Source organism: Scyliorhinus torazame, chromosome X, assembly GCF_047496885.1.
Source record: "Scyliorhinus torazame isolate Kashiwa2021f chromosome X, sScyTor2.1, whole genome shotgun sequence".
NCBI lineage: Eukaryota > Metazoa > Chordata > Chondrichthyes > Carcharhiniformes > Scyliorhinidae > Scyliorhinus > Scyliorhinus torazame.
Genome location: NC_092738.1, coordinates 21,781,940 through 21,925,215, shown reverse-complemented (window position 1 = coordinate 21,925,215; position 143,276 = coordinate 21,781,940). Strand labels below are relative to the sequence as shown.

Sequence of the window (143,276 nt, the reverse complement as noted above, 5' to 3'; positions counted from 1 at the left end):
ACAAAGACCACGGAATAGCTTAAACTTGAACAAAGCTATAAATTTATTAACACTACTAATTTGGATTCGACACATACTCCTCAACAATACACAATTGATTATTAACATTTAAACTACAACTAATCTTAATACTGATATGAACTATGATCTGCTCTCACTCACACTATTTGTGTTTCGGATTCTCTGAGCTAACTCCTGCACACACTCTCCCCCAAGGCTTAGCATCACTGCCTTCTATACTTGTAACTGTAGCTCCCTCTAGTGGCTACTCTTGGCACTTCATTAACCCTTCTGACAGTTATGATAATACCACACTAGGCCGGTCAGGGGTGGTCAGGAAGCATTTCTTCACACAAAGGGTTGTGGAAATCTGGAACTCTCTCCCCCCAAATACCGGGGATTAATAATCAAAAGCCTCCAAACTGGGATCAACGGGTTTTTGGACTCTGAGGGTATACGAGTGGAGTCAAGTTACAGATCAGCCATGATCGAATTGACAGGAGGCTCGAGAGGATGAACGGCCTCCTCCTGTACTGCACAAGAGAAAAAGTACTGCAGATGCTGGGAATATTCAGTAGACCTGTTGAGAGAGAAACTGAGTCATAGAGTTTTACAGCACGGAAAGAGGCCCTTCGGCCATCTTGTCCACGTCTCCATGCCAACCATCAAGCATCTAACTATTCTGATCCCCCCCCCCCCCCCCCGGTTATTGACCCCCTCCACTAAGGGGAAAAGCTCCTTCCTATCCTATAGGTTCTTTACCCAGAGAGTAGTGGGGGCATGGAATGCACTGCCTGTGGAAGTAGTTGAGTCGGAAACATTAGTGACCTTCAAGCAGCTGTTGGATAGGTACATGGATTACGGGAAAATGATATAGTGTAGATTTATTTGTTCTTAAGGGCAGCACGGTAGCATTGTGGATAGCACAATTGCTTCACAGATCCATGGTCCCAGGTTCGATTCCGGCTTGGGTCATTGTCTGTGCGGAGTCTGCACGTCCTCCCCGTGTCTGCGTGGGTTTCCTCCGGGTGCTCCGGTTTCCTCCCACAGTCCAAAGATGTGCGGGTTAGGTGAATTGGCCAATGATAAATTGCCCTTAATGTGCAAATTGCCCTTGGTGTTGGGTGGAGGTGTTGAGTTTGGGTAGGGTGCTCTTTCCAGGAGCTGGTGCAGACTCAGGGGGCTGAATGGCCTCCTTCTGCACTGTAGATTCAATGATAATCTATGATTAATCTAGGACAAAGGTTCGGCACAACATCGTGGGCCGAAGGGCCTGTTCTGTGCTGTATTTTCTATGTTCTATGTTCTATGTTCTATCCACCCTGCCTATGTCCCTCATAATTCTGTCCACCTCAATCAGGTCCTCCTTTCTGCTCCAGGGAAAACCACCCCAACCTATCCAGCCTCTCTTCATAGCTGAAGCACTTCAGCTTCCAGGTCAGTGACACTTCACTTGACTTTGTTCCAAACCTTTTCTTTAATTCCCATCCCTAATTGCCCTTGAGCAGGTAGGTGGTGGTGAGGTTCCTACAACTGAGTGGTTTGTTAAAGCCATTTCTTAGAGTGGTTCAGGATCAACCACATTGTTGTGGGTTTGAAGTCATGACGAGGCCAGATTGTGACAGGCCGACAACCTAAACGAGGACAGCGTTTTGTTCCAGCTTTTTCGCAATGAACCGAATTGAAATTCCTCCAGGTCCTGGGATTTGAACTTGCCTCATTAGAGCATCAGTGAGGGCCTCTGGATGACTAATTGAGCAACATTACCGCTGTGCTACTGCCCTGTGAACAGACTGAGAATCCCGGTGTGTTCAAACCATAGCACAGACACACACTTTGCGCAAAGAACGTCAATACTTGGCTGTTGACTTGACCAGGCAAGTGATGGAACAGTCAACATTGCAAAGCCAAAAGCCTGACTTGATTTACCAGTGGCAGAGACAGCCATGCAGTTTTGCTTCAGTTAGCAGTCCCGAGGGAGGCTGCTGATGAGGCACACATCAGTGTTCCTGGAGGCAGACCTCAGTGACACATAGATAAACGTCAGCTACACCAGTCCTTAAAGGATTTCTTTCTCCAAGGTGGCCTTTCAAAGGAGCAAAGTCGGAATAAACGGTTGTCAGCAAGTCCTTGATGTCGTATTAGCTGAGTCTTAAGGTTTCAAATAAAAGCTACTGCAAACATTGTTGACTTTGGATGAGTGATGAAAGGGCCCAGACCGCACCCATATCTTCTCCAATTTCACAATAGGAATATTACACCTCTCTTTATTTCACCCATCATTGCTTTTGTTTTTGATGCAGAGTAGGCAAGTTCTGCTGCTAGCTGAGGCAGATTCAGATACAATAACACACATAAATCTCCTTTCAGTCACTCATTGGCCATCGCCTCTCAGACATCGCCCTGCATGCACACCTTCGACTCTATACTTCTCACCCCTCCCTGAAACGCCTTGCGATACACTGTTGAAGGGAGCAGAGTATCATTATTGGGTGGTTCATTTGCACACACAGTGCAGGGTAGGTGGACTGGCCACGCTAAATTGCCCCTTAATTGGAAAAAATAATTGGTACTCTAAATTTATTTTTAAAAAGCTATGTTGAAAGGCCTGAGTTACACATCCTAGTGGCTTTCTACCAAACAACCTAGAGAAGGGGATCAACTCTCCATCAGGTGGCACAGTGGTTAGCACTGCTGCCTCACAGTGCCAGGGGCCTGGGTTCAATTCCGGCCTCCTCGGGTGACTGCGTGGAGTCTGCACGTTCTCCCCGTGTCTGCGTGGGTTTCCTCCGGGTGCTCCGGTTTCCTCCCACAGTCCAAAGATGTGCAGGTTAGGTGGATTAGCCATGCTAAATTGTCCTTAGTGTCCAAAGATGTGCAGGTTAGGTGGATTGGTCATGCTAAATTGCCCCTTAGTGTCCAAAGATGTGCAGGTTAGGTGGATTGGTCATGCTAAATTGTCCTTAGTGTCCAAAGATGTGCAGGTTAGGTGGATTGGTCATGCTAAATTGTCCTTAGTGTCCAAAGATGTGCAGGTTAGGTGGATTGGTCATGCTAAATTGTCCTTAGTGTCCAAAGATGTGCAGGTTAGGTGGATTAGCCATGTTAAATTGCCCTTAGTGTCCAATGATGTGCAGGTTAGGTGGATTAGCCATGTTAAATTGTCCCTTAGTGTCCAAAGATGTGCAGGTTAGGTGGATTGGTCATGCTAAATTGTCCTTAGTGTCCAAAGATGTGCAGGTTAGGTGGATTGGTCATGCTAATTTGTCCTTAGTGTCCAAAGATGTGCAGGTTAGGTGGATTAGCCATGTTAAATTGCCCTTAGTGTCCAAAGATGTGCAGGTTAGGTGGATTAGCCATGTTAAATTGTCCCTCAGTGTCCAAAGATGTGCAGGTTAGGTGGATTGGTCATGCTAAATTGTCCTTAGTGTCCAAAGATGTGCAGGTTAGGTGGATTGGTCATGCTAAATTGTCCTTAGTGTCCAAAGATGTGCAGGTTAGGTGGATTAGCCATTTTAAATTGTCCCTTAGTGTCCAAAGATGTGCAGGTTAGGTGGATTGGTCATGTTAAATTGTCCCCTAGTGTCCAAAGATGTGCAGGTTAGGTGGATTAGCCATGCTAAATTGTCCCTTAGTGTCCAAAGATGCGCAGGTTAGGTCGATTGGCCATGTTAAATTGTCCCTTAGTGTCCAAAGATGTGCAGGGTAGGTGGATTGGCCATGTTAAATTGTCCCTTAGTGCCCAAAGATGTGCAGGTTAGGTGGATTGGCCATGTTAAATTGTCCCTTAGTGCCCAAAGATGTGCAGGTTAGGTGGATTGGCCATGTTAAATTGTCCCTTAGTGTCCAAAGATGTGCAGGGTAGGTGGATTGGCCATGTTAAATTGCCCCTTAGTGTCCAAAGATGCGCAGGTTAGGTCGATTGGCCATGTTAAATTGTCCCTTAGTGTCCAAAAATGTGCAGGTTAGGTGGATTGGCCATGCTAAATTGTCCTTAGTGTCCAAAGATGTGCAGGTTAGGTGGATTGGCCATGCTAAATTGTCCTTAGTGTCCAAAGATGTGCAGGTTAGGTGGATTGGCCATGCTAAATTGTCCTTAGTGTCCAAAGATGTGCAGGTTAGGTGGATTGGCCGTGCTAAATTGTCCCTTAGTGTCCAAAGATGTGCAGGTTAGGTGGATTAGCCATGTTAAATTGTCCCATAGTGTCCAAAGATGTGCAGGTTAGGTGGATTAGCCATGTTAAATTGTCCCTTAGTGTCCAAAGATGTGCAGGTTAGGTGGATTAGCCATGTTAAATTGTCCCTTAGTGTCCAAAGATGTGCAGGTTAGGTGGATTGGCCATGTTAAATTGTCCCTTAGTGTCCAAAGATGTGCAGGTTAGGTGGATTGGCCATGCTAAATTGTCCTTAGTGTCCAAAGATGTGCAGGTTAGGTGGATTAGCCATGTTAAATTGCCCCTTAGTGTCCAAAGATGTGCAGGTTAGGTGGATTAGCCATGATAAATTGTCCCTTAGTGTCCAAAGATGTGCTGTTTTGGTGGATTGGCCATGCTAAATTGTCCCTTAGTGTCCAAAGATGTACAGGTTAGGTGGATTGGCCATGCTAAATTGTCCTTAGTGTCCAAAGATGTGCAGGTTAGGTGGATTAGCCATGCTAAATTGTCCTTTAGTGTCCAAAGATGTGCAGGTTAGGTGGATTGGCCATGATAAATTGTCCTTAGTGTCCAAAGATGTGCAGGTTAGGTGGATTGGTCATGTTAAATTGTCCTTAGTGTCCAAAGATGTGCAGGTTAGGTGGATTGGCCATGCTAAATTGTCCCTTAGTGTCCAAAGATGTGCAGGTTAGGTGGATTGGCCATGTTAAATTGTCCCTTAGTGTCCAAAGATGTGCAGGTTAGGTGGATTGGCCATGCTAAATTGTCCTTAGTGTCCAAAGATGTGCAGGTTAGGTGGATTGGTCATGTTAAATTGTCCCTTAGTGTCCAAAGATGTGCAGGTTAGGTGGATTGGCCATGCTAAATTGTCCCTTAGTGTCCAAAGATGTGCAGGTTAGGTGGATTGGCCATGTTAAATTGTCCCTTAGTGTCCAAAGATGTGCAGGTTAGGTGGATTGGCCATGCTAAATTGTCCCTTAGTGTCCAAAGATGTGCAGGTTAGGTGGATTGGCCATGTTAAATTGTCCCTTAGTGTCCAAAGATGTGCAGGTTAGGTGGATTAGCCATGTTAAATTGCCCTTAGTGTCCAAAGATGTGCAGGTTAGGTGGATTAGCCATGTTAAATTGTCCCTTAGTGTCCAAAGATGTGCAGGTTAGGTGGATTAGCCATGATAAATTGTCCCTTAGTGTCCAAAGATGTGCAGGTTAGGTGGATTAGCCATGTTAAATTGTCCCTTAGTGTCCAAAGATGTGCAGGTTAGGTGGATTGGTCATGTTAAATTGTCCCTTAGTGTCCAAAGATGTGCAGGTTAGGTGGATTAGCCATGTTAAATTGCCCTTAGTGTCCAAAGATGTGCAGGTTAGGTGGATTAGCCATGTTAAATTGTCCCTTAGTGTCCAAAGATGTGCAGGTTAGGTGGATTGGTCATGCTAAATTGTCCTTAGTGTCCAAAGATGTGCAGGTTAGGTGGATTAGCCATGTTAAATTGCCCTTAGTGTCCAAAGATGTGCAGGTTAGGTGGATTAGCCATGTTAAATTGTCCCTTAGTGTCCAAAGATGTGCAGGTTAGGTGGATTGGTCATGCTAATTTGTCCTTAGTGTCCAAAGATGTGCAGGTTAGGTGGATTAGCCATGTTAAATTGCCCTTAGTGTCCAAAGATGTGCAGGTTAGGTGGATTAGCCATGTTAAATTGTCCCTTAGTGTCCAAAGATGTGCAGGTTAGGTGGATTGGTCATGCTAAATTGTCCTTAGTGTCCAAAGATGTGCAGGTTAGGTGGATTGGTCATGTTAAATTGTCCCTTAGTGTCCAAAGATGTGCAGGTTAGGTGAATTGGCCATGTTAAATTGTCCCTTAGTGTCCAAAGATGTGCAGGTTAGGTGGATTAGCCATTTTAAATTGTCCCTTAGTGTCCAAAGATGTGCAGGTTAGGTGGATTAGCCATTTTAAATTGTCCCTTAGTGTCCAAAGATGTGCGGGTTAGGTGGATTGGTCATGCTAAATTGTCCCTTAGTGTCCAAAGATGTGCAGGTTAGGTGGATTGGCCATGTTAAATTGTCCCTTAGTGTCCAAAGATGTGCAGGTTAGGTGGATTGGTCATGCTAAATTGTCCTTAGTGTCCAAAGATGTGCAGGTTAGGTGGATTGGCCATGTTAAATTGTCCTTAGTGTCCAAAGATGTGCAGGTTAGGTGGATTGGTCATGCTAAATTGTCCTTTGTGTCCAAAGATGTGCAGGTTAGGTGGATTAGCCATTTTAAATTGTCCCTTAGTGTCCAAAGATGTGCAGGTTAGGTGGATTAGCCATGTTAAATTGCCCCTTAGTGTCCAAAGATGTGCAGGTTAGGTGGATTAGCCATGATAAATTGTCCCTTAGTGTCCAAAGATGTGCTGTTTTGGTGGATTGGCCATGCTAAATTGTCCCTTAGTGTCCAAAGATGTGCAGGTTAGGTGGATTGGCCATGCTAAATTGTCCTTAGTGTCCAAAGATGTGCAGGTTAGGTGGATTGGCCATGCTAAATTGTCCTTTAGTGTCCAAAGATGTGCAGGTTAGGTGGATTGGCCATGATAAATTGTCCTTAGTGTCCAAAGATGTGCAGGTTAGGTGGATTGGTCATGTTAAATTGTCCTTAGTGTCCAAAGATGTGCAGGTTAGGTGGATTGGCCATGCTAAATTGTCCCTTAGTGTCCAAAGATGTGCAGGTTAGGTGGATTGGCCATGTTAAATTGTCCCTTAGTGTCCAAAGATGTGCAGGTTAGGTGGATTGGCCATGCTAAATTGTCCTTAGTGTCCAAAGATGTGCAGGTTAGGTGGATTGGTCATGTTAAATTGTCCCTTAGTGTCCAAAGATGTGCAGGTTAGGTGGATTGGCCATGCTAAATTGTCCCTTAGTGTCCAAAGATGTGCAGGTTAGGTGGATTGGCCATGTTAAATTGTCCCTTAGTGTCCAAAGATGTGCAGGTTAGGTGGATTGGCCATGCTAAATTGTCCCTTAGTGTCCAAAGATGTGCAGGTTAGGTGGATTGGCCATGTTAAATTGTCCCTTAGTGTCCAAAGATGTGCAGGTTAGGTGGATTAGCCATGTTAAATTGCCCTTAGTGTCCAAAGATGTGCAGGTTAGGTGGATTAGCCATGTTAAATTGTCCCTTAGTGTCCAAAGATGTGCAGGTTAGGTGGATTAGCCATGATAAATTGTCCCTTAGTGTCCAAAGATGTGCAGGTTAGGTGGATTAGCCATGTTAAATTGTCCCTTAGTGTCCAAAGATGTGCAGGTTAGGTGGATTGGTCATGTTAAATTGTCCCTTAGTGTCCAAAGATGTGCAGGTTAGGTGGATTAGCCATGTTAAATTGCCCTTAGTGTCCAAAGATGTGCAGGTTAGGTGGATTAGCCATGTTAAATTGTCCCTTAGTGTCCAAAGATGTGCAGGTTAGGTGGATTGGTCATGCTAAATTGTCCTTAGTGTCCAAAGATGTGCAGGTTAGGTGGATTAGCCATGTTAAATTGCCCTTAGTGTCCAAAGATGTGCAGGTTAGGTGGATTAGCCATGTTAAATTGTCCCTTAGTGTCCAAAGATGTGCAGGTTAGGTGGATTGGTCATGCTAATTTGTCCTTAGTGTCCAAAGATGTGCAGGTTAGGTGGATTAGCCATGTTAAATTGCCCTTAGTGTCCAAAGATGTGCAGGTTAGGTGGATTAGCCATGTTAAATTGTCCCTTAGTGTCCAAAGATGTGCAGGTTAGGTGGATTGGTCATGCTAAATTGTCCTTAGTGTCCAAAGATGTGCAGGTTAGGTGGATTGGTCATGTTAAATTGTCCCTTAGTGTCCAAAGATGTGCAGGTTAGGTGGATTGGCCATGTTAAATTGTCCCTTAGTGTCCAAAGATGTGCAGGTTAGGTGGATTAGCCATTTTAAATTGTCCCTTAGTGTCCAAAGATGTGCAGGTTAGGTGGATTAGCCATTTTAAATTGTCCCTTAGTGTCCAAAGATGTGCGGGTTAGGTGGATTGGTCATGCTAAATTGTCCCTTAGTGTCCAAAGATGTGCAGGTTAGGTGGATTGGCCATGTTAAATTGTCCCTTAGTGTCCAAAGATGTGCAGGTTAGGTGGATTGGTCATGCTAAATTGTCCTTAGTGTCCAAAGATGTGCAGGTTAGGTGGATTGGCCATGTTAAATTGTCCTTAGTGTCCAAAGATGTGCAGGTTAGGTGGATTGGTCATGCTAAATTGTCCTTTGTGTCCAAAGATGTGCAGGTTAGGTGGATTAGCCATTTTAAATTGTCCCTTAGTGTCCAAAGATGTGCAGGTTAGGTGGATTAGCCATGTTAAATTGCCCCTTAGTGTCCAAAGATGTGCAGGTTAGGTGGATTAGCCATGATAAATTGTCCCTTAGTGTCCAAAGATGTGCTGTTTTGGTGGATTGGCCATGCTAAATTGTCCCTTAGTGTCCAAAGATGTGCAGGTTAGGTGGATTGGCCATGCTAAATTGTCCTTAGTGTCCAAAGATGTGCAGGTTAGGTGGATTGGCCATGCTAAATTGTCCTTTAGTGTCCAAAGATGTGCAGGTTAGGTGGATTGGCCATGATAAATTGTCCTTAGTGTCCAAAGATGTGCAGGTTAGGTGGATTGGTCATGTTAAATTGTCCTTAGTGTCCAAAGATGTGCAGGTTAGGTGGATTGGCCATGCTAAATTGTCCCTTAGTGTCCAAAGATGTGCAGGTTAGGTGGATTGGCCATGTTAAATTGTCCCTTAGTGTCCAAAGATGTGCAGGTTAGGTGGATTGGCCATGCTAAATTGTCCTTAGTGTCCAAAGATGTGCAGGTTAGGTGGATTGGTCATGTTAAATTGTCCCTTAGTGTCCAAAGATGTGCAGGTTAGGTGGATTGGCCATGCTAAATTGTCCCTTAGTGTCCAAAGATGTGCAGGTTAGGTGGATTGGCCATGTTAAATTGTCCCTTAGTGTCCAAAGATGTGCAGGTTAGGTGGATTGGCCATGCTAAATTGTCCCTTAGTGTCCAAAGATGTGCAGGTTAGGTGGATTGGCCATGTTAAATTGTCCCTTAGTGTCCAAAGATGTGCAGGTTAGGTGGATTAGCCATGTTAAATTGCCCTTAGTGTCCAAAGATGTGCAGGTTAGGTGGATTAGCCATGTTAAATTGTCCCTTAGTGTCCAAAGATGTGCAGGTTAGGTGGATTAGCCATGATAAATTGTCCCTTAGTGTCCAAAGATGTGCAGGTTAGGTGGATTAGCCATGTTAAATTGTCCCTTAGTGTCCAAAGATGTGCAGGTTAGGTGGATTGGTCATGTTAAATTGTCCCTTAGTGTCCAAAGATGTGCAGGTTAGGTGGATTAGCCATGTTAAATTGCCCTTAGTGTTCAAAGATGTGCAGGTTAGGTGGATTAGCCATGTTAAATTGTCCCTTAGTGTCCAAAGATGTGCAGGTTAGGTGGATTGGTCATGCTAAATTGTCCTTAGTGTCCAAAGATGTGCAGGTTAGGTGGATTAGCCATGTTAAATTGCCCTTAGTGTCCAAAGATGTGCAGGTTAGGTGGATTAGCCATGTTAAATTGTCCCTTAGTGTCCAAAGATGTGCAGGTTAGGTGGATTGGTCATGCTAATTTGTCCTTAGTGTCCAAAGATGTGCAGGTTAGGTGGATTAGCCATGTTAAATTGCCCTTAGTGTCCAAAGATGTGCAGGTTAGGTGGATTAGCCATGTTAAATTGTCCCTTAGTGTCCAAAGATGTGCAGGTTAGGTGGATTGGTCATGCTAAATTGTCCTTAGTGTCCAAAGATGTGCAGGTTAGGTGGATTGGTCATGTTAAATTGTCCCTTAGTGTCCAAAGATGTGCAGGTTAGGTGGATTGGCCATGTTAAATTGTCCCTTAGTGTCCAAAGATGTGCAGGTTAGGTGGATTAGCCATTTTAAATTGTTCCTTAGTGTCCAAAGATGTGCAGGTTAGGTGGATTAGCCATTTTAAATTGTCCCTTAGTGTCCAAAGATGTGCGGGTTAGGTGGATTGGTCATGCTAAATTGTCCCTTAGTGTCCAAAGATGTGCAGGTTAGGTGGATTGGCCATGTTAAATTGTCCCTTAGTGTCCAAAGATGTGCAGGTTAGGTGGATTGGTCATGCTAAATTGTCCTTAGTGTCCAAAGATGTGCAGGTTAGGTGGATTGGCCATGTTAAATTGTCCTTAGTGTCCAAAGATGTGCAGGTTAGGTGGATTGGTCATGCTAAATTGTCCTTTGTGTCCAAAGATGTGCAGGTTAGGTGGATTAGCCATTTTAAATTGTCCCTTAGTGTCCAAAGATGTGCAGGTTAGGTGGATTGGCCATGTTAAATTGTCCCTTAGTGTCCAAAGATGTGCAGGTTAGGTGGATTAGCCATGTTAAATTGTCCCTTAGTGTCCAAAGATGTGCAGGTTAGGTGGATTAGCCATGCTAAATTGTCCCTTAGTGTCCAAAGATGTGCAGGTTAGGTGGATTGGCCATGTTAAATTGTCCCTTAGTGTCCAAAGATGTGCAGGTTAGGTGGATTGGCCATGTTAAATTGTCCCTCAGTGTCCAAAGATGTGCAGGTTAGGTGGATTGGCCATGTTAAATTGTCCCTCAGTGTCCAAAGATGTGCAGGTTAGGTGGATTAGCCATGATTTTCACTGTTCATAAAACTAAATAAGAGATCACACAAGAGGGCTGTATTTTCTGGAATTTTGAAGATTAAGGGGTGTTCTGATTGGCGTTTTCAATATAGGCAGCATGGCAGCACAGTGGTTAGCACTTTTGCTTCACAGCTCCAGGGTCCCAGGTTCGATTCCCGGCTTGGGTCACTGTCTGTGCAGAGTCTGCACGTTCTCCCATTGTCTGCGTGGGTTTCCTCCGGGTGCTCCGGTTTCCTCCCACAGTCCAAAGATGTGCAGGTTAGGTGGATTGGCCATGATAAATTGCCCTTCGTGACCAAAAAGGTTAGGAGGGGTTATTGGGTTACGGGGATAGGGTGGAAGTGAGGGCTTAAGTGGATCGGTGCAGACTCAATGTTCTATGTTCTATGTTGGATCTCCGCATCAATGTCAGCCTTTGAGGAGAAGAGGCGCCCCAGGTCTGGCTAATGTTCCATGTGTGGGAGGGTTTCTCCGTTGATCTTGATGGAGGGAGAGACCGGATCTTGCCCTGGGGCAGGTTGGCAAAGGACTGGAGTCTCCTTGAGGTCAAGGCTGAGACCGATTCTTTGGAATGGGCAGCACGGTAGCACAGTGGTTAGCACTGTGGCTTCACAGCGCCAGGGTCCCAGGTTCGATTCCCCACTGGGTCATTGTCTGTGTGGAGTCTGCACGTTCTCCCCGTGTCACCGTGGGTTTCCTCCGGGTGCTCCGGTTTCCTCCCACAAGTCCCGAAAGACGTGCTGTCAGGCGAATTGGACATTCTGAATTCTCCCTCTGTGACCCGAACAGGTGCCGGAATGTGGCGACTAGGGGATTTTCACAGTAACTTCATTGCAGTGTTAATGTAAGCCTACTTGTGACAATAAAGATTCTTATTATTAAGGGGGTAGACAGATGGAAACTATTAGTGCTACTTGGGGAATCAAGAGCACAATTTAAAAATTAGAACCAGATATTTCAGGAGTGGTAGAAGTTTGGAATTTGCTTCTGCAAATGGCTGTTGATTAATTGTTAATCTTGAAACCAAGATTAATACATTTTTGTTAATCATTGGTCAGGCAAAGGTGGAGTTAGGTCACAGATACCGGGGACAAATTGAGATTTTGATCTGAGAACATCAGAACAGGAAACAAGACTGATGTTGTCATTTAAGATCATAGATTATCATAGAATTTACAGTGCAGAAGGAGGCCATTCGGCCCATCGAGTCTGCACCGGCTCGTGGAAAGAGCACCCTACCCAAGGTCAACACCTCCACCCTATCCCCACAACCCAGCAACCCCACCCAACCCAACACTAAGGGGAATTTTGGACACTAAGGGCAATTTATCATGGCCAATCCACCTAACCTGCACATCTTTGGACTGTGGGAGGAAACCGGAGCACCCGGAGGAAACCCACGCACACACGGGGAGGACGTGCAGACTCCGCACAGACAGTGACCCAAGCCGGAATCGAACCTGGGACTCTGGAGCTGTGAAGCAATTGTGCTATCCACAAGGCTACCGTGCTGCCCCTTAGATGTTTAAGATGGTTTTGTGAGAGAAGGGTCCTTACCTTTTCATCCAGCTTAATCGTTGCAAAGACTCAATACTGAGTGTGGCGAGATAAATGAAAAATGTTCAATTCTCCAATGCAAACATTATTCACCTAAAAGAGCACTCAAATAGTTGATATATGTAGCAGATGTCATTTATAAGACTCCACAGGGCGGCACGGTTGCGCAATAGCTGGCACTGCTGCCTCACAGTGCTGAGGACTCAGGTTCAATCCCGGCTCTGGGCCACTGTCCGTGTGGAGTTTGCACATTCTCCCCGTGTCTGCGTGGGTTTCACCCCCACAGCCCAAAGATGTGCAGGGTAGGTGGATTGGCCACGCTAAATTGCCCCTTAATTGTAAAAAAAAATGAATTGGCTCCTTTAAAATAAATTTATACGGCTCTACTGCAGTTTTATAGAATTTACTGACAGAATATTTGCTGATTTTCTTGATCATAATATTCCTCAAGTGTTATGAAAAAACACGGAATTATTAAAAATTGGACTTAGGAAGACAGTTTTATATTTTAAAAATGGACACAGACCCCAAAGATGGCTGAGAATGTACAAGTAACCACTGACAGGAATGGCTACAAAATGTGTCTCAAAGAAACAATGGTACTCCTCCACGTGCTTTAAGGTAAATTACTTGCAAAACCATCCAAAGACTGAATACCATCTCCGGTAAAGACAATGGAACATAATGGCTATCTAATCTCAAAGACCCTGGGCATAATTACCTCGGCGAGAGTGTGAATCCTGCGTCTCCAGTCGGAATATACATGGGAAGCGGTTAAAAGCCTGCTTGCTACAGGCCTGGGTGTCGGTGTGTGTGTGCGTGTGCGTGTGTGCTGTGAGAAACAGCATCTGGAAGTTTGCCACACTGAAGGTGATACAGTAACCGAGGCAGGGCCCCTGCAAAAATAGGCAGCTTTTGCAGGAACATCTCAAACTCTCTCCCTGATTGTGAAAGTCAATCAGCCAGCGGAAGGATCACAGCTGGAAAAAGAACTGAAATCTCTCTACCGAACTACAGAGCACCTGAACCGAAGAATCAACTACTGGAATCAACATGTGTTGGCCACAACATATTATCATCTACTCCTCGCAACTTAAAGACTGTTCCATATAACACTTTATTTATATTTACCTACTACTGGACACAATTCTTATTTCTAATCTGTATGAATGTTTAAGTGTGTGTTTTCCCATTTCTCTTTACCTTTTTAAGCGTTAATAACCTTCCTCGATCTTAATTCAGGAAAGCCTGGTTAAATTGGCTTCTTTTTCAACATAACTGTTGGGTCGGGACAAGGTATCCAAGGGAAAGGGAACCTTGCGAGCTTCAAACTTTGTTGCTACCAGCAGAGGGTGGGTTGAATAAAGGCATGGAGGCAGTCTCCCCTCCTCCCCCTGGGTTTGTACAATTTGAGGGTATCCCAGTCGGACGGTGGCAAATTGACGGGTCTCGCCCCGGATCAGCAACTTTTGGGGGAACCTCATCAGGGGCTGGCAGTGACACAAGTCATAGAGATAAAAGAGAAGGAACACATGTACATCTTACAGGTGCATGTGAAGGAATATGTGTACGTGCTAACAATATGTGTAAGTTACAGAGATCCACATGAAAGAATATATAACACATTAGAGATACAGGTGATGAATATATGTACATATCAGGGAGATAAATGTGTAGACATACTTGTGCACATCATAAAGATTTTGGAGAGGGAAAAACAAAGTTACTTTTATCCAATGAAAAATTTGAAAAGCGTTTGGAAAATAATACAAGTGTACCTGCATCTTTCAGTACCAGTAATGTGAGTCAAGGGTCTCACCCAAAGCCTTATGATGTATATCGCTTAATATGGGGAGGCAGTAGCGTAGTGGTATTGTTGTTGGACTAGTAATCCAGGGTAATTCTCTGGGGCCTAGGTTCGAATCCCGCCATGGCAGATGGCGAAATTTGAATTGGATATAAATCGAATCTGGAATTTTTTTTTAATTAGATTTTTTTTTTCTTTTAAATAAATTTAGAGTACCCAATTCATTTTTTCCAATTAAGGGGCACGTTAGCGTGTCCAATCCACCTACCCTGCACATCTTTGGGTTGTGGGGGTGAAACCCTCGCAGACTCGGGGAGAATGTGTAAACTCCACACGGACAGTGACCCGGGGCCGGGATCGAACCCGGGTCCTCGGCGCCATGAAGCAGCAATGCTACCCACTGCGCCACCGTGCTGCCCAGAATCTGGAATTAAACGTCTAATGATGACCATGAAACCATTTTCGAATGTCGTAAAAACCCATCTGGTTCACTAATGCCCTTTGGGGAAAGAAATCTGTCGCCCTTACAAAGAACAAAGAACAAAGAACAAAGAAATGTACAGCACAGGAACAGGCCCTTCGGCCCTCCAAGCCCGTGCCGACCATACTGCCCGACTAAACTACAATCTTCTACACTTCCTGGGTCCGTATCCTTCTATTCCCATCCTATTCATATATTTGTCAAGATGCCCCTTAAATGTCCCTATCGTCCCTGCCTCCACTACCTCCTCCGGTAGTGAGTTCCAGGCACCCACTACCCTCTGCGTAAAAAACTTGCCTCGTACATCTACTCTAAACTTTGCCCCTCTCACCTTAAACCTATGCCCCCTAGTAATTGACCCCTCTACCCTGGGGAAAAGCCTCTGACTATCCACTCTGTCTATGCCCCTCATAATTTTGTATACCTCTATCAGGTCGCCCCTCAACCTCCTTCGTTCCAGTGAGAACAAACCGAGTTTATTCAATCGCTCCTCATAGCTTATGCCCTCCATACCAGGCAACATTCTGGTAAATCTCTTCTGCACCCTCTCTAAAGCCTCCACATCCTTCTGGTAGTGTGGCGACCAGAATTGAACACTATACTCCAAGTGTGGCCTAACTAAGGTTCTATACAGCTGCAACATGACTTGCCAATTCTTATACTCAATGCCCCGGCCAATGAAGGCAAGCATGCCGTATGCCTTCTTGACTACCTTCTCCACCTGTGTAGCCCCTTTCAGTGATCTGTGGACCTGTACTCCTAGATCTCTTTGACTTTCAATACTCTTGAGGGTTCTACCATTCACTGTATATTCCCTACCTGCATTAGCCCTTCCAAAATGCATTACCTCACATTTGTCCAGGTTAAACTCCATCTGCCATCTCTCCGCCCAAGTCTCCAGACAATCTAAATCCTGCTGTATCCTCAGACAGTCCTCATCGCTATCCGCAATTCCACCAACCTTTGTGTCGTCTGCAAACTTACTAATCAGACCAGTTACATTTTCCTCCAAATCATTTATATATACTACAAAGAGCAAAGGTCCCAGCACTGATCCCTGTGGAACACCACTGGTCACAGCCCTCCAATTAGAAAAGCATCCCTCCATTGCTACCCTCTGCCTTCTATGGCCTAGCCAGTTCTGTATCCACCTTGCCAGTTCACCCCTGATCCCGTGTGACTTCACCTTTTGTACTAGTCTACCATGAGGGACCTTGTCAAAGGCCTTACTGAAGTCCATATAGACAACATCTACTGCCCTACCTGCATCAATCATCTTAGTGACCTCCTCGAAAAACTCTATCAAGTTAGTGAGACACGACCTCCCCTTCACAAAACCGTGCTGCCTCTCACTAATACGTCCATTTGCTTCCAAATGGGAGTAGATCCTGTCTCGAAGAATTCTCTCCAGTAATTTCCCTACCACTGAAGTAAGGCTCACCGGCCTGTAGTTCCCGGGATTATCCCTGCCACCCTTCTTAAACAGAGGAACAACATTGGCTATTCTCCAGTCCTCCGGGACATCCCCTGAAGACAGCGAGGATCCAAAGATTTCTGTCAAGGCCTCAGCAATTTCCTCTCCAGCCTCCTTCAGTATTCTGGGGTAGATCCCATCCGGCCCTGGGGACTTATCTACCTTAATATTTTTTAAGACACCCAACACCTCGTCTTTTTGGATCACAATGTGACCCAGGCTATCTACACCCCCTTCTCCAGACTCAACATCTACCAATTCCTTCTCTTTGGTGAATACTGATGCAAAGTATTCATTTAGTACCTCGCCCATTTCCTCTGGCTCCACACATAGATTCCCTTGCCTATCCTTCAGTGGGCCAACCCTTTCCCTGGCTACCCTCTTGCTTTTTATGTAAGTGTAAAAAGCCTTGGGATTTTCCTTAACCCTATTTGCCAATGACTTTTCATGACCCCTTCTAGCCCTCCTGACTCCTTGCTTAAGTTCCTTCCTACTTTCCTTATATGCCACACAGGCTTCGTCTGTTCCCAGCCTTTTAGCCCTGACAAATGCCTCCTTTTTCTTTTTGACGAGGCCTACAATATCACTCGTCATCCAAGGTTCCCGAAAATTGCCGTATTTATCTTTCTTCCTCACAGGAACATGCCTGTCCTGTATTCCTTTCAACTGACACTTGAAAGCCTCCCACATGTCAGATGTTGATTTGCCCTCAAACATCCGCCCCCAATCTATGTTCTTCAGTTCCCGCCTAATATTGTTATAATTAGCCTTCCCCCAATTTAGCACATTCATCCTCGGACCACTCTTATCCTTGTCCACCAGTACTTTAAAACTTACTGAATTGTGGTCACTGTTACCGAAATGCTCCCCTACTGAAACATCTACCACCTGGCCGGGCTCATTCCCCAATACCAGGTCCAGTACCGCCCCTTCCCTAGTTGGACTGTTTACATATTGTTTTAAGAAGCCCTCCTGGATGCTCCTTACAAATTCTGCCCCGTCTAAGCCCCTGGCACTAAGTGAGTCCCAGTCAATATTGGGGAAGTTGAAGTCTCCCATCACCACAACCCTGTTGTTTTTACTCTTTTCCAAAATCTGTCTACCTATCTGCTCCTCTATCTCCCGCTGGCTGTTGGGAGGCCTGTAGTATACCCCCAACATTGTGACTGCACCCTTCTTATTCCTGATCTCTACCCATATAGCCTCACTGCCCTCTGAGGTGTCCTCTCGCTGTATAGCTGTGATACTCTCCTGAACAAGTAGCGCAACTCCGCCTCCCCTTTTACATCCCCCTCTATCCCGCCTGAAACATCTAAATCCTGGAACGTTTAGCTGCCAATCCTGCCCTTCCCTCAACCAGGTCTCTGTAATGGCAACAACATCATAGTTCCAAGTAGTAATCCAAGCTCTAAGTTCATCTGCCTTACCCGTAATGCTCCTTGCATTAAAACATATGCACTTCAGGCCACCAGACCCGCTGTGTTCAGCAACTTCTCCCCGTCTGCGCTGCCTCAGAGCCACACTATCCCTATTCCCTAGTTCTCCCTCAATGCTCTCACCTTCTGACCTATTGCTCCCGTGCCCACCCCCCTGCCATACTAGTTTAAACCCTCCCGTGTGACACTAGCAAACCTCGCGGCCAGGATATTTATGCCTCTCCGGTTTAGATGCAACCCGTCCATCTTATACAGGTCACACCTGCCCCGGAAGAGCTCCCAGTGGTCCAGATAACAGAAACCCTCCCTCCTACACCAGCTGTTTAGCCACGTGTTTGTCTGCTCTATCTTCCTATTTCTAGCCTCACTGGCACGTGGCACAGGGAGTAATCCCGAGATTACAACCCTCGGCGGATAGGTAATAAATGCCTTACGGCGGCACAGTGATTAGCACTACTGCCTCACAGCTTCAGGGACCCGGGTTTGATTCCGACCTCGGGTGACTGCCTGTGTGGAGTCTGCACATCCTCCCCGTGTGTGCGTGGGTTTCCTCCGGGTGCTCCGGTTTCCTCCCACAGTCCAAAGATGTGCAGGTTCGGTGGATTGGCCGTGCTAAATTGCCCTTAGTCTCCAAAAAGGTTGGGTTGGGTTACGGGGATAGGGTGGAGACGTGGGCTTAAGTCGGGTGCTCTTTCCGAGGGCCGCTGTGGACCCGATGTGCCGAATGGCCTCCTTCTACACTGTAAATTCTATGATTACCTTTTTTGAAATTAAATTTCGAGTACCCAATTACTTTTTTTTCCAAGTAAGGGGCAATTTAGCGTGGCCAATCCACCTAACCTGCACATCTTTGGGTTGTGGGGGCGAAACCCACACAGACATGGGGAGAATGTGCAAACTCCACACAGACAGTGACCCAGGGCCGGGATACGGATGATTCTATGATTACCTGGCCTACATGTGGCTTCGAATCCACAGTAATGTCTTTGACTCTTCAATGCCCTCAGGGATAGGTAATAAATGCCAGCCAAGCCAGCAACACCCCCATCCCATGAACAATTTTTTAAAAACTGTTTGGAATTTGCTCATTTCCTCCCTGTTGTAAATGTCAAAATCTGGTTTAATGCACATTTTCCCTCCGTATATAATTAAAATGTATCATGACGATGCCTGACATTGATTATACATCAGAAACTTTAATCACTGCTTGAACCACATCAATTGGTTGAGTACTTTTGACCCATGACTAAACAATGTCTGGGGTGTAAAACTCTGTAAACCTGTCACTGAAGGCAGCACGGTAGCCTTGTGGATAGCACAATTGCTTCACAGCTCCAGGGTCCCAGGTTCGATTCCGGCTTGGGTCACTGTCTGTGCGGAGTCTGCACGTTCTCCCCGTGTCTGCGTGGGTTTCCTCCGGGTGCTCCGGTTTCCTCCCACAGTCCAAAGATGTGCAGGTTAGGTGGATTGGCCATGATAAATTGCCCTTAGTGTCCAAAATTGCCCTTAGTGTTGGGTGGGGTTACTGGGTTATGGGGATAGGGTGGATGTGTTGACTTTGGGTAGGGTGCTCTTTCCAAGAGCCGGTGCAGACTCGATGGGCCGAATGGCCTCCTTCTGCATTGTAAATTCTATGATGATGATAATCTATGATCTGAATCATCGGCTGGGACTGTGCATATTCGGCGAACGTTTCACTCTGATACAATGCAAATTACTTCTCTGAGTTTGGGAATTAGGAAGGTTATTGGGGTGGAATTAGGGAACTTTGCTCTGCATTCGGACCTGGCAAAACCTGAGCCAGCAGTGAGTGGATAATAGACGTTGGGTGAAAATTGCAGAAATTGCTCGGATTCCGAGGAAACTCACTAAAATGCCTGGAGGTGCACCAAATATCAGGGAGTGTTGGCCCAGGAAGACTTGGTGTCTCGCTTGGCTCAGTTGGTGACAGTCTAGCCGGTGTCATTCCTGCACACGTTCAGGTAGTGATGCAGAGGTTTTTGGCGAGGTGCAACCTGAGCAGCTTCGTAATGCAGGACTCTGCTCTGCTGGTCCCAGGGACACACACCAAGATACACATACCATCAACTCGATGAAAGACACAGCATCACAGCATAGTACAGCACAAAAGATGCCCTTTGGCCCATCGAGCCTGCACCGACACATGAAAAACACCTGACCTACCCACCTAATCCCATTTGCCAGCACTTGGCCTATAGCCTGGAATGCTGTGACGTGCCAAGTGCCCATCCAGGTACTTTGTAAAGAATGTGAGGCAACCCGCCTCTTCCACCCTCCCAGGCCGTGCGTTCCAGACCCTCACCACCCTCTGGGGAAAAAGGGTTTCCCTCAAATCCTCCCTAAACCTCCTGCCCCTCACTTTGAACTTGTGTCTCCCTCGTAACTGACTCTTCAACTAAGGGGAACAGCTGCTCCCTCTCCACCCTGTCCACGCCCCTCATAATCCTGTCCACCTCGATCAGCTCGCCCCTCAGTCTTCTCTGCTCCAGCGAAACAACCCAAGCCTATCCACCCTCTCTTTATAACTTAAATGTTCCACCCCAGGCAACATCCTGGTGAATCGCCTCTGCACCCCCTCCAGTGCAATCACATCCTTCCTATAATGTGGCGACCAGAATTGCACACAGTACTCCAGCTGTGACCTCACCAACGTTCGATACAACTCCAACAGGACCGCCCTGCTTTTGTAATCGATGCCACGATTAATAAAGGCACGTGTCCCATATGCCTTGTTCACCACCCTATTAACCTGCCCTTCTGCCTTTGTTCTGCTCAAAACCCGTTGGTCCAGTGGAGCAGAGCTGTCAACGATGAATTGTTGCAGATTAACACTAAGAACATTTGAAGTGTTCTCACAGATAGCAAACCAGGAATTTAAAAACCTTGGAATCCCTTCACTTTTCATGTCTTAATTTTACATTCCACATCGAGGACTATGGACTGAGAGACGCACTGGCACGGTAGCACCGTGGTTAGCACTGTTGCTTCACAGCTCCAGGGTCCGGGGTTCGATTCCCGGCTTGGGTCACTGTCTGTGCGGAGTCTGCACGTTCTCCCCGTGTCTGCGTGGGTTTCCTCCGGGTGCTCCGGTTTCCTCCCACAAGTCCCGAAAGATGTGCTGTTAGGTGAATTGGACATTCTGAATTCTCCCTCTGTGACCCGAACAGGCGCTGGAGTGTGGCGACTAGGGGATTTTCACAGTAACTTCATTGCATTGTTAATGTAAGCCTACGTGTGGCACTAATAAATATTATTATTATAAAGCTTGAGCAGCTGTCACAAAGGCTGAATAGGGAAAGGCCACTGTCGAAGGCTTCTCCCGAAGGGTGGTACATTGGAGAGACCATGCAGACCCTGCGACAACGAATGAACGGACATCACGCGACAATCGGCAGGCAGGAATGTTCCCTTCCAGTCGGGGAACACTTCCGCAGTCAAGGGCAGTCAGCCTCTGATCTCCGGGGAAGCGTTCTCCAAGGCGGCCTTCAGGACGCGCGACAACGCAGAATCGCCGAGCAGAAGCTTATAGCCAAAGAACAAAGAACAAAGAAAAGTGAAGCACAGGAACAGGCCCTTCGGCCCTCCAAGCCCGTGCCGACCATGCTGCCCGACTAAACTACAATCTTCTACACTTCCTGGGTCCGTATCCCTCTATTCCCATCCTATTCATGTATTTGTCAAGATGCCCCTTAAATGTCACTATCGTCCCTGCTTCCACCACCTCCTCCGGTAGCGAGTTCCAGGCACCCACTACCTTCTGTGTAAAAAACTTGCCTCGTACATCTACTCTAAACCTTGCCCCTTGCACCTTAAACCTATGCCCCCTAGTAATTGACCCCACTACCCTGAGGTAAAGCCTCTGACTATCCACTCTGTCTATGCCCCTCATAATTTTGTAGACCTCTATCAGGTCGCCCCTCAACCTCCGTCGTTCCAGTGAGAACAAACCGAGTTTATTCAACCGCTCCTCATAGCTAATGCCCTCCATACCAGGCAACATTCTGGTAAATCTCTGATGCACCCTCGCTAAAGCCTCCACATCCTTCTGGTAATGTGGCGACCAGAATTGAACACTATACTCCAAGTGTGGCCTAACTAAGGTTCTATACAGCTGCAACATGACTTGCCAATTCTTATACTCAATGCCCCTGCCAATGAAGGCAAGCATGCCGTATGCCTTCTTGACTACCTTCTCCACCTGTGTTGCCCCTTTCAGTGACTGTGGACCTGTACACCTAGATCTCTTGACTTTCAATACTCTTGAGCGTTCTACCATTCACTGTATATTCTCTACCTGCATTAGACCTTCCAAAATGCATTACCTCACATTTGTCCGGATTAAACTCCATCTGCCATCTCTCCACCCAAGTCTCCAAACAATCTAAATCCTGCTGTATCCTCTGACAGTCCTCATCGCTATCCGCAATTCCACCAACCTTTGTGTCGCCTGCAAACTTACTAATCAGACCAGTTACATTTTCCTCCAAATCATTTATATATACTACAAACAGCAAAGGTCCCAGCACTGATCCCTGCGGAACACCACTAGTCACAGTTCTCCAATTAGAAAAGCATCCTTCCATTGCTACTCTCTGCCTTCTATGACCTAGCCAGTTCTGTATCCATCTTGCCAGCTCACCCCTGATCCCGTGTGACTTCACCTTTTGTACTAGTCTACCATGAGGAACCTTGTCAAAGGCCTTACTGAAGTCCATATAGACAACATCCACTGCCCTACCTGCATCAATCATCTTTGTGACCTCTTCGAAAAACTCTATCTAGTTAGTGAGACACGACCTCCCCTTCACAAAACCATGCTGCCTCTCACTAATACATCCATTTGCTTCCAAATGGGAGTAGATCCTGTCTCGAAGAATTCTCTCCAGTAATTTCCCTACCACTGACGTAAGGCTCACCGGCCTGTAGTTCCCTGGAGTTTCCTTGCCACCCTTCTTAAACAGAGGAACAACATTGCTATTCTCCAGTCCTCCGGGACATCAGCTGAAGACAGTGAGGATCTAAAGATTTCTGTCAAGGCCTCAGCAATTTCCTCTCTAGCCTCCTTTAGCACTGGGCTAAATCGCTGGCTTTGAAAGCAGACCAAGGCAGGCCAGCAGCATGGTTCAATTCCCGTATCAGCCTCCCCGAACAGGCGCCGGAATGTGGCGACTAGGGGCTTTTCACAGTAACTTCATTTGAAACCTACTTGTGACAATAAGCGATTTTCATTTCATTTCATTCAGTATTCTGGGGTAGATCCCATCAGGCCCTGGAGACTTATCCACCTTAATATTTTTCAAGACGCCCAACACCTTGTCTTTTTGGATCTCAATGTGACCCAGGCTATCTACACACCCTTCTCCAGACTCAACATCTACCAATTTCTTCTCTTTGGTGAATACTGATGCAAAGTATTCATTTAGTACCTTGCCCATTTCCTTTGGCTCCACACATAGATTCCCTTGCCTATCCTTCAGTGGGCCAACCCTTTCCCTGGCTACCCTCTTGCTTTTTATGTACGTGTAAAAAGCCTTGGGATTTTCCTTAACCCTATTTGCCAATGACTTTTCGTGACCCCTTCTAGCCCTCCTGACTCCTTGCTTAAGTTCCTTCCTACTTTCCTTATATTCCACGCAGGCTTTGTCTGTTCCCAGCCTTCTAGCCGTGACAAATGCCTCCTTTTTCTTTTTGACGAGGCCTACAATATCTCTCGTTATCCAAGGTTCCTGAAAATTGCCGTATATATCCTTCTTCCTCACAGGAACATGCCGGTCCTGAATTCCTTTCAACTGACACTTGAAAGCCTCCCACATGTCAGATGTTGATTTACCCTCAAACATCCGCCCCCAATCTAGGTTCTTCAGTTCCCGCCTAATATTGTTATAATTAGCCTTCCCCCAATTTAGCATATTCACCCGAGGACCACTCTTATCCTTGTCCACCAGCACTTTAAAACTTACTGAATTATGGTCACTGTTCCCGAAATGCTCCCCTACTGAAACTTCTACCACTAGGCCGGGCTCATTCCCCAATACCAGGTCCAGTACAGCCCCTTCCCTAGTTGGACTGTCTACATATTATTTTAAGAAGCCCTCCTGGATGGTCCTTACAAACTCTACCCCGCCTAAGCCCCTGGCACTAAGTGAGTCCCAGTCAATATTGGGAAGTTGAAGTCTCCCATCACAACAACCCTGTTGTTTTTACTCTTTTCCAAAATCTGTCTACCTATCTGCTCCTCTATCTCCCGCTGGCTGTTGGGAGGCCTGTAGTAAACCCCCAACATTGTGACTGCACCCTTCTTATTCCTGATCTCTACCCATATAGCCTCACTGCCCTCTGAGGTGTCCTCCCGTAGTACAGCTGTGATATTCTCCATAACCAGTCGCGCAACTCCGCCTCCCCTTTTACATCCCCCTCTATCCCGCCTGAAACATCTAAATCCTGGAACGTTTAGCTGCCAATCCTGCCCTTCCCTCAACCAGGTCTCTGTAATGGCAACAACATCATAGTTCCAAGTACTATTCCAAGCTCTAAGTTCATCTGCCTTACCCGTAATACTTCTTGCATTAAAACATATGCACTTCAGGCCACCAGACCCGCTGTGTTCAGCAACTTCATCCTGTCTGCTCTGCCTCAGAGCCCCACTGTCCCTATTCCCTAGTTCTCCCTCAATGCTCTCACCTTCTGACCTATTGCTCCCGTGCCCACCCCCCTGCCATTCTAGTTTAAACCCTCCCGTGTGACACTAGCAAACCTCGCAGCCAGGATATTTATGCCTCTCCAGTTTAGATGCAACCCGTCCTTCTTATATAGGTCACACCTGCCCCGGAAGAGCTCCCAGTGGTCCAGATAACGGAAACCCTCCCTCCTACACCAGCTGTTTAGCCACGTGTTTAGCTGCTCTATCTTCCTATTTCTAGCCTCACTGGCATGTGGCACAGGGAGTAATCCCGAGATTACAACCCTAGAGGTCCTGTCTTTTAACTTTCTGCCTAGCTCCCTGAACTCCTGCTGCAGGACCTCGTGTCCCTTCCTGCCTATGTCGTTAGTACCAATATGTACAACAACCTCTGCCTGTTTGCCCTCCCCCTTCAGGATGCCCTCTAACCGTTCGGAGAGGTCCTGGACCCTGGCACCAGGGAGGCAACATACTATCCTGGAGTCTCTTTCACGTCCACAGAAGCGCCTATCTGTGCCCCTGACTATAGAGTCCCCTATTACTATTGCTCTTCTGCGCTTTGACCCTCCCTTCTGAACATCAGAGCCAGCCGTGGTGCCTCTGGCTGCTGCTGTTTTCCCCTGATAGGCTATCCCCCCCCCCGACAGTATCCAAAGGGGTATACCTGTTCGAGAGGGGGACAACCACCGGGGATTCCTGCACTGACTGCCTGCCCTTTCTGGTGGTCACCCATTTCTCTGCCTGCACCTTGGGTGTGACCACATTTATATAACTGCGATCTATGACGCTTTCCGCCACCTGCATGCTCCTAAGTGCATCCAATTGCTGCTCCAACCGAACCATGCGGTCTGTGAGGAGCTCCAGTTGGGTGCACTTTCTGCAGAGGAAGCCATCCGGGACGCTGAAAGCCTCCCGGACCTGCCACATCTCACAGTCAGAGCACTGCACCCCTCTAACTGACATTGCGTCAATTAATTAGTAAATTAAATTTAAAAGTAAAAAAAAAAGTTACTGTTAACTATATGTTCCGCACACGAGTACGGCCTCAACCGGGACCTGGGATTCATGTCGCATTACATTCACCCCCCACCATCTGGCCTGGGCCTGCGAAATCCAACTGTCCTGGCTTGAGACAATTCACACCTCTTTAACCTGTGATTAACCCTCTCTCCAGTTGCTCCGTCTGGACCTGCAAAGACTTAATTACCTGCAAAAACTCGCATTCAAAGTATCGTCTTGCATCTTTGAATCTGTCTATATCAATGTTTCTGGAACCCACCTCTTCATTCACCTGAGGAAGGAGCAGCGCTCCGAAAGCTAGTGTTTGAAACAAACCTGTTGGACTTTAACCTGGTGTTGTAAGACTTCTTACTGTGCTCACCCCAGTCCAACGCTGGCATCTCCACATTAAGGTTTCTCTGCCATGGGACACCGAGGGGTCGTGTGCACCAGAGAATATTTGATATGAAATATACATTGTAATTGCAACCTACAATTGTAATTGGTTGCAAAGTGCCCGGCGACTTCCTGTGGCCGCGAAAGGTGCCAATTGATGGCAGTCTTTCTCTCCAAAGGAAGAGAGGTATGCAAGTGACAAGGGTTTATGGAGGAAATTCCAGAGTTTGCAGCCCAGGCAGCAATGAAAATTAGGTGAGAAAGAACCAGCTGCGAATCTGACAAATAAAACAAACAGATGACTAACCACTCGCAGGCCGTCGGGCATCTCCTGACAGTCGCATCTCTGAAAAACAGCACACCTGTTTCAATAAATCAACAAAAGGTGTTGCCTGTGCTCAAAAAAGAAGGCCCTGGGAAAACATTAGTTGACAAATGAGGGGTGGCAACCAGAGAAACCCCAGAGGCAAGATCAAATGGAGTTCTGAATCCAACTCAAAGAATGGTTATCCATAATTGATCATTTTCCACACTAATAGCTGAGGCAGTCTTGTATTGTCAGCAGTTATTCAGTAATAAAGAGTTGTGGAGGAGGGCTTGGTGAAAGTCAGTGGCGAACAAAAGATTTCTGAGGCAACAGTGGCACGTTGGTGACACCTTGTGGTAAGCACTGGTTACAGCACTCTCCAGCATTGAGACAAGAGGTTGGGCCTAAAGAAAACCAGGAGCTCAGATTTTGTGGTCAGCAACGCTGCCTGTTAAGATCTAGCAATCTCTGCTGCGTAGTTGTCTTGACAAGTATAAAATCTGTTTTTGAGGGCCAGCAGTGTGTGGCAGTAATTATGTCACCTTTTCCAATGGCTTTTGCCAAAAGACGATTTCAGAAAAGGATCGCGGTTCAATGAAATGAAATGAAAATTGCTTATTGTCACAAGTAGGCTTCAAATGAAGTGACTGTGAAAAGCCCCTAGTCGCCACATTCCGGCGCCTGTTCGGGGAGGCTGGTACGGGAATTGAACCGTGCTGCTGGCCTGCCTTGGTCTGCTTTAAAAGCCAGCGATTTAGCCCTGTGCTAAACAGCCCATTTGTATTTGATTGCAGACTGCAGGGAAAATTGAACAGGGCACTCTGTGAAGATGAATAGATTCAAAGAGAGCAACTTCTGGAGTTCTCCATTTAAGTGTGCAGACTCCAGATGTGAATCTTGGAGGAGTAACAAGAACAAACATTGCTGGCTTCAGAGTCAGCACCACTGCAAAAGTCAGTAATCTCAATGTGGACCAAGAGCTACAATTTTGATGAGGCAACTATTTTTTTTAAAAAATCAATTTAGAGCACCCAATTATTTTTTCCAATTAAGGGGCAATTTAACGTGGCCAATCCACCTACCCTGCGCATCTTTGGGGCGAAACCCACGCAGACACGGGGAGAATGTGCAAACTCCACACGGACAGTGACCCAGAGCCGGGATCGAACCTGGGACCTCGGCGCTGTGAGGCAGCTGTGCTAACCACTAGGCCACCGTGCTGCCCTCGATGAGGCAGCTATGAAAATACAAATTAGGTGCAGGACGTTACTCCAGGCCCTCCCCCAATGCTCCGTCCCTGACCGGCCGAGTTCTCAACGGCGTGGGTCTCTCATGCTGCTATTTGTCAGGAACGCAGTCCAGTGCCGCCAGTCGAGGGAGAGCTGATCCGCGGGCGGGGGGGGGGGGGGCTTTGGCAAGGGCTGAGGGCACTGTTGGGGGGGGGGGGGAGGAGTCCGGGGCTCGCGAGCCTGGTCAAAGGCAGGGCACTATTTGGCAGGCCGGGCCCGTGACCGCCCGGCGCCATGTAGCACGGCGCGGCCACTGCCGACTGCCACCGTGTGCATGGGCGGCCACGGATCTGGCAATTCTCCGCACGTATCCGCAGTTAGAGCCGGGTGCTCTACGCTGCCTGCCTGCTAGCCCCCAGCAAAACGGAGGATCGGTGGCCGTTTTGCGCTGATTTTTTGGTCGTAAATCACCACCGTTCCCACACCGGCGTCAGGACATAGCCTCAAAATCGGAGAATCCAGCCCTCTATTTTTAAACAGTGAACACGAGGTTTAAATTCTCCCACAGGAGGAAACATCCTCTCCACATCCACCTTGTCAACACCTCTCACGATCTTATATGTTTTAATCAAATCACCTCTTACTCTTCTAAACTTCAGTGGATACAAGCCTAGCCTGTCCAACCTTCCCTCATAAGACAACACATCCATTCCTGGTATTAGTCCAGGAAACGTTCTTAGAACAGCTTCCAACACATTTACAGTATTCCTTAAATAAGGAGACCAGTACTGTGCACAATCGTCTTCGGCAATCACTTGCTAACGAGTATGGTTGTCCACCTAAGAAACTACGTCTTACTGGTCATGGGTTCTGTGAGTTCTTTCATAGTTGATGAGCCCAATCAGAGACCCGCATCTTCGACTGCACACTTAAGAGGTGTTTCCGGGAGGTGGGATCTGTCCTTGGACTGTAGATCGCTGGTAATCCTTTCTCATGCCCCTTTACTAGGCGTCCTCTTGCCGCTGGATGTCCTCTAAGAATGGTGTCCTTTCAATCAAAAGGTTCCTCCAAATAGATATCTTCTGAGCAAGGACCCCCCCCAGGCACTGACGCCTATGCTGCATTTCTTGAGGTAAGCCTTTGAGGGTGTCTTTGAAGCACTTCCTTTGTCCTCCTCGTTAGGAAGCCTTCCTTGAGCTGGGCAAAGATGATTTGCTTTGGAAGTCGGGGCTGTCATCCGAAGCATATGGCCGGCCAACAGAATTGGTTTCGGATGATCTTGGCCTCGATGCTGGTGCTCGTGGTTCCTTCAAGGACACTGATGTTAGTAAGCGTGTCCTCCCAGCTGATGCAGAGAATCAGTCTCAGACAGTGTTGATGATACCTCTCCAGGGCCTTGAGGTGATGTCTGTATGTAGCCCATGTTTCTGAGATGTATGGAAGAGTTGGGAGGATGACCACCTTGTAGACGAGGATCTTGGTGTCAGCACGGATGTCGCGGTCGTCAAAGACACCCGTCCTTGGGTGTCCAAAGGAATCTTGCAGATTGGATAGGATGTCCAGGGCAGCACGGTAGCACAAGTGGATAGCACTGTGGCTTCAGGGTCCCAGGTTCGATTCCCCGTTGGGTCACTGTCTGTGCGGAGTCTGCACGTTCTCCCCGTGTCTGCGTGGGTTTCCTCCGGGTGCTCCGGTTTCCTCCCACAGTCCAAAGATGTGCAGGTTAGGTGGATTGATCATGATAAAATTGCCCTTAGTGTCCAAAATTGCCCTTAGTGTTGGGTGGGGTTACTGGGTTACTGGGTTATGGGGATAGGGTGGAGGTGTTGACCTTGGGTAAGGTGCTCTTTCCAAGAGCCGGTGCAGACTCGATGGGCCGAATGGCCTCCTTCTGCACTGTAAATTCTATGATAATCTATGAAATTGCCCTTAGTGACCAAAAAGGTTAGGAGGGGTTATTGGGTTACGGAGATAGAGTGGAAGTGAGGGCTTAAGTGGGTCGGTGCAGACTCAATGTTCTATGTTCTATGTTGGATCTCCGCATCGATGTCAGCCTTTGAGGAGAAGAGGCTCCCCAGGTCTGGCTAATGTTCCATGTGTGGGAGGGTTTCTCCGTTGATCTTGATGGAGGGAGAGACCGGATCTTGCCCTGGGGCAGGTTGGCAAAGGACTGGAGTCTCCTTGAGGTCAAGGCTGAGACCGATTCTTTGGTATGGGCAGCACGGTATCACAGTGGCTAGCACTGTGGCTTCACAGCTCCAGGGTCCCAGGTTCGATTCCCCGCTGGGTCACTCTCTGTGCGGAGTCTGCACCTCCTCCCCGTGTCTGCGTGGGTTTCCTCCGGGTGCTCCGGTTTCCTCCCACAGTCCAAAGACACGCAGGTTAGGTGGATTGGCCACGATAAATTGCCCTTAGTGACCAAAAAAGGCTAGGAGGGTTTATTGGGTTACGGGGATAGGGGGGAAGCTAGGACTCAAGTGGGTCCGAATGGCCTCCTTCTGCACTGTATGTTCTATGTATGCTTCCGCGAAGGTGCCAAGTATGGCTTGGAGATTCTCTTCCAAAAGAGTGAAGATGACATTGTCGTGTGCGTACTGAAGCTCCGCGAGCGATGTCAGTGTTCTTTTCTTTTTGCATCTTAACAGGTTGAGATTGAAAGGTTTTCCGTCCAGTCTGCAGACTATGTTCATTCCACTGGGAAGCTTGCTCGTGAAGAGCTGAAGGAGGGTGGCAATGAAGATGGAGAAAGGGGTGTGGGCGATGACACATCCCTGCTTAACTCCAGTCTTGGCCTCAAAAGGTTTCTTATTTCCGTCGGTGAGGACTGTCGCCCTCATCTAGTCAGATCGATGAAGGCGATGTAAAGCGGTTGATGGTGCTCCTGGTATTTCTCTTGGAAGTTGCCGAGCAGTGAAAATCATGTCCTCTGTTCCACGGTTTGTCGGAGCCACACTGGCGTTCTGGAAGGATTTTGTTGGGGCTGGGAGAAGGTGGCGAGGGAAGATTCGGGTGATGAGCCTCCCAGCGATGGAAATCGGGAGATTCCTCGGTAGCTCCTACAGTCGGCTTAATCTCCTTTCTTAAAGATGTTGGCAGGAATTTCTTCTCCAGCCCAGATTTTCAGCTACAGTTGATGGAATGATGGGCAACGTCTTCGCCTCCAAGTTTGAAAATCTCCGTGGGATTCCCTCCACTCCTGCGGCCTTTCCGTTCTGCACGTGTTTAATGGCAGCTTCCAACTTCATCCACGTTTGGTGGATCAACTTTGATGGGGAGTTGGGGGATTTCCTCAAACACTGCCTCATCTATAGATGTATCACGGTTTACGAATGTTCTCTCCATCGAAGGCCAGTGTTTTCTTTGTCTCTCAAGAGGGTTCCGACCTTACTCCGCACCGGTTTGAGGCCCAGACTATTGGGTCCTGGCCTTGTTGCCAGTGAAGCCCCGGGTGTCATGCTCATCAACGAGGAGTTGCAGCTCCTTAGCTTACAGTCCACTATTGGTTCTCCATTTTCCTGGTTCTTTGTATCTCCGCCGGGGTCTAACTGATGAACTCTCCTCTTTGCCACCTGAAATCCAGTTTAACTTTGATTTTCTGACCACAGGCAGATGAGCCTGCTGGATGCGGTTTTCCAGCCAGGCTGGGAACGGAACAGACTATTTGTAGGGCACCTTTTCTCGCCCTTTCCCCATGCGGGATGAGCAGAGTGGATCCAGAAGAGAAGATTCAGTTGCGAAGAAAGCTGGCGGAACGCTCTCTTGTTCCTTTTCCAAGAGCGAGACGACTGAATTAAACTCCACCTGTCGGTCCGAAGCTCTGGACTTTCAGATCGCACGATCCTATCTCAGTCACCTTCTGATGATCGCCACATGGCTGGTCTGTGTAGGGGTGTGCTGGCTTCCTCTAGGTAGACGCCTGGTGCAGAACATCTTTAACGTGGGTGTGCCATTGCACATCAGCAGACAGAGGGTAGGTCCAGTTCCATTGGCGAGGGAACCTCGATGACTGGGGGTCTCCCTCCTGCTGCAGCCTTCATCCGCCATCGCAGCCGTTTATACCATCCGAGTATCTTCCACCTGATCCGCCGTTGAGGGCTTGTTTGGGATTACGCTTTTCCAGGTTCCTCCCCTCCAAACATACCGTCGTGGGTGACTCTGCCAGGAGCTCAAGACCCCCGATGGCATTGCTCTTGGGATCAACGGAACGTTCACGCCTCTCCACCACGGCAAGGTGGCAATCCAAGGAAAGGACTGTACACCATACTCCAGATGTGGTCCCACCAATGTCCTGTACAACTGTTCAACCGCCCTACCTTTGTAATCAATTCCCTGCACAAATGAGAACATTCTATTAGCGTTCCTACTTACTTGTTGTACCCGCACTTACCTTTTGCAATTCACCCACTAGGTTACCCAGATCCCTCTGCATCTCAGAGCTCTGCAATCTCTAACCATTTAGATAATGAGCTTTTATATTTTCCCTGCCAAAATGGACATTTACCCACATTATACTCCATTTGTTAAATCTTTGCACGCTCACTTAACCAATCTACATCCCTTTGTGGCCTCACGTCCCCTTCACATCTTACTTGCCTACCTAGCTTTGCGTCATTTAGCAAATATAGCAACCTTGGATGCACCAAGTCATTTATATAAATTTCAAAGCATTGAGGCCCCAGAATGGCTCCCTGGGGCACACCACTTATCACATCTCGCAACACAGGAGAGAAACACTGGGGTAATTAAAACAAATGACCTGAGTCGGCCTATGGCGGATTAGTCTTATTAACAAATAAATTCAGATTACTTGGACACTTAAGCAGGTTAAATGTTTACCTTGAAGGAAAGAAGCACAATTTCAAAATAAGGGGAAAGCCACTTAGGATTAACTCAGAGGGTTGTGAATCTTTGGAATTCTCCATCCCAGAGGCTGTGGAAGCTCAGTCAGTGAGTTTGTTTAAGGTGGAGATTGATAGATTTCTGATTAACGATAATGGAAAGGGTTACGGGGATAGTGAGGGGTGAAAGATACTGAAGTGTCCAATCAGCCGCGACCTTATTGAATATCAGAGCAGGCTCGATGGGCTGAATGGCCTCCTTCTGTTCCTAAGTTTTTTTTTATAAATGTTTTTTATGGGCAGCACGGTGCCACAGTGGGTTAGCACTGCCGCCTCACGGCGCCGAGGTCCCAGGTTCGATCCCGGCTCTGGGTCACTGTCCATGTGGAGTTTGCATATTCTCCCCGTGTCTGGGTGGGTTTCACCCCCACAACCCAAAGATGTGCCGGGTAGGTGGATTGGCTGCGCTAAATTGGCCCTTAATAGGAAAAAAAATGAATTGGGTAATCTAAATTTATTTTTAAAAATTTTTTTAATGTTTTTTAATTGGATTTTTGAACAAAGTATATTAACAGTTATGTACACAGAATAAAATATATATAGGTAGAACAGAAGAGAAAAAGAAAACACTCCTCTTCCTAAGTTAACTGCAGGTCCACCCGGCTACTGTGGTACCAGTCGCAGGTACAGCGGTAGCACAGTGGTTAGCACCGTTGCTTCACAGCTCCAGGGTCCCAGGTTCGATTCCCGGCTTGGATCACTGCCTGTGCGGAGTCTGCACGTTCTCCCCGTGCCTGCGTGGGTTTCCTCCGGGTGCTCCGGTTTCCTCCCACAAGTCCCAAAAGACGTGCTTGTTTGGTGAATTGGATATTCTGAATTCTCCCTCTGTGACCCGAACAGACCCCGGAATGTGGCGACGAGGGGATTCTCACAGTAACTTCATTGCAGTGTTAATGTACGCCTACTTGTGACAATAAAGATTATTATTATTCAGACCTTGGGAGCCAGGTCTCCAGCCAGCTGACATCTCCCAGCCCCCTCAACTACCACAAGGTAAAACAGAGCAACTGGTTATTTCCATCTTCACCATCTATGGAGCCGACCCCAACAAAAAACAGCAGTCGCATTTGCAGATTATATGTTTTGAGAAGACGGCAAAAAGTTCATTCAATGCAGGCGTCTCTGCAACGCTCAATAATAAGCAGTGGAAAGACTAACAGTTGGGCTCAGAAAAGATTGGGCTCAAATACAACCTCATAAAGTTACGCACAGGTAAAGAATTCTAATGAGCTGTTTGGAATCCCCCGAAGACAATTCCTTACTGACGGAAAAGTCTAACTGCAGGATTAATACCTTGCATTTTTATTGTACTTTTCAAGGCCACCAGATGTCTCAAAGCACTTTATAGCCGACAAAGTAATTTTTGAAGTATCGTCACATGAGAAACACAACAGTTAATTCACTCTCAGTGCTGCCACAACCTGCACTGTGATAATGACCAGATGTGTTTTTATGACATTGAATGGGGATGGATAAATATTGGCCAGGACATCTGGAATAACTCACCCGCTCTCCTTCAAAATAGTGCGACAAGATCTTTTGCATCCGTCCCAGCTGCAGATGGGCCTCATCCAAAAGACACCACCTCCGGCAGTGCAGCACTCCCAGCCCCAGTCCTGCCCGGGAGTGTCAGCCTCGATTTAGGGTGCCCCAGTCTTGCTGCGGAAACCTTGTAACTCAGAAGTAGGAATGCTACTAACCTGAACCACCGTTGGCACTATTTCCACCAAAAACAGTAAGAAATCTCCCGGTAGCACGGTGGTTAGCACTGTTGCTTCACAGCGCCAGGGTCCCAGGTTCGATTCCCGGCTTGGGTCACTGTCTGTGCGGTGTCTGCACGTTCTCCCCGTGTCTGTGTGGGTTTCCTCCGGATGCTCCGGTTTCCTCCCACAAGTCCCGAAAGACGTGCTGTTAGGTAATTTGGACATTCGGAATTCTCCCTCTGTGACCCGAACAGGCGCCGGAATGTGGCGACGAGGGGATTTTCACAGTAACTTCATTGCAGTGTTAATGTCAGCCTACTTGTGACAATAATAAAGATTATTATTTAACTACCAAATTCCCCTAGTATTGGGTCAGCCCAGGACAAATGTCAGATACATACCACAGCTCAATATCAGCCTAAGCACACTGTCTGTCCCCCATTGTAAAGCTTACAAAATATGACTGAAAGATAAGAGATATGAAATACATCTGGCTAAATATCCCACACTTTACAAGGCTTGCTTAAGGTGCAAACAACTTTATTTCATCTTCTCTCTCTCTCTCTCCAAAGAGTTTACCAAAGCGCTTTGCATAGTCTCAGAACTTTCAAGTGCTTTTCAGACAAAGAAATGCTAGAGACTGCATCCTTTGCTTTTCCAAAACCACGGTTCATAATCTCACCAACCTATTTGGACTTAAAACAGAGATTCCAACTCCATGTCCGCATCTCATGGAAAGGTGAGTGACACCGGCACTGTATCAGAAGATTCTGCACTGCCTGATTCCATCGGCTGAAGCCCTCATCCAGGCCTTTGTTACCCCAAGACTTTACATTCCAATACTGTCCTAGCCTTCAGCTCATTTAAAACTCTGCTGCCTGTGTCCTAACTTGTACCCAAAGTCCGAGCCACCCATTACCCTTGTTTTCTGACATACGTTGGTCCCCGATCCACCAACGCCTCAGAAACAGGGATCTTATTGAAACTTACAGGTTACTGCGAGGCCTGGATAGAGAGGACATGGAGAGGATGTTTCCACTTGTAGGAAAAACTAGAACCAGAGGACACAATCTCAGACTAAAGGGACGATCCTTTAAAACAGAGATGAGGAGGAATTTCGTCAGCCAGAGGGTGGTGAATCTGTGGAACTCTTTGCCGCAGAAGGTTGCGGAGGTCAAATCACTGAGTGTCTTTGAGACAGAGATAGATAGGTTCTTGATCAATACGGGGATCAGGGGTTATGGGGAGAAAGCAGGAGAATGGGGATGAGAAAATATCAGCCATGATTGAATGGCGGAGCAGACTCGATGGGCCGAGTGACCTAATTCTGCTCCAATGTCTTGTCAAAGTCGCACTCCTCGTATGTTCAAATCCCAATCCGGCCTCACCCACTGCACGGCCACTGCCCCTGTCAAAGAAGGCACCTCCAATAGTGCAACACTTCCGCACCGCATGGCTTCTGTGTTCAAAGTGTCCGGAGTGAGGCTTGAATCCAGTCTTCCGATTCAAGAGGGTAGTGCATATTGTAGAGAGGGCGGATGCACAAGGGTTTCAGACACTGAACATGGTTTGCAAGATCAAAGATAAAGAAACCAACTGTTACATTATTCAGGATTGCAGACAGGTTGTGGCTGGGAAATCCAGAGACAGATGAAAGAGACGATTACGGTTCTGAGAGATTTTAAATGACCTGCTCAGAGGCAAAAGGGAGTGGAGTTCCGAAGATGTATACAGGACTCCTTCCTCAAGATCGTGGAGGCATGTCTATGAGAGGTGTTGCTAGATTTGCTAGGTGTTGCTGGTTTAGCACAGGGCGAAATCGCTGGCTTTGAAAGCAGACCAAGGCAGGCCAGCAGCACGGTTCAATTCCTGTACCAGCCTCCCCGAACAGGTGCCGGAATGTGGCGACTAGGGGCTTTTCACAGTAACTTCATTGAAGCCTACTTGTGACAATAAGCGATTTTCATTTCATCTTGTTAAATGGCGAAAATAGGTAGATAAAAGTAGTGACAATAATATGATTCGGTTTAAGATCCAAATAGAAAGAAAAAATGAATTGGGTGGGGGGGAATAATTTTTTTTAAAGTGTAGTCCGAATTTCAACTGTGGATGGATTAGGAGCCAACTAAAATTGAAGAGTGTCAGAAGGCTGTAGGTAGGATAAAAAAAAAGAAAATAAGGAGAGAGGTTTAGAAAGGGACAAGGGAGCAGAAGTAGACCATTCGGCCCATTGAGTTTGCTGGGGTCAGGCAAAATTCCCAAATATTAACATGGAAATATTGTACAAACATCAGGTGAAAGAGGAAAGGGATTATGTAAAGGTTGAGCTGAAGACTTCCGGTTGCGGCTATGCCGAGGTAGGCCGCATGTTCGGCAGCTCCCGCCGGGAACGGACTTTTGGGCTCTTCAGAGGGGCCCCAACAGCAACTGTTCGACGGCTCCCAGTGTGGGAAGGAGACAGCAAGGTTCCCCCGACATTATATGGATTGGACCAGGAGTGGAGCGGTTAAAAAAGTGATCCTGGGGCAGCAGAAAGTGCGAGAGAGGAAAAGCAAGATGGCGGCGGGTGGAGACCAAGCAGCGTGGGCACAGTGGTCGCAGGAGCAGCAGGAGTTTCTTAAACGCTGCTTTGAGGAGCTGAGGACAGAAATTCTGGTGGCAAAAAGCCTCGGAGAACGAGGACGAGATCTTGGGCCTGGCGGTGAAGCCGGAGGCACACGAGGCACTGCACAAGAGGTGCGCGGAAAAATTCGAGGACCTGGAGAATAGGTCGAGGAGGAAGAATCTTCGGATTCTGGGTCTCCCTGAAGGAGTGGAGGGGCCCGATGCCGGGGCATATGTGAGCACGATACTCAATTCGCTGATGGGCGCAGGAGCTTTCCCGAGGCCCCTGGAGCTGGATGGGGCTCATCGGGTCCTGGCAAGGAAACCCAAAGCCAACGAGCCGCCAAGTGCTGTAGTGGTAAGGTTTCACCGCTTTATGGACAGAGAGTGTGTCCTGAGATGGGCCAAAAAAGAGCGGAGCAGCAGGTGGGAGAACACGGAGATCCGGATTTACCAGGACTGGAGTGCGGAGGTGGCTAAGAAGAGGGCTGGTTTTAACCGGGCTAAGGCGGTGCTACATCGGAAGGGGGTGAAGTTCGGGATGCTGTAGCCAGCGCGACTGTGGATCACGTTCCAAGATCGGCACCACTATTTTGAAACGCCCGATGAGGCATGGAACTTTATACAAACTGAAAAGTTGGACAAACTGAGGGTTTGTCATGGGGGAATGTTTACTGTGTTTATTGCGTTTGGGGAATGTTCTTTTTGTTTTGGTGCTGGGTGGGGATGGGTGAATGGATTTGATGTGGGAGAGTGTGGGCGTCGGTGTTGGAGGGGCAGGTCCCCACGGAGGAAGAGGGGGAGTGGAGGCCCGGGGATAGGGAGTTGAGGTAAGGCCGCAAAAAGGAGCTGCGCCAGAGGGGGCGGGGCCAGCTCAGGAAAGCGCGGGCTTTTTCCCGCGGTAGGGAAGGATGGGGGCGGGGCCGGGGGGCGCACACTGACTGCCAAGGGGTGGGGGGATTCTCACACTGGGGGGTCGATGGAAGGGCGGGAGACGCCGGGGTCAGCAGGAGTCAGCTGACTTACGCGAGTGTCATGGGGGGAGCAAAATGGCTAGATGTGGATCTAGCGGGGGGAGGGGGGACTGGGGGGAACCGGGTTGCTGCTGCATTGGCCAAAGGGGAGCTGGAAGTAGGAGAGGTGGTCGGGGCGGGGGTCCACCGCCTGGGGGACTGGAGGGTGCGGGAGGTGCGGGCACGTGGCTGGCATAGAAAAGGAGATGGCTAGTCGGCAAGGAGGGGGGGGGCGAGTAGCCCCCCAATCCGGCTGATAACTTGGAATGTGAGGGGCCTGAACGGGCCGGTCAAGAGGGCCCGGGTGTTCACGCACTTAAAGGGACTGAAGGCAGACATGGTTATGCTCCAGGAGACACGTCTGAAGGTGGCAGATCAGGTTAGGCTGAGAAAGGGATGGGTAGGACAGGTATTCCATTCAGGGCTGGATGCGAAGAACAGAGGGGTTGCAATACCGGTGGGGAAGCGGGTGTCGTTCGAGGCACTGAATATTGTAGTGGATAATGGAGGTCGATATGTGATGGTGAGTGGTAGGTTGCAGGGGGTGCGGGTGGTACTGGTGAACGTATATGCCCCGAATTGGGATGATGCCAGATTTATGAAACGCATGCTGGGTCAGATTGCGGATCTGGAAGTAGGAAGCTTGATAATGGGGGGGGGACCTCAACACGGTGCTGGACCCAGCACTGGACCGGTCTAGGTCCAGGACGGGTAAGAGGCCGGCTGCGGCCAAGGTGCTCAGGGGGTTTATGGACCAGATGGGGGGGAGTAGATCCATGGAGGTTTGTCAGGCCGCTGGCTGGGGAATTTTCTTTCTTTTCCCACATCCATAGAGCCTACTCCCAGATAGATTTTTTCATTTTGAGTAGGGCGCTAATCCCGAAAGTGGAGGGAACGGAATATTCGGCCACAGCCATCTCGGACCACGCCCCACATTGGGTGGAGCTGGAGTTGGGGGAGGAGAGGGACCAGCGCCCGCTGTGGCGCCTGGATGTGCGACTGTTGGCGGATGAGGGGGTGTGCGGGCAGATGCGGGGCTGCATTGAAAGATATTTGGAGGCCAACGACAATGGGGAGGTGCAGGTGGCGGTAGTCTGGGAGGCGCTGAAGGCGATGGTCAGGGGAGAGCTAATCTCCATTAGGGCTCACAGGGAGAAGAGAGAGAGGAGGGAGAGGGAGAGGTTGGTGGGGGAGATTTTAAGGGTGGACAGGAGATATGCAGAGGCCCCTGAGGAGGGGCTTAGGGAGCGACGGAACCTCCAGACGGAATTCGACCTGTTGACCACGGGGAAAGCAGAGGCACAGTGGAGGAAAGCGCAGGGGGCGAGGTATGAGTATGGGGAGAAGGCGAGTCGGATGCTGGCACACCAGCTTCGTAAGAGGGAGGCAGCGAGGGAGATAGGTGGAGTTAAGGATAGCGGGGGGAATACGGTGCGAAGTGCGGTGAGAATAAACGAGGTATTTAGGGACTTCTATGGGGATCTGTACAGGTCTGGGCCCCCAGCGGGGAGGAGGGGATGCGACGAATCCTCGATCAGCTGAGGTCCCGAGGGTGGAGGAGGAGGAGGTGGCTGGTTTGGGGGCGTCGATTGGGCTGGAGGAGCTGATTAAAGGATTGGGGAGCATGCAGGCGGGGAAGACCCGGGGCCGGATGGGTTCCCGGTTGAATTCTACAGGAAATACGTGGACCTGCTAGGCCCGTTGCTAGTGAGGACTTTTAATAAGGCGAGGGGGGGGGGGGGGGGGGGGGGGACCTTGCCCCCGACAATGTCCAGGGCGCTGACTTCTTTGATCCTGAAGCGGGACAAGGATCCACTGCAATGTGGGTCGTATAGACCGATCTCGCTCCTCAATGTTGCTGCTAAGTTGTTGGCGAAGGTGCTGGCTACGAGAATTGAGGACTGTGTCTCGGGGGTGATTCATGAGGACCAGACGGGATTTGTGAAGGGTAGGCAATTAAATACAAATGTGCGGAGGCTCCTCAATGTGATTATGATTCCCCCGGTGGAGGGGGAAGCGGAGGTAGTGGCAGCTATGGATGCGGAGAAGGCTTTTGATTGGGTGGAGTGGGAGTATCTTTGGGGAGTGTTGCGGAGGTTTGGGTTCGGGGAGGGGTTCATCAGTTGGGTCAGGCTGCTATATAGAGCCCCAATGGCGAGTGTGGCTACGAATCGGCGGAGGTCGGAGTACTTTCGGCTGTCCCGGGGAACGAGGCAGGGGTGCCCCCTATCTCTCTTGTTGTTTGCACTGGCAATTGAGCTTCTGGCCATGGCACTGAGGGAATCCAGGAAATGGAGGGGACTGGTCCGAGGGGGAGAGGAACACCGGGTGTCGTTGTATGCTAACAACCTGTTGCTGCATGTGGCAGATCCAGTGGAGGGGATGGCGGAGGTCATGCGGATCCTAAGGGAGTTTGGGGACTTTTCGGGGTATAAATTCTACATAGGGAAGAGTGAGCTCTTTATGGTGCATTCAGGAGACCAGGGAAGGGGGATAGACGAGCTACCGCTGAAGAGGGCGGAAAGGAGCTTTCGGTATCTAGGGATCCAAGTAGCTAGGAGTTGGGGGACCCTAAAAGATTTTAAAAGATGGGATATGCTGCCACTCTCACTGGCGGGTAGGGTGCAGTCGGTCAAAATGACGGTCCTCCCGAGGTTTCTCTTTGTGTTCCAGTGCCTTCCCATTACGATCCCCAAGGCCTTTTTCAAACGGGTAAGGAGGAGCATCATGGGATTTGTGTGGGCGAATAAGACCCCGAGGGTGAAGAGAGTGTTTCTGGAGCGTAGCAGGGACAGGGGGTCTGGCGCTACCGAATTTGTGCGGCTATTATTGGGCAGCCAATGTGGCGATGATCCGTAAGTGTGTAATGGAGGGAGAGGAGGCGGCATGGAAGAGGCTAGAGATGGCGTCCTGTGTGGGCACGAGCCTGAGGGCGCTGGTGATGGCACCGTTGCCACTCTCGCCGACAAGGTACACCATGAGTCCGGTGGTGGCGGCGACACTGAAGATCTGGGGGCAGTGGAAGCGACACAGGGACAGGGTGGGAGCCTCGGTTTGGTCCCCGATTCGGGAGAATCATCGGTTTGTTTCGGGAAGGATGGATGGGGGGGGGTTTAGAGCTGGCATCGGGCAGGGATTAGAAGAATGGGGGACCTGTTCGTCGATGGGACGTTTGCGAGCCTAGGGGCGCTGGAGGAGACGTTTGGGCTACCCCTGGGAAACGCTTTCAGGTACATGCAAGTGAGGGCGATTGTGAGGCGGCAGGTGAGGGAATTCCCGCTGCTCCCGGCACAGGGGATTCAGGACAGGGTGATTTCGGGTGTATGGGTTGGAGAAGGCAGGGTTTCGGCGATTTACCAGGAGCTGAAGGAAGAGGAGGAGGCCTCGGTAGAGGAGTTAAAGGGCAAGTGGGAGGAGGAGCTTGGGGAGGAGATAGATGAGGGTCTGTGGGCTGAAGCCCTGAGTAGGGTTAATTCTTCCTCCTCTTGCGCCAGGCTCAGCCTAATACAATTCAAAGTTACTCACAGAGCGCATATGACAGGGGTGAGGTTGAGTAGGTTCTTTGGGGTGGAGGACAGATGTGGGAGGTGTTCGGGGAGCCGGCAAACCACGTCCATATGTTCTGGTCGTGCCCAGCACTGGATGGGTTTTGGAGGGGTTTTGCGAGGACTATGTCCAAGGTGGTGAACGCCTGGGTCAAGCCGAGCTGGGGATTGGCATTATTTGGAGCCGGGAGTGCAGGAGGCGAAAGAGGCCGGTATTCTGGCCTTTGCATCCCTGGTGGCCCGGCGGAGGATTTTGTTACTATGGAAGGATGCAAAGCCCCCTAGTGTGGAAGCTTGGATCAATGACATGGCAGTGTTCATCGAGCTGGAGAGGATAAAGTTTGCCTTGCGAGGGTCTGTGCAGGGGTTCCTCAGGCAGTGGCAACCGTTCCTAGACTATCCCGCGGAGCGTTAGGTCAGCAGCAGCAGCAGCCGGGGGGGGGGGGGGGGGGGGGGGGGCTTCCCTATTGGTGCTTTTAAATGTCATATGGGGGGCTATTGTATATGGGGGAAATCCAATGTATAATTTTTGTATAATTTTTGATTGTTGTGATCTTGTTTCTTTCTTTTTGTTGGGGGGGGGGGGGGGGCGGTTTGTTGAAAATTTGTTGAAAAATGTGGATAAATATATATTTCTTGAAAAAAAGGTTGAGCTGAAAACTCTACAAGAATACTAAATATTTACAAATGGGAAGGAGGCAAATCTCAAACTGGTTAAAAAATGATCAAGAACGTAGACAGGGCAGCACGGCTGTGCAGTGGTTAGCACTGCTGCCTCACGGCGCCGAGGTCCCAGGTTCGATCCCGGCTCTGGGTCACTGTCCGTGTGGAGTTTACACATTCTTCCCGTGTCTGAGTGGGTTTCGCCCCCACAACCCAAAGATGTGCAGGGTAGGTGGATTGGCCACGATAAATTGCCCCTTAATTGGAAAAAATGAATTGGGTTATCTAAAAATTTATGTTTAAAAAAAAGAACATACAGACATTAGTTTGGCTGAAGGACAAGGTGCCTGGACTACTAATGGGATATATCCTACAGGAGCTGGGGTGAATGGGGTAGGGACAGAAAAGGAACAGCCTAATCCATGGATTTCATAGTACATGCGAGTGGTTGCGTGCTAGAGGGCTAGAGTGGCCAATGGAACACCCATATTGGATCGCACAGTGGTTAGCACTGTTGCTTCACAGCGCCAGGGGCCCCAGGTTCGATTCCCAGCTTGGGTCACTGTCTGTGCGGAGTCTGCACGTTCTCCCCGTGTCAGCGTGGGTTTCCTCCGGGTGCTCCGGTTTCCTCCCACAAGTCCCGAAAGTGAATTGGACAATCTGAATTCTCCCTCTGGCGCCGGAATGTGGCGACGAGGGGATTCTCACAGTAACTTCATTGCAGTGTTAACGTAAGCCTACTTGTGACACTAATAAAGATGATTATCATTCTCAAGAAAGCTAACCTGGATAATTATCGACCAGTTAGCTTAATGTCTGTTCAAAGGAAAATAATCTGTCTCAAGTCAGCCAAGACGATTAAAAACAGATCGTTTCAGTGTAGTTTTTTAAAAAATGTTTTAATTTGAAACACAGAATAAAGTGCCTTGTGAACAAATGGTAGCTGCTTGAAATGTTTGGCTTATTCAGTCTTGGCTCAAAGAACTTTTTTTAAAAAGCAGTAAACTCCTGTCCCAACCGGTGCTTCCAAAACACCGAACCAGTTCCATCTTGCAATCAGTTATCAGGAACTGCTGAATCTTCTGGGCCACATCCCCTTTAATAGAGAGGCTTTTGAAATGGTCAAATTTGCTCTGGCCCAGCTTGCGCAGTCTGCGGGCTGCAGAGCGATAGCACTTCCAGGGCTGTGGTTCAATCAGCAACGCCTTGCAAAGTCCCGATACACACAACAGGAAATCCAGTAGCCCCTGGTCGCCGTGGTTGAGATGGATCCACATTGTCACAGACATACAAAAGCAAATGTCAAAAGCAGTGCGGTCGAATTTATCCAAGTAAGGCTTCAACACGGCCGCTCGGGAAGCAAGGTCCATGACATCCAAAGTAACATACGAAATGGATTCAGGAAAGGAGTTGGATTCAGTTGCTCTTTGAATCAGGTCAGCATCGATGTCACAACCAAGGAGCTTCAGGTCCATTTCACCCGGAGTAACCCACTTCAGGTTTTCTTTCAGATCACACAGGTGCTTATACATGGCAATGCTGAAATCCTGCGGAAGACATTGACATTTTAACTTGCAAAGCACAAAGACAAACATCCATGAAAATCAAAAATCTAAAGACTGTTTATGGATTACAAGCAAAGTAAATTCCGGTTTGCTTGGTGCATCATATTATAAACAGGCACATTTAACATATGTTGTGGGTGGGTGGGTGTGTGCCCAACATGGTGTTTTCAGATGTGGCCAAGAGGCAGCACGAAAATGGGAAATGGGAGGAGCTCCGAGGATAGATCCTCAGGGGCACGAGGTCAGAGTGCAGGAAAGGAAAGAGAAGCCACTGCAGTGATTCTCTGGCTGCAACCCGATAGATCAGAACAGAACCAGGCAAAGGCAGGTCTACCCCAAGATAGAGAAAAGAGAAGTATTGGAGATGACGTTATGGTTAACCATGTCAAAGGGTGCAGAGATATCAGCAGACAGTGAGTGCATCAAGGTCACAGTCTCAAAGGATGTCATTTGTGACTTTGATCAGGGCCGTTTCATGGCTACAGCAAGGGCAGAAACTTGATTTAAGGTGAGACGTGAAGTTGCAAGAAAGAGGAGCATGTATTTGGGTGGTAACAGCATGTTCAAGGACTTTGCAGGGGAAAGATGTTGGAGATGGGGTGGTGCATTGCAAGCACAGAGGGATTAATGGTGGATTTATCGAGGGATGCGTTAATGACAGCAGATTTGAAGAGGAAGGTGTGAGTAACTGAGGAGAGGGAATTGCTGGCAATAGCAACGAACACGGGGGGGGGGGGGGGGGGGGGGGGGAGGGAATTGCTGGCAATAGCAACGGACATGGGGGGGGGGGTCAGCAAGGTTCCTTCCAAGCTGTGCACCAATCCACGTGTTCCCTCCCAGGCTGCTCACAGATCAGACCTTAAGTTATAACAGCACACTCAGAAATGAGAGGGAACATTGGTGATCAGCAGTTTTTTTAGGAGCAGGAGGTGCGTCTCATGGGAAAGATGAGCTTGGAGAGGGCATGTGGGGAGACAGGAGAATGCAAGTTCAGGGCTAAGGGAGGGGTTTGATTCAGTGGGCTGGAGGAAGGAGTGACAGCATGATCCAATGTAGTCCAGCCAGGTCTGATGGCAAATGTTTAAACCAGTTGTTCACCATCAGACTTCACATTTGCACTCCCTGTATGTAGTTCATAGTTTAACTTTTATTTTCCACCATCACGGTCTGAATCAGGCGCTGGTATGTTGGGATACAGACCAATGCAGAGTAAAGCTCCCTCTGCTCTGTCCCAAGAATGTGTGCCATTGTTCCAACTGAAGAAAAGTACCCCTGACTCACTCCCCTCCCCCTAATTTTATTCTACTCCCCATTAAACCTCTTCATACTGGCTGCCAGTATGAACAACCAGTATGAAGAGGTTTAATGGGGAGTAGGATAAAATTAGGGGGAGGGGAGTGAGTCAGGGGTACTTTTCTTCAGTTGGAACAATGGCACACATTCTTGGGACAGAGCAGAGGGAGCTTTACTCTGCATTGGTCTGTATCCCAACATACCAGCGCCTGATTCAGACAGTGATGGTGGAAAATAAAAGTTAAACTACTGTTCGGGCTTGGAATACACTGCCTGATAGGGTGGTGGGAAGGTGGGAATAGATTCAATATTAGCCCCAAAAGAGAGGACTGGAGCAGAAAATAAAATGTAGGGATATGGGGTAAGAGAAAGTGGTACTAATTGGATTGTGCTTCCAAAGAGCCCAACTTGTTGGACCAAATGGCCTCCTTCTGTACTGTACTATGTCCCATGTTTAACAACATGGAAAAATGCACAGCCAAATGGACACCAGTTTGGAAAATAGCACGGCTTGCTAAACCTCCAGCAGTTGCACACTACTACTAATAAGCTACTACAAAAGCTCTGCACCTAGATAAAGGAAAAACACTGCGGATACTAGGAGTTTGAAATGAAAACAGAAAACGTTGGATAAATCCAGCAGGTCAGCACCTGTGGCGAGAGAAACACAGTTTTGAGTCCATATGACCGTAGGACTCAAAACGTTTACGGTTTCTCTCTCCATAGATGCTGCCAGACCTGCGGAGTTTGTCCAGTATTTTCTGTCTTTAGCTCTGCACCCAGGCCTGGTTAAAGCTGGACAAGAATTGTCACTGGAGGATTACTGATTTCCCTAACCCAACCACATCCACTGATTTGCAAAACTGCCTGGACATGGGATTTGTACTTGACTGGATACAAATCCGATGTTTTCCTTTTCTACATGGGGTGGCTCAGTGGTTAGCACTGCTACCTCACAGCATCAGGGAACCAGGTTCAATTCCGGCCTTCGTTGTCTGTCTGTGTGGAGTTAGCACTTTCTCCCCGTATCTGTGTGTGTTTCCTCCGGGTGCTCCAGTTTTCTCTCAGTCCAAAGATGTGCAGGTTAGGTGGATTGGCAATGCTAAATTGTCCCTTCAGTACTGCTGCCAAGATATCAGTTAAATCACAGCGATTTCTTTTGGGGAGGGGGGGGGATCTCACCGTCTTAAGTGCAAACATATACTAATATTTTAACGGCTGGCTATGAATTAGGACAGGCATTTTCAAAGTCGTGGGGTGCGACCCGCGGGTGGGTCGCTGGCGGGTGTCAGGAGAGTCACGGCGCTCCTGATTGCACAAATTCACGCGCAACAGGTTTGGGGAGAATGATCTGATTGGTTGCTTTCTGAACTTTGATGCTGATGAAGTAGAAATTTCTTACTCCAAGAATGGTCAGGATCTGCGTGTCGCATTTAAGATTGGGAAAGACAGTCTCGCTGACAGAGCCGTTTTTCCGCATGTTCTGTGCCACAATTGTGCTGTGGAACTTAACTTTGGACAGATGGAGACTCCATACTTTCCGACACAGGAAGGCTTCACCTTCATCTAATTCCATTGGAGGAGCGTGTACAAGGGCCAAAGGGACCCAAAACCATTTCCTCCATTTTGTCAGCAGCAAACAAGGTAAGAGAAAACGGTGGGCCGCGAAGGTTGGTCGCTTGGTAAAAATGGGTCCCCGGATAGAAAGTTTGAAAAACACTGAATTAGGAAGATGCACAAGTCAAAAGACTGTTGAGAAAAGGGAGCAATTTGCGATGAATTATGCCAGAACATTAAGGGATGTCATGATGTCATTTTTGCTGTACTAAAATGAACCTGACGACAGCATTATAACGGCTAACAGTGAGACATCCAGAAAATATAATTGTCGGGTGGCACAGTGGTTAGCACTGCTATCTCTTGGCACTGAGGACCCAGGTTGGCTCCCGACCCCGGGTCACTGTCCGTGTGGAGTTTGCACATTCTCCCCATGACTGCGTGGGTCTCACCCCCACAACCCAAAGATGTGCAGGTTGGGTGAATTGGCCACTCTTTTGAGGTCCACCAACAAAACAGAAGAAAGGAAACAAACTGAGGGACAAAGAAAAAAAGGGCCGCTCCTGTTAGGGCACTGCCTGAACATAACAAAATCAACAGAAACTTAAAAACATCAAAGAAGAGTGCAATTAAAGGGGTCAATAAAGCACCCCAACCCGTGGTGTCCACCAGGCACAGGGGGTGGATTGGCCAGGCTAAATTGCCCCTTAATAGGAAAAAAAAAATTTGGTACTTTAAATTAATTTAAAAAAAAGAAAAAGTCATTTTGACCGCCTACAACATCTGGGCGATATGCAATCGTGGCAAAAACTATGATTTTTTTTTCAAGCATTCAAATTATGAGGTAAAACATTGACTTCACATGATACTTAAGTGGTGGATTTTGCGCCTTTCAGATTCATTGCTAGCTGCCCACAGCCGACTCTAACTGGAGGCTCAGGCCTAGGAGATTAGGCGCCTACCCCACAGTTGCAGCCCACGTCCAGCGCCACCGTTCTTCCTCCCGGGAACACCGCCGCTAAATCGGCGGGCGGAATAAGTCGTAGCCGCTCCCCTGGAGGATTAAATCGATAATAGTTAACGAAGTTGCCGTACGGCGCCGCTCCAGGCTCACACTGCTCATTTTCCGCCCTCCCGCGTTCAGGCTTCACCTCACACATGGGGGCCGCCATTGCCTGTCGGTCACAGAACTATGCTCTCCCGACCACCGTGGCCACGGCGAAAGGTTCCGCCTGGCTTCCGACACAAGCTTGCCTGTCCTGATCAGAGGAAAAATATATGGGGAAAGCATCTGATTTTAGGTTTTAACAAACTGATTTCTCCCAAATTAAGTGAATATAATTCCTCTTTTGGTATTTTAGAAACTTAAAAATTTGAAATAAATTTAAAGTACCCATTTTTATTTTTCCAATTAAGGGGCAATTTAACATGGCCAATCCGAGGCGCCTTCTATGCCCAGTGGGCACCACAGGGGTTGGGGTGCTTTATTGACCCCTTTAATTGCACTCTTATTTGATGTTTTTTAAGTTTCCGTTGATCTTTGTTATGTTTGTTATAACAGGAGCGGTCTTTTTTTTCTTTGTCCCTCAGTTTGTTTCCTGTCTTCTGTTTTGTTGGTGGACCTCAAAAGAGTGGCCAATCTACCTACCCTGCACATCTTTGGGTTGTGTGGGTGAGACCCACGCAGACATTGGGGGGTGGGGGGAGTCTTTCCATAATTAAAAACGGCTAAACAGCCAGTCTTTTAAGGTTGATCATTTGATTATACTAAAAGAAACAAACAAACAAATTAAAAGGGACCGCTCCTGGTAAGGGCACTGCCCAAACATACCAAAGAGCGCCAGAAACATGGCAAACATCAAATCAAAACGTGATTAAGTGGATATATAAAGCAATCCGGCCCCTGCGGCCACCAGGCATGGAAGGCCTCGATGGCTAAACAGCCACCTGCTGTAAAATGTTTCCTCCCACAGAATTAATTAATATTGATGAACTTATTTTGTTGAGCAAACGTTAAACATGCAGTCTATTTGTCCGATCTAATAATAATAATTGCTTATTGTCACAAGTAGGCTTCAATGAAGGTACTGTGAAAAGCCCCTAGTCGCCTAGATCTGCATTTGTATCTCAATTTTCCCGCCACTTATCAACTTGACGCTCTTGCTGAGGTGCAGCAGTCTGGGACCTCATTGCCCTTCAATCACCCATTGGCCAGATGATTGGCTATTTCGCATTTACAGGCTTCACAACCAAGTCCAATCCTGTTCTTAATTAGTTGGAATCCTGACTGACGTATTTCCCCGTGAGGGCTGCACGAAGCAAGAAATCTGGCACAATGAATCTGCATAATATCCAGCATTGAACATCAATTCAGCCATCAGTCAAGCTATGGCCATTAACTTGTGGGTGACTTTGATTCAAACCCTTTTCCACTTGCTGATTTTGTTTCAAATCATTTACGATATTGATGATGTGGAGATGCCGGCGTTGGACTGGGGTGAGCACAGTGAGAAGTCTTACAACACCAGGTTAAAGTCCAACAGGTTTGTTTCGATGTCACTAGCTTTCGGAGCGCTGCTCCTTCCTCAGGTGAATGAAGAGGTATGTTCCAGAAACATATATATCGACAAATTCAAAGATGCAAGACAATTCTTAGAATGCGAGCATTTGCAGGTAATTAAGTCTTTACAGACCCAGAGATAGGAGTAATCCCAGGTTAAAGAGGTGTGAATTGTCTCAAGCCAGGATAGTTGGTAGGATTTCGCAAGCCCAGGCCAGATGGTGGGGGGTGAATGTAATGCCACATGAATCCCAGGTCCCGGTTGAGGCCGCACTCATGTGTGCGGAACTTGGCTATAAATTTCTGCTCGGCGATTCTGCGTTGTCGCGCGTCCTGAAGGCCGCCTTGGAGAACGCTTACCCGGAGATCAGAGGCTGAATGCCCTTGACTGCTGAAGTGTTCCCCGACTGGAAGGGAACATTCCTGCCTGGTGATTATCATAGAATTTACAGTGCAGAAGGAGGCCATTCGGCCCATCGAGTCTGCACCGGCTCTTGGAAAGAGCACCCTACCCAAGGTCAACACCTCCACCCTATCCCCATAACCCAGTAACCCCACCCAACACTAAGTGCAATTTTGGACACTAAGGGCAATTTATCATGGCCAATCCACCTAACCTGCACATCTTTGGACTGTGGGAGGAAACCGGAGCACCCGGATGAAACCCATGCACACACAGGGAGGATGTGCAGACTCCGCACAGACAGTGACCCAAGCCGGAATCGAACCTGGGACCCTGGAGCTGTGAAGCAATTGTGCTATCCACAATGCTACCGTGCTGCCCGCGCGATGTCCGTTCATTCATTGTCACAGCGTCTGTATGGTCTCGCCAATGTACCACGCTTCGGGACATCCTTTCCTGCAGCGTATGAGGTAGACAACGTTGGCCGAGTCGCACAAGTATGTACCCCGTACCTGGTGGGTGGTGTTCTCACGTGTAATAGTGGTATCCATGTCGATGATCTGGCACGTCTTTCAGAGATTGCCATGGCAGGGTTGTGTGGTGTCGTGGTCGCTGTTCTGAAGGCAGGATAGTGGGGGTGTGGGGAGAAACTACGACATCTTCTTCGCAGCCTTCAACACATCATCGATGTAGATGAACAACTTGCCAAGGTCATCCCCACACCCCCACTACTTGCCTTCAAACAACCACGCAACCTCAAACAAATCATTGTTTGCAGCAAACAACGCAGAATCGCCGAGCAGAAACGTATAGCCAAGTTCCGCACACATGAGTGCGGCCTCAACCGGGACCTTGGATTCATGTTGCATTACATTCACCCCCCACCATCTGGCCTGGGCTTGCGAAATCCTACCAACTGTCCTGGCTTGAGACAATTCACACCTCTTTAACCTGGGTTACCCCTCTCTCTGGATCTGTAAAGATTTAATCACCTGCTAATGCCCGCATTCTAAGCATTGTCTTGCATCTTTGAATTTGTTGATATATATGTTTCTGTAACATACCTCTTCATTCACCTGAGGAAGGAGCAGCGCTCCGAAAGCTAGTGTTTGAAACAAACCTGTTGGACTTTAACCTGGTGTTGTAAGACTTCTTACTTTACGATATTGATAATAGGGTACTACATTTTAATCGGCAAAAACAATTTCTATACCTTAAAACATAAAGAGGTATATTTGAAAAATGTTACAAGCACTTTAATAAACCATCTACAAATTTGTGTCAGGCCAACTGTCAAATATTTCTCTGACTCGCAGTTCTTTTTGCGCTTGTACAAAGCTTTGAAAATATTTCAAAGTGCAGAATATTGAATCTTCAGCAAATATGACACTGAATATGGTATCAAACCTTCAACATATATAGAGTTAAATCTTCAATGATTAGACTGTCATTATGGCACAGAAATAGGCCATTCTGCCCATCCAATTTCCTTTTGAAATCATTGATCATCTCTAGTTCCACCCCCCTCGTAGGCAGCAAGTTCCATTATAGTCGTGAGGTTATTCATGAAGGCCCCGCCTTCTCAACCTTGCCCCTCGCCTGAGGTGTGGTGATCCTCAGGTTAAATCACCACCAGTCATAGGGCGGCACGGTGGCACAGGGGTTAGCACTTCTGCCTCATGGCGCCGAGGACCCGGGTTCGATCCCGGCCCTGGGTCACTGCCCGTGTGGAGTTTGCACATTCTTCCTATTTCACCCCGACAACCCAGAGATGTGCAGGGTCGGTGGATTGGCCACACTAAATTTCCCCTTCATTGGGAAAAAAGAGAATTGGGCCCTTTAAAATAAAAAAAAAATCACCACCACCAGTCAGCTCTCTCCACCTTAAAGGAGAAAGCAGCCAATTGTCATCTGGGACTATGGCAACTTTACACTTAGTCTTGGATTTTCATTGTATCTTCAAATGAATATTTTATTGAATCTTCACTTGATATAACCTTCAATGGATATTCCATTGAATCCTACTGATTTGAATCTTCAACGGCAACCTGTATTCATTTAGCGCATAGTCCCTTTAACATATAAAAATGTCCCAGGATGCTTCACCGGAACGTTATCAAACAAATTTGACACTGAGCTGCGTAATGAGATGTTGGGACAGGTGATCAAAAGCTTGGTCGCAGCAGAAATTAAGAAGGTTTTCCAGAACTTAGAGCCTGGGCAGCTAAAGGCACGATAACTAATGGTCAGGTGATGAAAGAATTGAGAAATGGAGGTCAGAATTGGAGGAGTGCAGAGATCTCGGAAGGTTGCACAGCTTCAGGCATTGTGGTGAATCTTAGTAATCCTCTCAAAATGGAACCCAAGTGTTAATGTTTGATATAACCTCAGATTCCTAAATTACATTTACACACCGTCCAGTCGTTGATGTTCAGGGTGAATGTTCCAGTACCCTTTCCACCTAAGCACGGGGTCAGTTCACAATTAAATCAGACTGGAACCCTCATTTGGACATTAATGGGCCATGGTTAGGGCAATATCTCCTGCAATAGTACAAAATCCATTTCATGCTGTCAAAAAGGTCTTTGGTGAATGTCAGTATCTGTCTCCTTGTTTTCCCTCCCTATTATTCTCCCTGCTGGAGTCAGTGTGACGTCCTCCAACGGAAGCTGTCCCAGCCGAGCCAAGCTGTGTTCTGATCTTATGGCTGCAGATGGACAATGTCATCTGAAATTACTGGTTCTCGATTTTTGAAATATTCATTCACGGGATGTGGCGTCGCAGGCTAGGCCACAGTTATTGCCCATCCCTAATTGCCCCTTGTGGTGAGTGAGCCACCATGTTGAACCGCTGCAGTCCCTGTGGTGTAGGTACACCCACAATGCTGTTCGGGAGGGAGTTCCAGGATTTTGCCCCAGCGACAGTGAAGGAACGGCCGATATATTTCCAAGTCAGGATGGTGAGTGACTCGGAGGGGAACCTCCAGGTGGTGGGGTTCCCAGGTATCTGCTGCACTTGTCCTTCTAGATAGTAGCGGTCGTGGGTTTGGAAGGTGCTGTCTAAGGAGCCATGGTGAGTTCCTGCAGTGCATCTTGTAGATGGTGCACACGGCTGCCACTGTGTGTCATTGGTGGAAGGAGTGAATGTTTAAGGTGGTGGATGGGGTGCGAATCAAGCGGGGCTGCTTTCTCCTGGATGCTGTTGAGTTTCTTGAGTGTTGTTGGAGCTGCAGTCATCCAGGCAAGTGGAGAGTATTCCATCACACTCCTGACTTGTGCCTTGTAGATGGTGGACAGGCTTTGGGGAGTCAGGAGGTGAGTTGCTTACTGCAGGACTCCCAGCCTCTGACCTGCTCTTGTCGCCACAGTATTTATCTGGCTGGTCCAGTTCAGTTTCTGGTCAATGGTAACCCCACAGGATGTTGATAGTGGGGGTTTCAGCGATGGTAATGCCATTGAATGAGTGGCAACTAGCCATGTTCTCCCGAGGTTGATGCTGGGGCATACTGACGAACCCGAAGAGAGAACAAAAAGGAAAGCCCTGGCAGCACGGTGGGTTAGCCCTGCTGCCTCACGGCGCCGAGGTCCCAGGTTCGGTTCCGGCTCTGGGTCATTGTCCGTGTGGAGTTTGCACATTCTCCCCGTGTCTGCGTGGCTTTCACCCCCACAACCCAAAGATGTGCAGGCTAGGTGGATTGGCCACGCTAAATTGCCCCTTAATTGGAAAAATGAATTGGGTACTCTAAATTTATTTTTAAAAAGGAAAGCCCTGCATTTATATAGCGCTTTTCATGACCACCAGATATCGCAAATGCTTTACGGCCAAGGAAGTGCTTTTGAAGTGTGCCACTGTAGAGGAAGCGGCAGCCATTTTGCGTACAGCAATCTCCCAGAAACATCAATGTGATAAAGATCAGAGAATCTGTTTTTGTGACGTTGATTGAAGGATATGTATTGGCTGGGCTACCGGAGAGAACGCTCCTGCTCACCTTTGAAGCAGTGCCATGGACATCCACCTGAGAGGGCAGATGGGGGTGTCCCTTTAATGTCTTATCCAAAAGACAGCACCTCCAACCATCCAACACTCCCTCCATAATCCAGCATCAGCCTTGGCTTGAATGCTCAGGCCCTGGAGGGGAACTCAAACCTAGAGCCTTCCGGCTCAGAAGGAAGAGTGTGACCAACTGAGCCAAACTGTTGCCAGGCACACCTCACTCTGATTAGCACAAAGTTCGAGATGTTACTGTTCGTTTATTTCACATCCTACAATCCCAAAATAATGAACCAATCATGACAGAAAAGGAATGAGCCAGTTCTGATGGGTTTAGTTTGGTTCTTTATTAGCAATATGGAAGTACAAAGTCAACAACAAACAAGTCACAACATTCAAGCAAAGTAACGTAAAGTCCACAGGCAAAAAAGCAAATGAGCAGATGGTATCACAACATTTTACTGCAGAAAAATATAATCTGTACACCCCTTAAGAATAGTATTTTGAGCCACAAAAGTGACCTTCAGGAGTAAAGATTTGAAGCTACACAGTGGGCGAGAAGTCAAACTTTGCGATCGAGACATACTATAATAAAACAGAAATGCTCGGAACACAGCATGGTTCTATTAGGATCTGAAAGAATGCTCTGGATGGGACTATTCATGATAGAAAAAAAAAAATCAAATAATCACTCTGAACCCAAGTTAAAGGATCAAGAAGAATTATAAACAAGAGCTTGCATTTCAGTGGTGCCAATGAAGTACTTTTTGCAGTGCAGTCACTGTTGCAATTTAGGAAATTGCCAGCCTTGATTTGTGCACTTAAATCTCAAGAGTGGAACTTGAGCCCGCAATCTTCCGACCAGGAGGCAGGAGGAGCTACCAATAAACTCAAAGCTGATGCTTCGGGGAAAATGTCAGGGAAAATACTCTCAACCAATCGGAATTAAAGTTGTGGAGTAGGTTACCAGAGAAAGATTCCAATTAGATCGGCAGCATAATAATAATCTTTATTTGTGTCACAAGTAGGCTTACATAAACACAGCAATGAAGTTACTGTGGAAATCCCCTCGTCGCCACATTCCGGCGCCTGTTCAGGTACACAGAGGGAGAATTCAGAATGTCCAATTCAGCTAATAGCACTTCTTTCGGGACTTGTGGGAGGAAACCGGAGCACCCGGAGGAAACCCACGCAGACACGGGGAGAACGTGCAAACTCCGCACAGTGACCCAAGCCGGGAATCGAAACTGGAACCCTGGCGCTATGAGGCAGCAGTGCTAACCACTGTGCCACCACGCTGTCCATATGAAAAAATGATTGGCTCATTGGTTCCATCCAAAGCATTAATAAAAATCAGCTTAATTGATTTTTCTGATCCTGAAACGTTTTTAAAAATAAATTTTGAGTACCCAATTGATTTTTTCCAATTAACTTAGCGTGGCCAAGCCACCTATCCTGCACATCTTTGGGTTGTGGGGGCGAATCCCACGCAGACACGGGGAGAATATGCAAACTCCACACGGCAGTCACCCGAGGCGGGAATTTGACCCGGGTCCCTAGAGCTGTGAGGCAACAGTGCTAACCATTATGCCATTGTGCCACCCTTTTAGATTTATGTTTATGGGCCGCTCTTGATTTGTCTTGTGTCAACTGGCTGAACGTTAAGTTAAAATTGTTTTCCTGACCCTTGTTCTGACCTGGCAGATCTCCCATGCCATTACTCATAGTAAACCAGAGATTATTCTGTTTTAAAAGGACATGGTGATTGCATTGCCACACAATGTAATACTCTCTTGCTAAGGCAAAGCTATAAATTACTTTGTGTGTGCCTTTAAGACCAATAAGCCAATTACATTTCAGAAAATACTTTGACCAATTAGAGGTCAGCTGGAAATGTCCTTCAGACGTAAAAAAAAAGTAGGATACAAAAATGTACCACATAGAATTGTAAAATCATTACAGCACCAATGAGGTGTTTTGGCACTTTGTGGCTGAGCTGGCTTCTAGCAAGCGCTGTTCACCACCTCTCCCCGCCCCTTCCCAGTAACCCTGCAACCGTTTCCCCTTCAGATAGTTACCCAATTCTCTTTTGAAAGCCTTGACTGAACCTGTCTCCACCACACCCTCAGGTAGCGCATTCTGCATCCTAATCGCTCTGTTAAAATATTGTTTACCCTCACGTCATCTTTGATTCTTTTGCCGACCACCTGAAATTGGTGTCTTCCCACTTCTCCCAATCTCTTCTGTCCAGACCACTCATGGTTTTTGAAAACCTCTATCAAATCTCCTCTCAAGTTTCTCTTCACAAGGAACAGCTCCAGCGTCTCCAATCTATCGATGTAACTTAAGTCCTTCAACCCTGGAACCATTCTCATGAATCCTTTCTGCCCCCTCTCTGAAGCCTTCACATCCTTCCCAAGTATGGTGCCCAGAGGTGAACACAATATTCCAGTTGAGACTGAACCGATATTTCATAAAGGTCCATCATAACCTCCTTGCTTTTGTACTTTTGTCTCTATTTATAAAGCCCAGAATTCTGCCTGCCTTATTAGCCACTTTCTCAATCTTTCTGGCTACCTTCAATGGGGTTACAGCTGAAGACAGTTTAGCTTCGCCTATCCATGCTAACAAATCCCAGCCATAACTGAACCTTCTCAAGCTAATCAGGGAAGATCTCTAAATATTTTAACTCCTCAGGCTATGCTGTGGGTTGATAACGGACACAGCCCATAAGCCAGGGGTTTCGTGATTCATTCTCTCACTTCAGACATAATCCTGAAGACACGTCTTGAAGAAGAATTGTTTACAAACCACTTTAGCTCAGATCATGGGGCATACTGGCTAGGTCACAGTAGGCTGAGAGTAGCAATGGATGGGCGCTTTTCTGATTGGAGGGCTGTGACTAGTGGTGTTCTGCAGGGATCAGTGCTGGAACCTTTGCTGTTCGTAGTATATATAAATGATATGGAGGAAAATGTAACTGGTCTGATTAGTAAGTTTGCGGACGACACAAAGGTTGGTGGAATTGCGGATAGCGATGAGGACTGTCAGAGGATACAGCAGGATTTAGATCGTTTGGAGACTTGGGCGGAGAGATGGCAGATGGAGTTTAATCCAGACAAATGTGAGGTAATGCATTTTGGAAGGTCTAATGCAGGTAGGGAATATACAGTGAATGGTAGAACCCTCAAGAGTATTGAGTCAGAGAGATCTTGATGTACAGGTCCACATGTCACTGAAAAGGGGCAACACAGGTGGAGAAGGTAGTTAAGAAGGCATACGGCATGCTTGCCTTCATTGGCCGGGGCATTGAGTATAAAAATTGACAAGTCATGTTGCAGCTGTATAGAACCTTAGTTAGGTCACACTTGGAATATAGTGTTCAATTCTGGTTGCCACACTACCAGAAGGATGTGGAGGCTTTAGAGAGGGTGCAGAAGAGATTTACCAGAATGTTGCCTGGTATGGAGGGCATTAGCTATGAGGAGAGGTTGAATAAACCCGGTTTGTTTTCACTGGAATGAAGGAGGTTAAGGGGGCGACCTGATAGTGGTCTACAAAACTATGAGGGGCATAGACAGAGTGGATAGTCAGAGGCTTTTTCCCAGGGTAGAGGGGTCAATTACTAGGGGGCATAGGTTTAAGGTGCGAGGGGCAAGGTTTAGAGTAGATGTACGAGGCAAGTTTTTTTACACAGAGGGTAGTGGGTGCCTGGAACTCGCTGCCGGAGGAGGTGGTGGAAGCAGGGACGATAGTGACGTTTAAGGGGCATCTTGACAAATACATGAATAGGATGGGAATAGAGGGATACGGACCCAGGAAGTGTAGAAGATTGTAGTTTAGACGGGCAGCATGGTCAGCGCAGGCTTGGAGGGCCGAAGGGCCTGTTCCTGTGCTGTAAGTTTCTTTGTTCTTTGTTCAAATTCTGCAACTTTAACTCATTTATTGGCAGGAACTCAAAAATGTGGGACTCCCTTACTTCCGTGAGCCAACTCTCTCCTACAATCAATAGGCCATCAAAACCCAAATTTGGTGTCAGCCGAAAGACTCTCAAATTTACCCAAGCTTCTTTTTCAACCTCACCGGTGTTCTGCACCGTGAATCTTTGTCCTTCACCTTGACCTTTCATTACCGTTATTCAAGCAGAATAAGATTCTGAAGGGACAGGAGTACAATGGCCCAGTTCCATTGCGTCTGACGCAAACTGACGGCGACTCTGGTCATTCAATATTAGTCACATCATTGTGTCGTGTGTTTGCAAGCAAGTGACAGAAAGTACAAGCAGTGCCCCTTTAAGACTAAATTCGAGCCATTGAGTCTGAACAACTCTTAAAGGGACCATGTCCCTTTTGTTGAACTGTGTTGGCTGCAATGTAAAACAGCTGAAGTGACACTTGCACAGCATTTTCCTGTCTCAACACAGTGCCCACCCGAATAAATATTTGAATACACTCAGCCCGAGAAAATAATGCCAGCGTCAAAGGAAGTCAATCTATTTGTTGACCCTCCTGAATTATATTACAAAATAAATTAATACAGTGATGTTCCAGATCATTATTAAATCACTTTTATGACTCATGAAGCTCCTCTCCTTTTCTCGCTCTCTCCTTCTTACATGGTATTTATCGTTTGATTCATGCGAATGTTTCAGACCACACAGTGCTGAGCATAATCATTTGTCGGTGAATCATTGTTTTAACTTTCAATGCGAGGCAACACGCTGGCGCAGTGGGTTAGCACTGCTGCCTCACGGTACTGAGGTCCCAGGTTCGATCCCGGCTCTGGGTCACTGTCCGTGTGGAGTTTGCACATTCTCCCCGTGTTTGCGTGGGTTTCGCCCCCACAACCCAAAGATGTGCAGGGTAGGTGGATTGGCCACGCTAAATTGCCCCTTAATTGGGAAAAAATGAATTGGGTACAGTCATGCGAGAGTGCCTTTAAGAGCTGGATGTTTAAGCAATGTACCTTTAAGAAAACAGTGATGTCATAGAGTGGGTGGAGCTCAGGCTCAGTTCAGCCATTTTGCAGTTTAGTTTGATTTTGCAGTTTGGTTTTGCTGAGAGCAGCTAAAAAGTGCCTGGCTAGTTTTGCTGAGAGCAGTTTAAAAGTAGAAAGCCAGTTTGCGACAGTCTCTGCCATTCTACAGAAAAAATATATATCCTTTAACCTGATGTGATACTGTTTAAAGATGTTAAGTCTCTTGGAAGTTTGAAGGAACATTTTAAGGAATTATTTACTGTTGCAATATTTTCTGAGTTATCTTTGAAGTAAGGGGTGTTAAGAGATCCAATGTTTATTTAAGATGTTAAGTTGAGTTCATGGAATAAACAGTGTTTTGTGTTTAAAAGCCCACGTGTCCATAATTGTAATCCCACACCTGGTGGCGACGTTGAAGATCTGGGGGCAGTGGAGACGACACAGGGGCGAGGTGGGAGCCTCGGTTTGGTCCCCGATTCGGGAGAATCATCGGTTCGTCCTGGGAAGGATGGATGGGGGGGGTTTCGGAGCTGGCATCGGGCAGGGATTAGAAGAATGGGGGACCTGTTCATCGATGGGACGTTTGCGAGCCTAGGGGCGCTGGAGGAGAAGTTTAGGCTACCCCCCCCCCCCCGGAAACGCTTTCAGGTACATGCAAGTGAGGGCGTTTGTGAGGCGGCAGGTGAGGGAATTCCCGCTGCTCCCGGCACAGGGGATTCAGGACAGGGTGATTTTGGGTGTATGTGTTGGAGAAGGCAAAGTTTTGGCGATTTACCAGGAGCTGAAGGAAGAGGAGGAGGCCTCAGTGGAGGAGTTAAAGGGCAAGTGGGAGGAGGAGCTGGGGGAGGAGATAGATGGGGGTCTGTGGGCTGATGCCCTGAGTAGGGTTAATTCCTCCTCTTGTGCCAGGCTCAGCATAATACAGTTCAAAGTTACTCACGGAGTGCATATGACAGGGGCGAGGTTGTGTAGGTTCTTTGGGGTGGAGGACAGGTGTGGGAGGTGCTCGGGAAGCCCGGCAAATCACGCCCATATGTTCTGGTCGTGCCCAGCACTGGATGGGTTCTGGATGGGTTTTGCGAGGACTATGTCCAAGGTGGTGAAAGCCCGGGTCAAGCCGAGCTGGGGGTTGGCATTATTTGGGGTATCAGACAAGCCGGGAGTGCAGGAGGTGAATGAGGCCGGTATTCTGGCCTTTGTGTCCCTGGTAGCCCGGCGGAGGATTTTGCTATTATGGAAAGATGCGAAGCCCCCTAGTGTGGAAGCTTGGATCAATGACATGGCAGGGTTCATCAAGCTGGAGAGGATAAAGTTTGCCTTGCGAGGATCTGTGCAGGGATTCCTCAGGCGGTGGCAACCGTTCCTAGACTATCTCGCGGAGCGTTAGGAGGAGGTCAGCAGCAGCAGCAGCCCAGGGCCGGGGGGGGGGGGGGGGGGGGGGGGGGGTTCTTTTGTGGGGGCGTTTGGGTGGGTGGGGGGGGGTTCCCTATTGGCGTTTTTAAATTCATATGGGGGGTTATTGTATATGGGGTAAATCCAATGTATAATTTTTGTATAATTTTTGATTGTTGTGTTCTTGTTTCTTTCTTTTTGTTGGGGGGGGGGGGGGGGGGTTGTTGAAAATCTGTTGAAAAAATTGAATAAATATATATATTTTTAATTGTAATCCCACACCTAGGGAAAAAGCCATGTGCTCGGAAAAGCAACAAATTCATTAAAGGGAGAGGTTGGTTGAACTCCACCATGATACATTTTGAGGTTCTGAAAAGCCTCGCCCATAACAGTACTCTAAAATTTTTTATTTTTTAAAATTTTAACTTTCAATGCAACAAAATGCAGTTCAGGCACACGTAGATTATCGACCGTTAGTTTTGCAAGTGTGTCAAAGGTTTCATTTCTCTGCTGCCTTCGAGCATGGCTCAGAGACGCAAAGGGGATGTGGTTTCATTGAGAGTAAGCATCTCCTCAGCTTTCAGGATATTGGACACTTGCTCAGGTTAATGGCACCCAAGCCAGAAGGAAATTCAGCCCATTGACATTCTAAAGGGCACAGGCGAGGATTTTACATTGGACAAGAGTTGAAAGATCTCACTCCAGATTGTGAAGGAAGGGAGGTCGGACAAGGCTGGTGGAGAACAGCACATGGTGTCACACTGAGCTGAACAGTAGGTGCCATGATGGCCTAGATCAATAGGTGAAGGTGCACAATATCATAATGAGGGAGGTCATTCAGTCCATCAAGTCTGTGCTGGGAAGTGCCACCCAATTAATCCCACATGCTCTTTCCTTGACTATGTCAACACACTTCTGGCTGGTCTCCCACATTCTGCCCTCCTTAAACTTGAGGTCATCCAAATTCAGTTGCCCTGTGTCTTCATATAATCATCGAAAAGTTACAGCACAGGAGGCCATTCAGCCCATCTTGTCCATGCTAGCCCGAGGACACTCAGGTGCTCTTTCTAATCCCACCTTCCTGCACCCGATCCATCGCCCTGTAGCTTGCACCGCTTAATTGTGTGGGCAGCACGGTAGCATTGTGGATCACACAATTGCTTCACAGCTCCAGGGTCCCAGGTTCGACTGTCTGTGCGGAGTCTGCACATCCTCCCCGCGTCTGCGTGGGTTTCCTCCGGGTGCTCCGGTTTCCTCCCACAGTCCAAAGATGTGCAGGTTAGGTGGATTGGCCATGATAAATTGCCCTTCGTGTTGGCTGGGGTTACTGGGTTATGGGGATCGGGTGGAGGAGTTGACCTTGGGTAAGGTGCTCTTTCCAAGAGCTGGTGCAGTCTCGATGGGCCGAATGGCCTCCTTCTGCACTGTAAATTCTATGTTGTGTTAAGGTGCAGATCCAGGTATCTTCTAAAAGAGTTCAGGGTCTCTGCTTCCACCACCAACTCGGGCATCGAATTCCAGACTCCCACTCCCCTCTGTGTAAAGAAATTCTTCCTCATGTCTCCTCTACACCTTCTGATACTTATCTTGAATCTATGTCTCCTCGTTCTAGAATTCTCGAAGGGAAACAATTTTATCCTGCCCACTCTATCTCTTCCCCTCATAATTTTGTCCACCTCAATTAAGTCACCCCTCAGCCTTCTTTGTTCCAGGGAAAATAACCCCAATCTATCCAATCTCTCCTCATCGCTACACTTTTCCAGCCATGGCAACATTCTTGTAAACCTCCTCTTCACTCTCTCCAGAGCAATAACGTCCTTCCTGTAATGTGGTGACCAGAACTGCACACAATACTCCAGTTGTGGCCTCACCAGCGTTTTATACAATTGCAACATTATTGTTGTGTTAATCACCCTGGGGTAACACGGGCTGCAATTGGATGCAGTTGTACTTGAAAGTAGACTCCAAACTTTGATGTTAGTTCAATACGTTTTATTGAAATTGTGAAGCAGTGCACACAGTTCGCTGTGGGTTTGACACTCTACTAATCTATAACTAACTAGACCAGACTAGCTCTGAGCCACGTGTAGAAGGTGCTGACTGATATATACACCCCGACTGTCACTACAGTTGTCACCAGTGGAAAGAGGCAGTGTTGATGCCTTGTGTGTTTTATAGTGGGAAACCCCCCTCTAGTGTTCTGCCTGGTGATTGGTTGTGTTCTGCCCTGTGTGTTGATTGGCTGTACTGGGTGTCTGTCACTGCCTGTCTGCATCTCATTACGTACATATCATGACAATTATATCCTTACTTTTATATTCTATACCTCTGCCAATGAAGAAGAGCATTCCATATGCTTTCTTTACCACATTGTCTACTTGAACTGCTGCCTTCAGGGACCTGTGTTCCTGTACATCAAGATCTCTCACGTCACCTACCCCTCTTAGTATATTCCCATTTATTGTGTACTCCCCATAACTGTCTGACATCCCTAAATACATGACCTCACACTTCTCTTGTGTTAAATTCCATCTACCACTTTATTGCCCACTCCACCAATCCATCTATACGTTCGGGAGATTATGTCCTCTACACTGTCAATAACTCGGCCAATCTTTGTGTCATCTGCAAATTTCACAATCATCCCAATCTTAACTCTCAACAAGTCCCATTCGCCCATCACCCCCTGCGCTCGCTGTGTCAATCAAGCAACATCTTGATTTTAAAATTCTCATCTTGGTTTTCAGATCCCTCTGTGGCCTCGCCTCCTCCCGATCTCTGTAATCTCCTTCTGCCCCCACAACCCTCTGAGATCTCTGCACTCTAATTCTGGCCTTGTGAGCATTCCTGATTTTCACCGCTCTACCACCGGTGGTCGTGCCTCCAGCTGTAGGCCCGAAGGTGAAGATTGTGTCCAGCGCTGCAAAACAAACGTTTTCCAAAAAGAATGACTTTGATCTGCCTCCATCCCAGCATTTTTATTTGATACATCACAAATGGCCCCATTATCTGGCACCCTGATTGTTGGCAGAATTTTCATGAAGCAGCTTTGCAGGAAGCTTCCTTTATCATTGGGATTTCATCTCCCTTTCCCTGTGAATAAAACATTGTGTCTCTTTTGTTATTTGTTTGATACAATTTCAAAAGCACTTGATCCACGTGGATCTCCGCGACTGATTCCAATGGGAATCAGAGAGGAATGGTCCAGGCTATGTTTTCTCTTATTGGCCCTGGGCTTTAACATGGCTGTGGGAGGGGGTTTAGGGATGTGTTCACTTAGCTGCATGTTGTGGATCAGGCTTGATGGACGCCAAACAATTCCTGTCCCCCAATCCCATGGTTTGTATCTTTTCTTTCATATGACGAATGTGATATAAAATAGTTACTTTAGAGATACTAGTTAATGTAATGTAGAAATAAGCCACTTTGATTCTGGCAGTTAGGGACAAAGGGGTTTGAGACCGCATGGAAAAAGCAGGAAGAGGTGTGTCTATGAGAGTGATGCTGCATTGATAGGGGCCAGAGAAAGGGATTGGAAGTGAGCCAATCAGAATAGATCGAACAGGTCAGGAGGGACATAGGCTGACCTATGTCTGTCGAGTATGTGAAACTTGATACCATTTGAATTGATTTGCAGAGATCCCTTTGTTTCTTTGTTCATTCGCTTTCTGGGATATAGGAAACTGGATGTCTCTTATATTTCTATGAAATGAATCAAGCTTGCAAGCTAAATAAATAACTTCTTTTTACGTGCGAATCCATCTCAACTTTTATTGAGGCCAGACTGACAGAGAAAGAAATTTGGGGATCAACACATACTCATCTTCATCTTCGGGCCTAGGCACGATTTGGGGATTTGCAATTATCCTATGAAATCCCCCCTTCTTTTGGGTGTATAATCCAGGGTACACCGAATTCATGGCTTGCAATTACCAGTATCATCGGTCTGGACTTCTGAAAAAAATAATCACTCACGGGATGTGGTCTTGCTGGTAAGACCAGGGCCGGAGTTCTCCGGCCGTTGGGATTCTTTTGGTGCCCACCGGCAGTGCACCCCCGCCAGCGGGTTTCCCGGTGTCTTCGATGGGAAATCCCATTGACAGTGGCTGGAACAGAGAATCCCGCTGCCAGAGAACGTCATTGCTGAGAAACAAGGGGCTGGGATAACCTGGAGAATCCAGTCCCAGCATTTATTGCCCATCCCTAACTGCCCTTCAGAAGGTGGTGGTGTCTTACTGGGCTATTTCAGACGGCATTTACGAGTCACATTGCTGTGGTTCTGGAACCACAGGCGGGATTCTCCCAGCCCTGGGCCGGGCCGGAGAATCCCTGCGACCGGGTCACACCGCCTCCACGCAGAGCGGAGAATCGGCGCCATCGGCGCCGGCGTGGTTGGCGCGGCGCCGGTCGCAGGCCGCTCTACGCGGCCGACCCGCCGATTCTCCGGCCCGGATGGGCCGAGCGGCCGTGAAAAAAAAAAGCCGAATCCCACCAGCGCCGGCTACACCTGCTCACAGCCGACGGGAACTCTGCGCGCAAGGGTCGGGTGGCGGCCTGTGGGGGGGGGGCCTCCGATGCGGCCTGGCCTGCGATCGGGGCCCACCGATCGGCGGGCCGGCCTCTCTGTCCTCCGGCCTCCTTTCCTACGCGCCGGCCCCTGTAGCCCTGCGCCATGTTGCGTCGGGGCCGGCGCGTTGAAGGAGGCCACTGCGCATGCGAGCATTGGTGCCGGCGCCACTGCGCATGCGCGGATCCCGCGGCGCCAAGTTTGCGCCAGGATCGGCAGCTGGAGCAGCGTGAACCGCTCCAGCGCCGTGTTGGCCCCCTGTAGCGGCCAGAATTACCCCTGGCAGCGACGGCGTTTACGACAGCGTGGACACTCTGTCGCGGGATGGGAGGATCCCGCCCCACATGTAGGCCAGACCAGGTAAGGATGGCAGGTTTCCTTTCGTAAGGGGCATCAATGAACCAGACAGGTTTTTACAACAATCCAGTATTTTCACACTCATTACTGACTGTCACTAGCTTCTTAATTCCAGATTATTTAATTGAATTTAAATTACCCGCCTGCCTGCCATGTGGGAGTTAAACTCATGTCTCGGGATTATTCGTGTGATCCTCTGAATTCGACTAGAACCACTGTGCTTGCCTTCCACTAACTTTTGTTCGCCTTTTTATTCTGAGTGTTGCTCCAGGTTTGCAGTATGCAACTCAGCGCTTTGCAGATGGATTCTTAGAACAGACGGAAAGAAAGAAGCAATTTGTGTGTATATAGCGCCCTTTACATCCTTCCCTAATGCTACAAATCATTACTTTTCGGGTGCTGTCACTGTTGTCAACATTCATGGCAGCCAATTTGCGCACAACAAGCTCCCACACACAGCAAATGAAATAAATGATCTCATCTGCTTTTAAAGCGGGGATCATGGCGAGCTCATCTTCGAAACAGTGTTGTGGGGTGTTTAACGTCCACCCAAGAGGGCAGACGGGGGCCTCAGTTTCAAGTCTCACCCAAAAAGGTGGTTGAGACCTCCAACAGTGCAGCAACCCTCAGGACTGTGCTGGGAGTGTCGGCCTAGATTTTAGGCTCAAGTCTCGGCAGATAGTCTAAAACCTTCTACCTCCTGATTCAGAGGTAAGAGTGCTACCCAATGAGCCACCACTGATACGTACCAGTGTGCAAGAGCAAGAATGAGACAAATTTCCCCCTTCCGCCATGTTGAGGTTTTTTTTTTTTTTAATTCGGCGATTTTCTTTCGACAATGGGTGGGGAGAGGAGGTAGGCCCCAAATCTACCTCAGCCAGAACAGGGAACTAAACCCTGTACAGTTAGTATTAATCTAACCTATGATGCGACCATCAATTCACACGAAACAAGGAGTAGAAGTAAACTGTGGCTTTAATCGACTAGAACAGTGCCTACCTGCGACTGCTCTGCTACTGGGAGCCACCTACAGGACTACTGCTCTTTATACCTCCCCTCAAGGGGAGGAGCCAGGGGCGGAGCCCACAAAGGCACCAACATGATACATCACAGGTAATACCTTACAATGGTCCATAGGTGGAGCCCTCATGGGCAACAGCGTGATACAGTTACATACATGGTGAATGGTTAATGCAATACATTCACCACAACCCACATACTAACTGTCAAGCTAACAGAGCTAACAAGCTCCCCCCCCCACTCCCCCAAATATTGTTCAGCACCCTTTAAAAAATAAATACAAGTTTGAGAAAAGAGGAAGCTGAACATGGATCGCTGGCAGCCTAGTCCAATACAAGGAATTTGCAGATCGGTCAGAAATTGCGACTTGGAAGTTTGCACAGAGAAAGCTCAAAATACACTAGTATATGTTTTGTGGTCATGCTTCTACCTATAAGCGTGTGCAGTTCCACCTTATACTAGATTCACGGTATGTTAACGCAAAAGAATTCCAATATCAAAAAGTTACTGGACAAGCTGGAGAGAATGGATTCTCTCGGCGACTCCACTTGCTGTAACTCCGGGTGTTGCTGTGGCCAGCATTCTTACACCCGGTGGTCGATGTCGAGCAAAGACTGTCCATTCTGGCTGGCTCATTCCCTATTGGTGCCAAAAATCTGTAGCATGAAGGTGAAGATGTAAATGATGTCCAGGTAGATATTCAGCGCTCCGAAGATGTACTCCTCAGGGCTGATTGCGTACCGGCGATTCCCTATCAGCAGCTGCGTATCAAAGGCCAGGAACTGGAGAAGAATAAGCATAATGCATGGTTGCTTTCGGTGGAGATAAAGTAATTACAGTCTTTTCTTTATAAACGCATTTTATTCAAACTTGTATCAAAGTAGGTTACAGCAAATAAACACCCCGGGAAACATTCTTCCCAACAATCAACTAAACAGTTTGTACAGATTTTTCTCCTTTTTCACCCCCCCCCCCCCCCACCCCTGCGATGAACAGCTCCTCAAACACGGTCACAAACATCCCCCACCTTTTCTCAAACTCCCCTGCTGAGCCCCTTAACTCATACTTTATCTTCTCTAACCGCAGGAAGTCATACAGGTCACCCAACCATGCTGCTGCCCCCGGTGGCGATGCCGACCGCCACTCCAGCAAAATTCTTCGCCGTGCAATCAGAGAGGCGGAGGCCAAGACATCTTGGGGCTGTTTAGCACAGGGCTAAATCGCTGGCTTTGAAAGCAGACCAAGGCAGGCCAGCAGCACGGTTCGATTCCCGTAACAGCCTCCCCGAACAGGCGCTGGAATGTGGCGACTAGGGGCTTTTCACAGTAACTTCATTTGAAGCCTACTTGTGACAATAAGCGATTTTCATTTCATTCATTTTCATTTCATCGGCCTTCCTCCTCTCCATGAGCTCCGGCTTCTCTGAGACCCCAAATATCGCCACCAAAGGGTCCGGCTCCACTCCCTCCTCCACTATCCTGGCTAAGACCGCGAACACTCCCGCCCAGAATCTTCCCAATTTTTCACAACCCCAAAACATGTGCGCATGTTTCGCTGGCCCCCGCCCACACCTCTCACACTCATCTGCTACCCCCTGAAAGAACCCACTCATTCTCGCCCGAGTCATATGCACCCTGTGCACCACCTTAAACTGTATCAGGCTCATCCTTGCACAAGAGGAGGTCCCGTTTACCCTTCGCAGTGCCTCACTCCATACTCCCCAATTGATCTCCATTCACAACTCCGCTTCCCATTTCTCCTTGATCTTCACCACCCGCTCGCCTCCCTGCTCCCCCAGCCACTTATATATATCCCCAATTCTTCCCTCCCCTTCCACATCCGGAAGCAGCAGTCGCTCCAGCAGGGTGTATCCCGGCAATCTAGGGAACCCCTTCCAGACCTTTTGTGCAAAGTCCCTAACCTGTAGATACCTGAACTCACTCCCCTTCGGCAGCTCTACCCTCTCCCTTAGCTCCTCCAGACTGGTGAACCCTTCCTCCAAATACAAATCCCTCACCTTGACCAGCCCCACTTCCCTCCACCTCCTGTATTCACTATCCATCCCCCCCGGCTCAAACCCATGATTCTCGCACAGCGGCGTTAGCACCGACATCCCTTCCACCCTAAAATGCCTCCTCAGCTGATTCCATATCTTCACCGTGGACTGCACCACTGGGCTCCCTGAATACCTACTCGGAGCCATTGGCAATGCTGCCGTCACCATAGCCCTCAAACTAGACCCCTTACAAGATTCCTCCTCCATCCTAACCCACTCTACCCCTTCACCTTCCCACCACCGCCGCACCTTGTCCATATTCACCGCCCAATAATAATGAAGCAAGTTTGGGAACGCCAACCCCCCCTGCTGCCTCTGCCTCTGTAGCAGGGTCCTCCCCACCCTCGGCACCTTCCCCGCCCATACAAAGTCAGAGATGATTGTGTCCACTTTCCGAAAAAAGGCCTTTGGTATAAAGATCGGGAGAGCCTGAAAGATAAACAAGAACCTCGGCAGAATATTCATTTTCACCACTTGGACCCTCCCCGCCAACGTTAAGTGCAGTGTATCCCAACTCTTAAGATCCTCCCTGGCCTCCGCCACCAGCTTTGTTAAGTTCCACTTATGGAGCCCCGTCCATTCCCTCGCTACCTGAATCCTCAAGTACCTAAACCTATCCCTCACTACCGTAAATGGCAGCCCCCTAAATTTGCCCGCTGTGCCAGCTCATTCACCGGGAATACCTCGCTTTTCCCTACATTCAGCTTGTATCCCGAGAACCCTCCAAACCTCCCCAACAGGCCCATAATCCTTCCCATACTCTCCAACGGATCCGAAATAAACAGCAAGAGGTCATCGGCATAGAGCGACACCAGATGCTCCCTCTGTCCCCTCATTATCCCCTGCCACTTTGCCGACCCCCTGAGAGCCATCGCCAATGGCTCTATGGCCAGCGCAAACAGCAGCGGCGACAGTGGGCACCCCTGCCTCGTACCCCTAGTAATTCCAGTCTTGCATGCAGATTAGAAATGAAGGCAATGGATGACAGGCTGTGGCAAAGCACTTTACGGCCTTTGAGGTACCTTTGGAGCATGGGCCACCGTCGGAATGTCAGGAATGCGGCTGCCAATTTGCGCACAGCAAGATCCCACAAATAGCAGCGCAATAATGACCAGTTAATCTGTTTAAGCTCTGGTTCGAGGAACACATCTCAGTTTAGGGATCCTGCTCTTCTTTAAGAAGTGCCACAATTCCTTTTCAATCCAGTTCGGGGAGGGCTTGAACGTCACATCTGAAAGACAGCACCTCCCACAGTACACCACCGGTACTGCACTGGCAGTATGAGCCTAGATTTGTGCTGAGGTCTCCGGGGAGGGTCTCGAAACCGCAACATTGGAGCTCAGCTGACATGTGACAGGCACTTCAGCCAGTAGCCTGCCTGCCCTTCAAACTGGTGGTGCACTGGTGGAGAAGGTGGCAGTTAAACCTCAAAAGAAACTGCAGCCAGCAACAAACGGAAGCCATGGTTTGGCCATCAGTTGAAGTGGGAGGTAGAAATACTAAACTTACCTTGTTCCAGCGGTTTTGGACACACGCCTTTTCCTAAATCTTGTGGGCAGCTTGTCAAATCTCCAAACGGAAACAGCCCCAAGTGGGAGTTGAAAATGGGAGGGAATGTGGAGGGACAGGCTGGTGAGGTGGGGGGGGGGGGGGGAAATAGGGTTTGTGTTTCAATAGCTTACCTGCAAAGTAAAAATTCCCCGTGAATCACTCACCATTGTAAAAATGACAGCGCCAAGCACTGCATAAACAGCGTGAAGCCAGGGAACCTGAAACACAAACCAGAGACAGCATCAGCCAGGGCCTCTTACTTTGTACAATACTCTCATTTAGTGGCAACTGTTGTCAGCAACATTGGTCTCTGCTATTGACTTATTTAGTCAATAATAGTGGCATCCATTGGCCCACATTGTCAATAATAGTGGCATCCATTGGCCCACATTGCCAATAATAGTGGCACCCATTGGCCCACATTGTCAATAATAGTGGCACCCATTGGCCCACATTGTCAATAATGGAACATAGAACATAGAACAATACAGCGCAGTACAGGCCCTTCGGCCCACGATGTTGCACCAAAACAAAAGCCATCTAACCTACACTATGCCATTATCATCCATATGTTTATCCAATAAACTTTTAAATGCCCTCAATGTTGGCGAGTTCACTACTGTAGCAGGTAGGGCATTCCACGGCCTCACTACTCTTTGCGTAAAGAACCTACCTCTGACCTCTGTCCTATATCTATTACCCCTCAGTTTAAAGTTATGTCCCCTCATGCCAGCCATTTCCATCCGCGGGAGAAGGCTCTCACTGTCCACCCTATCCAACCCCCTGATCATTTTGTATGCCTCTATTAAGTCTCTTCTTAACCTTCTTCTCTCCAACGAAAACAACCTCAAGTCCATCAGCCTTTCCTCATAAGATTTTCCCTCCATACCAGGCAACATCCTGGTAAATCTCCTCTGCACCCGCTCCAAAGCCTCCACATCCTTCCTGTAATGCGGTGACCAGAACTGTACGCAATACTCCAAATGCGGCCGTACCAGAGTTCTGTACAGCTGCAACATGACCTCCCGACTCCGGAACTCAATCCCTCTACCAATAAAGGCCAACACTCCATAGGCCTTCTTCACAACCCTATCAACCTGGGTGGCAACTTTCAGGGATCTATGTACATGGACACCTAGATCCCTCTGCTCATCCACACTTTCAAGAACTTTACCATTAGCCAAATATTCCACATTCCTGTTATTCCTTCCAAAGTGAATCACCTCACACTTCTCTACATTAAATTCCATTTGCCACCTCTCAGCCCAGCTCTGCAGCTTATCTATATCCCTCTGTAACCTGCTACATCCTTCCACACTATCGACAACACCACCGACTTTAGTATCGTCTGCAAATTTACTCACCCACCCTTCTGCGCCTTCCTCTAGGTCATTGATAAAAATGACAAACAGCAACGGCCCCAGAACAGATCCTTGTGGTACTCCACTTGTGACTGTACTCCATTCTGAACATTTCCCATCAACCACCACCCTCTGTCTTCTTTCAGCTAGCCAATTTCTGATCCACATCTCTAAATCACCCTCAATCCCCAGCCTCCGTATTTTCTGCAATAGCCTACCGTGGGGAACCTTATCAAACGCTTTGCTGAAATCCATATACACCACATCAACTGCTCTACCCTCATCTACCTGTTCAGTCACCTTCTCAAAGAACTCAATAAGGTTTGTGAGGCATGACCTACCCTTCACAAAGCCATGCTGACTATCCCTGATCATATTATTCCTATCTAGATGATTATAAATCTTGTCTCTTATAATCCCCTCCAAGACTTTACCCACTACAGACGTGAGGCTCACCGGTCTATAGTTGCCGGGGTTGTCTCTGCTCCCCTTTTTGAACAAAGGGACCACATTTGCTGTCCTCCAGTCCTCTGGCACTATTCCTGTAGCCAATGATGACATAAAAATCAAAGCCAAAGGTCCAGCAATCTCTTCCCTGGCCTCCCAGAGAATCCTAGGATAAATCCCATCAGGTCCCGGGGACTTATCTATTTTCAGCCTGTCCAGAATTGCCAACACCTCTTCCCTACGTACCTCAATGCCATCTATTCCATTAGCCTGGGGCTCAGCATTCTCCTCCACAACATTATCTTTTTCCTGAGTGAATACTGACGAAAAATATTCATTTAGTATCTCGCCTATCTCTTCAGACTCCACACACAATTTCCCATCCCTGTCCTTGACTGGTCCTACTCTTTCCCTAGTCATTCGCTTATTCCTGACATACCTATAGAAAGCTTTTGGGTTTTCCTTGATCCTTCCTGCCAAATACTTCTCATGTCCCCTCCTTGCTCGTCTTAGCTCTCTCTTTAGATCCTTCCTCGCTACCTTGTAACTCTCCATCGCCCCAACCGAAACTTCACACCTCATCTTCACATAGGCCTCCTTCTTCCTCTTAACAAGAGATTCCACTTCCTTGGTAAACCACGGTTCCCTCGCTCGACGCCTTCCTCCCTGCCTGACCGGTACATACTTATCAAGAACACGCAGTAGCTGATCCTTGAACAAGCCCCACTTGTCCAGTGTGCCCAACACTTGCAGCCTACTTCTCCACCTTATCCCCCCCAAGTCACGTCTAATGGCATCATAATTGCCCTTCCCCCAGCTATAACTCTTGCCCTGCGGTGTATACTTATCCCTTTCCATCATTGACGTAAACGTCACCGAATTGTGGTCACTGTCCCCAAAGTGCCCTCCTACCTCCAAATCCAACACCTGGCCTGGTTCATTACCCAAAACCAAATCCAACGTGGCCTCGCCTCTTGTTGGCCTGTCAACATATTGTTTCAGGAAACCCTCCTGCACACACTGTACAAAAAACGACCCATCTATTGTACTCGAACTATATCTTTTCCAGTCAATATTTGGAAAGTTAAAGTCTCCCATAATAACTACCCTGTTACTTTCGCTCTTATCCAGAATCATCTTCGCCATCCTTTCCTCTACATCCCTAGAACTATTAGGAGGCCTATAAAAAACTCCCAACAGGGTGACCTCTCCTTTCCTGTTTCTAACTTCAGCCCATACTACCTCGGAAGAAGAGTCCCCATCTAGCATCCTCTCCGCCACCGTAATACTGCTCTTGACTAGCAGCGCCACACCTCCCCCTCTTTTGCCTCCTTCTCCGAGCTTACTAAAACACCTAAACCCCGGAACCTGCAACATCCATTCCTGTCCCTGCTCTATCCATGTCTCCGAAATGGCCACAACATCGAAGTCCCAGGTACCAACCCATGCTGCCAGTTCCCCTACCTTGTTTTGTATACTCCTGGCATTGAAGTAGACAGACTTCAAACCACCTACCTGAACACTGGCCCCCTCCTGCGACATCAAATCTGTGCTCCTGACCTCTCTACTCTCATTCTCCCTTACCCTAAAACTACAATCCAGGTTCCCATGCCCCTGCTGCATTAGTTTAAACCCCCCCAAAGAGCACTAACAAATCTCCCCCCCAGGATATTTGTGCCCCTCAGGTTCAGATGTAGACCATCCTGTCTGTAGAGGTCCCACCTTCCCCAGAAAGAGCCCCAGTTATCCAGAAATCTGAATCCCTCCCGCCTGCACCATCCCTGTAGCCACGTGTTTAAATGCTCTCTCTCCCTATTCCTCATCTCACTATCACGTGGCACGGGCAACAACCCAGAGATAACAACTCTGTTTGTTCTAGTTCTGAGCTTCCATCCTAGCTCCCTGAAAGCCTGCCTGACATCCTTGTCCCCTTTCCTACCTATGTCGTTAGTGCCAATGTGGACCACGACTTGGGGCTGCTCCCCCTCCCCCCTAAGGACCCGGAAAACACGATCCGAGACATCACGTACCCTTGCACCTGGGAGGCAACATACCAAACGTGAGTCTCTCACGCTCCCACAAAATCTCCTATCTGTGCCCCTGACTATAGAGTCCCCAATTACTAATGCTCTGCTCCTCTCCCCCCTTCCCTTCTGAGCAACAGGGACAGACTCCGTGCCAGAGGCCCGTACCCCATGGCTTACCCCTGGTAAGTCCCCCCCCCCACAAGTATCCAAAGCGGTATACTTGTTTCTCAGGGGAACGACCGCAGGGGATCCCTGCACTGACTGCTTTTTCCCAGTCCCTCTTACAGTTACCCACCTATCTCCAATCTTTGGTGTAACTAATTCCCTGAAGCTGCTATCTATGACCCCTTCTGCCTCCCGAATGATCCGAAGTTCTTCCAACTCCAGCTCCAGTTCCCTAACTCGGTCTTGGAGGAGCTGGAGATGGCAGCACTTCCTGCAGGTAAAATCAGCAGGGACACTAACTGCATCCCTCACCTCAAACATCCTGCAGGAATAATAGTGGCACCCATTGGCCCACATTGTCAATAATAGTGGCACCCATTGGCCCACATGGTCAATAATAGCGGCATCCAATGGCCCACATTGTCAATAATAGTGGCATGCAATGGCCCACATTGTTAATAACAGTGGCATCCATTGGCCCACATTGTCAATAATAGTGGCATTCATTGGCCCACATTGTCAATAATAGTGGCATCCATTGGCCCACATTGTCAATAATAGTGGCATCCATTGGCCCACACGGTCAATAATAGTGGCATCCATTGGCCCACATGGTCAATAATAGTGGCATCCATTGGCCCACATGGTCAATAATAGCGGCATCCAATGGCCCACATTGTCAATAATAGTGGCATCCATTGGCCCACATTATCAATAATAGCGGCATCCAATGGCCTACAGAGTCACGTTGTCTCTGTCATTGCTCCGTGGTGTCAATCATTTTTTCTGCCAATGGTCCATCTTATCAATCGGCATCGCAAGCTCAGATCTTGTGTAATGCACCATGTTAATAACCTCCTAAACACTAACCCTGTGGAGGGCTTGTGGCGCAGTGGGTAGCGTACCTCCCTCTTGAGCCAGAAGCTCTGGATTGGAGTCCCACCCCAGGACTTGATTTTTAAAAATAAATTTAGAGTACCCAATTATTTATTTTTTTCCAATTAAATAGAATTTAATTCATAGAATTTACAGTGCAGAAGGAGGCCATTCGGCCCATCGAGCCTGCAACGGCCCTTGGAAAGAGCACCCTACTTAGGCCCACGCGTCCACCCTATCCCCGTAACCCCACCTAACCTTTTGGACACTAAGGGTAATTTAGCATGGCCAATCCACCTAACCTGCACATGTTTGCACTGTGGGATGGAAACCCACGCACACACGGGGAGAAAGTGCAAACTCCACACAGTCACCCGAGGCCAGAATTGAAGCCGGGTCCCTGGATGTGAAGCAGCAGTGCCAACCACTGTGCCACCGTGCCGCCCATTCAGTGCCCATCTAGCGTGGCCAATTCACCTGCCCTGCACATCTTTGGACTGTGGGAGGAAACCGGAGCACCCGGAGGAAACCCACGCAGACACAGGGTGCAACCCCAGGACTTGAAGGCCACAGAAGGTGTGTTTATAACACGGTCAAGTCTCAACCTGTAAATTCTTCCAAACACATCAATGATCGGCGGTAAGAGCGGGAGAGACTCCTGGTCGGCCATTTTTGATGTGGAGTGGCACCCCTCAAGCCGCTGGCGACAGACTGGCGACTTTTGGGAATTATTAGCTGTAGTAACAGATGAAGTCTGCCTTAATTCACTGCTAGGCATGGGAAGAGAATTGGAATACTAAACTTTCCAGAGGTGACCCTGAACCGCAACACATTCCGCAGCCCTAAGCAGAGTTGGGTGGGTGATGGAGGACAACTGTGGTGTCAGTAGTCATTCTGTTTTGAGATGCATTTTGTCCTGCGAGACTTAGGCAGAGGTGAATGTGGAGCGCTTCCCTCGTTTGAAAGGAGCGGCAATCATTGGCGTCCATTAAGTGAGAGGTTGGAATGGTGGAGGAGTTTACGTACATAGTGAAACGGCAACACAATCACCAGGACTAAACCACTGATGCAAAGGACGATCAGCAACACAAACAGAACCCCATGGCAGGAGGTAAAGTCAAACTGGAAAAAAAACGTAAGAGAAAATCTTGGTTGTTAGATCTGTGATTAGATTCAGAAATAATGAAAATCAACATGAAGTAGACATGTCAAAAAAAATCTAAACTCTATCCCCACCACCCCTGCTGTGAATATTTGCCCATCATACTGGCTCTATGGACAATGCCCAAACATATCTCAAGCCTCTGCTGTTTAGTGGACAAACGTTGGGAGATGCCCTAGAGTAGAACACCATGCACTCTCTCCAATTTCCCCCGTATGGAGGTGCCTGGGGCTTCCAGCTTAAGACTGTCAGCTGTAGCATATGAGGAACGAGAGGTGCAATCACACTATCGCAAAAATAAAGCATTTTTGTTGATATATTATTTATTACAGATCTCGCCCTTACTTATTCTGGTATGTACAGGATTAAGCTGCAATAACTTGCATCTGTATTGCGCCTTTGACAAAAATGTCAATCTGAGGAACTTCACAGGAGCATCATTAATTTTTATTAGTGTCACAAGTAGGGTTACATTAACACTGCAATGAAGTTACTGTGAAATTCCCCTAGTCGCCACATTCCGGCGCCTGTTCGGGTCACAGAGGGAGAATTCAGAATGTCCAATTCACCAAACCAGCACGTCTTTCGAGACTTGTGGGAGGAAACCGGAGCACCCGGGAGGAATCCCACGCAGACACGGGGAGAACGTGCAGACCCAACACAGACAGTGACCCAAGCTGGGAATCGAACCTGGGACCCTGGCGCTGTGAAGCAATTGTGCTATCCACTGTGCTACCATGCCGGTCAAGATTTGACACCAAGCCACATGAGGGGATATTACAGTACGTGGTCAAACACTTGGTTAGAGAGGTAAATTTTAAGTGCTGTAACATGGGAGAGAGGCGGAGAGGCTTGGGAAGGGAGCACTCTAGCCCCATAAACCCACCTAATCTGCACATCTTTGGACACTAAGGGGCAATTTAGCATGGCCAATCCACCTAACCTGCACATCTTTGGGTTGTGGGGGTGAAACCCACGCAAACACGGAGGGAATGTGCAAACGCCACACGGACAGTGAATCGGAGCCAGGATTGAACCCAGGTCCTCAGCGCCATAGGCAGCAGTGCTAACCACTGCCTGCGCCACCGTGCCGCCCGCTAACCTGCACATCTTTAGACACTAAGGGGCAATTTATCATGGCCAATTCACCTCACCTGCACATCTTTGGGCTGTGGGAGGAAACCGGAGCACCCGGAGGAAACCCACGCAGACACAGGGAGAACGTGCAGACGCCACACAGACAGTGACCCAAGCCGGGAATCGAACCCGGGACCCTGGCACTGTGAGGCAGCAATACTTTTTTTAAAAATTTAAAATGCCCAGTTCTTTTTTTTTTCCAATTAAGGGACAATTTAGCGTGTCCAATCCACCTCCCCTGCACATCTTTGGGATGTGGGGGGTGAGACCCGCGCAGACACGGGGAGAATGTGCAAACTCCAGCGAGGCAGCAGTGCTAACCACTGTGCTATTCTGCCAGCCAGAGGTTGCATCTCTGTTTCAGCTTCAGCACTGGGCATCTGGCACTCGAGGAAACCTAGCAGCTGAAGGGAAGCAAGGGCTACTGGATGGGAGAGGCAAGTACGTTTCCAGCACTGCTTGTGGATCAAGTGGAACAGAGGGATTTTCTCCTTGCTTCACAAGTAAGCCAGTTTCTCATTGAATACCTCCTGCTTTCTGACCCCCCCCCCTCACCAAATCCCCCCCCTCTGCACGATTCCCTTTGTCCCCTTAACAACACCCCGTGATTAACCCCGGCCCTCCATAGCCAGACTGTAACCACTGGCAATCTTTACCCAGAGCAGGACCATCTTCCCTGCTCCTGGGCTTCGGTCTCCTGCGATGTCCTGTGTCTGACAGGAAGTCAAGCAGGGACCATGGTGCAAACAAAACTAACGCACGCCATGGGGTTAACACTCAATCAGAACCCTGCTCCCCTTAAGAGTTTGGAAACCCTGCCTCAGCAAGTATCAGGGCCAGTGTCTCGCTAATTCATTCACCCTCAGAACTGATCATTCCGAGGTTTCCTAGCCACTTACCTTAGTTTGGAAACTGAATATTGTAACCGCAAAACACACCAGTGCTGTGATGCCGAAGCAAAGCAGGACAGATTTTGTATTGTAGAAGCTAGAAAATGCAAGATCAAAAATAAGCAATACAGATATTTTTCTTGGTATCAAAAATCAGTGACTCTTGTTTTGTGTTTATTTTAAAAAATGTTATCCATTTGAAATGGTGGTCTGCTCACAGCCCGAGTGGATTGCCTCAGCACTAATCCCCATAGCCCTTTCCTTTATCTCACTCTGAAGCTGTCAAAGGACAAAGGTCACGGCAAAGGAACCCACCAAGGTTAAAGCAGGAGGACAGAAGACAGGCCACGAGAGGAAGCAGAGGTTAGTCGGTGTCAAGCCCAGGTTTTAAAGCCCTGTGGAGTGCAGAAGGAACAGAATGTGGGGCGGCAGGGGAGGAGGTGCAGAGAAGAGTGGGGGGTGTTAAGGGAAGGAAAAAATTGGTCAAAATCTGAAGGAATTTCAGAAAACAAAGAGGACTGGTAAGATGCAGTGACTGTGAACACATGTATACAGCAATAACAGAAACTGCAGGTACTTGAAACCTCTTAACCTTGTGTAAATAAACATTGTGAGATGGACAGCAGAGATCAAAGACCCAGAGCTGTCAATCAAGCAATGTTTTACCTGGGGCTTAGATGTTTCTTCAGAGTAATGGATGTCTGGCCTCTCAGCCAAGTCTCATGTATTCTTGGCTAACAGCTTGACATGGGGGGCATGAGGGGTGAAGAGACTGGGTGAGGGGCATAGCTTGGTTAATTTGAGAGATCTTGGCTTGGATAGGAGGCATAAGGAGAATCTTTTCAACTTCCCTTTCAAGAGGTTGGCTCATGCAGGCTATGGGTCACAACTCTTCTGATGGACCAGGAACCATAACTCTTTAAAAACCTGTCCCAACTCTTGTGAAAATTGCATGAGACTAGGACATGCCTATTTCTGCAATGGAGCCGGCCAGATTAGGAGTCCCTAGCTCACAACCCCAACCAGCCCACATACTGAAATGGCACTCGAGTCATTCCGAAATCCAGGCCAAGGAGTTCATAGTAAGAACAGGAAAGAGTTAGGAACCCCTCAAAAAGCAACCCCGCAGCAATTAGCAGCTCTGAGAAATAATAGTGACGCTATCGCCAAGATTTAGCCATGAGGTTGCATGAGGTTCGAGTCTGTCTATCGTGTTAATGCAGCCAGTTGAGAACGCAGGCTAACAGGCTAACAGAATGCGATGCACAACAGCCTTTATGGAGAGGAACTCCTGCCATTACCTAACTATGAGGTGTCGGGCAGCACGGTGGCGCAGTGGTTAGCATTGCTGCCTCAGGGCGCCGAGGTCCCAGGTTCGATCCCGGCCCCGGGTCACTGTCCGTGTGGAGTTTGCACATTCTCCCTGTGTTTGTGTGGGTTTCGCCCCCACAACCCAAAGATGTGCAGGGTAGGCGGATTGACCACACTAAATTGCCCCTTAATGGGATAAAATAAATTGGGTACTCGAGGCGTCTAATGGTAACACATGGCATCCTGGGGCAAAGGAGAAAGGACAATTTAGCTCCAAGGTTAGGGGAAGCTTGGGTTGGCCGCCTTGGAGTGAACGAGATTGTGGGGAGATTTGCTGGAGATGAACAAGATCAGAGGGCAGCAGAGCGGCACAGTGGTTAGCACTGCTGCCTCACGGCGCCGAGGTCCCAGGTTCGATCCCGGCTCTGGGTCACTGTCCATGTGCAAGTTTACACATTCTCCCCGTGTCTGCATGGGTCTCGCCCCCACAACCCAAAGATGTGCAGGGTAGGTGGATTGGCCACGCTAAATTGCCCCTTAATTGGAAAACATGAATTGGGTACGCTAAATTTATTAAAATAAAGAGATGAACAAGATCATGACAGATTTAGATAAGGTAGACAAAGAAAAGCTGGTTGTACAAGGATTAGGGGACAGAAACAGCATGGATCCCATGGGCCGAATGCCCTCCTCCTGTGTCGTAGTGACACTCTGGTGCCTAGACAGTAAACCATCTAATGTTCTTGCCACCTGACTCAATGTGAAACAATGGTATACCATGTGACAGACTCATAAGTAGCATTGACCTGAATCAGGGCAACAAAATGGGATCATTCAATTAAAGAATAAAAGCATTTAACCTGCAGGCAAGTGCCAACAAAATAACTCCAATATTGGAGAGCATATAGGCTGGAATTCTCTGGCTGTCGGGATTCATTTTTCCTGCCGGAAATGCACCCCCGGGTTTCCCGGTGCGTGGGGTGGCTTCAATGGGAAATCCCATTGACATGCGGCGGGAAGATAGAATTCCACCACCAGCGAACCGTGCTCTGGCGGAACGGGGAACTCCGCCCCGTAAAACCAACTGTTTAAATCTTTTGTCCATGTAACATCTACAGTCTTCTATTTTGAAAAAGAGTAAGGCGAGTTCTCCCTGTTGTTCTGCCCAATATTTACTCTCGGGGGATGAAGGGATACGAAGATAAGGAGGGAAAGTGGAGTTGAGGTCGAAGATTAGCCAATGGTCTTATTGAATGGCAGAGCAGTCTCGAAGGGACTCCTGCTCTTATTTCTTATGTTCTTATAGGTGCTAAACCAAGAATTCAATGCAGCTCGGAGGTAGTTTAGTCACGACTGAATTTGGGAACATAATTCCCCTCTCAACAATTTTCTCCCTTCCTTGCAGTTTTGGACTCTGATACTGAAGGACGCTTCAGAGTGGATGTTGAAAGGATGTTTCTTCCTCTGAGTGAGATTAAAGCTAGGGGACACAGTTTAGAGAAAAGGCCTCTCCCATTTAAGATGGTTATGAGGAAAAATTTCTTCTCACAGAGGGTTGTTAATCTTTAAAATTCCCTTCCTCAGAGAGCAGCTGGGTCACTGAATATATTCAAGGCTGAATTAGACAGATCTTTGATTGACAAGGGGGTCAAGGATTATGGGGGTCGGCAGGAAAGTGGAACAGAGGCCACAATCAGATCATTTTATTGAATGGCGGAGCAGGCTTGAGGGGCCGAATGGCCTACTTTTCTTCCCTATGTTCTCCGGAAGAACCTTTGCTGGGTGCAGATCCACAGACACTGTTTGCCCTTGACTATGTTGTCCAAGTGATCATTATTAACATGCCAGCCTCGATGCTGAATGTTAATATGCCATTCCATCATTCAGGGCATCTTACCAGTGTCTGATGTCCTCTTACCCAACAACTGCAAGTTCCTCAAACCCAGTGACAGAGGTTTTCATTCCTGTGACATTCAAGTGAACAGAAACCTGCAAAGTAACATCCCTCTGAAAGGTACACTGCTACAGGGTCATAGAAGTCAATGCTGTTATCCAGGCCTTCAATGAGGGGCAAATCATTTCCCCCTCACAAGAAAATACAAGGAGAAATTATTGTTGATGATAAAAGCAGTTTGATGCTTGATATCCTTTTATGGCAATGACAAATGGCCAATCAGAGGAACAGTGTATTGGGGATCTAGAACACGGGGAGATTGTATGGATAGCACTGAGCAAAACCATGGAGGTATTTGAAGACATGGATAAGGATTTTAGATTCAGTGGAGTGGGTTTTAGGGAACCAATGTCAATTAAACATTCTCTGTCCTATCAATCCAAAAAGTTTCCTCATCTTTTGTTTCATTATTTTGGTGATGATTTTAAATCAATAGCTTCAAATCATCGGCTCAATGACCAGTGGAAATAGCTCATTGTCCCTATTTATTGTCATTCGAAGGAATATTCTGGAACGCTGCTTTGGGGCTGTGTGCGTAATGCATTAATCAAAGGTTCAGCCGCCTCCTCCTGCTGTGCAAAATTGAGCTCAGTATTTAACACATTAACCACAGTGTTATCTCCATACTTGTTTTGAAAACTGTGGTGGTGCATGGTCTCTTTAAGAAGTGGTTCACATTTCTACTATGGATGGTCCAGTTTGATTCTGTTCCCATTTCTGATAAGTGACCATTCTTAACTGAACGGCAGTCCCGCCAACATTCAATCATTACACTGCAGACTGCTGCTCAGTTTGGATTTCACAGCGAATTAAGCCAAGGCGGAATGCAAACCAAAAAAATGGCAAAAGACTGCCTGATCCACACGCATTCACTACAAAGCAAGAATCAATTCAAAAAAAATAATACCTTGAAATAAATCCAAGCATGCACGCAAAACTGACGGTCTTTGGAAAAGTTAAAGACAAACAAAGGAAAGCAATTAATAAGGCAGAGAGAATGAAATAGGTGGTGGGACTAATTACTGCAATACCTTGACATCATTCCCGTCATGTAAGACATGGTCAGAGTCTGCAGGGAGTGATTAGAAACATAAATGGTTAATGCTATCGGACCTTTATTCCGCTATCAACATCTGCTTTAGTCTTTAACATTTTCACGGCCACTCCCTTTGTCTTGTGTCCGTGACATCTTTGTCATTTTATCTCTCCTGACCTTCAACCTATCCCTGACCTTCGATTGTGCTCCACCTGCTGCATTGTCAACAGTGCAAAACCCATCACGTTTCTATCTCCTTTCAACTCTGAAGAAGCCTCGAAACATTAATTCTCTTCAGACCTGTTGGGTTTTTCCAGTGTTTTCTGTTTTGTGTTGGTTAATGCTGCCCAGTTCAGATCGGTAATGAAACACCATGGGGCGCGATTCTACGCTCCTGCGCCGGTTGGGAGAATCGCCTGGGTCGCCAAATTTTCCCGCGACGCCGGTCCGACGCCCTCCCGCGATTCTCCCAAGCGAATGGCCCCATCGAGTTCCGCGCGGCGCAGGCCGGAGAATCGCCCGAGACACCCAAAATGGCGATTCTCCGGCACCCCTGCTATTCTCAGGCCCGGATGGGCCGAGCGGCCAGCCCAAAACGGCGGATTCCCCCCGGCACCGTCCACACCTGGTCGCTGCCGGCGGGAACGCTGAGGGGGGCGGCCTGCCGGGGGAGGGGGGGGGGGGGGATCCTGCACCCGGGGGGGGGGGCTCTAATGGGGTCTGGCCCGCGATCGGTGCCCACCGATCATCGGGCCGGCCTCTCTGAAGGAGGACCTCCTTCCGCAGCCCCACAAGATCCGTCTGACATCTTCTTGCGGGGCGGACTCGGAGAGGACGGCAACCATGCATGCGCGGGTGATGCCAGTTATGCGGCGCCGGCCGCGTCATGTATGCGGCGCCGCCTTTACGCGGCGACAAGGCCTGGCGCGCGTAAATGACACGGCGCCGCTCCTAGCCCATTATCTGGGCCCTGAATCGGTCGGGATAGGGGCCGTTTCGTGCTGTGGTGAACCTCGACGGCGTTCACGACGGCGCAAACACTCTGCCTCCATTTCGGAGAACCCCACCCCATATTAGTCCTAATATAGTGATGAGAAACAGCAAAGACCATGGGAACAGCAACATAGCGGTAACGTTACTGGATTAGTAATCCAGAGGGCCGAGTGTCTGCTCTGGGGATGCAAGTTCAAATCAAAACAGCACCATGTTAGTTGGTGGGATTTAAATTCAATTACTAAATCGGGAATTTAAAGCTAGTCTCAGTAATGGTGGCCATGACAACCCACCTGATTCACTTTCGGGAAGGAAATCTGCTATCCTCATCTGGTCTGGCCTACATGTGACTCCAGACCCACAGCTAATGTGGTTGACTCTTAAAGGCTCGGCATGCAGTAGCGTGTCGTCTATTGGTACATTTTGTAATACTTGGCAAGTCATTGGTAGCACAGAGCACAATTGTCTGTCGAGAAAGGGAGGCATAGAAACAAAGGATTCTTCAATCCTTCAAGTCACAATACTTACAAAAATGCTCAGGAGGATTAGGTTCCATGGAAAATGCCTCCTGTAATGCACAAAAGCACAGTTTGATATTATCTATTACAGTTTGTCAATTGTTTCCTGGGACTTACTAAAGGGGGTGCGACAAAACCGTTGGGCAAACCTTTTCTCCCCCACTGTTCTGCAAATTTGTAATATGACAAACTTTCAGCTCCGTGCACATAATGTAAAGAGTGGTGGGGCTGGCATTGGAGGTTGGTTGTGGGGGAGTTGTTACAGGGGCCTGCTAAGTTCAAGACACTGGGACAATCCCCTTTAAGATCAATGGTTTGGCTTGTTGCTTGTAAACAAGGACCAGGAGCTTTAACTAGTGAACTGAGGAACGTGGCAGGTCTTCACCACAAGAGGGCAGCATCCCTGCCTCTGAGCCAGCAGCTCTGGGCCGAGTCCCACCCCAGGACTTGGTGGTCAAGGGAAGCGAGTATCAACCTGCAAAATGCTTCCAGCACATGCTGGTGGCATGTGATAAGAGTGGGAGAGATTCCTGGTTCAGCATCTGAGATGGAAGGAAATTGGAGTCTCCACCATCATGGTCCGTAGTTCCAGGTTACAACATGCATGGAAAAGGTCTCATGTTGTTACAGCATCTCAGACACCTTGAATGGACTGTACTACCTCCACCAGAAGAACATGGAAAGCATCAAAGATGAGATTCTGAGGGCGAGATTTTCTCGCCTCCCTGTGCCGTGTTTCCCGGTGGCGGGAAGTGGACCGCCATTGGCCGGCAGCGGGATCTACTGGTCCCGCCAGTCATACCACATTTACATGCATGTTGTAGTCTGGAGCTGTGGATAGCGATGGTAGAGACTCTCAACTTTCTTTCCATCACCTGGCTATCCAGGAGTTTCCCCCACTCTTACTGCCTGCCATTGGTGTGTGTTGGACGGATTTACACGCTGATAGTCAACCAGTTTGGCCACGATATTGGGCATCAAGTCCTGGGGTGGGACTCAAACCCAGGAGGCTGTGGTCAGGGACACTAACTGCATCACAAATCCCCCCTTCATTGATACAGGATGGAGATCCAAATACCTTTGCTTTAAACGATTACCTGGGGCGAGATTCTCAGACCCCCCGCCGGGTCGGAGAATCGCCAGGGGCTGGCGTGAATCCCGCCCCCGCCGGTTGCCGAAGTTTCCGCCGCTAAAATGCCTGTCCCGCCGGCGTAAATTAAACCACCTACCTTACCGGCGGGACAAGGCGGCGCGGGCAGGCTCCGGGGTCCTGGGGGGGGGGGGGGGGGGGGGGGGCGCGGGGCGATCTGGCCCCGGGGGGTGCCCCCACGGTGGCCTGGCCCGCGATCGGGGCCCACCAATCCGCGGGCGGGCCTGTGCCGTAGGGGCACTCTTTCCCTTCCGCCTCCGCCACGGTCTCCACCATGGCGGAGGCGGAAGAGACTCCCTCCACTGCGCATGTGCGGGAAACTGTCAGCGGCCGCTTACGCTCCCGCACATGCGCCGCCCGGAGATGTCATTTCCGCGCCAGCTGGCGGGGCAGAAATCCGTCCGGCGCCAACCTAGCCCCTTAAGGTTGGGGCTCGGCCCCCCAAGATGCGGAGCATTCCGCACCTTTGGGGCGGCGCGATGCCCGTCTGATTTGCGCCGTTTTGGGCACCAGTCGGCGGACATCGCACCGTTTCCGGAGAATTTCGCCCCTGGTCCATTTTCGAACCATACAAAACTTACGGTGCAGAAAGAGGCCATTCAGCTTATCCTGACGGCAAAAAAAAAAGAGAACAAAGAAACTCGTTGCTGGTGGCTAGCCTTGCAGGTTACAGCACTTCAGATGCAGATCCAGGTACCTCTTAAATGAGTTGAACATTTCATCCTCAACCACCACCTTAGGCCGTGAATTCCAGACGCCCTCTGGATGTAAAAGTTTTTCATGTCCCCTCTAATCCTTCCACCAATCACCTTACATCTATGCTCCCTGGTAATTGATCCCTCAGTGGAGTAGTCACGGAGGAGCACAGTAATGGGCAGCACGGTAGCATTGGGGATAGCACAATTGCTTCACAGCTCCAGGGTCCCAGGTTCGATTCCGGCCTTGGGTCACTGTCTGTGCGGAGTCTGCACGTTCTCCCCGTGTGTGCGTGGGTTTCCTCCCACAGTCCAAAGATGTGCAGGTTAGGTGGATTGGCCGTGCTAAATTGCCCTTAGTGTCCAAAATTGCCCTTCGTGTTGGGTGGGGTTACTGGGTTATGGGGATAGGGTGTAGGTGTTGACCTTGGGTAGGGGGCTCTTTCCAACAGCCGGTGCAGGCTCGACGGGCCGAATGGCCTCCTTCTGCATTGTAAATTCTCTATGAGGAGCCCGGAAAAGGACTTAAAACAAATGGTTTATTCCTAAAGTATTCCTAAAGTCCCAGCTGGGGCTACCTGGGCCGGCTTTTAATGTCCTGAGTTAACTATCCCGCTGACGGGCCTGCACCCCTCAGTGGGAAGGGGGGGGGGCTCGTACTCTACAAGGCTCATGGGGGATATTAATCGGGTTGTCCCCATGGGTCCCTTGGGGGGTTACAACACTCCCAGCTCGGGGAAAACAAGTCTTTCCTGTCGAGACCCCATAATTTTGTACACCTCAGTTCGGTCACCCCTTGGCTGCCTCGGGAAAACAAACCGGGCCTACGCAATCTCTCTTCATAGCTGCAATTGTCAAGCCCTGGCAACATCTTTGTAAATCCCCCCCCTGCACGCTCTCCTGAACAATTATGTCCTTCCTGTAATGTGCTGACCAGAACGCTACACAGAACTCCAGCATTTTATCAGTGAACTCATCGTTTAAAAACTCCTAATTTGCCGAATAGCGAGGTGAAAGAAAACATAAAGAGATTAGGAAAAATATTCAAGTTTTCCTCTTCTCAGTCTGTTGGAAGGATTAAGGCCACCTTATGAGCACACCTTCCGTGGCCATCAAGCCTGGAGTGGGACTTGAACCTACTGGCTCAGAGATGAAAGACATCACCCACCGCACCACAAGATCTCTGTCAATTACTACTATTCATTTCAATAGTTAATGAAGTAGAATGATCAATAGCATAGGGTACAGTTTCACTTCTGTCTAAATATAATTACCTTGGGCCAGGGCAGCAGGCCAGAGTCATGTAGGTAACAAAGAAGACAGCACTGTGAATAGGAAAAGAGATAAGTTCAAGTGACTGCAGTGAGGGCTGTTACATGTTCACACAGTATTTACAGCAGAGAAACAGGCCTCCTTCTATTTCACGTTACCTGCTTTATTCTTCCATTTTATTTGTGTACTTCTCCAGCGGCCTTGTAAATTTGGTCTGGAAATTGAACCTTCTTCCCTCATACAAAGAACATGGCCAGGTACATCTATAATGCACATAGACACACACACAATAGCACAGACACATGACTGTACCACACAGGTAAGGAGATAGAGGAATTGGGACATTATTAATTCACACTTACTATGAAGCCCAGTACCAGCCAGGATGTGCTTGAATGTAAATCTTGACAGGGTCGCTGTACAGAAGGGGTAAAGGAAAAAAACAAGTGAATACAATTTCAGAGTGAACATCCTGGGACGGAAATGAAGGAGACACTCCTGCTTTAATTGGAGGGTAACTTGACTCCCATTACGAGGGGAAAGCCCCCCCTCACTGCTGGAAGAGGCGCAATGTGCCAGTCCCTCTGACTGGCACTGCTCACCCAACCGCAAAGCCAGGGCTGCGGGCATTAACACAGGGGCAAACTGAAGGCAGCAGACAACACGCCACATAACCCAGCCCTTTGCTCGAGCAATGTAGGTGGCACGCAACAAAACTTGCCCAGAGAAGGCACTGAAGTTCAGACTTGTGCCTGCTATGGGTAGCACAGTAGTTAGCACTGTTGCTTCACAGCGCCAGGGTCCCGGGTTCAATTCCTGGCTTGGGTCACTGTCTGTGCAGAGTCTGCACGTTCTCCCCTATCTGAGTGGGTTTCCTCCGGGTGCCCCGGTTTCCTCCCACAAGTCCCGAAAGACATGCTGTTAGGTGAATTGGACATTCTGAATTCTCCCTCTGTGTACCCGAACAGGCGCCGGAATGTGGCGACGAGGGGATTTTCACAGTAACTTCATTGCAGTGTTAATGTAAGCCTACTGGTGACAATAATAAAGATTATTATTATATGAACGGAGAGCGGCTCCACGCCCTGACTATCAAATCTATCCCTGGCCTCCCCCTCAGAACCCACTGAGTCTTAATTTTAAGAAGAAAGTGTCCATTTGTTACGCCCTCTGTACCTTTCCAGAAATGTTGTTTCTGCGCCCATTTCATTTCCTTCCCCTCTTCCCCATTCATCCTCCAGATTCTTGGGTGCCAAGGAAGAGAGGGAGATAATCATGCACAGACTTGACGCTTTAACAATCGTTTGGCACTGGACGCTAGTATCCTCAAATGCCCATGGGATGAACGTGCAATCTTCGCCGTGCAAGTCGGGATAGGAAGTGAGGCACAGCACAAGTGGGGTTAGAAATTTCTCAAGAAGGAAAGAGCAAATGTGCCTGGCTGTTTTCATTCGGATTCTGGAACACAGTTGCAGGAGTCAATTGTTCAAAGGAGGTTCCTGTCAAGCCATTTATGAGGGAATGTGAAGGCATTGTGGGGCCCTGGATTGGGGAATAATCTTACACATTGACATGGTCATGGACAAGTCAACTCTCACCTCTCGGTCAAAAGGAAGTTTGTTTGTGGCTCACTCCAAGGTTTTGGTATATGATTTAAGTTCATGATCCAGTGCTGTACAAAGGGAGTGCTGCATTGACTGAACAATAGCCCTTAAACACCAATTTGGAAAGCAACAACCCACAACGACACTCTAGTTTCAAGTGCGGCACTTGAAGGATCAATCGTCAGCACGGTAGCACAAGTGGATAGCACTGTGGCTTCACAGCGCCAGGGTCCCAGGTTCAATTCCCCGCTGGGTCACTGTCTGTGCGGAGTCTGCACGTTCTCCCAGTGTGTGGGGGGGTTTCCTCCGGGTGCTCCGGTTTCCTCCCATCGTCCAAAGATGTGCAGGTTAGGTGGATTGGCCATGATAAATTGCCGTTGTGTCCAAAAAGGTTAGGAAGGGTTATTTGGGTTACGGGGATAGGGCGGAAGTGAGGGCTTGAGTGGGTCGGTGCAGACGCGATGGGCCGAATGGCCTCCTTCTGTCCTGTATGTTCTATCAGCAAAACGTGTGCCATATTTGTCTCGTGCTGTGAAAGATCCTATGGCACTAATCGAAGAAGAACAGTGGAGTTCTCCTGGAGTCCTGGGACAACATTCCTCCCTCGACCAACACCGTGATGTGTCTTATTGGGGTCTTGCTGTGCCCAAAATGGCATTTCAGCATTCAACGAGCCTGGAGTAAATTTTGCACCATAATATTCCAGAACATAAATGGTTATTATTTTTGAAAACTGGCCACTCGCGTTCAGGAGTTGAAATCTTTGATGATAAAAAGAATTGTACATTTCTTCAGACTATATTCTCAGCAATTCCCAACTACAGGATTGTTGAGGATACTGTCTGAGGCCCAAATCCCGCACAGAAAGTGATAGGCTGGTCTTATCAGAGAGTGAGCTGGCTCCACGTGAATGGTTCCTGCGCAACTTGATCCTTGTACAGAGTAATCAGGCTGGGCCAGATGAGTTCAGAACATGCAGCAATCGAAGAGTTGCTGGGTGGGCAGCACGGTGGCACAGTGCCTCACGGCACCGAGGTCCCAGGTTCGAACCCCGACCCGGGGTCATTGTCCGTGTGGAGTTTACACATTCTCCCGGTGTTTGCGTGGGTCTCACCCCCACAACCCAAAGATGTGCAGGCTAGGTATGGTGTGTTAGCTTTTATTGGTAGAGGGATTGAGTTTCGGAGCCATGAGGTCATGTTGCAGCTGTACAAAACTCTGGTGCGGCCGCATTTGGAGTATTGCGTGCAATTCTGGTCACCGCATTATAGGAAGGATGTGGAAGCATTGGAAAGGGTGCAGAGGAGATTTACCAGAATGTTGCTTCGTATGGAGGGAAGATCTTATGAGGGAAGGCTGAGGGACTTGAGGCTGTTTCCGTTAGAGAGAAGAAGGTTAAGAGGTGACTTAATTGAGGCACACAAGATGATCAGAGGATTGGATAGGGTGGACAGTGAGAGCCTTTTTCCTCGGATGGTGATGTCTAGCACGAGGGGACATATCTTTAAATTGAGGGGAGATAGATATAAGACAGATGTCAGAGGTAGGTTCTTTACTCAGAGAGTAGTAAGGGCGTGGAATGCCCTGCCTGCAACAGTAGTGGACTCGCCAACACTAAGGGCATTCAAATGGTCATTGGATAGACATATGGACAATAAGGGAATAGTGTAGATGGGCTTTACAGTGGTTTCACAGGTCGGCGCAACATTGAGGGCTGAAGGGCCTGTACTGCGCTGTAATGTTCTATGTTCTTTGTTCCAAAGGTGGATTGGCCACGCTAAATTGCCCCTTAATTGAAAAAAAAATGAATTGGTACTCTAAATTTATTTTTAAAAAAAGAGTTGCTGGGCAAAGAGCAGATTGGCAATATGGGCAGAGTGCTGGCATCGGCTGGCATGGCCACCAATTTCCCAAACCTTAATCCTGGGCGGAACTGCAATATCCACTGATGTTCCGCCAACACTTGGGTGATTGATGCATCAAACCACATAGGCTGCACTTTCCTTTCATCTCTCGCTGAATTGCATGATCCCTGTTATCCATCATTACTGCTTTTCCCAAAGTCCAGGGATCACCAACTGCTGGATATGTTCAACTTGGAGCCTATCCTGGGTGTCAGGAGGCAACAATGTCTGTGCTACAACGGGAAGTTCTTGGAAGCTGTGGGCAAGTTGCAACGTGAATGCTTGCCCTACTAAGTATGGGTATGTATGAGATATAATGGTCTCCCTGAAATGCCCCTCTTTCATTTTGTACCACCTCAATTGTAAAATAACTTGGGGTCATTTGTCAACCAACTTAGCTTGAGTTAAAAAAAGGACTCCCAGAAAATGCATGATAAAAATACTTGTAAATATGGAAAAACCTACTGAAAAAAGATACTGTGAACATTACATTCAGAAAGTGTTAAATTGAGAGCTTCTTCACCCATGGTGCGTTCCTTTGCTCCCATTCCAAAGGGACACACAAGGGGAACAAAAAAGAGAAATAAAGAATGGGGTATTGTAGAATGTACGTGTTTATTTAATCTGCTTTTGCCTCATAGCTGAGGCCTTAGCAAAGCGGGTTCACAACATTCGAAGTCCAGTTCAAAACTCCAGATCAAACCACGATAAATGCATCTTCTCTATTGCCCCTTAGTCGATCCTTCCATATTCCAGTCGCTCTGCACTCACACAGTGTAAAAGACTTAACCCGTAAACCAGCACAAACCCGTAAACCAGCGCGGAGTTCAAACAGAAGCAAAAGCCTCCTACCAGAAGGTGAACAGAGCGATAACTCCAGCTGTGAAGGAGAGCTGAATCATCAGGATAATATAGACCTGCGAAAGGGGAGAACTAGCCATTAACCACTGGCGCAGGGTACTGGAATGACAAAGAAAGATGTAATAGTAGCTTTGGATATATAATTGGATATATAATTAATGGGGAAAGATTTATAGGGTTCTGGGGAAAGATCAGAAGACTAATTATATAGCTCTTTCAAAGAGATAGCACTGTACTGCGTGTCCCTCCATATTTCCTCAACTTCATTTGCTATTTTCGTGGAGGTGTTAACCGAGTTAAAATGAACCGGGTCACACTCCCTAAAGACAGCTCTCCAGAACTATTTGCACTTTAATAACACAGTGGGCAGTTCAGGTATTTCAGCACCAGTTTGGAAGTGACCACCAGATCAACCCTTGATGCCCTCAGTGAACTGGACCGTCTCAGCGGGCACATTTCAAAAAGGCGCCTGTGCCCATTCTGCTAATGCCAAGTTTAGCTCAAACATTCCTGCCAGTCCCATCAAAATATGACCAAATGTAAAATGAGCTCAAATCAAGGAGAGTGCCAAACGCACACTGGATATTTATTTTCTTCAAAGAATGGCAGCTTAAGCTTTAATTCACTTAAACTGTATTTCTATGTTTGCTTAATCCAAATTTAACAATCTCACACAGGACTGGTAAACTAAATGTTCAGTTTATTTGGAGATATAGTACAGGATTGCTCAGTGGATTTGCTATAAAGATTCAACAGCTATTGTTAACATGAAAGTACAGCCGCAATTCCTTCACACCACAGGCTGCTATCTCAGCCGAAAGCTACTTTGCACAATATCTTTCATCTCTTGGGTTGTGAGGTCCTGGCTGCCATTTCTGCCTCTGGGCTTACAACCCAAAATCTTGCATTGTGACCTTGTGGGGTGGGGGTGGGGGGAATTGGGGGGACTCGTAACCCACAGTTTGGGATGCCCTGATTTAATCCATCCTTCAAGCACATCAGACACGCTTAGAATCATAGAATGTACAGAGCAGAAGGAGGCCATTCGGCCCATCGTGTCTGCACTGGCCCTTGGAAAGAGCACCCTACTTAAGCCCACGTCTCCACCCTATACCCGTAACCCAGTAACCCCAGTTCACCTTTTGGACACTAAGGGGCAATTTATCATGGCCAATCCACCGAACCTGCACATCTTTGGTTTTAAGAACCAACATTCGGGGAAACTTTTCCAATTTTGATGCAATGGATGACATAAAGTTGTATTCAAAAGAAAACATGACTGCAAGTCTCGAGGACAGGCTCGCTTAAAAATGCCAAAGAATTTGCAACGAGAGAGCTGTTTTGCTGTGTACAAAAAAAATGGTCTCAATTTGTCGAGTGCTTCTGGGCAAAAGCAATTGCAGGCAACCCGCCAACGAGGTTCTGTCTCTTGGGGAAGGGGCCAGTCTTACGGACGAAGCTATGTTCGGTCAGAGTGACTGGGCCAAAAGACCGAGGAGATTCGGGCGTGTTTTGCGCTCATGCGTAACATGCGCGCAGTCAAAGTTCCGCAATCTTTAAGGCCATGTAATTGATTTGCGCCCGATTCTCCTCGTCTCTGGGCATCGAGCATCGCTGCGAGCCAGTTTATTTCAAATGGGTTAACAGCTTCTTGAAAGGACGAGCCATCAGGGATTTGCCCGCTTTGCAATTTGCTTCGAGTGGGAAATCTGCAAAAATTAAGCCGAGGGGAATGTACACGGGAGAGAAATGACAGCAGAGAACCCTACCACTGGGCCCCACCGCGCCCTGTGACCCTCGGTCCTCCTCCCACTCGACCACAGCGGAGAGATTAAAGTCAAATAGACAGGAGGGAACTGTGCAATGGAGAGAAAGGGGGAAACTAGGACAGTTAAAAGATCGACAACCGCAGAGGATGGGAGACAGCAGACAGAGGCAAGTTGCAATTGCTGTACTCCACGATGCTCCCTGCAGTCAAGACACCTTTTACCTTTCTGATGAAAATACGTCGGACATTCTTATCATCCCAGCTGAACGAGGAAAACGGTCCACTCTCGCCAGAGAAAGCTCCACTCCCATAACTCGGGCTGTGACCTGAACAAAGGGAGCGATGGAAAGCACCCATCAGTCCAGCACCAGGACACAGACTTTTAAAAAACAAGCGGAACTACACAGGGCCCAGTGTGCCTCACTCACTCTAGAGGTCATGGGGTCAAGTACCACTCATGCGACACCAATGTAAAACTCAAGGGAAATATCCAGTGCAGTGCTGAGGGAGTGCTGCACTGTCCGAGGGTCAGTACTGAGGGAGTGCTGCACTGTCAGAGGGTCAGTACTGAGGGAGTGCCGCACTGTCAGAGGGTCAGTACTGAGGGAATGCTGCACTGTCAGAGGGTCAGTACTGAGGGAGTGCCGCACTGTCAGAGGGTCAGTACTGAGGGAGTGCTGCACTGTCAGAGGGTCAGTACTGAGGGAGTGCCGCACTGTCAGAGGGTCAGTACTGAGGGAGTGCCGCACTGTCAGAGGGTCAGTACTGAGGGAGTGCCGCACTGTCAGAGGGTCAGTACTGAGGGTGTGCCGCACTGTCAGAGGGTCAGTACTGAGGGAGTGCTGCACTGTCAGAGGGTCAGTACTGAGGGAGTGCTGCACTGTGATAGGGTCAGCACTGAGGGAGTGCCGCACTGTCAGAGGGTCAGTACTGAGGGAGTGCTGCACTGTCAGAGGGTCAGTGCTGAGGGTGTGCTGCACTGTCCGAGGGTCAGTACTGAGGGAGTGCTGCACTGTCCGAGGGTCAGTACTGAGGGAGTACCGCACTGTCAGAGGGTCAGTACTGAGGGAGTGCTGCACTGTCCGAGGGTCAGTACTGAGAGAGTACCGCACTGTCAGAGGGTCAGTACTGAGGGAGTGCTGCACTGTCCGAGGGTCAGTACTGAGGGAGTACCGCACTGTCAAAAGGTCAGTACTGAGGGAGTGCCGCACTGTCAAAAGGTCAGTACTGATGGAGTGCTGCACTGTCAGAGGGTCAGTACTGAGGGAGTGCTGCACTGTCAGAGGGTCAGTACTGAGGGAGTGCTGCACTGTCAGGGGGTCAGTACTGAGGGAGTGCTGCACTGTGATAGGGTCAGCACTGAGGGAGTGCTGCACTGTCAGAGGGTCAGTACTGAGCGACTGCCGCACTGTCAGAGGGTCAGTACTGAGGGTGTGCTGCACTGTCCGAGGGTCAGTACTGAGGGAGTGCTGCACTGTCCGAGGGTCAGTACTGAGGGAGTACCGCACTGTCAGAAGGTCAGTACTGAGGGAGTGCCGCACTGTCAGAGGGTCAGTACTGATGGAGTGCTGCACTGTCAGAGGGTCAGCACTGAAGGAGTGCTGCACTGTCAGAGGGTCAGTACTGAGGGAGTGCCGCACTGTCAGAGGGTCAGTACTGAGGGAGTGCTTCACTGTGATAGGGTCAGCACTGAGGGAGTGCTGCACTGTCAGAGGGTCAGTACTGAGGGAGTGCCGCACTGTCGGAGGGTCAGTACTGAGGGAGTGCTGCACTGTCGGAGGGTCAGTACTGAGGGAGTGCTGCACTGTGATAGGGTCAGCACTGAGGGAGTGCCGCACTGTCAGAGGGTCAGTGCTGAGGGTGTGCTGCACTGTCCGAGGGTCAGTACTGAGGGAGTACCACACTGTCAGAGGGTCAGTACTGAGGGAGTGCTGCACTGTCCGAGGGTCAGTACTGAGGGAGTACCGCACTGTCAAAAGGTCAGTACTGAGGGAGTGCCGCACTGTCAAAAGGTCAGTACTGATGGAGTGCTGCACTGTCAGAGGGTCAGTACTGAGGGAGTGCTGCACTGTCAGAGGGTCAGTACTGAGGGAGTGCTGCACTGTCAGGGGGTCAGTACTGAGGGAGTGCTGCACTGTGATAGGGTCAGCACTGAGGGAGTGCTGCACTGTCAGAGGGTCAGTACTGAGCGACTGCCGCACTGTCAGAGGGTCAGTACTGAGGGTGTGCTGCACTGTCCGAGGGTCAGTACTGAGGGAGTGCTGCACTGTCCGAGGGTCAGTACTGAGGGAGTACCGCACTGTCAGAAGGTCAGTACTGAGGGAGTGCCGCACTGTCAGAGGGTCAGTACTGATGGAGTGCTGCACTGTCAGAGGGTCAGCACTGAAGGAGTGCTGCACTGTCAGAGGGTCAGTACTGAGGGAGTGCCGCACTGTCAGAGGGTCAGTACTGAGGGAGTGCTTCACTGTGATAGGGTCAGCACTGAGGGAGTGCTGCACTGTCAGAGGGTCAGTACTGAGGGAGTGCCGCACTGTCGGAGGGTCAGTACTGAGGGAGTGCTGCACTGTCGGAGGGTCAGTACTGAGGGAGTGCTGCACTGTGATAGGGTCAGCACTGAGGGAGTGCCGCACTGTCAGAGGGTCAGTGCTGAGGGTGTGCTGCACTGTCCGAGGGTCAGTACTGAGGGAGTACCGCACTGTCAGAGGGTCAGTACTGAGGGAGTGCTGCACTGTCCGAGGGTCAGTACTGAGGGAGTACCGCACTGTCAAAAGGTCAGTACTGAGGGAGTGCCGCACTGTCAGAGGGTCAGTACTGATGGAGTGCTGCACTGTCAGAGGGTCAGTACTGAGGGAGTGCTGCACTGTCAGAGGGTCAGTACTGAGGGAGTGCTGCACTGTGATAGGGTCAGCACTGAGGGAGTGCTGCACTGTCGGAGGGTCATTACTGAGGGAGTGCCGCACTGTCGGAGGGTCAGTACTGAGGGAGTGCTGCACTGTCAGAGGGTCAGTACTGAGGGAGTGCCGCACTGTCGGAGGGTCAGTACTGAGGGAGTGCTGCACTGTCGGAGGGTCAGTACTGAGGGAGTGCTGCACTGTGATAGGGTCAGCACTGAGGGAGTGCCGCACTGTCAGAGGGTCAGTGCTGAGGGTGTGCTGCACTGTCCGAGGGTCAGTACTGAGGGAGTACCGCACTGTCAGAGGGTCAGTACTGATGGAGTGCTGCACTGTCAGAGGGTCAGTACTGAGGGAGTGCTGCACTGTCAGAGGGTCAGTACTGAGGGAGTGCTGCACTGTGATAGGGTCAGCACTGAGGGAGTGCTGCACTGTCGGAGGGTCATTACTGAGGGAGTGCCGCACTGTCGGAGGGTCAGTACTGAGGGTGTGCTGCACTGTCCGAGGGTCAGTACTGAGGGAGTGCTGCACTGTCCGAGGGTCAGTACTGAGGGAGTGCTGCACTGTCCGAGGGTCAGTACTGAGGGAGTACCGCACTGTCAGAAGGTCAGTACTGAGGGAGTGCCGCACTGTCAGAGGGTCAGTACTGATGGAGTGCTGCACTGTCAGACGGTCAGCACTGAAGGAGTGCTGCACTGTCAGAGGGTCAGTACTGAGGGAGTGCCGCACTGTCAGAGGGTCAGTACTGAGGGAGTGCTGCACTGTGATAGGGTCAGCACTGAGGGAGTGCCGCACTGTCGGAGGGTCAGTACTGAGGGAGTGCTGCACTGTGATAGGGTCAGCACTGAGGGAGTGCCGCACTGTCGGAGGGTCAGTACTGAGGGAGTGCCGCACTGTCGGAGGGTCAGTACTGGGGGAGACTCCACACAGATAGTGACCCAGCAGGGGATCGAACCTGGGACGCTGGCGCTGTGAAGCCACAGTGCTAATCACTTGTGCTACCGTGCTGCCCCCGTGTGTCAGTGTCACTGTCCGTGTGGAGTTTGCACATTCTCCCCGTGTTTGCGTGGGTTTCGCCCTCCACAACCCAAAGATCTGCAGGCTAGGTGGATTGGCCGCGCTAAATTGCCCCTTAATTGGAAAAAAATAATTGGGTATTCCAAATTTATTTTTAAAAAATACTGCCCCCACGGTTTCTGCCACACGTCTGCCAGCAGAGCGGGCAGAGTGTCTGAGGGCCATTATTCCCAGTGGACACTAGTTTCCGTAGCCTATATCTCGGTCAGTGGGCAGCAGAACAGGATTATCGATGCACACACAGTCACCATCTGCTGTTATCACCTCTTAAACTCCATTTCTCAGTTCCGTGCAATGAGTTTCCTGTCATGTGTGAAGACAACAGATTGCGCTGCAGGTGACCCTCAAGTCCAGGTCATTGCCATGGCAACCTATCTAGCAAGACACTTCACATTAGTTTTAGCAGGAGTTAATGGATCGGACAGCTCTAAGCTGATGGAGAGCCTATGAAAATAAAAACCTTGCATGTAGATAGCGCTTTTCAACACCGCCAGATATCTCAAAGCCCATTCCAGCCAAAGAGGTACTTTGGGGGTGTAGTCACTAGTCAACCCGCCAACCCTCTGGAAATTAAAAGATTAATCTAAAGGACCCGCCTGTGAAGGGCAAGGAACAAAAAAAATATTTGGGGCATTTTGTTTATTGGTTATACAAATATCGGACATGATCAGGGAGGCCAAAAGCGTTGTTTAGTTCATAGAATTCGTACAGTGCAGAAGGAGGCCATTCAGCCCATCGAGTCTTCAGAAAGAGCACCCCACCAACACCCAATCCACCGGCCTATTTCCGTAGCTCCACCTAGGGGCAATTTATCATGGCCAATCCCACCTCTCCTGCCCATCTTTGGACTGTGGGAGGAAACCGGAGCACCCGGAGGAAACCCACGCAGACACGGGGAGAACGTGCAGACTCCGCACAGACAGTGACCCAAGCCGGGAATCGAACCCGGGGCCCTGGCGCTGTGAAGCAACAGTGCTAACCACCATGCTGCCGACAGTCAAGAATCCACCAATTCAGTATTGAAGAGTCTACTCACTTTCCCATTGGTGAGGGGAAGGTAGAGAACCAGGAGGACATGCATGCTGGCTAGCCAATGGCAGGTGTATGGAGGTGAAAGGTCATGTGATTAAACCTCTAGGACTAGGTCCAGCCACAGTTGGCAACCCCTAAGAATGACTAACATTTGTACGCCGTCTATAACATGATAGAACATCGCAGGTGCATTATAAAACAAAATGGCAGCAAGCCTCATGAGGAGACATTCAATCAGATGGTCAAAGAGGCCGTTTTTAAGGCCTGCAAGCAGATGATGGTGCTCACAACTGGGGACACAATGTATGAGGAAAAGGAAGCAAAACATAAACATTATAATAAAAGTCACCAATAAGGGTACAACTACAATCTTTCAAACGCTTTTTTCTTCACGTTTTGCTTACTTGGATCCACATAGGCCCAACTGGGGTGCATAGGTGCTGACGGTGAAGGGCTGTTATTCTTGGCGCCCACAGTTGCCTCCTCATAAGTCGGAGGGGCAGTTGATACTGACATGTGTTCGCTTTTCTCAGGGCCTCCCTGTTCGCCTTCTGAATTTGGGGCTTTGGATGTGGCAAAAAGCTGCAAGTAAACAAGGACAATATATGTCATGCTGGGTTAGGACAGCCATATTGACCTGGGGGACTCTTTTGAGTGACACAGATCATGTTGCAACAGAGAATGAATGTATTGCCCTTTGCCCAATTTGGGAGTTTTGGGTTCGAGTTTCTCATGTTGATTGGGATAGAAGAACTGGGCCGAATCCACGATAGGAATTGTGCTGACTGATTTTTTTCTTCTGTGTAGCAAAGACATCAGGCCCCAATGGAAAAGGCCGAACCATTCACCCTGTGCTCAAGAGCTGATACATGTTACAAATCTGCTTACCTTTTTGTGTCTCCGCTCAACTTAACTTCCTATATCATGCTCAAATTGCTTTGAACGTGAGCTTTCCAAAACCAGGAGCCATGAAGAGGTTTTGAAATGATGTCGCTGCCTTTCCTCCCGGGTTACATGCTGAAAGAGCATTAGTGAGGAGGATTAGGTTGGCTGTCAGACCAGGTGAAGCTGACAATTCCCATCACTTGGAGATGACGAACACACTTAGACTAATACTCCAGATTCAGCCCTTGCAGCCTACCTCCCTCATGATCATGGCAGTAGGGGAGAAAGGGCCCATTTTCATGCTGTGAACATCTATGACTCTATTCCCACTTCAGACCTCATGAAAGCCATTGATGAAGCAGCTGAAGGTGGTTCGGCTGAATCAGGACAACTTTTTAAAAAGTAGTTTTCCAATTAAGGGGCAATTTAGCGTGGCCAATCCACCTACCCTGCGCATCTTTGGGCTGTGGGGGCGAAACCCACGCAGACACCGGGAGATTGTTCTCCCCGTGTCTGCGCGGGTTTCCTCCGGGTGCTCCGGTTTCCTCCCACAAGTCCCGAAATACATGCTTGTTAGGTAAATTCTATAAAATCCACCACCTGGAGGTTCCCCTCCGAGCCACTCACCATCCTGACTTGGAAACATATCGGCCGTTCCTTCACTGTACCTGGGTCAAAATCCCTCCCTAACAGCACAGTGGGTGTACCTACACCACATAGACTGCAGCAGTTCAAGAAGGCAGCTCACCACCACCTTCTCAAGGGGCAATTCGCTATGGGCAATAAATGCTGGGCCTATTGCCAGCGACACCCACATCCCTTGAACGAATAAAAACATATACTCAAGCATGATAATGGTACGGGGAGAGGGCACAACAGCTCGTCCATTTGCCACTCACCTGTTGGGCAGCACCTCCCACATGACACGCTGGTGCAATTTCAAACCTGTCGTTGCTCATCCCTCTGTCAAACATGGTACGAAATTGTCCGACCAACCCATTACCAGCTGACATTCAGTCAGTGCACAGAACGTGCCAGTGTAGTAACAGCCAGCAGAATCAGTCACATGGCCCAGATAATGCTTCTCGTCAAATCGGTGACACAAGTGACTTTTTATCCCAGATTCCACATCACAGCAAACAACAAAACCTCTGAGCGAATGCCATCGCACACACTGGAAGTGAACCAGCTGCATCAGAATTTTAAAAGGATATTTCTAAATTTATACCATGCCCTGTTTTCGCCTGCAGTGTCCCCCCCCCCCCCCCCCCCACACCATCTCCACCAAGGGCGTACTGCTGCCAAGACTCTGCCATCACTGATGGGCACCGGCCCCCTGATTGGCACTGCATTTCTTCAGCCAAGCCATTTGGTGTGAGCAGTCGGAGCCAGGCTGGTGATAGAGCTGTCAGTCTCTCTCTCTCTCCCTGACGCCTCTATCTCCCGCCTGCCCGCTGTAGGAAAGGCTGACTTGCATTCATGTAGCACCCGTCACGGCCTTGAGGATGTCTCAAAGCTCTTTACAGCCAATGAAGTGCGTTTTGCAGTGTAGTCACCGTTGTAATGTAGGAAACCCGGCAGCTAATTTGTGCATAGCAAGATCCCAGTGATGATGTCCAGATTATCTGTTTCAGTGATGTTGATTAAGGGACAGCTATTGGCCAGGAACTCTTCCCTGCTCTTCATCAAAACAGTGCCATGGGATCTTTTACATCGACCCAAGAGCAGGGCACATACGGCCTGAAAAATCTATCAAAGACCCCTCTGATTTTGCAGCACTCCTTCGGCACAGCGCTGGGAGTGACCTTCTCATTTTTTATCCTCAAGTCTCTGGGGTGGGAGTTGAACCCACAACCTCCTGACTCAGGTGACACCTGGCTCTGCCCATTGGTCCCATCTCGGCTTTGGCCCCTCAAAGATCTTCTATCGTACAGCACACAATCCCTGCCCATTGCAACCTTCTGCTGCAATACACTGTTACTGTCGACCATTCCTCAATACGCCTTTTGCTTCGCTCCATATCGTACAACTCACCACCCTCATGGCTTCTGCTCCTGTGTCAGCACGTACGTCTCAACACAACTCAGAAGTGATGGCTCGTGCTAGCTTAATTTGCTCTCTCTTTCGCCTCCCAGTGTATTCTTGCCCAAATTCCCAAATGGGGCTGGTTTGGCCTAGTGGGGCTGGTTTAGCACAGTGGGCTAAATAGCTGGCTTGTAATGCAGAACAAGGCAGCAGCGCGGGTTCAATTCCCGTACTGGCCTCCCGGAACAGGCGCCGGAATGTGGCGACGAGGGCACAGTAACTCCATTGAAGCCTACTTGTGACAATAAGTGATTATTATTATTAAATGGCTTCCAGCACAAGCACCACCAGCCAAAGCAACTCTTTCTCGCATTTCCCCCTGTATGCAAGCTCACCCACCAACTCACCATTCACAGGGCAAAGCTGAAACGGGGACACAGACATGTTGGTGGATTGGGCAGACAAGTGGCAGATGAAGTTCAATACAGAGAAATGTGAGGGGATTCATTTTGGCAGGAAGAATGTGGAGAGACAGTATAAAATAAAGAGAGAAACTCTTAAGGAGGTGCAGGAAAATTGGGACCTGGGTGATTATGAACATTGAAGGTGGCAGGGCATGTTGAGAGAGCAGTTATCCTCGATTATATTAATAGGGGCGTTGAGTACAAGAGTAAGGAGATCAAGTTCAACTTGTCTAAGACACGAAAACAGAAAATGCTGCAAAATCTCAGCAAATCTGACAGCATCTGTGGAGAGAGAACAGAGGTAACGGGCGTGATTTAATGGTCTCTTCGTGCCCGGCTTGGTGACACGATGAGGCAGTTGAATCTCACGAGAGGCCTCACGCGAGATTCGCGACACTTGAAACGTCTCACGAGATTCAACCAAACTTCGCAACACGTCACAATCTGCATCTCGCCCAGCGCGGGCGAGATCCAGATCAGTATATTTAATTGCGCCATCAGGCTCATTTAAATATTTCTACGCTGTATTCTCTGGGGGTCCACACAAACAGGCGTATCGGCACCTGGGAGGGTCTCCCCGGCCATTAGAGACCCCTGGACGGTTAGGCTCTGGGCAGGGTGGTACCTTCGCACTCCTGCTGACACCCAGGCACCTTGGCACGACCATCCACGGTGCCCGGGTGCCAGGTTCGATCGAGGTATTCAAAAGGGAATCGGATTGTTATTCGAAAAGGGAGAATGTGCAAAGTCACAGGGATAAGGCAGGAGGGTGGGACAAGGTAGAATGCTCTTTCAATGAGACAGTGTAGACTCAATGGGCCAAATGGCCTCCTTCTGCACTGTAAAGATTCAGTGATTCCGTTGGAGGGATTCTGTCCCTCACCACTTCCTGACATAGATCTCCAACAATTGGACAATGCAATTTCACAATATGACACATTACCTTGACTGGGCATTCCCCAAGGGTATTGGTGACGCAAGTTCTGGGAGTGCTTGATGGTAACCAGGACTTCCCACTTGGAAGATGGAGGATCTCGGTGGCTTGAATACATTAGATACTTACAACATTACATAGGGAGGCAGCTGATCCACCTCAACGTTGGTCTTGTACATTTTACTGGGAGCTGACTCCACAGAGGCACCAACTTGGCGAGAGTTAATAAGGTGCAGAATAAAGCATTGCGTTGGAGTGGGGGGGTGGGGGGGGGGGGTCTAGATAGGAAGAAGAATACCATTAAAATAAATTGCTTCCTGTATATCATCATCTGAAACATGACTGGTTTGTAGCATTTTCTTGGACGCTGTGGAATTTGCTGTTCTGAATAGAAAACTATAAGAGTTCCTTGGGCTAATTGTCTCACTAACTTGAAAGAGTTTTTCGAGGAGGTCACAAATATGATTGATGCAGGTAGGGCAGTGGATGTTGTCTATATGGACTTCAGTAAGGCCTTTGACAAGGTCCCTCATGGCAGACTGGTACAAAAGGTGAAGTCACACAGGATCAGAGGTGAGCTGGCAAGATGGATACAGAACTGGCTAGGTCATAGAAGGCAGAGAGTAGCAATGGAAGGGTGCTTTTCTGATTGGAGGGCTGTGACTAGTGATGTTCCGCAGGGATCAGTGCTGGGATCTTTGCTGTTCGTAGTATATATAAATGATTTGGAGGAAAATGTAATTGGTCTGATTAGTAACTTTGCGGACGACACAAAGGTTGGTGGAATTGCGGATAGCGATGAGGACTGTCAGAGGATACAGCAGGATTTAGATTGTTTGGAGACTTGGACGGAGAGATGGCAGATGGAGTTTAATCCGGACAAATGTGAGGTAATGCATTTTGGAAGGTCTAATGCAGGTAGGGAATATACAGTGAATGGTAGAACCTTCAAGAGTATTGACAGTCAGAGAGATCTAGGTGTACAGGTCCACAGGTCACTGAAAGGGGCAACACAGGTGGAGAAGGTAGTCAAGAAGGCATGCTTGCCTTCATTGGCCGGGGCATTGAGTATAAAAATTGGCAAGTCATGTTGCAGCTGTATAGAACCTTAGTTAGGCCACACTTGGAGTACAGTGTTCAATTCTGGTCGCCACACTACCAGAAGGATGTGGAGGCTTTAGAGAGGGTGCAGAAGAGATTTACCAGAATGTTGCCTGGTATGGAGGGCATTAGCTATGAGGAGCGGTTGAATAAACCCGGTTTGTTCTCACTGGAACGATGGAGGTTGAGGGGCGACCTGATAGAGGTCTACAAAATTATGAGGGGCATATACAGAGTGGACCAAGGTAGAGGGGTCAATTACTAGGGGCCATAGGTTTAAGGTGCGAGGGGCAAGGTTTAGAGTAGATGTACGAGGCAAGTTTTTTTACACAGAAGGTAGTGGGTGCCTGGAACTCGCTGCCGGAGGTGGTGGAAGCAGGGACGATAGTGACATTTAAGGAACATCTTGACAAATACATGAATAGGATGGGAATAGAGGGATACGGACCCCGGAAGTGTGGAATATTTTGGTTTAGATGGGCAGCATGGATTTTTACATAGAATTTACAGTGCAGAAGGAGGCGATTCGGCCCATCGAGTCCGCACCGGCTCTTGGAAAGAGCACCCTACCCAACGTCAACACCTCCACCCTATCCCCATAACCCAGTAACCCCACCCAACACGAAGGGCAATTTTGGACACTAAGGGCAATTTAGCATGGCCAATCCACCTAACCTGCACATCTTTGGACTGTGGGAGGAAACCGGAGCACCCGGAGGAAACCCACGCACACACGGGGAGGATGTGCAGACTCCGCACAGACAGTGACCCAAGCCGGAATCGAACCTGGGACCCTGGAGCTGTGAAGCAATTGTGCTATCCACAAGGCTACCGTGCTGCCTTGCTGACGCATGCTTGGAGGGCTGAAGGGCCTGTTCCTGTGCTGTACCTTTCTTTGTTCTTTGTTCTTTAATACAGCATGTGGTGTCCGATCGACCCACACAAACCAAGAAAATCCAAGATTCGGAATCTGCTCTATGCTGAGAAAGGACATTTCAGCTAAACTGTTTGTGTCCGTGGGCTAGAGCGAGGGGGAAAATCAGCCAAGGTTCCCAGCATTGGTCAGCATCTAGGGGCCACTCTGGCTCCTCATCATACCATTTCTGTCGTCGGACCTGAAACGGTTCCAGAATTCAGAATTGAGCCTCTGTTAATCTTACACAGGAACAGCAGGAGGCCATTCAGCCCCCCAGGCCTGTCCTGTGCCATGCAATTAGCTTATGGTTGATCTGTAGCTCAAAACCATTCACCTGCCTTTGCCTCCATATCAAAGAACAAAGATACCTAACAAAATCTGTCTACCCCAGACATGAAAGCTCTAACTGACGCCCACACACACACGGGGAGGATGTGGCACGGTGGTTAGCACTGCTGCCTCACAGCGCCAGGGACCCGGGTTCAATTCCAACCTCGGGTGACTGTCTGTGCGGAGTTTGCACTTTCTCCGTGTCTGCGTGGGTTTCCTCCGGGTGCTCCGGTTTCCTCCCACAGTCCAGATGTGCAGGTTAGGTGGATTGGCCATGATCAATTGCCCCTTAGTGACCAAGTATATGCAGGTTAGGTGGGGCTATGGGGATAGGGTGGGAGAGTGGGTCTAGGTAGGGTGCTCTTTCAGGGGGTTGGTGCAGACCCGATGGGCCGAATGGCCTCCTTCTGCCCTGTAGGGATTCTATAATCCAGAGCCCTTTGGGGAAGAGAGCATTTCAGATTTCTAGTGTCCTTAACGCTAGGCCTCTCAAATTCCTGATGGTTTTGATGCCGAAAAGCCTCACATGGTCAATTATACCTCAGATCTCTGCCAAGATAGCACTAGTTTATATGTGTGTAACAGATTTTATTCAATGTACTTTAAAATGTCTGCTCCATGCTTCAGCTCTGTCTCCCAGTGGCTATCTCCAGCTGTGTTAACCTTTCTCCAAGGCGACACCCAGTAACCAATCAAGCACAGTGAGCATCAACTGTAAACAGACTCACATAATAAAACAGAACAATTGAACCATTGAACGCCAGCGGGAGGTCTGATACAGCGGGAGATCTGATACCGAGGCAGGCAATTCTGAAATCGCTCCATTTGGTGTTCTTCACCCTCGATTGACAGGGAAGGAGAATCAGAGATCAACTGCAACAACTCGGAGACAGGTAACTCCAAGCAAGAGTGACACAGCAGCCTGAAAGTGCATCAACTCCAGTGTGTGTGATGTGGCGAGATCTGGCACTGAGGTAGCATGCAAAAATGCCTTGACAACAACCCTTTTTGCAGTTTGATATCAGGGATCATAAACAGACACGCATACCCATCAGCGTGCCCCGGTTATGTATATATCCTGCACATACCAGTTGATACCTGTGCCACTTGCTGCCAACTAAAATGGTCTTTTCCCGCACATATTTCCTCTCTTCCCCCCACCGCCTACAACCATCCCCTCAGTATAACCCAATCTCCAACCCACTGCTGTACATGTGGCATGAGACTAATACCATCATGTAACTGGTTGGCATAAGACATCACGATTGGCAAGGGTTAAAAGTCCCAGGACTGAGGCAAAGGATGGGCCAAGTGTGTGTGATATGTAACCCCAATGTCTGAATCCCACCAGAGTCTGAATCCGTACGAATGAGTTCAGACTCAGACACGGTGGCACAGTGATTAGCACTGCTGCCTCACAGCGCCAGGGTCCCGGGTTCAATTCCAGCCTCGGGTGACTGGCTGTGTGGAGTTTGCACGTTCTCCCAGTGCCTGTATGAGTTTCCACCGGGTGCTCTGATTTCCTCCCACGGTCCAAAGATGTTAGGTGGATTGGCCGTGATCAATTGCCCGTTAGTGTTCAAAGGTTAGATGGGGTAATGGGGTTACAGGGATAGGGTGGGAGAGTGGGCCTAGAGGGTCGGTGTAGACTTGATGGGCCAAATGGCCTACTTCTGTACTGTAGGGATTCTATTCTATTTCAAAAGGATAAACGCATTGCTCCAAGCATAAGATTCAGTTTAAATTCCAGATTCAGACTGCAGTTTAACAGGGAGTTATCTTAATTTTAACTAGTTCCCCATCTGTTTATGGAGAGAGGGAGGGGAGGTGGGGGGGGGGGGGAAACAACCAGTTCCAGTTTCCACAATAGGGCCAAGTGTATTGGCCGTAACGGCCGATTGGGCAGAGCGGTAGCACAGTGGCTAGCTCTGTGGCTTCACAGTGCCTGGGTCCCGGGTTCGATTCCCCGCTGGGTCACTGTCTGTGCGGAGTCTGCACGTTCTCCCCCATGTCTGCGTGGGTTTCCTCCCACAGTCCAAAGATGTGCAGGTTAGGTGGATTGGACATGCTAAATTGTCCTTCCTGTCCAAAAAGGTTAGGAGGGTTTATTGGGTTACGGGGATAGGGGGGCAAGTGAGGGCTTTAAGTGGGTCGATGCAGACGCGATGGGCCGAATGGCCTCCTTCTGCACTGTATGTTCTATATTTTATGTATGGGTGTTGGATAGGATACTGTGGATTAGCCTGTCGCGAAGAAAGGACGCTGGTAACCATGGCAACGTAACTCTGCCCGAGTCAGAGCCTTCCGGAGAGGAGGGGAAGGAAAGTGGGAGGGAAGAAAATGAGAGAAATGTTCAGCTTTGGCACAATAACTGCAAATTAATCGAATGTCGCACCGTTTGGGGCTTAATACACAGCAGCAGGCTCATTGCGCCATGGCAATAAAGAAGGACATTGGCAGCTTAAAATGCACACACTCACTCAAATGCTCAGACTGGCCATTAGCAAGAGGAATTAGAAAAAGCAATCCGTTCCTAATATTTGAAAAACACCTTTCTCAACACAACCGACAGAATATTCCATCCCATCACAGAACGAGCTTCTAGCACCAGTTTAACATTTGACCTCCAGGGTTTATAAAAAAATAAAGCCAGCAAAGGGGTTTTATTTTCGATGAAAAGTCCCTATTTTAGCACTAATGTTTATAACAATGTTTATTGCCTATTGTGCGGAAGAAAGTCTGAGGTTAGAATGGGGGAGATGCATCATAACTGTATAACATCCGAAAAGAATATGTTTGGAGGAATAGGTCGGTCAAACCAGAGCAACACATTTGGAATAAAACAAACACGTCTGTCAAGCAATAAATAAAACAGCAAAGTGCCCTTACTTTCCCTTGTGTCATTTTGAGGGGTAGATTTGCAGCGCGGGATGACAAGAGAATGTTCTCTCCACTTGGGTTCCTGTTGGTTAATTTCCAGTGAAACTGACCGGCTCGCTTGTTATTACCGCAGGAGCTCAGTGATAATACGATTTCGAGCAATATCCACGAGCATGCGAGCTGGAAGGTACCATTGCGAGAGTAGCAGTTAGTGGGGGGAGGGGGGGGGGGGCTCCGACCAAACTGCACAACAGGACCTCAGCAGTATTCCTCTACCACCCCCATCCCCCAAGCTCTTTGCAGCCAATTAAGTACTTTTTGAAGTGTGGCCCACTGTTGCACTGCAGGAAACACCGCTGCCTATTTGCGCACAGTATGATCCCACAATATTATTACCGTTTTTTGTGATTTTAATTGAGGGATAAATATTGCCTGGGACACCAGCGAGAACTCCACTGCCCACCCCCCGCTCTTCTTCGAAATAGTGCCATTGGGTTGTTTACGTTGGGCGGCACGGTGGCGCAGTGGTTAGCGCTGCTGCCTCGCGGCGCCGAGGTCCCAGGTTCGATCCGGCCCTGGGTCACTGTCCGTGTGGAGTTTGCACATTCTCCCCGTGTCCGCGTGGGTTTCGCACCCACAGCCCGAAGGATACGTAGGGTAGGTGGATTGGCCACGCTAAATTTGCGCCTTAATTGGATACAAATAACTTGATACTCTTCAAAAAACAGGATCGCTTACATAAACGTACTCACTTAGGCAGGTGAAATTCAATAGATGGTTGTACGCACAGCACAGTTGTGGGGGGGGGGTGGGGTGGGGGGTGGGGTGGGGTGGGGGGGTGGGGTGGGGTGGGGGGTGGGGGGGGTGGGGGTGGGGTGGGATGGGGTGGGGGGGTGGGGGGTGGGGTTGGGGGGGCGGTGTTGAGATGATCCCTTTGCCATGGATCTGGAGTCACATGTAGGTCAGAAGGACATTATTGAGCCAGATGAAGCTTATTATTCATAGATGGATTTTTCCGACAATGGTTTCATGGTTATCATTAGACGTTTAATTCCAGATTTTTATTGAATTCAAGCTCCACCATCTGCCATGGTGGGATTTGAACCCAGGTTCCCATATAATAATAACCTTTATTATTGTCACAAGTAGGCTGACATTAACACTGCAATGAAGTTACTATGAAAAGCCCCTAGTCGCCACATTCCGGCGCCTGTTCGGGTCGCAGAGGGAGAATTCAGAATGTCCAATTCACCTAACAAGCACGTCTTTCGGGGCTTGTGGGAGGAAACCGGAGCACCCGGAGGAAACCCACACAGACACGGGGAGAACGTGCAGACTCCGCACAGACAGTGACCCAAGCTGGGAATTGAACTGTGCTGTGAAGCCACAGTGCTAACCACCGTGCTACCATGCCACCAGAGCATTACCCTGGGTCTCTGGATTACTAGTCCGGTGACAATACCGATATGCCACTTCCTCCGGTGCGATATTCGCGGACAAAAACTTTCAGCAAGTGAGGAGGAAACTCCTTCAGAAATGATTTCAACAGCAGCGCTAACCCCTTTCTTTCAAACCCGTCAGTGCCTTCACCACAATAGTGTAGGAGGGTCAAATGAACAGGGGGTTGCCGTTCCTCCCAGATCAGCAGGGATCTCCTGGTGTGCTGCTGCCAAAGACCATGAGTAACAGAGGACCCAGCATTTCTACGGTAAATGTAACAACATTTGTAAACAGTGAGCCAGGGTTTCAGAGTCAATGTCCATGCAGGGCAGCAAGGTAGCACAGTGTTTAGCACAGTTGCTTGACAGCGCCAGGGTCCCGGGTTTGATTCCCAACTTGGGTCACGTCTGTGCAGAGTCTGCACGTTCTCCCCGTGTCTGCGTGGGTTTCCTCCGGGTGCTCCGGTTTCCTCCCACAAATCCCGAAAGACGTGCAGGTCAGGTGGATTGGCCATGCTAAATTGCCCTTAGTATCCAAAAAGGTTGGGTGGGATTACTAATTTATGGGGATAGGGTGGAGGTGTGGGCTTAAATGGGGTTCTCTTTCCAAGGGCTGGTGCAGACTTGATGGGCCGAATGGCCTCCTGCTGCACTGTAAATTCTATGATTCAATGAGCAAACCTCAGGGAATATGTCCAACCTGCAATACTGAGTGAATACATTACCTGCACCTTATTAATATTGCACAGGACAATTTGACCCACTTGTGTTCTGTTTCCTTATGTCAAAAGCTTTGAAGAATCCACAAAAGGCCTTTCTTTATATTATACGTTCAGCTTCTGCCCAGAGGTCAACCCAGTAACCGCTATCACTGAGGATAAGAACAGCATTTTCTTTGTTTAAATGTATTTTTAAAACCTTTTAGCTCTGTTACATAAAACATTCAGTATCCTAGGCTTTATCTACAGTCATGATGTGGAGATGCCAGCGTTGGACTGGGGTGAGCACAGTAAGAAGTCTTACAACACCAGGTTAAAGTCCAACAGGTTTGTTTCGATGTCACTAGCTTTCGGAGCACTGCTCCTTCCTCAGGTGAATGAAGAGGTATGTTCCAGAAACATATATATGGACAGATTCAAAGATGCCAGACAATGCTTGGAATGTGAGCATTAGCAGGTGATTAAATCTTTACAGATCCAGAGATAGGGGTAACCCCAGGTTAAAGAGGTGTGAATTGTATCAAGCCAGGACAATTGGTAGGATTTCGCAGGCCAGATGGTGGGGGGTGAATGTAATGCAACATGAATCCAAGGTCCCGGTTGAGGCCGCACTCATGTGTGCGGAACTTGGCTATAAGCTTCTGCTCGGCGATTCTGCGTTGTCGCGCGTCCTGAAGGCCGCCTTGGAGAACCCTTACCCGTAGATCAGAGGCAGCGAGTACTAAAAGCAAGGAGCTTGTGTTAAACCTTTTAGAAAACACTGATTTGGCCTCACCTGGAGAATTGTGCTCAATTCTGGGCCCCACACTTTAGGAAGGATGTGAAGGCATTAGAGAGGGTACCGAAAATATTCACGGGAATTGTTCCAGGGATGAGAAACATCTCGTTGCATGGATAGATTGGAGAAACTGCGATTGTTTTCCTGGCAAAAGAGAAGGTTAAGGGGAATTTTGATAGAGCTTTTCAAAATCATCAGGGTGCTGGACCGAGTGGAGAAACAGCTCCCATTGGTGGAAGGATAGAGGACAAGAAGGCGCAGATTTAAGGTAATTGACAAAAGAAGTAATGTCAACTTGTGGGAAAAGCAGTTCATGCAGTGAGTGGTTAAGATCTAGAATGTGCTGCCTCAGAGTGCGGTGAAGGCAGATTCAATTGAAGCTTTCGAAAGGGAATTGGATCATTATCTGAAAAGGAAAAAGAATCAGCACTTGTTGAAGTGTTGTTGGAACTATGCAAGGCATTGGTGAGGCCGCACCTGGAGTATTCTGCAAAATTGTGGTCTCCTTATTTGGGGTAAAATGTAGTGGCATTGGAGGCCATTCAGAGGAGGTTCACTAGGTTGATTCCAGAGATGAGAGGTCTGTCGTATGAAGAGAGATTGAGCAGTGGACGGAACGGTAGCACAGTGTGGGCGGCATGGTAGCACAGTGGCTAGCACTGTTGCTTCACAGCTCCAGGGACCCGGGTTCGATTCCCGGCTTGGGTCACTGTCTGTGCGGAGTCTGCACGTTCTCCCTGTGTCTGCGTGGGTTTCCTCCGGGTGCTCCGGTTTCCTCCCACAAGTCCTGAAAGACGTGCTGTTAGGTGGATTGGCCGTGCTCAATTGCCCCTTCATGCCAAAAAGGTTAGGAGGGGTTACTGAGTTGCAGGGTTAGGGTGGAGGTGCGGGCTTAGGTGGGGTGCTCTTTCTAGGGGTCGGTGCAGACTCGATGGGCCGAATGGCCTCCTTCTGTACTGTAAATTCTATGATTCTATACTCTCTAGAGTTTAGAAGAATAAGCGATCTAATTGAGGCTTATAAGATGAGGAAAGGTATTGACAAAGTAGACGTGGAGCGAATGCTTCCTCTTATGGGGCATTGAAGAATGAGAGGTTATAGCTTTAGGATAAGGGGGAGCAGGTTTAAAACTGAGATGAGGAGAAATTACTTCTCTCAAAGGGTTGTGAATCTGTGGAATTCGCTACCTGCAGTGGATGCTGGGACAGTGAGTGAATTTAAGGAGGAGATATATTTTTCATTAGTAATGAGCTGAGATGGGGCAGCACGGTGGCGCAGTGGTTAGCACTGGGACTACGGCGCTGAGGACCCGGGTTCGAATCCCGGCTCTGGGTCACTGTCCGTGTGGGGTTTGCACATTCTCCCCGTGTCTGTGGGGGTTTCACCCCCACAACCCAAAGATGTGCAGGTTAGGTGGATTGGCCGCGCTAAATTGCCCCTTCATTGGAAAAAAAAATAATTGGGTACTCGAAATTTAAAGAGGAAAAAAAGTAATGAGTTGAAGGGTTATGGAGAACGGAGTTGAGGCCAGGAAGAGGTCAGCCACGATTGTATTGAATGGCGGAGCGGGCTCGAGGGGCTGAATGGCCCAATCCTCGTTCTATGAATGGTTCCTTCAGAGGACCAGCACAGGCAGGAGGGGCCGAGTGACCTCCTTCCGTGCTGTCACCATGTTTACCAAATACTCAGGCCGCTCCAGGGGCTGAAGTGCAGCGTTCAAGTGCTGTGCCGTACAACTTTTTGTTTGGACTTACTGAATGAATGCTTGCGGTGCTAAAGTATATTTCACAGGGCTTGGGTTACTTCCTTGTAATAACAGGCCAGAAGCTGTACGATCATTCCGCAAGGAAGACCATCAGTAACTGAACTTCCCTGTATTTTAGGGCACTGTGTTGACTAGCAACCGCATGCAATGTGATGCAGTGTCAATCTGCTGCATCGACCATACAGGACAAAGAGCACATGATGGGCTGGGGTGGTACTTCCGCCTTGTGAGTGACAAGAGGTGTTTTGACGCGACCTGGACTTTCAGTTTGGTACAGGTCAGAGATGGGCACTATTCTGCTGAAATATGCCTTGCTTGACCTGAGCATTCAGTGGTGCCTCTGGGGGGCAGCCAGCATTCTGCAAACCGAGAAGTTTTATGACTTGGCAGGTTCGTGTTCAGCGCAGGGCTGAGAAATTTACAAACGGGGGCGGGGATTGACTGAGAGTTCAGTTTCATGTGTTATTTCTTTTAGGCTTGTTCAGTTCTTGCCAAATGTTCCTCCGTTCACCTTTTTAAAAGACAAGGACGTTGTCTGGCGTTTTGAATGTGGTTGTTACAAAACATTCCTTGATCATTGCGTAACTTTTGTTCATCACAGCCGCCGAGCGCACTCGTTTTCTGCTCCGAGTTCCTGGGAGCAGAGAATTAACGACCACAATTATTCTTCCCACAGTATTGGACTGCTTGCGAATCAGAGAATCCCGACAGTGCAGAAGGAGGCCATTCGGCCCATCGAGTCTGCATCGACCCTCTGAAAGAGGACCCTACCCAGGCCCACTTCCCCACCCCCTATCCCCTGATTTGTTATGTTGTAGGTGTAACCTAAGCGGCTTCCTTGTGGTGCACTGGACAAAGGAAGATTCAGACGTGGAGATAACTTCTTTAAAAAAAAATTATTCAAGTTTTTCAACAAATTTTCGACAACCCCCCCCCCCCCCAACAAAAAGAAAGCAACAAGAACACAACAAGTGGAAATTATACATTGGATTTCCCCATGTACAGTAACCCCCCTTAGAACAGTACACAGTGCAAATAGGGGAAAACCCCCCACCTTGACCCAACGCCCCCCGCCCCCCCCGGGCTGCTGCTGACCTCCTCCTAACGCTCCGCGAGATAGTCTAGGAACGGTTGCCACCGCCTGGAGAACCCCTGCACAGACCCTCGTAAGGCAAACTTTATCCTCTCCAGCTCGATGAACACTGCCATGTCATTGATCCAAGCTTCCACACTAGGGGGCTTCGCATCCTTCCATAGTAACAAAATCCTCCGCCGGGCTACCAGGGACGCAAAGGCCAGAATACCGGCCTCTTTCGCCTCCTGCACTCCCGGCTTGTCCGATACCCCAAATAATGCCAATCCCCAGCTCGGCTTGACCCGGGCGTTTGCCACCTTGGACATAGTCCTCGCAAAACCCATCCAGCGCCGGGCACAACCAGAACATATGGGCGTGATTTGCCGGGCTTCCCGAGCACCTCCCACATCTGTCCTCCGCCCCAAAGAACCTACTCAACCTCACCCGTCATAGGCGCTCTGTGAGTAACTTTGAACTGTATTAGGCTGAGCCTGGCGCAAGAGGAGGAAGAATTAACCCTACTCAGGACATCAGCCCACAGACCCTCATCTATCTCCTCCCCAAGCTCCTCCTCCCACTTGCCCTTTAACTCCTCCACCGAGGCCTCCTCCTCTTCCTGCAGCTCCTGATAAATCGCGAAACCTTGCCTTCTCCAACCCATACACCCGAAATCACCCTGTCCTGAATCCCATGTGCCGGAAGCAGCGGAAATTCCCTCACCTGCCGCCTCACAAACGCCCTCACTTGCATGTACCTGAAAGCGTTTCCGGGGGGGGGGGGGGGGGGGTAGCCCAAACTTCTCCTCCAACGCCCCTAGGTTCGCAAACGTCCCATCGACGAACAGGTCCCCCATTCTTCTAATCCCTGCCCGATGCCAGCTCCGAAACCCCCCCATCCATCCTTCCCGGGACGAACCGATGATTCTCCCGAATCGGTGACCAAACCGAGGTTCCCACCCTGTCCCTGTGTCGCCTCCACTGCCCCCAGATCTTCAACGTCGCCGCCACCACCGGACCCGTGGTGTACCTTGTTGGCGAGAGTGGCAACGGTGCCGTCACCAGCGCCCTCAGGCTCATGCCCACACAGGACGCCATCTCTAACCTCTTCCACGCCGCCTCTCCCTCCATTACCCACTTACAGATCATCGCCACATTGGCTGCCCAATAATAGCCACACAAATTCGGCAGCGCCAGCCCCCCCCCCCTGTCCCTGCTAGGCTCCAGAAACACTCTCTTCACTCTCGGGGTCTTATTCGCCCACACAAATCCCATGATGCTCCTGCTTACCCGTTTGAAAAAGGCCTTGGGGATCATAATGGGAAGGCACTGGAACACAAAGAGAAACCTCGGGAGGACCATCATTTTAACCGACTGCACCCTGCCCGCTAGAGAGAGTGGCAGCATATCCCAACTTTTAAAATCCTCCTCCATCTGCTCCACCAACCGCGTCAAATTGAGCTTGTGCAGGGCCCCCCAACTCCTAGCTACTTGGATCCCCAGGTACCGAAAGCTCCTTTCCGCCCTCTTCAGCGGTAACTCGTCTATCCCCCTTCCCTGGTCCCCTGAGTGCACCACAAAGAGCTCACTCTTCCCTACATTGAGTTTATACCCCGAAAAGTCCCCAAACTACCTAAGGATCCGCATGACGTCCGCCAGCCCCTCCACTGGATGCGTAACATACAACAACAGGTCATCGGCATACAACGACACCCGGTGTTCCCCCCCCCCCCCCCCCCCCGGACCAGTCCCCTTCATTTCCTGGACTCCCTCAGTGCCATGGCCAGAGGCTCAATTGCCACTGCAACAAGGGGGACAAGGGGCACCCCTGCCTCGTCCCCGGTACAGCCGAAAGTACTCCGACCTCCGCCGGTTCGTGGCCACACTCGCCACTGGAGCTCTATATCGCAGCCTGACCCAGCTGATGAACCCCTCCCCGAACCCAAACCTCCACAACACTTCCCAAAGATACTCCCACTCCACCCGATCAAAGGCCTTCTCCGCGTCCATAGCTGCCACTACCTCTGCTTCCCCCTCCATCGAGGGCATCATAATCACATTGAGGAGCCTCCGCACATTTGTATTTAGCTGCCTACCCTTCACAAATCCTGTCTGGTCCTCATGAATCACCCCCGGGACACAGTCCTCAATTCTCGTAGCCAGCACCTTCGCCAGCAACCTAGCGTCAACATTGAGGAGCGAGATCGGTCTATACGACCCACATTGCAATGGATCCTTGTCCTGCTTCAAGATCAAAGAAATCAGCGCCCTGGACATTGTCGGGGGCAGGGTCCCCCCCCCTCCCTCACCTTATTGAAAGTCCTCACTAGCAACGGGCCCAGCAGGTCCACGTATTTCCTGTAGAATTCAACCGGGAACCCATCCGGCCCCGGGGCCTTCCCCGCCTGCATGCTCCCCAATCCTTTAACCAGCTCCTCCAGCCCAATCGACGCCCCCAAACCAGCCACCTCCTCCTCCACCCTCGGGAGCCTCAGCTGATCTAGGAATCGTCGCATCCCCTCCTCCCCCACTGGGGGCTCAGACCTGTACAGATCCCCATAGAAGTCCCTAAATACCTTGTTTATTCTCACCGCACTCCGCACCGTATTCCCCCCTCTATCCTTAACTCCACCAATCTCCCTCGCTGCCTCCCTCTTACGGAGCTGGTGTGCCAGCATCCGACTCGCCTTCTCCCCATACTCATACGTCGCCCCCTGCGCTTTCCTCCACTGTGCCTCTGCTTTCCCCGTGGTCAACAGGTCGAATTCCGTCTGGAGGTTCCGTCGCTCCCTAAGTAGCCCCTCCTCGGGGGGGCCTCTGCATACCTCCTGTCTTAAATCTCCTTAAAATCTCCCCCACCAACCTCTCCCTCTCCCTCCCCTCTCTCTTCTCCCTGTGGGCCCAAATGGAGATTAGCTCTCCCCTGACCACCATGTTCAGCGCCTCCCAGACTACCCCCACCTGCACCTCCCCGTCGTCGTTGGCCTCCAAATATCTTTCAATGCACCCCCGCTCCCGCCCGCACCCCCCCTCATCCGCCAACAGTCCCACATCCAGGCGCCACAGCGGGCGCTGGTCACTCTCCTCCCCAACTCCAGCTCCACCCAATGCGGGGCGTGGTCCGAGATGGCTATGGGATTAGCGCCCTACTCAAAATGAAAAAATCTTTCCGGGAGTAGGCTCTATGGACGTGGGAAAAGAAGGAAAATTCCCTGGCCCCCGGCCTGGCAAACCTCCATTGATCCACTCCCCCCATCTTGTCCATAAACCCCCTGAGCACCTTGGCCGCAGCCGGCCTCTTACCCGTCCTGGACCTAGACCGGTCCAGTGCTGGGTCCAGCACCGTGTTGAAGTCCCCCCCCCCATTATCAAGCTTCCTACCTCCAGATCCAGAATCCGACCAAGCATGCATTTCATAAATCCGGCATCATCCCAATTCGGGGCATATACGTTCACCAGTACCACCCGCACCCCCTGCAATGTACCACTCACCATCACATATCGACCTCCATTATCCGCTACAATATTCAGTGCCTCGAACGACACCCGCTTCCCCACCAGTATTGCAACCCCTCTGTTCTTCGCATCCAGCCCTGAATGTAAGACCTGCCCTACCCATCCCTTTCTCAGCCTAACCTGATCTGCCACCTTCAGATGTGTCTCCTGGAGCATAACCACGTCTGCCTTCAGTCCCTTTAAGTGCGCGAACACCCGGGCCCTCTTGACCGGCCCGTTCAGGCCCCTCACATTCCAAGTTATCAGCCGGATTGGGGGGCTACTCCCCCGCCCCCTGCCGACTAGCCATCTCCTATTCTAGGCCAGCCACGTGCCCGCGCCTCCCGCACCCTCCAGTCCCCCAGGCGGCGGACCCCAGCCCCGACTACCTCTCCTACTTCCAGCTCCCATTTGACCAATGCAGCAGCAACCCAGTCCCCCCCCCGCTAGATCCTCATCTAGCCATTTTGCTCCCCCCGTGACACTCCCGTAAGTCAGCTGACTCCTGCTGACCCCGGCCTCTCCCGCCCTTCCATCGACCCCCCAGTATGAGAATCCCCCCACCCCTTGGCAGTCAGTGTGCGCTCCTCTCCAGCATCGCCCGGCCCCCCCGGCCCCGCCCCCATCCTTCCCTAACGAGGGAAAAAGCCCGCGCTTTCCTGAGCCCCCCTCTGGCGCAGCTCCTTTTTGCGGCCTTACCCCAACTCCCCGGGCCTCCACCCCCCCCTCTTCCTCCGCGGGGCCCTGCCCCTCCTACACCGACGCCCACACTCTCCCACAGCCCCCACATCAAATCCATTCACCCATCCCCACCCAGCACTCAAACCCAGAGAACATTCCCCAAACGCAATAAACACAGTAAACATTCCCCCACGACCAACCCTCAATTTGAGTCCAACTTTTCAGTTTGTATAAAGTTCCATGCCTCATCAGGCGTTTCAAAATAGTGGTGCCGATCTTGGAACGTGACCCACAGTCGCGCTGGCTGCAGCATCCCGAACTTCACCCCCTTCCGATGTAGCACCGCCTTAGCCCGGTTAAAACCAGCTCTCCTCTTACCCACCTCCGCACTCCAGTCCTGGTAAATTCGGATCTCCGTGTTCTCCCACCTGCTGCTCCGTTCTTTTTTGGCCCATCTCAGGACACACTCTCGGTCCATAAAGCGGTGGAACCTCACCACTACAGCCCTTGGCGGCTCGTTGGCTTTGGGTCTCCTTGCCAGGACCCGATGAGCCCCATCCAGCTCCAGGGGCCTCGGGAAAGCTCCCACGCCCATCAGTGAATTGAGCATCGTGCTCACATATGTCCCGGCATCGGGCCCCTCCACTCCTTCAGGGAGACCCAGAATCCGAAGATTCTTCCTCCTCAACCTATTCTACAGGTCCTCGAATTTTTCCGGCCACCTCTTGTGCAGCGCCTCGTGCGCCTCCACCTTCACCGCCAGGCCCAAGATCTCGTCCTCGTTCTCCGAGGCTTTTTGCCGCGCCTCCCGGATCGCTGCCCCTTGGGCCTTCTGGGTCTCCACAAGCTTCTCAATCGCCGCCTTCATTGGCGCCAGAATTTCTGTCCTCAGCTCCTCAAAGCAGCGTCTAAGAAACCCCTGCTGCTCCTGCGACCACTGTGCCCATGCTGCTTGATCTCCACCCGCCGCCATCTTGCTTTTCCTCTCTCGCACTTTTCGCTGCATCAGGATCACTTTTTTAACCGCTCCACTCCTGGTCCAATCCATATAATGTCGGGGGGACCTTGCTGTCACCTTCCCACACTAGAAGCCGTCGAACAATTGCCGTTGGGGCCCCTCTGAAGAGCCCAAAAGTCCGTTCCCGGTGGGAGCTGCCGAACGTGCGACCTACCTAGGCATAGCCGCAACCGGAAGAACTCGTGGAGATAATTTCCACATGTTTATTAAACTATTTACACTTCTATTACTCGGGTTCGACACTACTGCTAATCCTACTATAGCTACCCAGACTGACTAACCAGTTGCTGCAATCCACGTGGTGGGTGTGATATTGAATCAACCCTGTGTCTGTACTCACTGACTGTCTCCACTGGAAAGAGGCAGATCATGTGTGTGGTGTCCTTTATATATGGGTTGGTGTAATGCCCCCCTGTGGTCGTGTCACCTCCGTGTGTATCGTGAATGTCCATTGGTCGTGTCCTATCTACCTGATCTATTGGTTGAATGTGTGTGTGTGATGTCTCTGGTGCTCTCTCTAGTGTCTAGCTAGCCTACATGTATTTACATTGATGCACATCACCACATCCCCCTAATACTGGGCAGCATAGTGGTTGGCACAGTTGCTTCATAGCACCAGGGTCCCAGGTTCGATTCCCGGCTTGGGTCACTGTCTGTGCGGAATCTGCACATTCTCCCCGTGTCTGCGTGGGTTTCCTCCGGTTTCCTCCCACAGTCCGAAGACGTGCAGGTTAGATGGATTGGCCATGCTAAATTGCCCTCAGTGTCCAAAAAGGTTGGGTGGGGTTACTGGGTTACGGGGGTAGAGTGATGGTGTGGGTTTGGGTGGGGTGCTCTTGCCAAGGGCTGATGCAGACTCGATGGGCCGAATGGCCTCCTTCTGCACTGTAAATTCTATGATAGTCCCACCTAACTGGACACTAAGGGACAATTGATCATGGCCAATCCACCTAACCTGCACATCTTTTGATTGTGGGAGGAAACCGGAACACCCGGAGGAAACATGGGCAGTGACTTAGAACCAGGGTACTGAGGTACACAAGGTAAGAGATGGGGCAAGGGAAATAATTTGACTCTGAGTTAGTGCTTGCAGAAGAAAGAAATAGGGAGGAAATGTGATCTGTGATCTGGAATGCTTGTTGATTGGAAGGGTGGTGGTAGCAGTTTCAGTAGTACAGGACTGGAGGGCTGAATACCCTCAAAAGAGGGTGGTGGCCACAATGGGCTTTCATTGGATAAGGCCATGATTTTGCTCAGCAAAATACTGCAGTGATTTGTCCTCACCCTCCACAGTACGGCTCAGCCTGAAACTCTCCCACTCTTTGATGATAACAATCTTTATTATTGTCACAAGTAGGCTTCCATTAACACTGCAATGAAGTTACTGTGTAAATCCCCTAGTCGCCACATTCCGGCGCCTGTTCAGGTCACAGAGGGAGAATTCAGAATGTCCAATTGACCTAACATCACGTCTTTCGGGATTTGTGGGGGGAAACCGGAGCACCCAGAGGAAACCCACGCAGACACGGGGAGAACGTGCTGACTCCGCACAGACAGTGAGCCAAGCCGGGAATCGAACCTGGGACCCTGGCGCTGTGAGGCCACAGGGCTAACCACTGTGCTAGCATGCCTCCTGTCATCAGGCATGTTGCAAAGATTTACAGGCTGATAATCAACCGGTTTGGCCATGTTACAAGTACATCTTCTGTGGTCATCAAGTCCTAAAGTGGGACTTAAAGCTAGAACATCTGGATCACAGGTAGGGATGTTGCAATTGCACCACAAGACACCTTGAGATTCCATGTCGATGGTGACAGAATCTTTTTTAAAAATTAGTTCATTTGCCCTTGAGAAGGTGGTGGTGAGCTGCCTTCTTGAACCGCTGCAGTCCTTGTGGTGTAGGTACACCCACTGTGCTGTTAGGGAGGGAGTTCCAGGATTTTGACCCAGCGACCGTGAAGGAACGGCCGATATATTTCCAAGTCAGGATGGTGAGTGACTTGGAGGGGAACCTCCAGGTGGTGGGGCTCCCAGGTATCTGCTGCCCTTGTCCTAAATGGTAGTGGTCGTGGGTTTGGAAGGTGTTGCTGAAGGAACCTTGGTAAGTTCCTGCAGTGCATCTTGTAGATGGTACACACGGCTGCTACTGTGCATTGGTGGTGGAGGGTGATGTGTTGGGTAGGCTGGGTCGATGTGGACTGCACTTGATGCAGTGTAGCGAGAGACAGACCTCCAACACTTGATGAGATGCAACACAATTTTATTTAACATCTAAACTAAACTATTATACATGTTGAACTGTGGGTTGACACTATGCTGACTTGACTGGAGAGCTGATACTAGCCTAACCAGACTTACTAGCTACCACATGGTGTTTACACTGGCCAGCTCACTAACTCTGACTGTCTCAGAGGCTGGGTCCCGAGAGAGCGGGAAAACTGGTGCCCTCTGGCTTTATAGTGGTTGTGTCCTGTCTGGTGATTGGCTGCTCTGTTCTGTGTGCTTACTGGTCATCCTGTGTGTCAATCACTGCCTGTCTGCACTCCATTGTATACATAGATGTATATTATGACAGAGGGTTTGAATGTGGATGGGGTGCCAATCAAGCGGGGCTGCTTTGTCCTGGATGGTGTTGAGCTTCTTGAGTGTTGTTGGAGCTGCACTCACCCAGGCAAGTGGGGAGTATTCCCTCACACTCCTGATTTGTGGCCTGTAGATGGTGGACAGGCTTTGAGGAGTTACCACAGAATTCCCAGCCTCTGACCTGTTCTCCTAGCATTTAAATGGCTGGTCCAGTTCAGTTTCTGGTCAATGGTAACCCATGAGATGGTGATGGTTTAGGTAAGTGATTGAAGGAAAGAGGATAATGGGATTTGGGAACAGAGCGGACACATGGGATTAGGAGACCGCTTGTGTGGAGGATACACTCCAACATGGCAGACTGAGTTGGGCTGAGCAGTCTGTTTTGCTGTTGTAATGTTGGTGCAATAAGCACTAAATAAGGGATGAATCTGAAGTGTTAAAGTGTTCTTTTCTTTGCTTCTCTTGCTCAAACCTCGAAGCATTTTCAGGTTCTTCCCCATGCCCCTCATTTTTAAATATCCATTTCCCGTTCCGAAGGTCCATTCAGTAACATATTGTTCATCTATTTACAGGGTCGGGAACCTTTATCATACTGACTCACCTGAGTTACAGATGGATTGGCACCAGCTACTGCAGACAGAAAATACAGAGTGCCTTGATAACTGTGTGGGGCTTGAGGTGAGAATTCAGCAGGTCAGATTCAGAAGCCAATCCTGAGCTCGTATGCTTTCTTTTGACCGGCCTTTTACCTTGGCATGGATTTCTCTTTGCAAGGCTTTTACTCGCCTCTACCTTTTCAATCGCTGGCACTGGCTAAGTTGGCAGACGAGTGACCAGCTGCCAACTGCTGGGAGGTGAATGAGTGGCTTGCAGGCAATGCCCAGCTTCCAACTTGGATGCCAGGTACTCATCAGTCAGCAAGTGTAGGGTTAATAGCACGAGTCTGCATTTCGAACACCTTTTATAGCTTTGTTCCCCACAGCACAGAGCCTCCCGTGATTTTGTAAAAAGCTTCAAAAATATACACAGATGCCATCAGAAGCCAATCTTGTTTGCCCGGAAGTGGCTCTTCCCTACACCACCGGGAATCGTAGAATAGTACAGCACAGAAAGAGGCCCTTTTGGCCCGTCAAGGCTGTGCTAGCTCATTTGAAGAGCAATCCAATTAGACGCACTCCCCTGCTATTTCACCATATTCCTGTAAGCAGTCTTACAACACCAGGTTAAAGTCCAACAGGTTTGTTTCGATGTCACTAGCTTTCGGAGCGCTGCGCAGGTGAATGAAGAGGTCTGTTCCAGAAACATATATATAGACAGATTCAAAGATGCCAAACAATGCTTGGAATGCGAGCATTAGCAGGTGATTAAATCTTTACAGATCCAGAGATGGGGTAACCCCAGGTTAAAGAGGTGTGAATTGTCTCAAGCCAGGTCAGTTGGTAGGATATCGCATTACATTCATCCCCCACCATCTGGATTGGATTGGATTGGATTTCTTTATTGTCACGTGTACCGAGGTACAGTGAAAAGTATTTTTCAGCGAGCAGTTCAACAGATCATTAAGTACATGAGAAGAAAAGGGAATAAAAGAAAATACATAATAGGGCAACACAACATATACAATGTAACTACATAAGCACTGGCATCGGATGAAGCATACAGGGTGTAGTGTTAATGAAATCAGTCCATAAGAGGGTCATTTAGGAGTCTGGTAACAGTGGGGAAGAAGCTGTTTTTGAGTCTGTTCGTGCATGTTCTCAGACTTCTGTATCTCCTGCCCGATGGAAGAAGTTGGAAGAGTGAGTAAGCCGGGCGGGAGGTGTAGATGGAGTCAATGGATGGGAGGCAGGTTCGTGTGATGGACTGGGCGGTGTTCACGACTCTCTGAAGTTTCTTGCGGTCCTGGGCCGAGCAGTTGCCATACCAGGCTGTGATGCAGCCTGATAGGATGCTTTCTATGGTGCATCTGTAAAAGTTGGTAAGAGTCAATGTGGACATGCCGAATTTCCTTAGTTTCCTGAGGAAGAATAGGCGCTGTTGTGCTTTCTTGGTGGTAGCGTCGACGTGGGTGGATCAGGACAGATTTTTGGAGATGTGCACCCCTAGGAATTTGAAACTGCTAACCATCTCCACCTCGGCCCTGTTGATGCTGACAGGGGTGTGTACAGTACTTTGCTTCCTGAAGTCAATTACCAGCTCGTTAGTTTTGCTGGCATTGAGGGCGAGATTGTTGTCGCTACACCACTCCACTAGGTTCTCTATCTCACTCCTGTATTCGGGCTCATTGTTAATCGAGATCCGGCCCACTATGGTCGTATCGTCAGCAAACTTGTAGATGGAGTTGGAACCAAGTTTTGCCACGCAGTCGTGTGTGTACAGGGAGCTAAGTACGCATCCTTGCGGGACGCCGGTGTTGAGGACTATTGTGGAGGAGGTGTTGTTGTTCATTCTTACTGATTGTGGTCTGTTGGTCAGAAAATCGAGGATCCAGTTGCAGAGTGGGGAGCCAAGTCCTAGGTTTTGGAGCTTTGATATGAGCTTGGCTGGGATTGTGGTGTTGAAGGCGGAGCTGTAGTCAACAAATAGGAGTCTAATGTAGGAGTCCTTGTTTTCGAGATGCTCTAGGGATGAGTGTAGGGCCAGAGAAATGGTGTCTGATGTGGACCAGTTCGCATCTGGCCTGCGAAATCCTACCAACTGCCCTGGCTTGAGACAATTCACACCTCTTTAACCTGGGGTTACCCCATCTCTGGATCTGTAAAGATTTAATCACCTGCTAATGCTCGCATTCCAAGCATCGTCTAGCATCTTTGAATTTGTCTATATATGTTTCTGGAACATGCCTCTTCATTCACCTGAGGAAGGAGCAGCGCTCCGAAAGCTAGTGATTCGAAACAAACCTGTTGGACTTTAACCTGGTGTTGTAAGACTTCTTCCTGTGCTCACCCCAGTCCAACGCCGGCTTATCCACAGCATGGCTACCATATTCCTGCGCTCTCTCTCCTATTCTGTAACTCTTCTGCTCATGGGCACTTAAAAATGATGCTGAATGACAGTCAGCTATTCGACCATTGATAGCATCGCTGTCAATGTATGGATCTCAGGGCTGCTCTCCCCGCTGCCATCTTGTTGGCTGGGATGGTGCGTGTGGGGGTGAGAATTGTTTATATGCGGCTGCAGCTTGTCAGCCTTTGGGTGTCAATCGCGAAACCGCGAATCCGGCACCGTTTCCCATTAGAATCGATTGTGTTCCCTGTGGCGCCGGTGCTAGCCCCTTAACGGTCGCTGAATTGGTCCAGGTGTGGCGCCGGTTTTTCTGTCATAAAAGTCCACTGATTCTGCATTGGTGTCAACACTTGGTCTCAGAAACGGAGAATCCCGCCACCTGAGTGTGAAAGTACAAGTTTTCCCAAAGGTCAGTAACCTTCGAACTCTGTGTGTCAGGGGCTGGGAAGAGCTGAAGAATTGAAGCTTAAGGCGGAAGCATTTGTGAGAAAGGCGCCAGGAGTTTTAAACAGCAATCGGGCAAGGAAAAGAAGCTGAATTCCAGGGCCAGAGCTGTATTGTTCTCAGCGGGAGGCGAATGCTCCATCTGGTGGGAGAAAGGCAGAAGTGCACTGACCTGAGCAGCCTGTGCATACCACCATCTGGTGGCCGGCGACCAGAACTGCACTGACCTGGAATTCCTAGGTGAAACACCATCCGGTGGTCAAAGGACAGAATTGCGTCAACCTGAACCTCTCGAGTAAACCGGTTCCCAATAAACGACAACCACAGAGTGAAGACTCATCTCCGATCTACCTCTTTTAATCCCTGATTTATTTTATTCCTCACTGACCCTTACCTGGTGTTTGTCTTGTGTGTGTCTGGGCAGAGGGTGGGATGGGATCTTGGGATTAAGTAGTCTGGTAGACGGTTATCCTGTTATTTCCTTATGTTCATCTTTTCTCCTTTTTATTCATAAATAGGTTGTTAATGTTTTACTTCTAAATCTGGTGTCTGTAACTCATTGGAGCAGTCAAGGGTTAAAGATCTTTGGAAAATACAAATTATTGGTTATTTCATTTATATTGGGACTCTGGGGTCTGTGGGGCTGGGATTGACCGTACACTCACCCAGGGTGTCGCAACAAGAGTTATCACTTTCTCCCTGTGCCTGTGCGGGGTTCCTCCCACAGCCCAAAGATGTGCAGGGTAGGTATGTTGGCCATGATCAATTGTCTGGTCGTATCCAAGGATGTGTAGGTGGGTGTATGGGGATAGCGCAGGCGAGTGGGCCTGGATAGTGTGCTTTTTCAGAGGGTCAGTGCAGACCTGATAGACAAATGGGCTCCCTCTGCCCTGTTGTGATTCCATGATGCTATGATTTTATGAAATAAATTCCTGAAGCTACTGCAAATCTGCGTGGGTTTCCTCCGGGTGCTCCGATTTTCTCTCACAGTCCAAAGATGTGCAGGTTAGGTGGATTGGCCAAGCTAAATTGCCCCTTAGTGTCCAGAAAGGTTAGGTGGGGTTAAGGGTTGCGGGGATAGGGTGGAGGTGTGGGCTTAAGTAGGGTGCTCTTTCCAAATGTCGGTGCAGACTCGATGGGCGGAATGGCCTCCTTCTGCACTGTAAATTCTATGATTCTATGAATACCGATCCCTGTCCATTAATATGCACTATCTGGACGAGACAGGAGCTTAACTGACCACCCTTCTCTCTGCACAGTCTGAGACTTAGCTGTGGTGACGCTGTTGCTGCCCTGGGTGATCATCCTCATCCAGCACAAACTGGAAGTCCAGCTGAGGACTGCCTGGTCTGGATAGCTGAATTTCAACTTGTTCAGCATGTTTGCCAACCATAGAATCATGGAATTTACAGTACAGAAGGAAGCCATTCAGCCCATCGACTCTGCACCGGCCCTTGGAAAGAGCACCCTACTTAAGCCCACACCTCCACCCTATCCCCACAACCCAGCAACCCCACCTAACATTTTTGGACACTAAGGGGCAATTCACCTAACCTGCACATCTTTGGACTGTGGGAGGAAACCGGAGCACCCGGAGGAAACCCACGCAGACACGGGGAGAACGTGCAAACTCCGCACAGACAGTCACCCAAGCCGGGAATCGAACCCGGGTCCCTGGAGCTGTGGGGCAGCAGTGCTAACCACTGTGCCACCGTGCCACCCAGAAATGGCATTTACACGATCATTTATATTAATAGATATTGCTGTAACCTCTATGTTGCCTTTAACTGAATGTCGGCAAATCAAACCAGCCCTGATATAATTTTAACATGGACCAGCGAGTACAATATCTTCTGGCAAAGTGGTCCATTTTGAAACCAACATTGAGGAAGTTGGGAAATACCCAATGTTTGGTTGAGGCCGCAGTTTCTCACAGACACTAAACTTCCCCCATGGAACCTAGCTGTGCTTCACCCTGGGTCTGGTTGGCCTTGGGCTCCCGATTTGGATCATATTAGAACTTTTAACCAACGGTGTTGGTGCAAAATATTTCCCCTCAGCGCCAATGCTCAAGCTATAGCCCAGAGCACCAGGAACAAAATATATGGAGCATTGTGCACATCAAACAGTTCTGCAACGGCTTAATAGAGAGTGTTACACTATAAAGACAACCTACATGAAATGTCTGAGGCCTAACGGAGTCTTTTTTCAATTCTAGATTGGGCCTATTTCTGTTCTTCAGAGTGTTAAAGGAAGGCGGCGATAGACGTTTCAATGACGTTCGCACTGATCCAAAACAATTCTTTGTTTACTGGACGCTTCAAGGTAAACCTTGAAGATTTTTGGCTCTCTTTATTTTAAAAAAAAAAATCAGTTTCTTGCCAAAATATTTTCCCCATTCTTCTGTCTTTGAATTGCCTTCCTGTTCCTATGTGGCGGGCAGCAGCGAGTCTTGCAGCAAGCCACCAAGAGAACCATTTCCAAACCCGCTACCACCCCAAGCTGTTTTGGAAGATGAGGGGTGGTGGTGATACTGTGGACTCTGTACGCAATACAACAGGTTCCGCGGGAACTTAACCTTTTTTAAAAAAAAATATTTTTGTTGAGCTTTTAACATTTTATGTCACATTCACAGGGCAACCGACAACTATAACGATAGCCCCCATTACCAAAAATATTTCTCTTTTAGACTTTATACTTGTGACAATAAAAGATTATTATTATTATTATTATATTGCCAGGCTTGGCCAAGGAACTTAACCCTTTTAAGAGTGCGGTTTGGATGCAATAAAAAGAGAATCACAAAAGGCGAAATGGGGAAGGTTTGATTTTTAGCAACATAATTATTAGTAGGCTTACATTAACACTGCAATGAAGTTACTGTGAAAATCCCCTCGTCGCCACATTCCGGCGCCTGTTCGGGTCACAGAGGGAGAATTCAGAATGTCCAATTCACCTAACAAGCACTTCTTTCGGGACTTGTGGGAGGAAACCGGAGCATCCGGAGGAAACCCACGCAGACACGGGGAGAACGTGCAGACTCCGCACAGACAGTGACCCAAGCCGGGAATCGAACCCCGGACCCTGATGCTGTGAAGCGACCGTGCTAACCATTGTGCTACCGTGCTGTTGTTCCTTACAGTGGGGGTGAACCATGCAGTCGATGCTTGCAGGGCAGGCCAATCCAACCAACTTGCGTTTATATCGCTTTATCTCACTTCCTTAATGCAGTGAAACCGAGCCACATGAGATAGTAGGACAGGCAAGCAAAAGCTGTGGTCTTCGAGGTAGGTGTTTAAGAAGCGTCTCGAAGGAGGAGACTGAAGCGGAGAGGTGTAGGGAGGGAATGCTCGAGTTTGGGATCTCCGTAGCTGCTGGCACACCCACCTGGTGCAGAGCGATTCCAATTGGGGACACTGAAAAGGTCAGAATTGAATGTGCGCAGAGATATCTGAGAGCTGTGATGGCTGCAGGAGTTTGAAGAGGTAGGAAAAAGCGTGGCCATGGCCGGGGGGGGGGGGGGGGGGGGGGGGGGGGGGGCTGGAGTTGAATGCAAGGATGGAAATTTGAAAACTGCGGCGTTACCAGACTGGGAGCCATTGTAGATCAGCCAGCGCAGGGGTGATGGACGAACGAGACACAGTGCGTGTTAGGATGTGGCTAGTATTTTTGGGCTAACTTAAGCCACAACAACATAAACCTTCCCTGGAGTCAACAATACAACTGAGTCTTTGAGGAAGAAAGTGAAGGAGATTTCCTTCCCAAAGATTTCCTTCCTCTCGGTACTAAGTGGGCAGCACGGTACCATTGTGGATAGCACAATCGCTTCACAGCTCCAGGGTCCCAGGTTCGATTCCGGCTTGGGTCACTGTCTGTGCGGAGTCTGCACGTCCTCCCCGTGTGTGCGTGGGTTTCCTCCGGGTGCTCCGGTTTCCTCCCACAGTCCAAAGATGTGCAGGTTAGGTGGATTGGCCATGATAAATTGCCCTTAGTGTCCAAAATTGCCCTTAGTGTTGGGTGGGGTTACTGGGTTATGGGGATAGGGTGGAGGTGTTGACCTTGGGTAGGTGCTCTTTCCAGGAGCCCGTGCAGACTCGATGGGCCGAATGGCCTCCTTCTGCACTGTAAATTCTATGACATAACCATAGCTGATCCCCGAGCATTATTTCAGCGAGAGTAGGGGCTGCTTATTTCCTAGTCTGTTCTATAGCTAGGTGGTGAAATCCCAGTTTATCACTTGGTATCACTGGTAATTAGTAGACAAGGTGTATTGGCAAGTCCAAATAGGAGAATTTAATAGTGTTCATCTCTGGAAAGGCAGTATTTGTACTGTTGTAGTATGCAGAAAGCATGAGTAAGTGTGCATAATACCTATGTCCTCCTGTGGCTGTGATCATTCCGATGAATGTCAGAAATTGGTACATATATATTGTATTATATGTATTTGTTGCAGTAATGTTTTAAAATCCTGGTTTAAAAAGACAGACTTTGCACCTGCAGAAGGTGCAATTAAGATGTTGTAAATGTCAGATCATCATTCTTTCAAGCCATGCTTATTTTTACAAGGAGATGGTTTTTGTTATGACTTCTGGGGAGTGAATAATTAGAGACATTGTGTTTAAACGTAAGTAAGTAGGCCATTGGATTTGAGTGGGATGAAGATGATGTAGTAATGGGAGGAGCCAGGTCGGTAGCAGTCAATTTTGAGTTTGTTTCTGGAAGCTGTGAGCTGAACAACAGCCTTTGCAGAGGGCTGTCAGATTCCGCATTAATCTGATGGATAGGGTCCTGCAGGCTGTTTACTGAAAGGATCTCTCTCTGTTGAAGCAGTCATTTAAAAAAAAACTCTATGCAGAGATTGGCAAGTAATCCTGGGTTTGCTAACTTTATTTAAAAGTGCTTTTTGACCTGTGATGGGTGTTGCTCGATTGGAGATAAAGGAGGTAGTAGTTAGGAGTTAAAGTGTTTCATTTTATTGTTAAGCATTGTTTAACTAGTAAGTGAAAGCTGTATTTCTGTGATGTTAGGGTAGTTCAATACCATGTAATGTGTTTTAATACACCATATCCCTATTTATGCGTGGAATCACTCCTGCAATTAAGCAGGACGGCGGTGCAGTGGTTAGCACTGCTGCCTCACGGCACTGAGGGCCCAGGTTTGATCACGGCTTCAGGTCACTGTCCTTGTCGAGTTTGCACATTCTCCCCGTGTCTGCGTGGGTCTCACCCTCACAACCCAAAGATGTGCAGGTTAGATGGATTGGTCACGCTAAATTGCCCCTTAATTGGAAAAGAGATTAAAAGAGTAATTGGGGTTCCCATCAGGTATCCTAGCAGATCAAAGAACAAAGAAAAGTACAGCACAGGAACAGGCCCTTCGGCCCTCCAAGCCTGCGCCGACCATGCTGCCCGACTAAACTACAATCTTCTACACTTCCTGGGTCCGTATCCCTCTATTCCCATCCTATTCATGTATTTGTCAAGATGCCCCTTAAATGTCACTATCGTCCCTGCTTCCACCACCTCCTCCGGCAGCGAGTTCCAGGCACCCACTACCCTCTATGAAAAAGATTTGCCTCGTACATCTACTCTAAACCTTGCCCCTCGCACCTTAAACCTATGCCCCCTAGTAATTGACCCCTCTACCCTGGGACAAAGTCTCTGACTATCCACCCTGTCTATGCCCCTCATAATTTTGGAGACCTCAATTCTTTGAAGAGGTAGCCAGTACAGTCGACAAGGGGGAGCCAGTCGATGTGGTATATTTGGACTTTCAGAAGGCGTTTGACAAAGTCCCGCATAAGAGATTATTGTGCAAAATTAAAGCGCATGGGATTGGGGGAAATGTATTGAGGTGGATAGAAAACTGGTTGGCAGAGAGGAAACAAAGAGTAGGGATTAATGGGTCCTTTTCAAATTGGCAGGCAGTAACCAGTGGGGAACCACAGGGATCGGTGCTGGGACCCCAGCTATTCACAATATATATTGATGATTTGGATGAGGGAACAAAATGTAACATCTCAAAGTTTGCAAATGATACCAAATTAGGTGGAAGGGTGAATTGTGACGAGGATGCTGGGATCCTACAGCAAGATCTGGACAGGTTGGGCAAGTGGGCAAACCAATGGCAGATACAGTATAATTTGGATAAGTGTGAGGTTATTCATTTTGGAAGCAAAAACAGGAAGGCAGATTACTACCTGAATGGTTGTAAATTGGGAGAGGGGAGTGTGCAGCGGGACCTGGGTGTCCTTGTGCACCAGTCGCTGAAGGTAAGCATGCAGGTGTAGCAGGCGGTAAAGAAGACTAATGGTATGTTGGCCTTCATTGCAAGAGGTTTCGAGTATAGAAGCAGGGATGTGTTGCTGCAATTGTGCAGGGCCTTGGTGAAGCCACACTTGGAGTATTGTGTGCAGTTTTGGTCTCCTTCTCTGAGGAAGGATGTTCTTGCTCTCGAGGGAGTGCAGCGAAGGTTTACCAGACTGATTCCAGGGATGGTGGGACTGTCATATGAGGAGAGATTGACTAGGTTGGGATTGTTCTCGCTGGAGTTCAGAAGAATGAGGGGGGATCTCATAGAGACTTATAAAATTCTAACAGGACTAGACAGGGGAGATGCAGGGAAGATGTTCCCAATGATGGGTGTGTCCAGAACCAGGGGTCACAGCCTGAGGATTCAGGGTAAACCATTTCGGACAGAGATAAGGAGACACTTCTTCACACAAAGAGTGGTGAGCCTGTGGAATTCATTACCACAGGAAGTAGTTGATGCTAAAACTTTGAATATATTCAAGAGGCGGCTGGATACAGCACTTGGGGAGAATGGGATCAAAGGCTATGGGGAGAAAGCAGGATTAGGCTATTGAGTTGGATGATCAGCCATGATCGTGATGAATGGCGGAGCAGGCTCGAAGGGCCAAAAGGCCTCCTCATACTCCTATCTTCTCTGTATCTATGTATCAGGTCGCCCCTCAACCTCCGTCGTTCCAGTGAGAACAAACCGAGTTTATTCAACCGCTCCTCATAGCTAATGCCCTCCATACCAGGCAACATTCTGGTAAATCTCTTCTGCACCCTCTCTAAAGCCTCCACATCCTTCTGGTAGTGTGGCAACCAGAATTGAACACTATACTCCAAGTGTGGCCTAACTAAGGTTCTATATGTTGGGGTTGGTCCGGTATCATAATAAAATACTGATTACTCCTGGGTACATACTTGATCTCCCATAGGCAAATCAATTAGTGTATGTTCCCATCCCATAATCTCAGCATTTTGAAAAGCACTTGCAGTCGGGGCTGCAGTACCACAAGCAATGCTGTACATTGGAACACCAATAGATGGCGCTAAAACACTACAGCGGAGTCTCTTTCGAATGGTAATTTCAGGTATGCCACCTTTTTAATAAAAAGTAAAGTTTTGTTCCTGTTTTCTAGGTGTATGGATTTTCATAACACTTCTTCCGACACTAATTCTGAACACTCAGGAAAAGGACCGGCCTTTGTGTGTCCGAGACTATGCTGCATGGACAATCTGGACAGTGGGATTTGCTACAGAAGCCATTGCAGACCAACAGAAATGGAATTTCAAAAGTGATCCTGATAATGTTGTAAGTGAATTTTGCTGTACTTTTAATGACCCTCTTTCCCCATCATTTTTTCAAATGGTGACACAGTGACATAATTTACAATATTTGGGCAGCACGGCAGCACATTGGTTAGCACCGTTGCTTCGCAGCTCCAGGGTCCCAGGTTCGATTCCGGCTTGGGTCACTGTCTGTGCGGAGTCTGCACGTTCTCCCCGTGTGTGCGTGGGTTTCCCCCGTGCGCTCCGGTTTCCTCCCACAGTCCAAAGATGTGCAGGTTAGGTGGATTGGCCATGATAAATTGTCCCTTAGTGTCCAAAGATGTGCAGGTTAGGTGGATTGGCCATGTTAAATTGTCCCTTAGTGTCCAAAGATGTACAGGTTAGGTGGATTGGACATGTTAAATTGTCCCTTAGTGTCCAAAGATGTACAGGTTAGGTGGATTGGCCATGATAAATTGTCCCTTAGTGTCCAAAGATGAGCAGGTTAGGTGGATTGGCCATGTTAAATTGTCCCTTAGTGTCCAAAGATGTACAGGTTAGGTGGATTGGACATGTTAAATTGTCCCTTAGTGTCCAAAGATGTGGAGGTTAGGTGGATTGGCCATGATAAATTGTCCCTTAGTGTCCAAAGATGAGCAGGTTAGGTGAATTGGCCATGATAAATTGTCCCTTAGTGTCCAAAGATGTGGAGGTTAGGTGGATTGGCCATGATAAATTGTCCCTTAGTGTCCAAAGATGTGCAGGTTAGGTGGATTGGCCATGATAAATTGCCCTTAGTGTCCAAAGATGTGGAGGTTAGGTGGATTGGCCATGATAAATTGTCCCTTAGTGTCCAAAGATGAGCAGGTTAGGTGGATTGGCCATGATAAATTGTCCCTTAGTGTCCAAAGATGAGCAGGTTAGGTGGATTGGCCATGATAAATTGTCCCTTAGTGTCCAAAGATGAGCAGGTTAGGTGAATTGGCCATGTTAAATTGTCCCTTAGTGTCCAAAGATGTGCAGGTTAGGTGGACTGGCCATGTTAAATTGCCCCTTAGTGTCCAAAGATGTGCAGGTTAGGTGGATTGGCCATGTTAAATTGCCCTTAGTGTCCAAAGATGTGCAGGTTAGGTGGATTGGCCATGTTAAATTGCCCTTAGTAAAGGTTAGTTGAGATTACTGGGTAACGGGGATAGGTTCGAAGTGCGGGCTTAAGTGGGGTGCTCTTTCTAAGGGCTGGTGCAGACCCGATAGGCCGAATGGCCTCCTTCGGCACTGTAAATTCTATGATTCTATGATATACAGTTCCTGGGATACTTGTATTATTGGTTGAGATAAAGGATGCAATTCATTCCTTTTTTAAAAATGTATTCATTTACGGGATGTGGGCTTCGCTGGCTAGGCCCACCATTTATTGCCCATCCCTAATTACCCCTTGAGGAGGTGGTGATGAGCTGCCTTCTTGAACCGCTGCAGTCCTTGTGGTGTAGGTACACCCACTGTGCTGTTAGGGAGGAGTTCCAGGATTTGACCCAGTGACAGTGAGGTAACGGAAGGAACTTGCAAGTCAGGATGGTGAGTGACTTGGAGGGGAACCTCCAGGTGGTGGGGCTCCCAGGTATCTCATAGAATTTACAGTGCAGAAGGAGGCCATTCGGCCCATCGAGTCGGCACCAGCTCTTGGAAAGAGCACCATACCCAAGGTCAACACCTCCACCCTATCCCCATAACCCAGTAACCCCACCCAACACTAAGGGCAATTTTGGACACCAAGGGCAATTTATCATGGCCAATCCACCCAACCTGCACATCTTTGGACTGTGGGAGGAAACTGGAGCACCCGGAGGAAACCCACGCAGATACGGGGAGGATGTGCAGACTCCGCACAGTCACCCAAGCCGGGAATCAAACCTGGGACCTTGGAGCTGTGAAGCAATTATGCTATCCACAGTGCTACCGTGCTGCTCTTGTCCTTCTAGATGGTAGAGGCCATGGGTTTGGAAGGTGCTGTCTAAGGAACCGTGGCAGGTTCCTGCAGTGAATCTTGTAGATGGTACACACGGCTGCTACTGTGCATCGGTGGTGGAGGGAGTGAGTGTTTGTGGATGGGGTTCCAATCAAGTGGCTGCTTTGTCTTGGATGGTGTGGAGCTTCTTGAGGGTTGTTGGAGCTGCACTCATCCAGGCAAGTGGAGAGTATTCCCTCACACTCCTGACTTGTGCCTTGTAGATGGTGGACAGGCTTTGGGGAGTCAGGAGGTGAGTTACTCACCGCAGCTCTTTCCTAGCTACGACAGCAATAGCTCTGGCCTCCTCATGATTGTGGTGTTATACACAGGACACCGTATACCCTTCAAATGAACTACAAGTTTCAACAAAATTGCCATAATGACTGTCCATCTTGAACTAGTTATATTGAAGCATTAAACTCGGGTAGACGGCTTCAGTGACAGTTGATGATAATGTTATGGGCCAGGGTTTAGAGAACCCCAAAGTGTATCATGGAGGTCACCTGACCCACAACCTTTAATAGACTGTGGTATGGGGAGCACACGGCCCACTCTACAGGTGTGGGACAGCAGAAATGGAAAAGTATTTTTTAAAGCAAAACAATGTTTATTCTATGAACTCAAGTTAACCTTTTTAAAACATACAGTGAACATCTTAGCAACCATCAATTCAAATACAACCCCCAAAGAATACAACACTAAGTAATCCTTAATAACTTCCCAAACAACATCCAGAAGACAAAAGAAACACCTTTTAACAGAAGCACATCAGGTTTACATTCACTACTGAGAACATTTATAATTCTGAATTCACCAAATGATCAAGAGATAGTCTTTTGATGGCAGAGAGAACAACAGTACACCTGCTTTGTCTGGCTTCAGCTCCAACACGGAATACAAAACTAAAACACACCTTGCAGCAAACAGCCTAAAATGAAAGTAAAAAGCTGACAGACGGCCCAGCTCCACCCACACTCTGACATCACTGATAAACACCCATTTCTTAAAGGTACATTTCTTAAAGGTACTCTCACATGACAATGAGACTCAATCATCAAGGTAACTTGCTGAAAAAGGGAAAAATTGCCACCTGCTTAGATTATTTCTAATTAGATGTGACTCTCGATTCCGATAAAAATTGAATTGAAGTGGGGAAACAAAGTGTCAGTTGGAAAGTTGACTGGTTTCTAACTGGTATTCTGCAAATATACATTTGATGGAAGTACAGTAATATTTGATATTTTAGTAACTCACATCTGGGGCGAGATTCTCCGACCCCCCCTGCCGGGTCGGAGAATCGCCGGGGGCTGGCGTGAATCCCGCCCCCGCCGGTTGCCGAAGTCTCCGGCACCGGATATTCGGCAGGGGCGGGAATCGCGCCACGCCGGTTGGCGGGCCCCCCCCCGCTCGATTCTCTGGCCCGGGTGGGCCGAAGTCCCGCCGATAAATTGCCTGTCCCGCCGGCGTAAATTAAATCACCTACCTTACCGGCGGGACAAGGCGGCGCGGGCGGGCTCCAGGATCCTGGGGGGGGTCGCGGGGCGATCTGGCCCCGGGGGGGGTGCCCCCACGGTGGCCTGGCCCGCGATCGGGGCCCACCGATCCGCGGGCGGGCCTGTGCAGTGGGGGCACTCTTTCCCTTCCGCCTCCGCCACGGTTTCCACCATGGTGGTGGCGGAAGAGACTCCCTCCACTGCGCATGCGCAGGAATGCCGTCAGCGGCCGCTGACGCTCCCGCGCATGCGCCGCCCGGAGATGTCATTTCCGCGCCAGCTGGCGGGGCACCAAAGGCCTTTTCCGCCAGCTGGCGGGGCGGAAATTCGTCCGGCGCCGGCCAAGCCCCTCCATGTTGGGGCTCGGCCCCCAAAGATGCGGAGCATTCCGGACCTTTGGGGCGGCGCGATGCCCGTCTGATTTGCGCCGTTTTGGGCGCCAGTCGGCGGACATCGCACCGTTTCCGGAGAATTTCGCCCCTGTTTCCTACTTTTTCCCTCTATTTGTAAGTGTAAAAAGGAATAGCAGGTGTTAAGCAGGATCAGAAATTGGCTAGCTGAAAGAAGACAGAGGGTGGTGGTTGAATGGAAATGTTCAGAATGGAGTACAGTCACAAGTGGAGTACCACAAGGATCTGTTCTGGGGCCGTTGCTGTTTGTCATTTTTATCAATGACCTAGAGGAAGGCGCAGAAGGGTGGGTGAGTAAATTTGCAGACGATACTAAAGTCGGTGGTGTTGTCGATAGTGTGGAAGGATGTAGCACGTTACAGAGGGATATAGATAAGCTACAGAGCTGGGCTGAGAGGTGGCAAATGGAGTTTAATGTAGAGAAGTGTGAGGTGATTCACTTTGGAAGGAATAACAGGAATGCGGAATATTTGGCTAATGGTAAAGTTCTTGAAAGTGTGGATGAGCAGAGGGATCTAGGTGTCCATGTACATAGATCCCTGAAAGTTGCCACCCAGGTTGATAGGGTTGTGAAGAAGGCCTATGGAGTGTTGGCCTTTATTGGTAGAGGGATTGAGTTCCGGAGTCGGGAGGTCATGTTGCAGCTGTACAGAACTCTGGTACGGCCGCATTTGGAGTATTGCGTACAGTTCTGGTCACCGCATTATAGGAAGGACGTGGAGGCTTTGGAGCGGGTGCAGAGGAGATTTACCAGGATGTTGCCTGGTATGGAGGGAAAATCTTATGAGGAAAGGCTGATGGACTTGAGGTTGTTTTCGTTGGAGAGAAGAAGGTTAAGAGGAGACTTAATAGAGGCATACAAAATGATCAGGGGGTTGGATAGGGTGGACAGTGAGAGCCTTCTCCCGCGGATGGATATGGCTGGCACGAGGGGACATAACTTTAAACTGAGGGGTAATAGATATAGGACAGAGGTCAGAGGTAGGTTCTTTACGCAAAGAGTAGTGAGGCCGTGGAATGCCCTACCTGCTACAGTAGTGAACTCGCCAACATTGAGGGCATTTAAAAGTTTATTGGATAAACATATGGATGATAATGGCATAGTGTAGGTTAGATGGCTTTTGTTTCGGTGCAACATCGTGGGCCGAAGGGCCTGTACTGCGCTGTATTGTTCTATGTTCTATGTTCTATGTAATTTGCTGATATGATCTGAAATACTGATGGAGATTAAAGCAATTTGTTAATTCCGCATTGCAAAGTTTTAAACCTGCATGTTTCACGTCCACTTTTGAAATCTCTCATCATAAATGATAAAAATTGAAGCAGAGTTTTTTTTGTTCCCTCCAGGATAATCTAGTCCACTCTTCCACCATATTCAACACCTCTCCCATCACCCATGGCACCTTCCCATGCAATCGCAAAAGGTGCAACACCTGCCCCTTTACCTCTTCCATGCTTAACATCCCAGGCTCAGAACTCTCATTCCAGGTTAAGCAGCGTTTTGCTTGCACCTCATTCAATCTGGTCTATTGCATTCGCTGCTCCCAATGTGGTCTCCTCTATATCGGAGAGACCAAACGCAGACAGGGTGATCGCTTTGCTGAGCACCTTCGGTCTGTGCGCATTCAGGACCCTGACCTTCCCGTTGCTTGCCATTTTAACACAAGACCCTGCTCCCATGTCTGTTCTTGGCCTGCTACAATGTTCCAGTGAAGCTCAACGCAAACTGGAGGAACAACATCTCATCTTCCGGTTAGGCACGGTACAGCCTTCCGGTCTCAACATCGAATTCAACAACTTCAGATGATCAGCTCTACCCCACTTGTTTTCATTCCATTTTAACTGTCTTTTATTTTTTATTTTTCTTTATTATATATTTTCCCCTATCTTATCCCCTCTTTCCTTGCCTTCCTCCCCTTTGCTTCCCCCTTTTCTCATTTTACCTCTCCCACTCATGTCCCCCCTCCCCCCACATCTACATCTGTCACAGTTTACCCTCTGATTTTAGTTTCTCTGCTGTTTGGCCTTTCACACCATTTATTCTCTCTGGGGACTGCTATTAGCACACTCTTCCCTTGGTTTCTGTGGCTATTGGCTCTCTTCCCTTGGTTTCTGTGGCTATCAGCACTCTCTTCCCTTGGTTTCTGTGGCTATGACTCATCTTTCATTCCCTCACTCCACAGTATAAATATCTCCCACTTTCTCTGTGTTTTAGCTTTGACAAAGGTCACACAGACTCAAAACGTTCGCTCCCTTCTCTCTCCGCAGATGCTGCCAGACCTGCTGAGAATTTCCAGCATTTTCTGTTTTTGTTTCAGATTCCAGCATCCGCAGTAATTTGCTTTTTGTTTTGGTTTCATCAGCCTAATATTCGTGTTCCAATCGTAAGCTTCCTCACAGGAGAGGACACGGCTTTAAGGTCTTTGCATGTAGAATTAGTTATCACCAACTTGTGTTGTCGTTCAGTGTGGCAGGAGTTAATGGGGAAGACAAATAAAAGGGACGCGCTCTTGCAGAATTTGACCATGTTCTCATTTTCTTTTCAATTAGGGCAAATTCATTCAAACTGGACTCTGGGCCTATAGTCGTCACCCAAACTATCTGGGAGAAATACTGCAATGGACGGGGTTGTTCATCTCCGCTTCTTCTGTAATGGAGGGAGTGGATCATGTCAGCGTGCTCTCCCCTGTATTTCTGTGGTATTTACTGACCCACGTAAGTGGAATTCCGATACTAGAAAAGCAAGCAAAATTGAAGTGGGGACATGAACCAGATTACCTCAAATACATCAAGAACACGCCAGCTCTGTGGCCATTTAAATTTTAATGCAAGTTCCCCCTCCTCCTCCCCCACATTGAATAAAAAATGTGTAAATTTTCAGTTAGAACTGGTGATCGAGGGGTTTTGCGTCTTTCACAAGCTTTCAGGCTGTCATTTTAAAGTAAATGTGTTCCGTATATTCCAGTCCTTTAGCCGGTGTTCCAAATATCTTACTTGAAACTGTCATGTGAGAGTGCCTTTAAGAAATGGGTGTTTATCAAATAGCTGCAGTGATGTCAGTGTGTGGATGGAGCTGGGCTCTGCTCTGCTTTTACTTTCGTTTTGAGCTGAAAAGCTGCTTTGTGGCTCTGTTTGGTTTCGCTTTGAGTTGGAGAGCTGCAGTCAAAGCAAGCAGATGTAAACTGGTATCTCTCTACAAGCTAAAGAATGTCTTCAGCTCATTTGATGATTTCAAAGTAATACCTGTTTCTGTAGAGAATTCAAACCTACTGTCTTTGTTAAAAAGTGTTTTGGCTTATGGATGTTGTTAGGAAAGTTACTACAGGTTACCTATAGAATATTGTAATTGAGAAAGTATCAGTATTTGTCATTGATAAGATGTTTACTGTGTGTTTATAAAGTGTTAACTGAATTAATAGAATAAACATTGTTTTGTTTTAAAAATACTTTAGATCTCTGTTGCATCACACCTGTAAAGTGGGCCCTTGTGCTCCCCATAACCACAATCTATTAAAAGTTGTGGGTCAGGTGAACCCCATGATATACTTTGGAGTTTGAAACCCTGCCCCATAAAAAAACTGATTGATTGATTTGTCACATGTACCGAAGTAGAGTGAAAAGCATTTTTGTGTTCAAGAGAATGTACACAGTAGACAAAAAGAATAATTGACAAAGTACATCGGCAAATAGGGAATGGTTACAATGTGGAACAAGGCCAAACAAGAGCAGCATAGTGCATTGTGAATAGTGTTCTTACAGGGAACAGATCAGTACGAGGGGGAGTCGTTGAGGAGTCTAGTAGCTGTGGGGAAGAAGCTGTTCCTATGGCTGGATGTGCGGCTCTTCAGACGTCTGCCTGATGGAAGGGTCTGGAAATGGGCAAAGCCGGTATGGGAGGGGTCTCTGACAATGCTGTGTCTTTCTGAGGCAGCGGGAGGTGCAGACAGAATCAATGGGAGGGTGGCAAGTTTGTGTGATGCGTTGGGCTGAGTTCACCACACTCTGCTGTTTCCTGCGATCTTGGGCCGAGCAGTTGCCATACCATGCTGTGATGGCAGCCGGATAGGATGCTCTCTATCGCACATCTGTAGAGGTTTGTGAGAGTCGATGCAGATATGCCAAATTTCTTTAGCTTCCGTCGGAAGCAGAGACGTTGTTGGGCTTTCTTGACTGTTGCATCAACGTGAGCGAACCAGGACAGACTGTTGGTGATGGTGATCCCCAGGAACTTAAAGCTATTGACCATCTCTTGTATTGACTTGTATTAAGGCTACATTTCATTTTGTAATCCTGGAATGAGGAGCATTACAATGGTCAGTTGGATTCTCCACTGGAAGGATTCTCCGTTGCGCTCGCAGCGCACCCAAGCCTGCGGGATTCCCGGCGACGTGGGGTGGCCATAATGGGAAATCCCATTGGCAGGTAGCGGGAATGGAGAATCGCGTGGGCGGTGAGGGCGCGCCACCCAGAAAAACACAGCTGGCGGACTGGAGAATCGTACCCCATGACTATAATCATGGGAGGGAAGCAGAGAAGTGTTAGTTTAGTACAGAACCTTGTGGATAGCACCCATGCCTTTCCCTCCATCAGCAGTTTACACAAGATTTCTACTTGGGCGGCACAGTAGCAAGCACTGTTGCTTCACAGCGCCAGGGTACCAGGTTCGATTCCCAGCTTGGGTCACTGTCTGTGCAGTCTGCACGTTCTCCCCGTCTGTGTGGGTTTCCTCCGGGTGCTCCGGTTTCCTCCCACAAGCCTACTTGTGACGCTGATAAAGATTATTAAATATAATCTTTATTGTCACAAGTAGTACATTAACACTGCAATGAAGTTACTGTGAAAATCCCCTAGTCGCAACATTCCGGCGCCTGTTCGGATCACAGAGGGAGAATTCAGAATGTCCAATTCACCTATAGTAGAACAACTTTCCATCATTGGGATTGTCTCACCTCATGTCTTGTACATTAATTTATAACCATCAAATAACATTATTTATTTGTATTGTGCAAGTACCAGCAATGCAGAGGGCCCAGAACTAGATGGACCTCTATCTCTTTCCCTCTCAGATAACAAAAAAGTGTCTTGGACATAAAAGCTAATGTGCACCACAGGCATATGATAAAAAGGGCATTGAATACTTGCAATAGAGTAGGTTCTGTTAGAGGCTGGGGAATCTTTATGTTCTTTCAATTCAGCTGAGGTTCTCTGACATGGTGTAAACTCTAATTGGAAACTCCACTGTGACAAATATAGCATTTCACTCCGTTTGAGCCCATGTTTAGGCTCCGTTTTAGAAATGCTTTACAACAGTTAAAAGGCTCACATACATTTAGGAGCTGCTCGAGATAGGTCTGAATGTAAATCCTGTCACAGCGTTGTTCTGTAGCTGGCTTTGAAGGCAGAGGTTGCTTAAATGGCATGTTGGAGAGCGCCACACAAATCTTTAAATACAGCTCATGGAACTCGGTAATTATGTCTATAATGCTATTCATTTACCCACCCTCTTGGCTGGGAGAATCACTTCATACTGGGATACAACTCCACACTCCATACGTTTGCTGCAGTAGCTCACCCAAGTGCCAATTTTCCACATTGGTCTTGATGCAAGTGATGACAGGACAATCCAGCTTGGATGTGAGAGGCTGCATCAGTCATACCTCACTTGAATTTCCCTGCAGTAAAGCAGGCCAATTTTCTCACTCTCGAACCAAGGGAGCTTGTTGTCAACGCTGCCAGTGGTTAGTTAGCACTGCTGCTCACAGCACCAGGGACTGGGGTTCGATTGTGACCTTGGGATCCTGGCGCTTGTGTCTCCCTATGCCTGCGTAGGTTTCCTCCGGGTGCTCTGGTTTCTTCCCAGTCCAAAAGATGTGCGGGTAAGGTGGATTGGCCACACTAAATTGCCCCATAGTGTCCAAAAGGTTAGGTTACGGGCATGGATAGGGTGCTCGTTCGGAGGGCTGGTGCACTGTAGGAATCCTATAACTGTAGCACCAGCTAGCCAAGCAAAGACAACAGATCCAACCCAGAGCCATCCTTAGTTTGCATGGTTCAGGACCAATGAGTGATGCATTTACTCAGAGTCATCACAAGACTGCAGCACATTTCTTAAACATCAAAATGATTTGCAGTGGTAATTTTCTATGGATATGTTGTTTTGTTCCAAAAGTGGTGTAAATTGAGTATGTTTGTGGTTATATTAGTGCACCATACCCAATTATTTCATTTGGTTTGTACAATTAATGACATATTTGCCAACAATGTTGGTCTACCTATTTTAAGCATCGCAGATTCATTTACTATGTTGTGCAACGTGCCCTGGGGTTAAGAGCAGATAGGCGAGTCATTTTTGGAACATAGCAGGCTAAGGGGAATGTGTCTTAGCACAGAGACTAAAGTCTGCTTCACTACATCCTTCCCCCTTCACGGAAACCATGAGAAAGGATCATGAAAGTTATCCCTGTTTTGAGAGATTACTTTCAGGTGCTATTATCTGAATTAGCACACAAAACCATAGCTGCAATCTTCATATTCACCGTTCCTACTTGTTTTGTTCTTCATTAAGTTCATCAACAAAGAACCCTGTTATAACCATTGTTCACGAGGTCTTGTGTTTCACAAAGTTCTTGAATTTCAATATAGGTAAGTGAGGTGGTTCATTTATAACTAATAAGACCACATACTCCTTGGGAACTAAGATCACAAATGGGCTGGGGAATAGGAATTTAGGGGTGCAGAATCACAAATAAACATAAAAATGCAAACATAGCATTAGAGTTGATTTCCAGGGGAATAGAATTGAAAAGCAAAGAGGTAGTTACAAAACCACACTTACGAGTATTGTGCATGGTTTTGGTCTCAAATTTGGAAAAGGACAGAGGCACTGCAGAAGGTGCAAAGATTCACAAGGATACCAGAACGGAATGGCTGAATAGGTTGGGATTCTTTTCGGTTTAAAAAAAAAGAGAAGGCCGAGGGGTGACCTAAACCTCATGGGAGGGGGTTGATATATGCCGCCACTTACATAGGGGTCCAAAGTGAAAGTATACTATTGGGTTACGACATGAAAATAGGTCAAAAAACATTTTTTTTTAAAATGCACTTTCTACCAAATCGGAAAAGATGCCTGCTACAAGTCACATGACCACAGGCTTGACCTCTATTCTGGAAGCTACCACCAGGAGTTAAAAGAACAGAAGCATTCGTCTGTGGAACCTCATACTTCATTGTATCTTTTAATTCTTCAAAACCTGCTTGATCAATGCCTGCCAAGTAGTCTTAAGCATAGAAAACCAACTGCATCCAACACCATTCAAGATTTTTCATGTTGTCTCCAACCATAAACTCATTGGGACTGAACTCAGGCACAAAGAAAACACCTTCAGGAATTTGACTTCTCGGGCTCTGGGAATCACTTGAATATTCATGTGGTTCTTGTACTGTTACTATCCATAGTTGTGATGTGTCGCATGTGTAGCGGAAAGTTGTGGACAGTCCTCCCCTGATTTTGAATGTGGAATAAACTAACCTTCTGCGTTAGTCATAACACGGATTTGTTGTGAGTTAATAGTAAATTGAACCACACAAACTGAGGTTTTGGGAAAACATGCCACAGCATAACTTAAAATACCTTTTGCTCACAGACAGTTGGTGAGAGGAAAGTAGTGTGCCCATCTCTCCTGTCTGTGTCTTATAAGGATTTCAGAAGAAACTTCTTTGAGTAGTGATGCGAATGTGGAATTTGCCACAAGTAGTTGAGACAAACAGCACAGATACCTATCTAGCTTCATCTTATATGCATATGAAGGCTATGAAGGGGTTAACTGAAATATGTAGAAGTTCTTGTGGAACATTAACAGCTTGAGCCATTTGGGCCTGTTTCTTTGCTGCCAGTAACTAAAGGACTCACCCCCTTCTCAACGAATGGATTAGGGCTCAGAACTCCATCAAATAACTATGTACATCTTGGTCCTGAGTGAGCGAGCAGTTATTGGGAAGTTCTATTCATGAATAATACATCGATTACAGTATTAGTCAACAGATCTCCCATCTCTTGACTTTAGATTTTTGGTCTACAAGTGGGAGGGGGTGGCAGGCAAGAAAGTGGAGAAGGTCACAACCAGATCAACCATGATCTTGTTGAATAGTAGAGCATGTTGGAGGGGCTGAATGGCCTAATCCTACTACCATTTCTTATATTATGACTAGAAATCCTAGAGGATTTTAC

General features: G+C 48.6%; 3 protein-coding genes across 7 annotated transcripts; 1 reads left to right on the top strand and 2 right to left on the bottom strand.

The window, feature by feature from the left end:
• Positions 1–42,501: 42,501 nt before the first annotated feature.
• LOC140405372 (RNA 5'-monophosphate methyltransferase-like) lies at positions 42,502–47,250 on the bottom strand. The gene is made up of 2 exons (XM_072493693.1): positions 47,001–47,250; positions 42,502–43,170 (listed from the first exon to the last, which is right to left on the bottom strand). Exons 1-2 carry the CDS (start codon positions 47,208–47,210, stop codon positions 42,589–42,591), a joined length of 792 nt encoding a protein of 263 aa, XP_072349794.1. The 5' UTR covers positions 47,211–47,250; the 3' UTR covers positions 42,502–42,588.
• A 17,991-nt stretch (positions 47,251–65,241) lies between these two features.
• Positions 65,242–106,770, bottom strand: LOC140405371 (protein lifeguard 2-like). 5 transcript variants are annotated; one of them, XM_072493688.1, is made up of 12 exons: positions 106,587–106,770; positions 97,447–97,624; positions 92,265–92,368; positions 90,266–90,330; positions 86,268–86,321; positions 85,908–85,958; positions 82,799–82,838; positions 81,273–81,310; positions 76,986–77,073; positions 74,814–74,909; positions 69,076–69,129; positions 65,242–66,086 (listed from the first exon to the last, which is right to left on the bottom strand). In XM_072493688.1, the coding sequence occupies exons 1-12, from the start codon at positions 106,599–106,601 to the stop codon at positions 65,937–65,939; spliced, it is 933 nt and encodes a 310-aa protein (XP_072349789.1). In that variant the 5' UTR covers positions 106,602–106,770; the 3' UTR covers positions 65,242–65,936. The 5 variants fall into 5 exon arrangements, with proteins under 5 accessions (XP_072349789.1, XP_072349790.1, XP_072349792.1 ...); XM_072493689.1 differs by lacking the exon at positions 81,273–81,310 and adding an exon at positions 81,149–81,186; XM_072493691.1 differs by lacking the exon at positions 106,587–106,770 and adding an exon at positions 97,931–98,066.
• Positions 106,771–111,490: 4,720 nt separating this feature from the next.
• On the top strand, positions 111,491–138,495 carry LOC140405370 (uncharacterized). The gene is made up of 5 exons (XM_072493687.1): positions 111,491–111,668; positions 120,699–120,804; positions 125,795–125,901; positions 131,009–131,181; positions 137,600–138,495. Exons 1-5 carry the CDS (start codon positions 111,563–111,565, stop codon positions 137,873–137,875), a joined length of 768 nt encoding a protein of 255 aa, XP_072349788.1. The 5' UTR covers positions 111,491–111,562; the 3' UTR covers positions 137,876–138,495.
• The last annotated feature ends 4,781 nt before the right edge of the window (positions 138,496–143,276 follow it).

Excerpts from the sequence above, each read along its gene's own strand:
- LOC140405370 (XM_072493687.1), top strand. The coding sequence starts at position 111,563 with ATGGGCACTATTCTGCTGAAATATGCCTTGCTTGACCTGAGCATTCAG. Across the intron at positions 111,669-120,698 it reads GAAGTTTTATGACTTGGCAG|GGTCGGGAACCTTTATCATA; the intron begins GTTCGTGTTCAG and ends ATCTATTTACAG. Across the intron at positions 120,805-125,794 it reads ATAACTGTGTGGGGCTTGAG|ATTGGGCCTATTTCTGTTCT; the intron begins GTGAGAATTCAG and ends TTTCAATTCTAG.
- LOC140405371 (XM_072493688.1), bottom strand. Across the intron at positions 86,322-90,265 it reads ATCGCTCTGTTCACCTTCTG|CGACCCTGTCAAGATTTACA; the intron begins GTAGGAGGCTTT and ends CCTTCTGTACAG. Across the intron at positions 74,910-76,985 it reads TATTCAGTTTCCAAACTAAG|TTTGACTTTACCTCCTGCCA; the intron begins GTAAGTGGCTAG and ends TTTTTTTTCCAG.
- LOC140405372 (XM_072493693.1), bottom strand. The coding sequence starts at position 47,210 with ATGGCGGCCCCCATGTGTGAGGTGAAGCCTGAACGCGGGAGGGCGGAA. Across the intron at positions 43,171-47,000 it reads ACGTGGGCTGCAACTGTGGG|GATTTCAGCATTGCCATGTA; the intron begins GTAGGCGCCTAA and ends TGTCTTCCGCAG.